At 42.3% G+C, this 144,179-nt stretch overlaps 1 protein-coding gene and 1 long non-coding RNA gene across 2 annotated transcripts; both read left to right on the top strand.

Moving 5' to 3' along the window:
- Nucleotides 1-1,446: 1,446 nt before the first annotated feature.
- Nucleotides 1,447-6,288, top strand: LOC138716833 (uncharacterized). The gene is made up of 4 exons (XR_011336751.1): nucleotides 1,447-1,518; nucleotides 2,738-2,838; nucleotides 2,927-3,009; nucleotides 6,000-6,288. It is a non-coding gene; the product is annotated as an uncharacterized lncRNA (long non-coding RNA).
- A 575-nt stretch (nucleotides 6,289-6,863) lies between these two features.
- Nucleotides 6,864-70,789, top strand: FOXO1 (forkhead box O1). The gene is made up of 3 exons (XM_069881633.1): nucleotides 6,864-7,552; nucleotides 64,881-66,237; nucleotides 66,629-70,789. The coding sequence occupies exons 1-2, from the start codon at nucleotides 6,959-6,961 to the stop codon at nucleotides 66,222-66,224; spliced, it is 1,938 nt and encodes a 645-aa protein (XP_069737734.1). The 5' UTR covers nucleotides 6,864-6,958; the 3' UTR covers nucleotides 66,225-66,237; nucleotides 66,629-70,789.
- The last annotated feature ends 73,390 nt before the right edge of the window (nucleotides 70,790-144,179 follow it).

Here is a 144,179-nt window from a genome sequence, read left to right on the forward strand (position 1 = left end):
TCTTTGCAGCTGCAGCAGCATTTCTGTAACAAGTGGGTGGACAGATCTGAAGAGCCCCATCATTTACCCCTTCATACACGATGCTTTTCTTTGCTTCAAGTTCCCCTCCTAAATCTCATCAGAGATCCCCATCTCCTTCTTGGATAAAAAGAGAAGCCACCAATCTGCCACATGCCACGTGCCTTCATATTACAGATCACAAGGCATGAGCTGGTCTGATCCTGGTTGAGGTTCACTGCTCAGGGCTTGGCAGATGCAAATGTAAAATTGAAACTGCTTGTTGCTCTTCTTATCTCATTTGAGGCGAGTACGTGATGTGCCTCTGCCTTTAGGCAGAACCTGCTGCTGGGACCTTGCTGGTTTCAGTTTCATCGGCATATTGTCCTAGCAGGCCAGGCGTAAGCAAGGTTTGCATTTGCAGCAGCAGATCTCAAAGCACTTAAACCGTGAACTAGTAGGATTGCAATAGGCAGACATTTTTTTTATACCCATTTTACAGAGATGTAAAAGAAAGCACAGAGTTAGTGTGTTTCACAAGAAGAAAGAGAGTGTAGCTGCCTGCGGTTGTTATTCTTCTGCTGTGGACATTTATGCTGTGGAGAATTTGTACACTACAAACCTCACCTATTGAGAATCCTGCCCAAACGCTGCCTTCTGTGTTACTCACCAGCAGCGTAGGCATATAAGCATATATGTCAAAATACTGTCTTACTATTATCGTCTAACCATGTTTGCATCTTTACAAATCTAGTATAAAAATGTATATAATGATACCATGCATATGCATTTGTGTAGCATGGATATAATGCACTCATTTGTATGCAAATGCAGTTGTATACATACATAAATACGCTTTTCAAGCACAAATTCGACAACGGAAAAAAAATATTTGTTTTTAAAAATAAGCCTTTATTATGCCACAGCCTCCATGATGATTCTAGCCATAAATTACTTTTTCTCGTTGATGACAGGTAACTATCAGTTTTCTAGTGAAACAAAGCAAAAGAAGATGAAATAGTTGTCAAGCATTGCATTGTACCATGCCATGAATTTTCCTTTCTACAGGCTGAAGAGAAACCACTGAATTATACCATAACTGTCAAGCATCCTGTTTTTAGTTTGTTGCTCAAACACAATAAAATTATTTAATATACAAAAGCTATCATGTGAAGCCAGTCAGTTTTTCCTCCAGCAGTATATCAAGGAAAACAAGAAATGAGACACGCACCTGAAAATGTTGAAACTTTGACCGTAGGATGTGGGAGAATATTGTAATAGATCATATTTATGACAAAACAGAAACTCAACACCCTGGAAAACATACACACCACTTGAACTGTGTTTACTTCCAGGCACATTGGCCTTTGCATTGGGGTGGGCCGGGTGATTCAGCTGAATCTGAAACCTGATAAACCCTTGCCTTCTGTTTTTACATCACAGCCAGTGATTGCACATGACACATTAAAACCAGATACCGCTACGTGGACATTGCCGTTGGTATTTATCGTATCGATCCTGGTAAGGATCATTTCTCAGGCATATTGTACTTAAGTCTTTCACTTAGGGATGTGTATGTGTGGGTGTGAGATGATGTATGTTTAAATGGGAGGTCTTGAGACTATATTGTGAGAGAGTCGAGAGATGAGTTCGTGTCAAGTATGTTCTTCAGTTCAGCTTCTTCTGTTTACAAAATATAGCAGCAGACTGTGGTACTCAGTAACGTGTGCCTCATTTGAGTTCATTCAGTGAGTATGCTTTTGCCCAAATGCTAAGTAAGAGCCACACGTAGAAGGAATTTGAGCGGCATTAATCACCGCAGCCTGTAAAGTTGTATTATTATTTCTTTTCTTTGACTGGAAAAACATACGAGTGCTTTTGACATGAGTTTTTGCACAAGAAAATTTAAAATTAAATTCTGATTTCTTCAAATGGTGCAACATAGAAATGGTTTCCATGAAACCTTGCCCTCTAATTTGAATTGTTTACATTTTTGCAGATGTTGAGAACAAATGAAGTATGAACAACATCAAATAAAATTGTCAAAAATAGCTAGTAAATGTTTATACTAGCTATATTGAATAAAAACATTTTTTAATACTAAATTATCTTTTAATTTATGTAACTAAATATTTATTGCAGCATTTCTTTTAAACTACGGGGGGCCAACTTCAGCAGCCACTAGGTCTGCAATGAGACTTTTGGGAGCCTAATGCTCATCAACTCCATCTCCCAGTATGGGTAACACAACCCCACTTTCAACCTTGATGGCTCCCTTTCACCCTTCCTCTTGGCTGCAGCTCCTTCTGAGCCCTCTGGCCACTTGTTGCTACTGAAGTTGCTAGAGACAAATGGAGGAAGGAGGAAGAAATTGGCTGTGGATTGTTGCTGTTGAGTTTGGAGAGTCTGCTGATTGCTGGTGGTGGAGAATCATAGAATAGTTAGGGTTGGAAGGGACCTTAAAGATGATCTAGTTCCAACCCCCCTGCCATGGGCAGGGACATCCCACTGGATCAGGCAACAACAATTTTGTTGTTTCCCCAATTGTTTCCCCAATTTAGTCTCCGACAGGTCTTTAAAATACCATGCAGGGCACTGATTTGTCCATAACAGCCTTCCAACTGCCTATTATCTTCATAGAATTAGTGTGTTGCCATTTTTTTTCAGTTACTGACCTCATCAGTTTCCCTCCTGCAAAGTAAGACCAATTATTTGCTTTTCTTTTGCTGTCTTTCCACAGTGCCCAGTTAGCCTGTTAGCCTCACGCTGTGTGACATGGCCTTTTTCTTACTGTTGAGCTCAGGAGGGCTGCAGCCCTTCTGGGTTGTACAGGTTGTACAGGTAGGTAACAAGAAGTTATGTCAAAGTTTGTGCCAGGAAAGGCTGAGTGACACTTTCTTCACCTGAGCATGTTGTTTCTTGGGTTCAGCATCGTCCTGCCCATCACTTCTGACTTGCACTGAGCCACTGGAATATCCGGAGCCTGGAAAATCCTGGGGACACGATGGCAAGGTAAGTGACGATCACACATTTTCCATGTGCTACAAATGCAATAAGTGGGATTTGCTGACCTGAAGGCTGAAAATGAGCACAAACTGCTCGGGGGAGAGAAAGCATGGCATCCCCATGGATGGTCTTCTCCACCAGCTGGGGTGGTGAATCACCTATGGATGGGATGTGTCTCCTTCCATCAACCACAGAGTGACCCTGCATGTGACACCCACCTCCTCCTGGGCCAGCTGGGCCCTGCCCTGACTGTGTGTGCTGCTGTGCAAGGCGCGAAGTGAAGGGCAGGATGGAAAGGGAGTGGGAGCATTAGCACCACCAAATCATGGTGAGGGATTAGCAGATCCTTAAGTTCCCTCTGTGGTTCATGTGGTCGACCAGGAGAGATGTGCGCTCCCAGGAGGTAACTCACAGCTATGAAGTTGAGCTCCTGCTCCAAAATGTGCTGCGGAGGGGCTGCCTTTCTCTAGCAGCTCTGTAAGAAGCCTCAGCTTGGTGGAACTCCCTTAGCTCGGCAGAGCACAAATGCCCTATTCACCTGTGACACAACCAAACCCTGCTGTGTCAGGGAAGACATTCAGTCATCCTGGGCTGAGAGAGGATGTGATTGAACTGCCCTGTCACCCCTCCGATACCCAACCTCCTTGGAAATGTGTACTACAAACCTAGGCTGGTCACATCCGAGAGACGTGGGAGGAAACTGAAGGTATTGAACTCCCCCATCCTTTTGCAGAAAAGAAGCATTCTCCTAGCTCTTATGGTACCAGGCACACACTGGTATTTCATAGTTGCTTTTTGTTCTGTTAAAATGTTTGTACCCACTCACCGTGCACATACATGTTGGAAAAAGAGCTGTACATAGAGTATGAGTGCTTTCAAGTTCATGTGATCTCCTGCTGAATTTGATCAAAACCTCAGAGAGTGAATTATACAGACAGCAATAAAAAAACCAGTATAGATCCTTTATTTTGGCTGCCTTGAAACCAGAATATGAACAGAAGGCTGTGCTTTATTCTGGTGGTGACAAAAGGCAATCTTTAGGTCTTTAATTTGAAAAAAAATATAACTTGATGTCAAGGATGATAGGAGATATTGTATTGCAGAGGAGTGGAAAATGGGAGCAGGAGTAGGAGTAGAGAAATGAAAAGGTGGAGTGTAGGAGGAGGACTGTGGGAGTAGAGAATGAATTGTGGTGCATCCATCAGCATTTCGGCATTGTGGGAGATGAGATAAACTTAACGCTGTCATTTGTAGATGCAGTAAAATTTTTTGTACTAACACATTGCTGTGCTGAGCTGTTTGAGGAGGGGGAAGCCCCCCTTCAGCAGCTGAATAAATGTTCTTATTCACAGCAGCGTGTTCAAAGGAGGGTCAGCAGCGCATTGGGTGTGTGGTGCAGGCGAGGTGGCAGCACACAGCTTGCGTGGCCCTCATATTGTGCGTGGCACGCATGTCACTTTGTTGCTTTGACTCTAAAATTGGCTGACATGAAGGATTCAACACCCAGGTACTTGATGGAGAAACAAAATCCTTTATGAGGAAAGCATAAGATCACAGATGCATGGACTGAGGCTTTAAAGAAGGACTCACTCACCCAGGCGGTTACGCTGAAGTCTGAGCAGACTGCCTGGATTACTCATCCCAGGAAAGTGCTCAGCATCATCTCATCGGCCTTCATCCTTCCTCCAACCCTCGGCAGACGGCCTGGCTGATAGCATGCAATAGTCAAAATCTCCGCAATGGAGCTAAGATCTGCCTGTTGCGTTGTGAGTCACAGGGCCCTATTTGCCGAGCAGATGCAGCATTTTAAAGGCTCTGGTTTTACTGCTCTCTCCCTCCACGTCCCTCAGCCCTCACTGCAAACTGCTGTCTGTATTCACTGCTAAGTTTTGAGCTGTAACATCAGTGACATGGGGCACAAATGTGGCAGAGCCCCGCCAGGTAGGTAAGAGGAGTGGGGAGAATGCCGTGAGAGGCAAAGAAAGGGCAATGCAACGTTCGTCCTACAGAACGAGTTGGGCTGGACTATGAACACACCAGTGCTTTCTAAAATGCAGTCACTTTCTTTTCAGTTTTCACAGTTAGGATCTAACAAAGGAAAGATTTTTTTTTTCCTAGCATCCATGTATACCAATAGAGGTCAGGGAACAACAACTCTACTTTCGACAAAATAAAAAAGCAAGGAGTCCATAGAAGAAAGCCTGGTTAACAAATCCATTTCCTTTAGCAGGATAGGTGCCAGTCTGGCTCCTAGACATTTTTTTTTTTCAGACGCCAAGGAAAGAGAAAGAAAATGTTTCAGTGTTCTCGGACCCTTCTTTTGTTTTGGCTCCCATTTCAACATGTCCATTCGCCGCACGTCCCTGGCTGCTTCTCACCATTATATAATCTCTGCTTCTTCAAGGCAGGGTGCTCTCCCTTACTGCAGGGCAACTACTGTAGCTGAGTTGCGTAATGCTGCTGGATAAAACTGTTCCAAGCTGAAACGTGGCATGCAAGTTATTAGGTTGAACTGGGACTACTTTATTTAAAAAAAAAAAAAAAGAAAAAGAAAAAAAAAGGGTTCCATGGGCTAAATAATATAGATTTGTGGGATGAATCCTTTACAGGGCTTGAAAAACATAAAAAATGACTTAAAGGCAAGTCAACTCTGAAATGTGACAAGCAGCCAACCTGTAAGAGGCATAAACACCTTCGGCATTTGGGAGAATAAGCATGACAAAAACAGTGCTTTAAAATTTGATCAGTTACTATGCAGTCGTGCATATGTTGTACTAACTGTACAGTTAGGTGTCATCGAGTGTCTCAAAAAGTGTTTTCATAATAGCCAGTGTGTGTATGTAGAGGTATGCTCTGTCACTAAATTATATGCTGTGGGCCTAAATGCAGTCCTGATGCTTTCTCTCCTTCATTATCATTACTCATATTCAGAAAATATTTTTATAGAAACAACAAACCACATTTAAATAACATTAACGCTCTCTGCCTTAACTCAGAAAGGAGGGAAGAGAAACAGGTTGGCTGGCTCGACGGGGACAGTTAGCCTGCTCCGGTGACTCTTCGACAGGCAACAGCAAGCGCCACGGCCACTCGCAGATGTCGTGACTTACTAAGCCGTGTCCCAAATACGCCGTTCAAAGCACTCTTACTACTGAAAACACCACAGATTTTCTAAAAAGCGAGGTTTACCAGTCTGAGCAAGGTGTGGAGCCGTGCCTCACCCCTGGGATCGATCCTCTAGCTTAAGCAAACATCTTCCTTTTAATTTGAGCTGGAACCACCGTTCTGGTTGCCTCGAATACGTGTCTCTGTACATTTATGGGCTCGGGAGGCAGGGGTGGCGAGTCCTGTAAGTGCTGCCCCTTCGCAAGCGGGGGGGAACACAAGCTTTAATAACTCGCGCTGCTTCGGGGACAATATAAAACACGTTTAACAGTTGACTTAAAATGAGATTATCCTGCCCACGGGATGAAAGAGCGGCTCCCGGTAGGAGCACCCGCTCGGACGGAGGGAGGTTTCTGGTTCGGGGCTCCTGGGGCGGCGGCAGCGCCCGGGGCAGCACCGCCCCGCGGGGCCGAAGGGCGCCTCGGCACCTCCCGGGGGGCTCCGCCGCCGGGAAACACCCCCCGCCCCTGCCCGGCCCGGGGGGCACCGGCGCCCCTCCCGCCGAAGCGGCCCCGCGGCGGGCGGCGCTGCCATTGGCGCGGCGCGGCGCGGCCCTCCCCGCCGGGAGGAGGAGGAGGAGGAGGAAGGCTGGAGGCGGGACCGCGCGGGGCGGTCGCTTCAGTCGGTGCGCGCCGGGCGGCCGGGTCGCTGCTGCCGCCGCCGCCGCGGAGCCGCGAGGGAGGGGAGAGGAGGGGAGCGGGCGGCCGCGCCGTCGGGGCCGCGCCCGGAGCGCCGCATGGGGCGGCGGCGCTGAGCCCCCGAGCCGCCGCGCTCCCGCACCGGCCCCGCCATGGCCGAGGCGCCGCAGCTGGTGGACATCGACCCCGACTTCGAGCCGCTGCCGCGGCCCCGCTCGTGCACCTGGCCCCTGCCGCGGCCCGAGTTCAACCCCCCCAGCTCGGCCACCTCCAGCCCGGCGCCGTCGTGCGGAGGGCAGCCCGACGGGGCGGCCGGGGCCGGCGCCGCCGCTTCGGGAGGGCTCGGCGCCGACTTCATCAGCAACCTCAGCCTCCTAGAGGAGAGCGAGGACTTCGCGCCGCTGCCCCCCGCCGCCGCCGCCGCCCCGGAGCCGCCCGCCTGCCGCTGCGGGGACTTCTCGGCGCCCGAGCCCGGCTGCCGCCTCCACCCGCCGGGGCCGCCGGGGCCGCCGGTGCCGCAGCCCGTGGCCGGCCTGTCGCCGGGCCCCGTGGCCGGGCAGCCCCGCAAGAGCAGCTCGTCCCGCCGCAACGCTTGGGGCAACCTGTCCTACGCGGACCTCATCACCAAAGCCATCGAGAGCTCCCCCGAGAAGCGACTCACCCTCTCGCAGATCTACGAGTGGATGGTCAAGAGCGTCCCCTACTTCAAGGATAAGGGCGACAGCAACAGCTCGGCGGGATGGAAGGTGAGGGGCGGCGGCGGATCCCCCCGTCGGGGCAGCGCACGCGAAGCTGCACTTCGCAGCGCTCCCAGCTCCGCATTTTTACTTTTCTCGTCCTAACTAAAGCGAGGAAAGAGGAAAAAAAAAAAAAGCGGTTTTGCCCCCCCCCCCCACCCCGGAGAGCCGCGGGAGGGGCCCCGCTGGCCTCTCTCCGCCTCCCCCGCCGAAAGCAAAAGTTGAGGCCGTGTCACGGCGCCGTCCCCGGGCAAACCCGGCGGGGTCGCCGCCCGCCGCTCCCCGGGGCCCGGGGGGGCGGTTTGCCGGGGGGACAGAAGCGAACTGGGATGGGGGAAGAGCGGGGGCGAGGACGAGGGCTGCGGGAATAACCGCGCGTTTAATGAGTAAGCGCTGCCGTGGCCTCGGTGGCTTCCTTAAACGCGGGAGCGTCCGGCTCCCGTCCGCGGGGCGCGGGACGGTTTCCTCCTCCCGCGGCGCGGGCGCTGCTCGCAGCGGGAGCCCGGCGGGAGGGATTCGCTGCCGCCTCCCCCCCAGCCCGCCGGGACCCGCGGTGGCAGCTCCCGGGAGGGTGTCCCCGAACTCATCCCCGCGGGGGCGGACGCTTCATCCTCCTCTTCCTCCTCCTCCTGCTGGCGAGGTGTCACCCACCTGCGCTCCGGCTTGTGTCCCCGCGGGGCTCTGTCGCCGGTCGGGATGAAGCTTCGCCGGTCCGCGCAGAGGCAGCGCCTCCCCCGCCCCGCGAGGGGTTAAATGATGGCGATAAAAGCGTGAGGAGCGCACACCAGCGCGTCCCGGGCTGCTGGCCGCTTTGGTCCCGTTGGGGCCAGCCACACTCTTCGTTTCACTTTCTAGTATCTCTATTAGTTTGCCCTTTTTTCTTTTTTCTTTTTTTTTAAAGTGTCAACTCTAACCCTGTATTTATGTATTTTTAATTGCATGGCTAGGAGTGCTCATTACATTTTTGTAACGTTTGGTAGAGTTTTGTATATTTACTTTTTTTTTTAGAGACAAGCAACATCCTGAGAAGGAGATGCAGGTTACTCTTAAACTCATTTTTATCTAAAAGCTTTTAAAAGTGTTAGTTTCTACTGACGTGTTTGGCTAAAAAATTTAAAGGATAATTGTCTGAAGACATTTTTCATGAAAACCCTTAACAGGAATGAAATGACTGATAGCTGACAACCATTAAATACAATCTCTTGTCGCTTGAAAATGATTTTTTTTCCAGTGGCGTTTCAGTCTCTGGGGAAAAGCAAGATACATCAAGTACTTTTTCAGAATGAGCAGATGAGAACTAAAAACCGAATCATCCAAAGTAAAATCAAAGCAAAGAACTCCCAAATTCAAGCAAGCAAATAAGAAGCTCTGCTAGGTCTGCAACTTATTAGATGTTTCTTTATTTTATTGCTGCTCTTCTTGTGGTCTGTCAGCAAATAAGCCTTACACTCCTCTTTCAGACAGATTAAGCTCCTCCTATGCCTGTATACCTCTGCTCTGCCAGGGAGAGCTGTTACCAGTGTGTTTTTACGGCTATGGTACCTCTGGTAGAGTGCACTAGGTACTCCACCACTGCTGGCGTCTAAATACATCTGTACTTTCCTACCACAGTTAGTTACTGTGTTCTGCACTGAACGTGTGTTGTCCTGATCTCTCCCTTTGGCGGTGTCACTGCCAGGCTGCTCAGAAAGTTATGTGCTCGCAGGTTTTACCAATTCAGCCAGATAAGTGCAACGTTTCTTGAACGCATTTTGAAGTCACTGGCAGCCACTGGGTGTCAATGCTATAACTGATCTGATTGAGGCGTGCAGCCCGATTGCCTAGTTTATCTCCGTTTATCCACGGAGCACCCTCCATGGAGGATTTTTTTTTGTCCAGTCTGGGAGCTCTTGGTTTGCTCCTGCTCTGGGGGCCAGGGTCTTGCTGTAGGTGCAGGTGCAGGGCTCGGAGCAAAGCCGGAGTCAGAAGAGGGCCAGGCAGAGGAGGAGCATCGCTCCAGCAGTGAGCACAGAGCAGTGGCGGACTTCTCTGGTGACAGAGGGAGCGCGGGTTTGCGTTAGAGCCTGGCACCGACTTAGGGCTGGGAGTACATTGTACGTGGGTGTTGCGTAGTCTGAGAAAGAGGGTGTGTTTTTTTTTTCTTTTCCCCTTAAATAAAGCTTCAAAATGTTTATGTTTGCATATTTGTGTGTGCAAACAAGGCACCTTTCAAGTTATACTTAAAAATCTACAGATACACCAGAAATTGAAAAGAATGCGCACTTTCTGTGTAGTGGCAAGGTGGTGTTTCTCACCCAGAAGACAAAGCCTCACTGCTCTAATGCTTGTGAATGTGTACTGCCCTGATTTAATGTCTGATGCTGAGCTGTTTTTTCATTTTTCACTGAATAAAAGTTTCAGTGGTGTCAACATTATCTGTTAGGAGCTCAAAATAGCACCCAAGTTCTTCTGAATAAAAACATTCAAATAAAAAATGGCTTTTAAAATAAGAGTAGAAGCTAAAGTTTAATAATTAATAAAAATATTAATAGCAGCTTATTGCAGTAGGTAAAGTTGTTCTCAGTTGTACATACAAAGTAGTTTATTCCAGATTTTCTTAGCACAAACTCTGCTTTATAAACAAAACAGCCCCTTGAACTCTGGGGGAGAAAGTCCGCACGACCCCACCATGCAGCGACTACCTTGGATGAAGCGCTGGAGGTGGGCTCTGCCAGAGCTGCTGCGTTGCTGCATGTGAACGAGTGCCAGTAGCAACCAACATTGCTCAGAGAAAGCTGAAGCAAGAGCAAGATCTGTTTCAGAGATAAGAAAGAAATTGTTGTGAAAGTTGCATGGAAGAATGAAACTTTTCTCCTGGTAGTAGTCAAGTGAAAGCAACGTTTGCTTTTACCTGTGCTAGTGGGAGACATAGGGCTTAGGACGGTTTGTAGTGCTGCAAGAGCTGTGAACTCTCTCTTTATACAAATATTTTTTTTTTGGCTAATCAGCATATATAAAATATGAAACATCTCTGTGATGTGTTTGTTGTTTCCTGATGTCTTTGCTTTATGGCGAGATTGTTGAGATTTATCGTAAAGGAGCTTTCACAGTTAAGCTTCCTTGAACGGTCCCCTCCTTTTAGCCTGCTTTTGAAAATGGATTCAAATAAAAAACTATAATTTTTCTTAAACAGCAACCACAGTTTTGGTGGCACTAATCTTGAGGTGGCAGGATTATGTATTTTTCACAATGGCATGGGTATTTACACCTCCTCTGCTTACAGTCCTAAGGAAACTTGATTTATTTGTCGCTGCTGCTGCTGAAGGAATGAGAATAGATGATATCTAGCTGTAGAAGGCTGAATGGATGTAAGCCTGAAAGCCTGAGGACAAAACAGGCATGGGATGGGTGTTTTGAGTGGCCTTACTGTAGGAATACTCTTTGGCCATCACTCTATTCTATAGCACGTCAGTCTCCATACAGCATAAATTCTGGGTTGTGGTGTGTTTGATTCAAAAGCCACATGTAGTATGAAGCATTTGAAAGACCATCAGAAATCAAGAATAATCTATGCTTTGGAGAATTAGTGTGTATTCCCTCAGTGTTGGTTACATACCTGTAGGCATTTACCTGTGTCGTTTTAGATGCTTCCCTAGGGGATTTGTGGACCCCTGAGCGTCGTGCACTGTTTTATAAGTACATACATACAGTACACGTGCATGTGCATATGTAAGTATTTGTGTTTGTTTTTCTGTTTCTGGATTCTGCCAAGTTAAATGCGATTGCAGTCATACCTTTTCACGTGTGGCACTAGGAATAACCTCAACAGCTGGAAGCTGTCATTGCGTTAGCTCTGCCGTGACATCTGATCTCAGCACAGGTGCAATTGTTGACCCCACCGGTTCCAGCCTCTGCCCACTCCATTGTGAGTTTTGCTATTTACTGGCTTGCATACCTGGTCTCTGCCCCTAAAAAGTCCTTCGTAGCAGCCTTTCTTGTCTTGTCTGTGAGTCACCAGCTTGCGTTTTGCTTAGTAAGTGAGAAGCCTGCAGGTATGAAAGTTCAGCTTCATCTTTGCAAGTGCCTAAATAACTCATGGCAAAACTGTATCACAGTGCTGGCCCTTAACTGTTCCTTCCTTTTAAACTTAATTTTGTTTCTCCTTTTGTGTTTGCCCTTTTGACCTCAGCCCTTGCTTGAAGGAAAAAGCCCATTTTGACCTCAAACCTCTGAGCTGCTGCCCTATTTTTGGGGCAGTGTGTGGGCTTCCCTGGCCCCATCCCGCAGGCAGGTTGTGGCTGGGAGGGATTGAGTTGCCTCTCAGCCCCAAGGATGCTGTAGATGTGCCCGCTGTCAGCAGCTTGTGCTCTCTGATGCGAGATGTCCGAGCACTCCTCAGTGGTTTTAAGCTTTCCATTAGGGCCTTGAATTATGTGCTGGAAAAACCTTTTGTTTTCTTTGCCCATTTTCTGTTTGCTGTGATGTCTGTTCAGTTACTTTCATGATTTATAGGTAAGATTAAACTCCAAACCAGGCCTCCTGAGTGGCTTTGTATGCTCACATCATGAAGTGAATTTTCCTGAAGTATCTGACTTTAAAGAACTTTGATGTAAAAGTGAGATAACTGCTCTCTCTGCCACCATATTCCTTATGGCATGCTCAGCTGCTTCCTTAGTATTATAATTTTTTTATCACTCATACTGTTTCACAAGTTGTCAGTGAAATTTGTGGTTTAGGAAACTGGGGCTTTTGCTGCCTGGGATGGAAAGGGGAAGCAGTGTGGTGCAAGGGTATAAAGGTATTTAAGTAAGGTATGTAAAGGTACCTTTTTTTAAAAAAAATAAAAATCAGTAAGATAGGCAGTATTTTTGGTGTTCTAGTTCTTTTGTAAGAGTCCAGAAATTATGTACTTTTGAGATAGCTGTTCAGACTTTTCAGTTTCCAAAGCATAATACTACCTAAATATATACTTATCTGTTTACACAACTGGTGAATATTTTGTAAAATGAATGCATGGCTTTTGGAACAAAAACACTGATATATTTTGCTGCCACGGATTTGTGAAATATGTCGGGCTGTGGCTGCAGATATTCAACCTTCAGCCCTTTCTGCTTTGGGAGAAAGTTTTATGTGAAACAAGAATTTCTAATGGAAATGATTTTATAACCTTGAGTAACGAATACTGAAGCTAGACATAGTGAAGATACCTAGTAAATAGTTTATTGTTTTCCTCTTTCAGAAATATGTAAAAGATGGAGACATTTATTTTCAACTGCTGTGAAGAAGGAACTTCAGATTCACTGGTGCTGGCTGCAGCTAGTCGCAGTTAAGCATCTGGTAGTGCATACTAATACTTTAATGAATTTTTTAGACTTTTCTTTTTAGATCTAGTTGCCAAAGTGGTTTTTAAATATTGGGGAGACATGGCTCTTCATGGTGACAGGCTGCACTTGAAGTGCACTGGGAAGAGTCACATCTCTGCTGCTCCATAGAGAGTTTCAGCATGAATTACATTGATCTCTGAGGACAAGTGTTATTCACATTTAAGAATTATTTCTAAATATACTTACTGTTATTCACATCTGTTCATCAACCAAAGCTGTGTACATTCCTGTACTGCAGTTTGTGATATGCAGATGTCTTAATTTAGCTGTGCACCAGCGGTATCATGAAGTTTCTTAGTAGGTGTCCATTCCTAACAGAGGAGGCAGAAGAATAAAAAGAGTGAAGTTAGCTGCCTTTACACATCGTTAGGCCTCACTCTTGTGCTATCTTTCAATAACGGGTACTGATCTTTACCAGATCACTTAAAATAATACCTAAATAGGCAAATGCATTTAGTTTCGTAGTACTTCTGCAGTTAATATTAAAGCTTTAGCAATGCTTTGCTTTGTGGTACATGGGACCAGAAGTGTCTGAGTTTAAAAAAAAAAAACAGTAGTCACTGAAAACCTCCTGGGGCTCTGACAGCTGCTGCTTCAGCCAGAGATTAGAAATTTGCTGGAGGAACAGAGGGTAGCACTCAATTTGCTCGGACAACTTACTGTTGTTAAAGTAATTTTGCGTCACTGCACAGTATCAATGATGTTATAGTTCTGTTCGAAAATACGTCTTATTCTAGAGTTAATTAAACTTAAAGGTACAAGTCTTCTCTTGTTCTAGCCTTAGAAACCTAATTTTTGGGAATGCTAGGAATCCATGCAGCTGGAAGTGCTTTCAGTCCCGCTGCTGCTTCAAGCCAGCGTGCCAGGGATGGCTGTGGCAGCATTTCTAAGCAGCCCGTGTTTCCCTGAGTGCTTTGCTGGTGTGTTAACTGCAGCCCAGGCTCACATTGGTGTGAGTGTGTGGGACTCCTTTTTATTTTCTCAAGGCTGTTTTTGTTGCCTAGGTCTGAAGAGTGTAAATTCTGGAGGCTGGCATGTGCATGCTTGAGAGAACCTACTGTGTATGTGTGACATAGTCTCTGAAATAGTACATATTCAGATTTAGATTTGGATTGATTGCCAAAAAAGTGTTTTCAAGCAGAGGTACACTTAACCCATAGTATTTTCCAGCTAAATTAAATCTCCTAGCTATGTTTTGTAATATGTAAGAGCTCTTATTTAATTAGCTTCTTCTTCTTTTTTGAATATCTGTTGTTCAGAAGCCACTACCTGCCAGGTTTTCATGCTTCTCCTGATTCAAGATGTGAAAGGGTCGAGTGGGCTGCTCTCTGATTCTTGGGTGTTGGTGTCTCCCTCTAAAAATGTTAAAGACACCCCATCCATTTTAATTTAGGTAGTACCAGAATGAAATTTCTATTGTGAGCAGAAATCAGGAAATTAAAATCTTTTTAAAATGAAGTGAGCAGTGTGTGTGCATGGCATGTGAGCAGCCTTTGTGCTCTCCATGGAAACTGTAGTTTTGGGGAAAGTTGAAGGTTCATAAAGGCAGGAGGTGCAGAGGGCAGCCTGTTGCTCGGGAGGCTGATCCACAGCTCGGTAGCTGAGCAGCCAGGGCACTGCCCTCTTGCTCTGCTGTTGGTGTTGCAGAGGAGGAGGGTAGCAAGTGGGTAAAAGTGCTCTGTCTGGGAGGACTCTACGGTGCTGCTGTTCACCTGGAGCTGGTCTTCAGTCTCTGTGCTGGAGCTGCCTGTGCATAGATGGGCAGCAGCCACTATGTGCAGGCTGTGCTCCTGGCTGCCCTGCTGCCCTTTTTGCTGGCAGATCCAGCTTCTGGGGAATCCCTGTTCTTGCTGATGGTCTCTGCTTTAATGCTGCAGTGATGTGTGCCTCCTGGCATAGGCAGAACTAGTGACTGTTTTGTTTATATGTTGACCTATTTAAATTGATACAATTTAATTTATTTTTTTTTCTTTTTGCCAGTTACTGCAACCAGGCAGCAGGGGGTCTTTGATTTTGTTTTCTTTTTTTTTTTAGGAAGAGGAGCTCTGGAGCATTGGGATATAATATGCATGTTGATTTTGTGGGAGCAAATCAAAGTGCAAAGTGCATGTTTTTTTTTCCCTTCCTGAATAAGGGCTATACATGTAGTTAAGAATATGGACTCTAAGTGTCCAAATACTGCTGGCAGTTTTACTTGCAAGGAGAAGGTAGCAACTTTTTCAATTTTCTTATGCTTAACTCCAGAAACTGTGACGTGGGTGGAGTTTCACTTACCCGTCACTGACTTAAAACTATGAAGCTAGATAAGACTGAAGCAACTTGCTATAAATGTGGTGACTAGTTAGACCGCATTTATTGTGCAAATGAGCTTACGTCCTGCAAGATCAGCAGAAACGCTTAATGTTTGCCTGGATGGAAATTAATTAAATTTTGGCGACTGAAATTAAAGTAATGGATTTGTTGCCCGTTGTGTTATATGAAGCTGCCTTTCAGTTCCCACAGTGGGAATTAGCGCAATTGCAAATGTTTTTCTGGCATGTGTGAGTTTCAGGTCCAAGTTGGTGCTAAATTCTGGCATCCGTAGCCTTCTCAGATTTGACAAAACTTGTTTCATGTTGTCTGCTGCCCTTTAATATATGTGAAATGTATTTGAAGCTGCTAACAAGAGTAAGGATATACTATTGTGGTGTTGGTGAAGGGTGATTTACTTGTAGCTCTCATTTGCTTAAAACTGATTAGAGTTAATCTGCTAATTTGAATGTAACTCTTAGAATAAAAAAAAAGTACCCGTGCCATGCATGCTTCAGATATATATCCAGATTTAAATTTTGATTGCCAAAAGCATGCTTATAAACTGAGAGATCTTTAGTGTTTACTAACTAAGTTATATCTTACAGCGATCCTTTACAATATATAGAAACTCTTAATTAGGTACTAAAAAAATGAAGATGCTACTATTCAGACATTCTTCATAGCAGGCCTCTGCAGTTCTCTGCTGTCAGAATGTGAATGGATTATGTGCTCTCTGCCACTGTTCACTGTTAACATGTCGATTTCTCTTCCCAAAAATTTTCCTTCCAAATGCGAATCTTCAAATTAAATGTAATTGTTTGCAAACCCCACTATTCCTTCTCCCAGAAAATCTGACTCTGAAGACATCCTGGTTGCGTGCTGATGGAAGAGGGATTATTCCTGCTGTTGTCTCCCCTCTGGAAATGCGTAATTAGCAAGCGTAGTTAGCAACAGGTTGGTTAGTTCCTCTCTTCTGTCCTTTACCTCTTTGCCTCCTTCCTCTGCAGCATCGCACTGTGAGGCTCCAGCATCGGAGCGCTGCTGGGCCAGGTCCAAGGTCTGCTTCTGGCTGCCCTCAGCAGCAGTCCTCTTGGATGCAAGCATTGGGAGGTGTGAAGAGATGAGGAGGTGTGAACAGAAGGCTTTTTTGAAAGCCTGGAGCTTGGCTGCTGCCCTGGTGCTGGCAGGGTGCTGCTGTGCAGGTTTCTCTGGGTGCTGGAGCCATGACCTGGTGGCTGTTCCATGCTGGAGCTTGAGCCTGCGGGTCGGGTCCTGCTGTAACACTGCTGGCTGTAAAATTGCTGTCTGTTGGCTGTCGGTGGGTACTGCTTTCTTTGCTGCTCAGGTGTGAGGGGGAGATCAGGGAAAGGAATCGCGTTTCCTCTTAGCAGTTACAGGCAAAAGTTTGCAGTGATTCTTCACATAGGTTCCTCACTACTTAAAGCAGTGAAGGTACATCCCTTGGTCTCTTTGGAGATACTGGGCCACTGATTTTATTCTCCCTTACGGTCTTTCCTTATCTCTGGAAGTTCAGGTGTGGAAAGCAATGCTTTTGCTAAAATGAAAGATTCTTGATGGAAGTGTTGTTCCAAGATAAATGTTTAATGATTAAATTCATTGGTGTTACTGCTAAGTTTTTAAAATTAGCTTTGTAATGATCTTAAGGCAAGTTAAGATCTAGTTTAGATATTTACCATCACTGTTTGACTGTCACTGCTGCTGTGCTTGTCCTACTTCAGCCCTGCCTTTGAGCTGAGCTCTGCTCAGCTGACGGATCTGCAGCTCAAACCAGAAGCTATTTGAAATTCAGGGTGAGGATGCAGCCTCACATGTGATCTGATCAAATCGTGTTATATAATTCAAACATAAATAAATATGCACTACATATTTTTATCTAGCTAAGTATATTTAGATCTTGATTAATATCTCGAAATCTTTAGTGAAGGAAGCCACACCAAAAAAAGTGTAGACTTTTTTTCAGATGTGAAAACCCGGAGTGTGACTGCATGTTTAACTCGGAGCAGCTTCACTTTTTCATAGCTGTTACAGTATCTTGGCCCTGGCATCCTTACGATGGCATTAAGGCAGTGCTGGAAGGCACTTCTGCCTTCTAAACATAGGTGGCATGATGCTTGGAAACCTTGGAGAATGATGGAGAGGGCTGAACCAGAAGCTCTCTCTTTCAGCTCAAGTTGGGTAGCCTGATCTAGAGGGAGGTGTCCCTGCCCATGGCAGAAGGGTTGGAACTAGAGGGTCTTTAAAGCCCTTTCCAACCCAAACTATTCTGTGATTCTGTGATTAATTCTTTTATGTCTCATTTCTCCTTCTTCATTGATGAATACACACAGCCTCCTAGTAAAAGTCTAGTGTCAGACTTTTTTGGCTGAGGGTTTGCCTTTGCAGCAAGAGCTGAGCATCTCTCCCAACATTATGTGAGAGGATGTTGTAGCCAGTGAAGTATTAATGCTGATCTAAGGTCTGGTCCCTGGTGCTGTTGGTATGTTGTGTCCTTATCCACAAATGTAGTAAATCCAGTGAGTGCCATACTGAAATAGAAAAGAGGATATGATTTTAAAGTAATATTTGAAAATGCAGCCAGTTGCAACTGATTTTGGGAAAATAAGGAGATACTATCTTAATGAAGATGTTTCCATGCTTGTTAGGAAACTTGAGTTGCTCTTGAATAATCCAGTTTGTTCAGTCTATGGAAACCTGATACTGCACGCTTGCCTATTTCTTCTTTACAGTTCTGTGGCAATGACATAGTAATAAGACTTAAAAGGAGAAACCATAATCTTCTGTGCTTGCAATCCAAGCCAACGCTAGTCGTTCTCTGATGCTATGAAGTCATCCTTTGCTTTGAGGTTTCTAACTAAGACTTTGCTCCAAACGTTTGCTCAGGGTGAGCAGTAGTGACATTAATGGAGACTTGGCACCCTCCCACTGCCTCTGACACCTCTTCAGACCATCCTCCTGTGGCCGAGGGACCAGTTCTGCAAAGTTCACCCCGTCCTTTGACGGTGATCCCTCCTTCCCTGTTCTGGAACACTGGAAAAAAAAATGAAGATGTAAATGAATTTGCAATGATTGCACAACCCGGTTATGCAACAAGGCTGACGTGGTAGTGTATACAGATGTAGAAAACGCCTTTTTGAAGAGATGACATTAAGCACAATTTCACCACCTTCTCCCCAAAGATGAGGGCAACTGCATTAGTGACTTCACCCTCTTGTTGGTTAACCTGAATATTAAAGCACACTGAATATTCAGCTTCTGTTGACTGAGGATTATTGTTGATGGAGGAAAAAAAACCCAAAATTGGTTCTTGTGGACTGTTTATTTGGGAGGGAGTTTTTTAGCTTGGGGCTTAGAGTCCGGGCAATTAATGTTACAGTAGTCAGCCCTGAGGAAATGTCCTGCACTGTGGCGAATTTTTGTACTGTCAAAATAATCTAAAATGTGGGTTATTCCTTCTTTTTTTTTTCCTCCAAATGAGTGATAGAGTTTCAGTTGGAGGCATCACGTGGTAGTCCAACAGGTCTATGAGGGAGTGTTCGGTGTTTAGCTGGGAAGCTAATTTGTTTCTTCCTATGGGTTTTTTATTTCTTGCATGGCACTGCTGACTACTGCCTTTTTTGTGAAGGAGGGGGACTGATGGCACCGTGCTCAAACTGCATTTTTGGGGCAGGCTGATTGGTACGGCTGCCTTGACAATGAATATGATGGTGGCATTTTCTGTCACCACCCTGGTAGCCCGGCATGGGACCGCAGCTGAGCAGAGGTGTGGTGCCCCCCCTCACTGCGTTCACTCACCCCCATGGGGTGTCTGGTGGCTACCTGTGTCTTCCACGGACCTGTGAGTGGGCTTGGGAGGCCGGGGGTAGCTCTCTTGGTGAATGTTTTTAGAAGGCAGCTTCTTGCAGATGTGCTGGACACAACTGCTGATGCCTCGGGGCAAGGGATAGACTTCTTGAGGCCCCTTACATGACTTCAACTGAATAGATTTACAATCAGCTGCTGGGCCCTTGGAAAATTGTCCCAGCTAAGATGTGCATTCTCTAGAAACTGAATCTATTCTGTCTAGCCAGAAATGGCTGGTGCTGTCATTAACTTGATCTGCTGTGACTCTTGGCCTGATGTTGTCTGGTACTTTTTTACTGATGTGTGGGAAAATAAGCCCTTTTGTTCCTGAGTTGCTTCCCTTCTTACCTCTATATTAATTCCTGGTAGGTAGGATAAATAAATGATGGTATCTTCATACATAATGCTTATTGCTGATTGAAAGAAAAATTCTGCAAACTAAGCAAGTAGACTGACCTGAAGACTCCTGGTGACAACTGCCTAGTTTAAGTTAGCAGTCAGAATATTTTTATCCTAGTTTACTCCTTGGAGGCTAATAGAGAGAGTGCTGCTAGAGTAATTTTCAGATGAATCATGCCATCTGCCATGCCTGCTTTGCTGTTTCAGCAGTAGGGGAGGTGAGGGAATATATACATACAGTGGTCTGAAACAGTATGCTTGCATTCACTGTAAAATTTAAGTTTCAGAGCCTTTTTTTGTTTGTTTGTTTTCTATTTCTTGTTTTGGTTATCAGTTTAACACACAGCTTCAGCACTGATGCTGCTCTGTTGGGTGGTCAGTGGCAAACTTTGCAGAGACTCATAAGTCATAGAACGTGCTTGATCTGGCCTGTTAGTGAGTCAAAGTGAAACACTGGAAAGTCATTTTTTGAAAACACAGCTCAAATGTTGACCCTTGGGACTGCCAAACTAAGCCAGCCGTAATTTGCACCCCCCTAAAAATAAAAATTAATAATAAAGAAGTTAAAGACAAATGAAATGGGAGTAGGGAGCCTGATTGCGTAGAGGGAAAGGCCACTTATGGAGTGAGTTCTGTAGGGCTGATGTTTAAGACTTGTTCTTCCAGGAGCTCTCCTGGGCTGGGGGAGAAGCATCCCTAGCATGCAGCCTTTTTACCTGTGGGAAAGAGCAAGCTGGCATTAGAAACCAAAAACTCATAACCACGGTGGAGCGATGGATGTGTTGTGTCCAATCTCCTATTTTGTTCGGAAGCTATTTTGTTCAGATTTGGGAGAGTAGCCAATCTATTAGTAAGGTTCACGGGTTTGGATTTGGGTTTTCAGAGGGCTGAAATCATAATCTTGAGGAGTTCATAATTCAACCCTATGCCAGCCTTGAGAACAGGCTATGATATTAGATAATGCTTTAATTATTACCAGGCAGTAAATTCTTCTGTTCCAATATATTAAAAATCCTCCCTTGCTGCCTCCCAAAGATCTAATTTTCTCATAAACTGATTCCTCATAAACTGTTGCACCAAAAAGTAGCAATAGATTTTGTGCTTTGTTCATGTCTTTAAACTTTTTACAAGGATTTTATCTCATGTGCTTGGTTTTAGTGCCCAAACAAACCATAGTTGAAGAAACTGAGAGCAGTGTATTGAAGTGTAGAGCACTTAAATTGTTTTCCTCCCTTTTCACGCATTTCACCCCTTTCCCTCTAGGGAATGATATATCTGGTAAACTCCAGAATTAATTATGTGAGGTCAGTTGAAGGCCTGAACAATAGCATGCTCTCTTTTTCAGGCAAGAAAGACAGTTTTTAAGTGCCAGGAATTAAAAGCAAAGATTGCTTGCCTGTGGAGAGGAGTTGTTACACCAGATATTGAGCTGACATGCAGGCAGATCTCTGCTGCCCTTAGATGAGGATTAGTTTATGCCCTGAAGCAAATGGGTTATTAACTCTTGTAATTTTATTCTAACATGTTTAACAACAGATACTGTTGTTTATGAAACCCATTTAATCCCTTTTTAATCACTGAAAGTTATTTTCCAATAGTTATCCTGCAGCCATGGGTTCCAATGGTTAGTTTTTTTAACCAAGCAAAACCTAGCATTTACCTGTGTATTTTTAAGTAATTTTTTAATGCCTTGAATTAGAGTTAATAATAATAATAATAATAAAATAATAATAATGATAGTAAAGTTGGGCCTCTACTTCTGTTGCTTTATCCCTCTTCATTCCCTGACTCTTCAAATATCTGTAGCAGCCCCTTCCTTTTGCCCTTTACTCTTTGGACTCTCAGCTGCATCCTCGTTTCCCTTTACTTTTCCCTGGCCACTGCAGTTGCTGATGTGAAACACCAACAGATAATCCTTACAGATTTTATGAGCTTGGGCTTTGCACCTCAAGGCATTTATTGATAAATAGGGGCCTTGTATTATGGGATGTATAAACAGGAGCATGTGACTGCCCTCTGCATTGGATTTGGGAATGTAGAAAATTGTGGCAGCAGCGGTGTTGTTACGATGCTCTTAAAGGAGGCAGTACCTTTTCTTAGAGCCAAGGGTACCAAGTGGGGTAAAGGACTGTCAGGAGGTTCTTTGTGTGTCAGATGAAAGCTGTTGACTTCAGCTGAGAAGAAACATTTTTATTTTCGAAGATGATCAGAGCAGGAGCATCGTTGGTAGGTATAGAAATAGGGCAGCAGGGGAGGTGGAGGGCTGAGCAGCCCTCCCAAGGGAGAGCGAGATGGAAGCTTTTGGAGCTTGAAGAGGTTGGTGGGAGGGGAGGAAGAGAATAACCCAGTGCAGTTATCAGCATCATTGCTTGATATTTTCCTTATGTTTCCCATCTGCTCCTGGGGCAAGAGCTGGTATTTGCTATGTTTTTTTCACTGCCAGCCAGCTGCCGCACCATGTAGTGAAAATACCCAGCAGTTGAACTGATGCGGCTGCCTGTCCTTTGGAAACCAGGCTAAAGTGAAAGTGCACCAAACGTGTTAGTTTTTTGGTTATAATCCAGGTTAAGACAGAGATAAGAAACATTTACAACCAAAAATCACTTACCAGGTTGGATGTCTTTAGCTAGGCAGCTTGTGTAAAAGTAGCAGCAAATGATGTTTAAAATATGACTTCTGCCAGGATCCTTGGGCCTTTTATGTTATCCCATCTGTGACCCAGGGCAGTGCCATGGCTGCAGAGATTTCTTGCGAGGTAGAAATTTCCAAACTGATCCAGTTGTTCTCCTGAACAACATGGTTCAGTAACACACCAGTATCTTTGGATGCACATGGATGGCCCATCTGCTTAAAAAGAAGGGTGTATAGAGAGCCTCAAGCCTTTTCAGGTTTGCTCATCACTGTGTCAGGATCTTTCAGCATCTTTCAAAATCTGTGTCCCAGTGGTTGGCAGGGAGAGGACAACGTAGCAATGCTGCCTTGCACGTGGGGCTAATTTTGTGCTCTGTCAAATGTGTATCTGCAAACAAAGCTCGTATATATGCACCCTATAAGCTACTTTCAAATGCAATATGAAAGATGATGAGCGAGAGTTAGAGTGTGATAACATTTATGTCTTTCTGGTTGTAGGAGCCTTGCCTCTTAGCTCTGGTTAAGCCAGTGTTTAGTCTGTTAATATATTTTTTTCATTAACATTGGGACATTTGCTGTTACAAGAGATTTTGCCATCGGGGCTGGCTGGCATAAAGTGGATACCTGACTGACTTGAAATAATTTGATTAGTCTGTCTTTCGCTGGGAGAATCCCTTGCTCAGGCCTATACCAGGGATAAATGAATCATGCAGAGGAGAAATTGAAATCGCCGAGCAGGGCTTTCAGTTTGTTGCTGTTAAGTGACTGTTATATGAACTTTGCTGTAGGAAATGTGCCTTTTCCTAGAAATGTCTTTAACATGGTCTGAATTATACTGAAACATGAAACTTCCTTCCAAATTTAAGGAAAAAAAACCCAACAAAGGGCAAAATATGCTTTTATTGTCAGAAACTTCTGACCGGTTTCATTGCTTGTGCTGCTGGTTTGCTTCAGTATCTCTTGTGCTGAATCTTATTACACAAGGAATAGAAAAAAATAGAGTAGCAAAACATATCTGTAGTGACCTGAATAATCTCTCCCCCCAATAATATTTTTTTCCCTGCCATGTAAATCTTGCATTAATGTTCACATAGGTAGCACCACTAAGAAAAGTAGATCTCATTTACGATTTAAGATTTGACTTTTCATCTTGTACTAGCAGCCTAAAGATTGTGTGTAACTGCTGATGGGAACTGGTTGTGTGAGAGTCCAGTGAGGTTCTGAGGTTCATCTGCAGCGTTGAAGCTTCAAAATAGGACTGGTTAGCTGGTGTGTAGACGGCAGTTATCTTCTGAACTCCATGTGAGGTTGCCTGAAGTTAGAAAGCCTAATAGTTGCCTTTAGTTAAGCCTAGTAGTTTGTTTCCTGTGTTGACTTTTGTGATTCAAAGTAGCTCTTGGTGTTGCAAGGAGAGCCCTTGGGTAACTGGAGAAGGGAAAGAAGAAAGCTAGATATGAAGGGGGTTATATAGTCTTCTTTTAGCTTAGGAGGCTGGTCTATTTGGGATTGGTAGCTGGCAAATGAGAATAGGTTCCTGTTCTAACTGCTCTCAAAGAGAAATTTCATCAGGCATGGTGAATAACTCCCTAGAAACAAGGCAGCCCTTGTGAACATCTCCAGAGAACCTTTTAGGCTCTAATTATGAGACACCATCAGTATAGGGAAAAGGCCAAAGGACAGTTTCAGGTGTTGACAAAATAACTTCCATCAAATTCAAGCCAGTAGTCCTGAGTGCATGGGAGTAGAGATGGTGTCTTTGACCATGTTTTTTCCAGTTCATGTGAGGACTTTGTATTTTGGGTCCTTGAGGAACTAACCCAGTTCACCCTGTTGTGCAGAGATTTCGAGTTTAGGAACCTCTGGGTTTCTTTCTGTACAAGCTATATTTTGGCAAACTGATTTGGAAACCAAGCTCTGGACATCTTCTTGTCCATACCACAGTGGCCACTAAAGGACTGGGAAGAAGGTTATTTAGGAAGGATGAAAAAGGCAAGAATCTCCTAGTCTGTAGAGAAGTCATGGGTGTCACATGCAGTAGCAACAGTCTGCCCCTCCAAGGAGGTGACAGTCTTACGCGGGGTTTAACCAGCACCTGACTCCCTGCTTACCAGCACTGGGAGTCTGGTAAGTTGTGAAGTCTTAAATCTGGTCTCTTAAAGACAAAGCACAACCACACAATTCACACATAGCCTAGGTGTGTTTTTTCAGATCATTAGCATAACTTCCATGCATGTGCAGTCTCTTTTGAAAGCAAGACCAGGGATACCGAGCAGTATGCTGTGCCTCCGGGTTGCATATAATGAAATACGCTTTTTGAGCCAAAGATGGCCATGACCACTCTCAGTCTCAGGCTTGCCTGCTCCCAGGATAGACATATAGAAATATCTGAACTGCAGGTTGTTTTGTAAAATGCTTCCTAGAAGGTCTGCAGAGGCTGGATGGCTTCAATATGAGGACAAAGGCTATAATGTGCTGGTAACCTTGGTGTGTTACAGAGAAATTTCCTCATATTTGGGAGTAGTAAAGTTTTGAAAATCAAAGCAAACAAATGTGTTTTGGTTGTGGTGTTTATAAAACAGGCAAGAGAAGAAATGAGAAGGCTTTGAAATGTGACTTAAATTGTGAGTGCCTTAAGTGGTTGTGCTTTTCTCATTTTTTGCTTTATAAAATCTTGCTTTCTGTTGCTGAGGTTTAGTAAGGAAAGTTTTACTTTCTAAAGAGAAGGCCCTGTGTGTCACAAAGAAAAGGAATATCTTAAAGGTATGTAATCTGCTACATAACGGAAGGATTTGTTATGGAGAAAACCTGCAGCAGTAAGACCTTATAGGATTTCCTGTTAGTTCAAGAAAACAATCTTTACCTGGAAGCATGAACTCGCCAATAACACCGTAAGTGCAGATGGAAATAGAAGAAAAAGATACAGAACTGAATTAATGTTATAAACAAGCTGCATTTCACAAGAAAGGTAACTTCCTATGCAGGTGTTTAAGAAAATGGCTATTCCCATGAAGAAAAGTTAGATAATAAAAAGAATCAAAGGAAGAGTTTGTGTAATTCAAAGCTTCTCTGTTTTTTCCAACCTTGTTGTCCAGTACAAGGTATGATGTCTGTCTGCAAGTCTTGTCTTTAGACATATGTATTCTTTCCCATGATCTTTGGGTCAGAAGGAGAAGAATTTTTTTGCTCTTACTGGTGTAGGATACAAAAAAATCAGACTTTGGCTTTTAGAAGCAGTGCTATGTAATGTCATTGAAGGAATCTGTTCACATCAAAATCCAAGATGGGAATAAATAAAAAAAAAAATCCAGAAAGCTTAAAATGAACCATTCTTTCTTTATTTTTAAAGGCTAAAACACAAAGTGTGAAAGAGATTTAAAAAATTATAAATCTATCTGTGTATTATATATAAAACCTAACTTCTTGCCACTCCAAAATGTTGAGTGCTTGTCCTTCTCTGTGATGTTGTCATTGAAATTGCTTTGATTTGTAAAGCTTTCTGAAGTGTAGCTCTGATGTAAAATGTGGCCCCAAAATTATGGAAACTTTACTCAGTTTAGAAAAAACCTTTAATGAGTCACAAGGAAGTAATGAATCCAGCTTTTGTGCCCATCCGTGTAATATTCGTTATTCTGGCTAACTGTCATAAACCAAAACAAAATAAAAAGAAGGTTCTGTTCCAATAGTGAAACAACCTTGCTTGGGATGTCCTGTTTCACTCCTGGTGGGCAGCAACTTGCTGGTCAGTCCAAGCTTTGTTGTGGGCCTGGCAGACCCCCCAGGGGACATTGTTTAGGATGGGCCAAAGGGTGCTGTGGAGATTAGGGGCCATGTGCTGTGGGCTTACAGTATTTGTGGGCTGCAAAAGATAAAGGAGTGAAAGGAGCTAAGTTGGAAAGGGAGTGCACATCATGGGACTGAGGTTATGCCCATAGGAAGCTGTGTGGGACACGGTGGGGGGAAGGGGAACAGATCTACGGGAAAGCATGGCATGGCTCATGCTTGCATAGCTTTAGTGTGTCAACCTTTCACACATGGATATTTTCACTTATTTTGACATGTATTTGTATTAAGGGCAGCTAAGAGGAACAGTTGCAAGCAAAGGCAACCCTGAATGGATCAGAAAAGTCCTGAAAATAGACTGAAGCTTAGGGAGACCTAAGAGGAAGAGGGATTTTGGTGTCGTTGCTGGCAGTGGTGGAGCAGCTGAGGAGGAGCACGGGGCAAAGGAGAGTGCTGGAGCTATGTGGGGGCTGGTGGTGGAACCTGGAGCTGAATCTGGGACTGTGAGTCAAAGTCCCATGACTCCATTGCAAGACCATTAGTCCTTTTAAGTAGCTGCCTTGAGGGCTGCCAAGAATTAGGGCTGCTGGGTTCATCAGCCTGTTCTGCTCTGAGAACAGAACTCAAATTATTTGGGGTTTTCAGCTAGAAAGCAGCATAAGGTGGAAACCAACACTGTAGTATGTCTCACAGGGAAACTCTGGCACAGTAAAACTTGCATGGGAAGACAAAGCCTGACCTGCTGCAGCTGTAGCTCTGAGTCCTGACCACGGTTACCCAAAGGATCTTGAGGTTTAAAAGGTCATGATAAATTTGAGTTACCAAAGCTGCAGAAAGGATATGGAAGAAATGGAAGTTGTTCATTTGTGCATCTAAACTGTATGTTTAAAAAATTTGCAGTCAAGAGGCACCACTTTAAGAGAAACTTTGTACTTTCATCTGCATTTTTTGGTGCAGTATTAGAGTTTTGGTCATAAATAACTTAGTAGTTATTGATTAACAGTTTATTAGCAGTAGTACTTTAGGAATTAACATTTGTTTTTCATACTCCAGTCTAATGCATTAGTTTACAATTTGTTATTCAACACATAACATGGAAGAATATCCATTTTTTTTCCCTAAAATGTAATATTGAAATAATTTTACAGTCTCAGTACATGTTGTTTTAATTCAAATAATTTTGCATTCTTTGTTTGTCTACTAACAGTGACTGTGTATTTCAAATATATAGAGTCATAGAGCTTGCAGTTCTTTGAGATAGACATTTCCCCTGGGAACTATCACAGCTGTCTTTGTGCTACTCATTCCATTTTTTTTCCTTCTACCATTTGTGAAAATGCTGGTCTCTCTGAATTTTTTACTATTTTAGGTACTTGTTTTCTAAAATTGGATGTTACTTAAGACTTTTTATATAATTTGCTTATAGATTTTTCTATATTGTTCTACTCTATTATTTTCTATATTATTTTGTGGGTTTGTGTGTTCTATGAATATAGGTCACTCTGTGTGTGTTTGTATAAATATACATGGGCTTCAAATTTGAGCTTGTTATATCCATGCTAATATCATAGAATCACCAGGTTGGAAGAGACCCACCAGATCATTGAGTCCAACCATTCCTATCAAACACTAAACCATGCCCCTCAGCACCTCGTCCACCCGTGCCTTAAACACCTCCAGGGAAGGTGAATCAACCACCTCCCTGGGCAGCCTGTTCCAGTGCCCAATGACCCTTTATGTGAAGAATTTTTTCCTAATGTCCAGCCTAAATCTCCCCTGGCGGAGCTTGAGGCCATTGCCTCTTGTCCTGTCCCCCGTGTCTTGGGAGAAGAGGCCAGCACCCTCCTCTCTACAACCTCCTTTCAGGTAGTTACAGAGAGCAATGAGGTCTCCCCTCAGCCTCCTCTTCTCCAGGCTAAACAACCCCAGCTCTCTCAGCCGCTCCTCATAAGACCTGCTCTCCAGCCCCTTCACCAGCTTTGTTGCTCTTCTCTGGACTCGTTCCAGAGCCTCAACATCCTTCTTGTGGTGAGGGGCCCAGAACTGAACACAGGAGTCAAGGAGCGGTCTCACCAGTGCCAAGTACGGAGGGAGAATAACCTCCCTGGACCTGCTGGTCACACCATTTCTGATACAAGCCAAGATGCCATTGGCCTTCTTGGCCACCTGGGCACACTGCTGGCTCATGTTCAGTCGCTGTCAACCAACACCCCCAGGTCCCTCTCCTCCAGGCAGCTTTCTAGCCAGACTTCTCCTAGTCTGTAGCGCTGCATAGGGTTGTTGTGCCCCAATCACTGTGCTTAAGTCCATAAAATAATGATGCTTATTTTCTTCTACTTGTTACAGTTCTTTTCGTTTGCAAATTGTGTTAAGGACTGATTGTACCTTGCTTGCAATACTCCTGCTGTTATGTTTTTCTGTACTAGTTAAAGAATAAGTATTTTTGGGATGCTGATGTATCATCTGTCTGTTAATACTTTTCAACGGGACACTTTGTCTGGTTTGTACATAGTGCTTGGGGAGGCCTGTCAGAAGTAGGCCACTATATGCTTGCTAGCAATGCATGAAGCAAAAGAAGGCACCTTTCTTCTGAGGCTTGCAACTAGAGGTCCTGAGTGTGCAAACACACAACCGAGCAGTTGTGAGCATGTTGTGAACATTGGAATCTGATTAAAGACAGCTTCTTGGGAGCAAAAGTGCAGGCGAATTTAGAGCCTAGACCTGTACCTGAGCTCGGGCAATCTGTTGTTTACAGGAGCAAAATGGTGGAATCACTTTGGCAAAGAGGCTATTTGTCCTAAATTTCACATTCTTTGGCTGTTTGTGTAGTAATTTTTCTTCTGTATTTTTCCTAAGGTATTGTTTTTGTGAACCATATTGAAAACATTCTTCTTTTTCTTTCCTAATTTGATTGTAATAAGGGCTTTGTTAATCAAAAATAAGTGCAATAAGGCAGAATGACTTGGTTATTTTTACATTTTCCTGTTTAAAAAAAAAAGAAAGCCTCAGTAAGTGAGCCACAATGAGCCATGATGTATTTCCTCCATCAGAATGGAAAATAAGCCATTTATTATTTCAGTTCTGACTCACAGTGAACCTGCTGACACTGAGACATTTTATAATCATAAGGAACAGGTTAGGGCAGTAACTTGGACGCCAGGCTGGGGATTACCTACTTATTACAGTGTTTTACAACCTGGATGCTTTAGGTTTTCTGGCAGAATGTCCTAAACCTCACACTAAACACCATGTTGTTATTGTACAATTACTGCTTGCAGGTCTTGCTGTAGGTGGTGCCAGCTAGACAGATGCCTTCATTATAATTAGCCTTTTTACTATATATAAAGATTTCATCCCTTTAATCCATGTAAATTTTACTGCTCTTGAAAGTGACACTAATAGTTACACTTCTTGCCCTTCCTCCTTGTCCTGTGTTGTTCCCAAACTGACTGGGGCTGGGCTTGCTCAATCCAGAAATGGGTGATTTCCAAGGAGAACCCAGGTTCTGCAGGAAGCGGCGCTGATGACTCAATAGACAGCACTAGTGGTCATTGCATAGTCCCCTGACACAGTCTGCAAGAACAGCAGCGCTAACTCCAGTGGCCTGGCTGAACTCCAGCTGAATAATTACTTTCTGCCTGCCTGGAACTGCTCTGCAGCTTCAGCTGGAGAAGTTAAGCTTCATTTCCCTTTTTATAAACAATCCCGTAGTGTTCAAGTGGAGTGGCTGCTTCATGGCACCTCGGAGGTAACTGTATGTTGATGTTGTGTCGGTGGCTTTATCCTTGTACTTCTGTATAGCCTGAGAAGTGTTCTGGTGCATTTTTGGATGTTAAGTCCTGGGTTTCATTCTTTGCATTCATGAAAGCATCTGTTCCATCACATTTGGCACTTGTACAAGTAGCTTGAAAATATATGGTCTGGGAATAAAAATAACCCAGGCTTGAGTGTTTGACTGCCCAAGCCAACTCCTAAAATGTTCCTTTTACTATCAAATGTATGACAGATCATCTTGTACTTCAGTTTTTCAGTAACAGCCTTTGAATACCACAGCATTTAGTGATAAATGAGGGCATCTATGAAATTCATGGCCTTTAGATAGCTGAATGTTGAAAGATGACTGGGAAAGGGATATTGAGATCCTTGTTAGAAGATAGCTTGCTAAGACAACTCTTCCCTCATAGCTATTTAAGCATAGTAGGTGGTCTCTTGCTCTTTGATAAGCATCACATTGGGCAAGCTGGGACTGGTTGTCTCCAGTCTTCTCAGACCCACAGCTCCATATATATCATGAATCAGAGAAGCAGGAAGGTAGCTGAGAAAGTCATGTTTACTTTGGGAGTGTCTTCCAAAATAAGAGTGTAGCCAGTGCTCTGCTCTGGGCCTCAGGTTCAGCCGACCTCATTCAACCGTGCTGGTAGGAAGGTCTGCTTGCTCAGGTCAGTGCTGCACCCGCTTCTATATAAGGCCTTTGCCAATATTTCATTGCTCTTCCCTTTAACAGTATTGACTTGAGGTCAGGTGCTCGCTGGGGAGGAGGTGGCTGGCGATGCAATAGATTGTGTTTTGCCAGTTGGTTTGTTTAATCTGGTACCTAGTTAGTCTGTTTCCTGGGCTGTGTAACTGAAGGATTCTTATGTTGACTTGATTTTTGTCAGTAGGTGACAAAAAGACTGTGATTCAGAAGTGCCCATACCCATACAATACAAGCAAAAGTTAGCCTGCAGGAAACAAACTGTAGGTAGAGCTAGTTGACAGGGTTGAAGACCTTGGCTCCTTGAGTTTGTGTTGGAGCTTATGTGCACGGAAGCTTGAATTGCTTTCTTAGGAGGAAGAAGGTGAAGTTAACCTCAGAGTTAATCTTGTGCTGACATTTGCTGTTGAGCTCACCTGACAAACATGTACTCAATACCTGGCAAGCAAAAGAGTATACAGTTTGAGTACAAATACAAAATCAAGAGTCAGTGAGACTTCCCATGCATATAAGAGCTATCTTTTTGCCAATAAATCTCCTGAAGTAGTTAGACTTTGCATGATCCACTCTTAAACTGCCCTTTAATTCCTTCATGCCATCTGTTCTTTATGAGGAGTTTACTCATGTCCTCTTGAGGCCTGCTACTTAACAACATGCTGTAGTTAACCATCAGATCCTCTATTCAACACACATTTTACAATTTTATCTCTTTCCTCCCTGGGTGCTCACAAATTACCCCAGTGTTGCAGCTTTTGTGTCTCGTAATATTGGATATGTGCTATATCAGATGTTTGATGGGAGTGAAAATAATTGGTTGGTTAACCAGTGCAGGTTGTTCACTCTGTTGTGCAGGGCAATTTGAGCAAGGCATCAGAAAGACTGTTAGGTAGGTTTCCAAAACAAATTCTGCTTGGCAGTTTGTTTTGAAATCATCTTTAGGGAGTATGTGGTTCTTACTGCGTTGTCAAAATTGGAGCAGAAGAAAGCACATATATTAAAACTTAGCAGAGAGTCTGATACCTTCAGGCTCCTTAGAAATGGAAAAAATAGAAGGTACAAGCAGTTCGTAGTGGCCCAGGACCTTTCACTAGCTGTTGAAGCCCTGCTGCAGGTAAGAATGTATAACAGCTAAAGGGATAGATTTCCAGAGAAAAAAATCTGATGGTGAACATGCAGTTTTCTTAACAAGTGAATGTTAATGCCAGAGTTCATAGCTTACTGTATGAGAGAGGAGGCAAATAGAGTTATTAAACTCTCTGCTTTCTTTCTTTTCCTTTTTTATGGAGGCAGGGCTGCTGTAGGTGTGAAGTCTGCTTTTAAGCTACTTCTTCATTAATGCGTACTAAAGTATGCAACCAGCGTAGTTGTCCTTAAGTTGTCCAAGGATCCAAAATTTTACCTGGTTTCTGTTGGCTCATCCATTCCCAGTGCCATGGGTCTGCATGGGTCTTTCAAGGTGAAGAGGAAATACTAGATTCTTGGCTAAAATACTGGCACATCTAATCTGAAAAATCACTGTATAGGAAGAGGCTATACAAAATAGGCAGGTTGAAAGGTGATGTGGGCTTGAAGGGAGACTTTATATTATAATCCCTTCACTTGTCACATAAAGCATGTTGGTAACCTGCAAGTTACATTATTATTATTATTATTATTATTATTATTATTATTATTATTATTATTATTACTACTACTACTACTACTACTATTACTATTACTTATTATTATTATTATTATTATTATTATTATTATTATTGCCTGGGCTTGTGTTTAAGGGAAAACTGGAAGGCATGGGTTTTCAATGGAGGTTTGCAGAACCAGAGACCTTATCCCAGAGTGAGATTAACATGCAAACATCACTGGAGTTCCTGTCTAAGAGACAGGTAGCAGGTTTGGAGATGGAGTTGTAGTTGGTAAGTGCTTTCTTTGGGGCTATGTGGATGTGTAAGTAGGAAAAGCCGTCTGATTTAATGAGATATCTAGAGTCAGAAATAACTCTTGAACGTGTATCAACAAATAATGTATAAGTCTGTGTTCTTTGGAAGTTAGAAGGTGGTTTGTTTTAGGAAGATTGTTGTGTTGTCAAAATACTTTGTATTTTCTCTCCTGTTGTTATTTAATCTGGCTGTAGCACCACAGTGCGTGTTCGTTAAGAATCCTTTTCCAGGCAAGTCAAATGTCCAGCTAGGATGGAGAGGGAAAGATATATGAAGTATTCTCCTAGAAATGTGAATTAAAGACTGCAATAAATAAAGGTCTTCAACTTTGTCGGGGTAAAAATGTCTGTAGCTTTCTGCTTGATAGTTCCCTTTAAACTTTGAAAGACAAATGCAAATAATTATGAAATTGAAAGCATGTTATGGCACATATTTTGGGAAAACTTAGAATTGCAGGACTAAATTCTAGGTAGTTAAATGCAAGCTGCTAAAGAAAAACAGGGGTTATGTCTTCCATTAGATGTACAGTGTTGGATAATCAGCAACTTTATAATCATAAATCAGCAGTGTACTGATGATTAACTCTACTCTACACCTGCCAAGCATCCTTCTACTACAGTTATTTGATATGATTAGCTTCACAATTACTATGAAAGATTGATTTAAGGCTAAGAATGAATTAAATCCTACCAGCCCCATCTTCACATCAATTTACAAAGATAGATTTCTATTAAGCTCAAGTATGTGGGTCTCTCTCAAGCCATTTCCTTTACTATAAGAGTTTTTGTTGAAAAACTGTAGCTGAATATATATGTAGATTTTACCATGTATTTCTGGGGAAAGCTTAGGAGCATTCATTAATGAAAATTTTATTTTTTTCTTTAAGAACACCAATCTCTAACACCTCTCCTGGATTTGTCCCACATAGAGACTGAAAAAAACCCCTGTGAGCAGTGTTTTGCTAGAGCCTCTTTGTGGTAGTGAACCTAGATATTTAAAAGGAAGGGTCTTTCTAGGGAGAATATTATTTTGTTAAAAAGACTGCAGAGAGAGCACTGAGCTCACAGTGCAGAAAAATCCCAAACAATAACATGTCAGAAACCACGGTGTGATCCTTATTGCCCCTGATCTCCACGCATCTCATTGCTTTCTCCGTGAATTCACCCTGGTGCTTCCTTTTCTGCTATAGCAGCCTGAGAGTTGCCTGACTGTGATTAGGGATTGCAGCAGGGCAAGGTGGAAAGTTGATAGCTTTTTAGTAGGAATGAGGTGTTGACAGATGTGGTTAGTTGAGTCTGGGTTTGAGAAGACAGAAGGTAGGCATGCTGTAGTGGGAATGTGTATGAGATAGATGGAGGTATCATGCTACAGTGAATGGAAAACACGTTTTTTTGGGCTGTTCTCAGCTTCCCACTTCCCAACGTTGTAATGCCACTAGATTAAATTTTGCCTAAGCTGTTGAGAAACCTTGAGCTGGTCGTAGGCAAGCATCAGTCACACGTATTTTGTCTGGGTGAGGGTTTGATGCCAGAATTGCTAATCGGCTCAGGAAGTCTGGGTATGGTTTTTTCTGCAGCAATGTGTGGGCAAAATGCTGTGCCTCCTGCTCCTGCAGGTGACTGAACTTGCTGGGTTTTATAGCTTTGAGACTTTGGCCTCTGTCACATGTATCAGCATGAAAGTGGTGCCAGGCTAGAGCTTCTCAAAGAGGCATTTATGTGGGGAGTCCAAGTTCAAAACCACCCTTAGAGCCACTGGCTGCAGTAACATGCTAGAGGGGCTGTAAAATATAAGTGAAGCTGTTACCAGAAGTGTGAGAATATGCACAGCCAAAGCCCAGCATTTCTGCCTGTGAGTGATCTCAGCAAACAGGAGTTTTGACTGAAATGGAATAGAAAAACACAAGTGAAAGCTGTATTTTTATTCCAGTATGTATATGTAAACAGATCAGAAATTCTGCTGTTGTCAGAATGGGCAGCTTTTAGGGGATTTAAAATTTATGTTTACATGGGAATTTCAAAACCTATAAATAAATGGCATGAAGTTAGAAATATGGAAAACAGGATAGACACATGACCCAGTGTTTATGAACATCTATCCTGTCCCAGACCTGCAGCGCAGCATGTGATGTTGTTTCTCCTCCAGCAGAAGGTGAGGAGAGAGAGCGCGGTCACCAGAAAGGAGTGAGTGTAACTTGGTTTAACTTAATCTGAAATTATTTTTTGGGATTTTTTTTTTTTTAATTTAGAGCGCACAGTACTCTGAATCATCTAAAATGGATATATGTATTTTTCAAAGTTCATTCCTTATAGCATGATTTCTGTTGTAGCCAACGTTTAATGATGATGCAGGAACTCTCAGATGACCTCTAGTCCCTTGGAAGCTGCAAGTCTGTGTTTTGTTTTGGCAGATGCTTTTCTTTAAAGGACTAACTTGTTGTCACTGTTGGAAGTTGTCTGGGGAAACAGAGAAGTCCTTCCTCCTCCTCCACCTCTTGGGAGGTGGTGCTCTACTTTTTCCTGACGAGTGAGGGAGATGCCTGAATTCCTCACATGGTACTAAGACACCATGGAGCAGAGCCCCCTGTGACCTTTGCAGGAGTGCAGAGCCAAGCAAAATGGACTTTTCTAAGTGTGGATCCTTGGGATCTTTTGTAAATGCAGATGTCCTGTACCCTATGCTGTATGCCTTTGCTCTTGATGCTGCTGTGTACTTTGATACCTTTAAAACGGTAAAGAGTAAAATACATTTTCTCCTCCTCTCCTTCCCCCTGAAGCTTGTAGCCCTGAAAGGCTGGTTGCCGGCCAGGGCAGGGACCTGGTCTCAGCATCGTTTCCTGCATGAACCTCTGCCCTCCCATCTCAGGGCACTATAACTCTGTGGCCAGGCTGTCACAAGTTCTCTTCCTGCCATTGTTATCCCGACATCTCCCCTCCAGTTTGTTTTAAAGCACAATGAAAGCAAACGCAGGGAGGAAGGAGCAGGGAGGAGCTCCAGAAGGATTTCTCCTCCCCCGTATTGCCGTGGAGTGATGTACTGGGAGGAGAGAAGCAGGCAGAATCCCATGATCTGGGGAGACATGAGATGGAGCTGGTGAGAAAAGAGACGGAGCTGGTGGGAGCAGAAGATGTTTGACCCATCTGACCTAATGTCAGGATTAGAAACAGTTAATCTGAGTGCATATAGCACTGTCTGTCTCAGGCTCTGTTTGATACTTGACTGCAGCCAAATGATGTTTAAAAAGTGAGTTTCTGAATACAAAAATGGCCTTCAGTGAACTAGGTCTAAGATCCTTCTCCTCCAGTCTTTGGATTTTCAAGTTACACACGTTTCTTCATAGAATCATAGAATCAAAGAATCATAGAATAGTTTGGGTTGGAAGGGACCTTCGAGGTCATCCAGTTCCAACCCCCCTGCCATGGGCAGAGACACCTCCCACTAGACCAGGCTGCCCATCCAAGGCCCATCCAACCTGGCCTTGAACACCTCCAGGGATGGTGCAACCACAGCTTCCCTGGGCAACCTGTGCCAGTGCCTCATCATCCTCATAAATATTATATTTTCATTTTAATTTGTCATGTTAGATTGAATGAATAGCAAATAATGCTAATGGTGTCACATTGGACTCCTAAAATATGACGCAGTATTACTGTCATTGGTGTGCATAAAATGGTTGTTAAATTTTACAAGCTGAGAATCTTCATCAAGAAGATGCTGCTGCTGGAGCTTTCAGTCGTATTTCTTGTTAAGAGGAATAAATGACAAAAATATTATATAATAAAAGGAATCCCATGGGCTGTATTAAGAAAGTGCAGTGAGGGTCTTTGGTCTTTTAGAATAACTAAAACAATTATAACTGACTTAGAGTTGATGTCTTGTTTATACTACCTCAAATCCTAGAAGCAGGAAGACAGAATAAAGCTGACATGTGCAGACATGTCTGCAAATAGCAATAACGGTGGAGTTCACTTGTCAGCTGTGAACAGGACTTGTGAAGGCAAATTAAAATATGATGGGTTGCTTAATATAAACCTTCGGTTAAAGATGAGGTTGGAGCAAATGTGATACTTGAAAAGCATTTGAAAACACATGCCAGGCAAAAATACTCTAGAATTTGTGTGTTGGTATGAACCTTAGATGAAAGTAAGTTATCTGAACCGGCCCCTGCATCTTCCTTTGGAAGTGGAAAAGAGGAAAAGGAGGTGTTACCAGCTGTTGTGCAGTGTAAGGTAGAATGGCCAATATATAAGTAATGGTGCTACTGCAAAGGTAGATGCCTTAATTTCATGCAGCATCTATGAGACGTAACATCTATGTGCTAAAATCCTATTTCTGCAGCAGTTATTCAGGGAGTTGTTTTCTGTTCTTGCGGAGTTGCTGCTGGATTTAATGTGCAGCCTAGAAGAACTGTTTTCAGCACTATCTACATAAATAACTTGTCTTTAGCAGTGCGAATGGAACAAAGCTATCCCAAGACCCAATTTTGTGCTTAATCCTTTTCCTCTATTTGCTTTTCACTTGATCATTAAGGATAGAAGATATTCTGGAAACAAAAATTCATATTGATCAAATTGTAGGAAGGAAGAGTACGCTATAAATTTTGCAGGTAGAATGATCTGCAGTGCCAGAGCAATGTTCACGTGCAGTGTTACAGAGGAAACTTTAAGGGAAACAAAGCTTCATTGTGTAGTGCTGCTATGAAGCCACTAGCTGATATGTCCAAAAGATAATGTTTACTTTGATTTTTGCCTTTGAAGTGTAATTTTCTGATGCGTGAAGAGGAAAATGTCTAGAAGATGAACCAGTCCTCTCCCCCATTAATGTCATTGTAGTTTCTCAACATGGTGGGTGTTGATGCAGAGCGGATCCTTCCAATTTCTGTCTCCAGATCTTTGCCATTTGTAGAAGAAGCCTTAATGAGTAAGTGTAGGTGTATTTGGGATGAAGACTTGTTTCCAGAGTAGTACATGTAGTACATACCCTTCTCAGTTTCTTTTCATAGCCTGGTTATCCTGAGCTGTCAGCTTTTTGGGTCACTGACTCTGTAAGCCTCTCTGCCTGGCACAATGAAGCCCCTTTCTGCTCAAAGTCTCTGGGTGCTACTGCAGTACAAATATTTAATGATAAAACATGCTTACCTCCCGCCAAAAATCTGGCAACATCCTTATCAAGATATTATTAAATTGTCAGTTCAACCATATGCCGAGCATTTTAGGCGAACAAATGTTCATGCTGGCTCTCGTGCAATACGTGAAGACTCAAGAGAGGGACAGGTGGCTGTGTTTACACCATCGAGGACTGCCTGGTTCCTTACAAACAAAAAGTCACATTAAGTGACTCTTGCATTATAGCAGCTTAAAAATTTATGGACTTGATGTGCTTGAGACAATGTTAATTTGATTACACTTAAAACATTATGTGTAGGTTGGTGGAACTTATATGGTTTGTCTTTTAAAGATGTCTCTGCATTGCCCATGAGAAAAGAAATGGTAGAAGTAAATTTTTTAGACCCACCAAAAAATCCCACCCTTGGCAATGCAAGATTTAGAGTTTAATAGTATTTTTTCTTTCAGTGTAGCTAATAGAAAAATGCTTTCATCCATAAATTTCATTACTTCTGATATTTGTCATTGATAAAGGCTCAGAAGAATCCTGGTGTTTTTTTAGATACTCTGTTCTGCCTTTTCATTTGCTTTCTCCAGATAACATCACTTATCACACCTTGGTTCTTGGAATACATGAGCTTTAAGATCCACCAAGTAATTGTCAGTTCTTTCATTTTATCTTCAGTTTGTCTCTATTTTAGGAGTGAGAAGTGGGGATGTTGTTCTGTCACTGTATGAGCATTTTTTCCCACACTTTTATTCTTGGAAGGTAGCCTATCTGGCAAAAAATCAAGATAGTCTCATTTTTGTGAACATGCTTGGAATTTTATTCAGAAATCTCTTGTAATACCGCACAGTCTTAGCTGTGGTTAATCAAAATGATATTGTGATTCATTTCAGTGTTGAAGATTATTTTTCTTTCCTGTAGTCTTGCTTTAAAAATAAATTAATAAATTAGTCCATTGTGAAAGCTATCTACTATGACAGCTATTTGCATTTCTTTCATTAAGAACTGTATTCTGTTCTGTTTTTTTTTAAAGGCAGACTTCATACTAAACTTCCCCAATAATAAATGAGAGAAGAGGGAGATGTTATTTCTTCTTTCTTGTTGTTATTTGTTTGTGGCGTTCGAATGCGTTGGGAGTTAATGAACTGAAAATGAATTAGAATTTATACTGAACATTTCCTTCAGAAAAAGAAATAATTTCAGAATGCTTAATGCAAATGAATTTTAAGGCAGTTGTTGATCTGTCTTTATTGATGGTTATTACTTTGTAATAATTCTGTGTTTTCTGCCTGTGTAATTTCTTCAGGAGAGAGAAGTTTGCATGCCAAAAAAATATTCTTAAGTATGAACATGGAGAACATTAATACTTGCACTCTTTGATGCTGTTTTGGTTGAACTTTGCTTAGTCAAAGCACTGGTTGCTTTGTTGATGTCTTCATTAGCTTTTTTGACATACGTATTTCTTTCTCTGCAGTCTTCCTTGTACTGTAATGAGAGCCTATGATTATAAAGCTGTCCTGCGTCTTAAAAGTACCAGGAACAATGCCATCCTCCCTCTCCCCTCCAAATGCCTCCTAACACCTTCCCTGCAGGTTGAAGGTAGAAGAGCTCAACACCTCCATTGACAATGCATCCCAGATCCTCTCAGAGGAGCCTTGTGGCTGATGGTTGTCCCAGGGGGTGTAGGGAGAGTGAGAAGAGCCTTACTGCTTTTCTGAGTAGAGCTCTTCAGATGCATGCTTGTAGCTGTCTGGGCCTGTTAAGGGTGATGTAAACTTTATCCATGCAGTAATTGAAATACAGCTTGCAGTGACTGCATCTGAATGCATTTTTTCCTAAGTAGGGAGATGATAACATTTCCTCAACTCATCTGCTCTTCAACCCATCCTGTGCTCATGGAGAAGTCATTGTTTAGTGACTACATTCTGTAGGAAAGTTCATTGTCTCACCAAAACCTGCTCTAGAGCAGCCTAAACCGAAGCTATGCTGGGCCAACTCTGTTTCGAGGAGTGGATAAAAGTATATTGGAGCCATAGTGACCTGATTTTGGAAGGCTTGGACAATGATGAGTCAGTGTCCTAGGTAGTTTGGCATTGTGAGGCCCCTTATAATTTTCCATTTAAGTGTTTAAAAGTCTATTATGCTTTTTATAAAATATAGAGAGTGCACTTGCTTTGGAATTGCCATGGGCCAACTTATCAGAAGAACACAGAATTAGTGTGGATCAAAGTGATTTTTAGGACAGGGTATGTGGCCATCCCTTCCAGTGCAGTGCTAGAGTCTCCAGGGTATATAAGATGATCATCAGTGGAGATAGGCTAAGGGGGAGATCGCAGAATCACAGGGTAGTTGAAGCAGGAAGGTACCCCTGGGAGGTGATCTAGTCCAGACCCTTGTTCACAGCTAGATCTGCTAGGGTTGTGCTCAAGGTGAGGTCCAGCTGAGTTTTGAATATATCCGAAGGTAGTGACTCCGCAGCCTTTCTGGGCAACTTTTGACCACTTGTCACAGTAAAGGTATTTTCTTAAAACAAGGGAGTGGTTATCCCCTATGGAAAAGGGCAGATATTGTTGGGGACCTGATGAGGTGGTGTTATGGAACCAAATGACCACTTTTAATTTTGCTAAAGGATCTGAAGCACTTTTCAAACAAATTGGAGATCACTGCTGAGAAGCCAGAAGCTGCTGTCTGTTTGCACTGGGTCTCTAACCATGGTAAAAGCACCTTTTCCATGCTTGTGTCCATTCACAGTGTGATTTCAAAGACAGAATGCTGTATCCCTTACTGGGCCATGCCACATCCTGCCTAACCACCTCCTCCTCTGTCTGTTGGATCAGATCTGAGTGTCTCATCTTCAGTTTCAGGGTCTCATTTAACCTACTGTTTTTCTTTCTACTCACTGCTGTTATGTTCACACCAGCCTCTATTTTGCCTGCAGTATCCGTCTCTATTGCCTACTTGATACATCTGTACAAAACCCGTTTTGGTGGTCTCGTGTTGGAGAGAAACCTTCCACAAAATTGCTTTATTATCCTCATTTTAAAGCCAATTTCAAGTTATTTGTTCTGTTTTAAAGACCTCGGTAACAAGTTGGGTTGCTGGTGTGGTCCTACTATTCCCTTGCAGATACGTCCCTTATTGATTCGATGTCATACTGTTCCCATATCACTGGTTGTCTGTTGCTATGTTCTCCTATCTCAGATTGGAACTCTCTGCCTGAGAGGCCACTGTTTTCTCCCTCTGCAGAAGGCCTACTAGAATGTGCTACAATCCTTATGTTGAAGGGATAATCCATAACACAAGAAAATGATGGTAGATCTATGATGTAGAAACCTGATTAGTTATCTTGGTGAACTTGAACGAACAGCTCCCTTGTGTAGAGAGCCCTATGGTCTAAAGGCTACAGCGAAGTTTAAAGATTAAAATGAAAACATATAAAAGGGGACAATGGAAAAATCTTAAGTGGTCCTGTAAGGTAACCTCTGTTAGATGAAGAGGTCTGCACTCTTAGAAATACTGCAGCTTGGCTTTGTTTTGGGTGAGAGGGGAACAGTTGTGGGGTGATTTGACCTCTGAAAAGCTGCTCTGCGTCAGTTTGGGCAAGATTATTGAGGAAGATCAGCCAGATGAGGGCCTCAGAAAATAAAACAAAGCAGAGTTGTTCCCTGGAAGTTTTGGTGTAACTCCATGTATCTGTGATCCAGTGTACTCCATCCCTGGCTTTTGGGCTATACACTGCCCAAATCATCCTTTTGCTTAGAATCATAGAATCATAGAACAACCAGGTTGGAAGAGACCCATTGGATCATCGAGTCCAACCATTCCTATCAAACACTAAACCATGCCCCTTAGCACCTCGTCCACCTGTGCCTTAAACACCTCCAGGGAAGGTGAATCAACCACCTCCCTGGGCAGCCTGTTCAAGTGCCCAATGACCCTTTGTGTGAAAAATTTTTTCCTAATGTCCAGCCTAAATCTCCCCTGGCGGAGCTTGAGGCCATTCCCTCTTGTCCTGTCCCCTGTCACTTGGGAGAAGAGGCCAGCTCCCTCCTCTCTACAACCTCCTTTCAGGTAGTTGTAGAGAGCAATGAGGTCTCCCCTCAGCCTCCTCTTCTCCAGGCTAAACAACCCCAGCTCTCTCAGCCGTTCCTTAAGGTGGCAAGAAGCTGCTTGTATTTGGGGTGGAGGCAGGAAAGGGTGATGAAATTGTGGGGTTCTTTTGGCTTTGGCCTCATTACCAGCTGAATATGGGGACCATTGGTATTACCCTGACTTGTCTGTGGTTTGTGTGTAATGCAAAGCACTCGCCAGCTGGCAAGATTGTGTGGCTGTGAGTTCAGTCGCTGCTGTAATAAAGTTTCTAGGAGATGTTTTCCCCTCTTTTGAGAGGTATAATATAGTTAATATCACTACATAGAGAAAGTGAATGGTCTTGTGGCATTAATATAAAAATGAATTTTTCTTTGTTTCTTCTTGTAGTGTGTCATCTATTGGTGGCCTAAAGCAGAAGGGTGTTCTTGCTGTGATTGAGGTGCTACGCAAGTAAATGACACTGAAATTAAATGATTCAATTTAAAAGTAAAGTCACCTTTATCATTGGATGCAGAAAGATGTCCTATCACAGCTGTATGATAGTTTTACTAGCAGTAAATCCAGCTTTGGGATATCTTGGTAGTCATACAGACGCGGTGACAGTTTAATATTGGCTTTGGATATTTTAAGCTCTTTTTTAAGGGTTTCCATTATGAAATAACTCCTGACTGAACTGAGGGTGAGTAGCACTTAATCATTTATTACTGTTAGATCGGTGGCTCTACAATGCTAATTTTAATGTACTTAGTATTTTTAAAAGGTTGGAATTTCTAAGAAATATATTTATTCTTGTTATTTTTTGTTCTTATTGCAATGTCCAGATGCAATTAAGAAAGGTAATAGAAGGTGATTCTTGGTGTTAGAAATTAAGCGTGAAGGAGCTTGCTTGGTTGTCTTCAGCTGCTCTATGGACAGGGAGGTTTCAGGATGACTGTGAAGCTGCTGGTGTCCTCCTACAGTGATATTTGCATGCATGTGCATGCTTCAGAGGTCTGTCTTCTGCCTTGCTCCATACCAAAGGAAGTAATCAGCAGTTTTTAAACTCATCCAGTTTTGCTGAACCTTGGCCACAGGTGAGGCTGGAAGGGAGCAAAATGCAATGAAGTCTTACTTGGTCATGTTGCTTCTTCTTGTTTTTAGCAGGGAACCTTCTTTCCACTTCCCATGAAATACAGAGCTTCTGAAACAGAATTTGCTTTTACATGGGGTCCAGTAGGAGTGCAGACTTGTCATTTGACTTTGGTTTGTCACTCAATGGCCCTTCCCATGCTTCTCTCCTAAAGAAAATAATGTCAGGTGGAGTTAGAGCTGTTTGTTTATCACAACTGCAGGTTATTTTGTGCTCATTTAGGTAATTGCCTTATTCTTTATTTGGACTGTGTAAAGCTGCATGTTTTGTTTTTCTCATTTGCCTAATTTTTTCAAGAGAGAAAAGAGACGATCTTAGAAGAAAAAAAAAATTTTTAATGTGAGTTTTGACTAGTTTCATTTGACAAAACTTTGAATTAGCGTGTAAAATTTCTTGTCCCAAGTAAGCAGCTTGCTTAACAGATCCAATGAATGCTTATTTTAGATATAGTAAGTATTTTGGACAGAGAGCCTTTCTTGTGAATTCAGGCATATCTCTCAGCAGCAGGAGTCTGTATTGTCATCTGCAGATTCTGTCCAGTGATTTGATCTGCTTAGAATAAATTTATAATGGATGACCATTAATTCAAGCCTTCTTATACGTGTATGTGTCTTTTTTTAAGATAAATTTGCAGTGCAGGTTAAATAAGCCTCAAATGTGTTGAAGCAACCAAAATTGCACATGACTATACAACATGAATAAGTGTATTTGGTCGAAATAAGATTAATACGATGGAGAGCCAGTAAAATGCTCAGAAGTGGCTGAGTTTCTAAATTCATCAGGTTGATGCATTATTATTGACTTTTTGGGAGGCATAAGCTATGTTTTGGTGTAATTGTCATTTGAACTAACTATACATTGAGAACAGCATTTACGCTAGACTTCTCCCATAGTAACACCAACAGCTTTGTTTTTTCTTAAAAACTCAGGATCGTAAGTTGGAACCTTGCACTGTGTCGGAGAATGATTGAACTTCAGTGTGTGGCTTTGTAATTATTATAACCAAAAATATAGGTGTGTACTGTATTTGCTGATGTTATGAGGTGCTGAGTTTGTTGTCAGTTCCTCTTATCACATTCTTTTGGGCTCTGCTGAGTGTGACCAAAGTTTTAGTTTAAACCCTGATTATTATGTCAACTTTCATGCATAAAAAAAGTGAAAGTTTCATTAACTTAATGCACAGAGGGAGATGTTGGAGGAGAAGAAAGGAAAGGAAAGGCACTGTTTGCTTATGTGCACCAGACTGTAATGCTCTCCGTTATCATGAAATGTCATTATTCCGTTCTTGTTTCACTTCTTCTTCCCCAATATCCATATTTCATTTTTAAGTCTTTTATGCAAAATACGTCAAGCCAGTTATTTAATCATCTTAACGGAAAAGTTTGGTCTCGGTTGAGTGCCAAATTTCAAAAAATTTGTGTTAGCTTTTTCATCTCAGGCTAGAACTGTTAATGTGTGCTTATCTCCTACCAAATATCACTAGCTTTGCATTGCCTTTATGAACAGTATCAATATAAATAATGTTGGCCATTGCCAAGGAAGACAAGCTACTGGTGAAAAGTTTGTTGAAGGCTTTACATTCTAGGGACTGGGAATATATTGACTGTATGTCTTTTAAAACAAGGATCCATTTTCTTACTCTTGTTTCAAAGTATCCTGGAATTCCCTATCAAGTCAGTAGCTGTAGACAATAAAACAAATGAAAAAATACAGTAAATATGGTTTTCTGGCTGAGTAATGTTCTCAACAACCTAAGAGAGTCTTGCAAGCAGTGTATCCCAAACCCCAGGAATCATTTAAAAAAAGTCAGTACAATCCAATGAACTTTGCTTCTGATTCCCCGTAAAATAGGAGGAGGAATAACCTGCAGTTTTAAAATTTCTCCGTCTGTGTTTGTAAGTGTAGTCTCAGACATCTGTTTCTGCCACGGTGCAGTCATGCTCTGGTGTTCCCTGCACTGAAGCATGACATGTCTCTCTGCCTCAGTTCACACGGTGCCTGCTCCGGTGCTTTGGGGAGGGTGAGCATTTTGGAGGTGGTCCCAGCTGTGTCTTGATATGTTGGGAGACCCGAGCAGTATCCCTTTATCCCTGACTGTAAGCAGGGATGTTTCTGGCCCTACTTGAAAGGATGGTCCCTCTCCTGCTACAGTTCAGAGCCCCTGTAGATGGTGGCCGTGCAATTGTGGGGCTGCCCCGATTCTCAGATTCAAGACCACTGGCAGTAAAATGGCTGGCCACACTGTGGCGTGCCATTTTCTGGGTTACGTGGCCAGGAAGTTGGGCTTGCTTGCATTTGACCAGTCTTGTGTGTTTAGGTGAAGCTCAGGCTTCAGAGGCTTGTGGTTAGCAAGTGTCACGTGTGTGTGGTGAGGGTGGGACCCTGGGGAGTGACTGCAGTGCCCCACTAAGTGAACATCCAGTTTTTGTTTGAATTTAACTCTTATTTTTGGAACCATGGGTGACTTATTCTTGGAACCCCATTTTTCAGAAACCCATCTGCATGCAGCGTTGCCAGGATTTCTGGTACAAATATTTTGTCATTTGCTCTTGAGACAATCTGTTGTTTCAGTCCTGGATGAAGTTTTGTAATATGTTGCTGGAGTTATCATGGAAAACTATGTAAGTGGTGGTGTAATATTCTAGGTGAAAACACCAGGTTATAATTTTTTTAGTAGAAAATTGATTATTTGGTTTTATCAATTAGCAAAATCTTTAAAATATGTAACCCATTTCCCCGGAGACTCTAGTGTATCTAATCTTTCTGTATCTAATTACAGCGGTTGAGTTAGAAGTGATCCACCTTTTCTTTTCTGAGGAATATTTGGAGTTCTCATATTTGGTGCTCATTTTGCTCCATCCTTTCTCACCAATTTCACATGCTCGGTGCGTTGTGCCTGGAAGCCTGCTTGCCTGTATTTGTTTTTTTTTTTTCCCTCTAGACAGAGAACTTGTTCCACTAGTACCTCCCTTAGTGTACATACAAAATCCTGTCTTTACTGCCAAAGACATAGCAGAAGAGTTGGTGAGAACTTTTAGAAGTTGTGAGGTCTCAAACCAAGGCCAAATCTTGATTTTTGAATGACTACTCTTATTCTTTATTGGACTTCAGTGTTGCTGGACAAATCTATTTCCCCTTGCATGTTTGTGCAGATAGTACTTCAGGTGCTGTTTTAATAACAAATCGCAATATGCTACAAATAAATTTCTAGTCTGAGTATTCTAAGCCTCACAACCAACAGCATTGGGTTGTCAGTGTTGACACTTCTGGTCTTGCCAACAACGTGATCTCCTCTTGGGTGATCATGTAGGGGACGAAGGAGGATATCGTGGGCTGGTTGCTCTCAATAACATCATGAATAGTCACATCGGGGGTGACTTGTGAAATTCTGTTTACTGGGCTCGTTTTTATTTTTTTTTTTACTTTTCAGTCTTCAGATATTTGTGTTATCCTTCTCTTTTTCTTCCAGCTCCAAAGAATGAAATGGAGAAGTCCTCTAATAAGAAGGGTATCAGAAGAACTGGTTTTTTTGTCACTAAGTGGGAAAGGGGAATAATTGCATTTGCCATGGTTCATACTGGAGTGTATAGGTTTATCTTATTTAATTGGCAGTCTCTGGGAAGTTAAATCGTCCACGTAGCAAATGGTTTAAGATTTCAAATGAATGGGGGAAAAAAAAAATCTCAGTCTTCCAAAGTAGCCTTTTGGTGGTGAATCTCACAGAACCTGCAGATGTACAGGTCCAAACCTTTGGGAAGCAGCTCCAAGATACTATGAGAGAAAACTCTAATTACGAGTTAGGTCAGCTTTGTGTTTGTGGGAAAGCTGGTGCAATTGTTAACTGTAAAGAGAGAATGATCTCCTTCCACTCTAAAACTGAAGCAAGAGTTGAGTGGCTACCAGATTTATTTTGGCAGAAGAAGCATTGGAGGTGGTAGCTGATACCAAAGGTGTGCTGAGAAAGCTCCTTTCCACAAAGAGCAGCTTTAAATTTGAGAAAGCCTTGCATACTCACAAAATTCATGGAGAGTCCTTACAAGTACTGTTCCTCTCAGCACTCACCCCTCTTCTTGTGCCTGTAGCTGGGCCTAGGAGCAGGCAGGCGGTGCTCCTTGCTTGACCATTGCCAAGCAATTATTTCTTCTGGTGCCCTGCTTGCTCTTGTTTTGCACTCAGGATACCACGCACCTGGCAAGCTTTCAAGTGCTGGTAGCTACTCCGTGCTGGAGAGGTGGGCAGGTCTGACAGCACGTAGCTTTACTGGTGTACTTAACTTTCACTTGTCTTCTCCTTGCAAAATAAATAAATATTTGACACATGAAGGGGAAAAGCGTGGGAGGAAAAATGTCAGGAAATTCAAAGGTGAAGCTATTTCCTCCCTCAGTAATATTTTTCTTCTGTGTGTTGTTTCTTTTCCTCAAACAATGGGGTGAGTTTGAATCCACTCTTAAGTATCAGCCTTGCCATTGTTTATTCATAAATCCTTTCATGTGTGTGACGGACGTCAGGAAAAGCCCCCGCTTCCATTTTGAGTCCTCTGGGCAGGCTCTCTGAAGGGCAGTGCCAGTACAGCAGGGCTCCGGTCCCCTTTTGGTGTTGCCATGTGCCAATAAGACCATATTAATGAGGAAGTATACAATATTGTGTTATTTAAAGGTGTAGGGGTGTGAAATTTGATGACTCTGTCAAAAGTGTTTTTTAAAAAGCAAATAAATATCTCAAATACTCTGAGCAAGGATTTCTGATGTTAAATACTTAAGAGTAACTATGTTTGCTAATGTTTTGTGTGTGTTTGTGTGTATGCACACACTTGAATTTGGGGGAAGGGGTGTTTTGCTCAAACAGGTGAAAGTTACTTCTTGTAGTATAAAACAGGAAGCAGATGGATACTAAGTAAAGCCCTGTTGATGATAAAAGGGTGACTGAACTTTCAAAGCAGCTGCTTTCCTAATTTTACACATAGCTGGTATGTACTTTATATAAGAGCCAACGTCCCCACACTTCATTGTTTCCTTGAAGCCAGAGGAAATGCGTGTGCATGTGCGTGCGTGCGTGCTGCCATGGCTGAGAGATGGAGCTTGCAGTGCTTTCTGTTTGCTTCCTTCTCTGTGCTGGAGCAAATGGTATTTTCTGAATGTCTGACAAAGGTGCCAGGCACCTTTTGTTTCTCCCTCCACATCTTCATATACAATTAGGCACTGGCAGGAGTGCCCATTAGCAGTGGTGCTATAGATAAGAGAGGGCAGTTTACTGCATGTTGCAAGTTTTTGTGTGTCGACTCATTTGGGAGAACTGCATCTGGGAGAAAGTTATTTTTTACAGCTGTTTGTTGTTGCTGTGTTAGACTTTTGCAAAGGGGTTAAGAGAGTCAAAATACCAGTGAGGGTGTCCAGCCCCCTCTGTGTGACTCGTGATTATCATTGCAGTCTTTAATCTCCCCAAGTACTCTTCATACTGCCTTTACTGCCTTTTCTCTTATCTTGGGGCTCATAGGATTGGTTAGAAACTAATCTTCCAAATAAAAGGGAAACAAAAAGATTCAAGCACATTGTATCAAAATCTAGGCAGAGGAAAAATAGCACCAAAGCAGAGCAGATCTTCATTCAGTAGTGCTAGCAATGTTAATTGTAATGTTTTAATTCACTTACAGAAAATGAGTGTCAGACATAGAGAAATAAGTAGTGAAGTTCCTGTTGACTTGAGTAGCATAAGTTTTGTCCATAATGATTATATTGAATTGTTGAGACCTGTTTACTGACAGCTTTGCCACTGGGAATTGATGTGGAGGAATTGGTTTCTTTGTTGAGGAAGGCACCAGTGTTCAGTCTTGGTGTTGAGATGTCATCATTCTGGTAGAAATAAAGTAAACATGGTGTGGGTGGGAGGAGAAAGAGGAGGAGGAAAGTCTTGGTTAGTGATGGGCTTGAGTCTGGTAACATGCAAATTCAGGGAATGGCAACTGAGGTCTTCAGGAGCGGAGGAGTGGAGGAGTGTCTTCTGCACAGTGAAACTCATGTTACATTGGCCACATTGCTTAGTGAGCAGAGCTTGGGAATCAAGATTGTGTTCAGCTGAAGCTCTCATAGAGATGCTCTCTGGGTGTCTATTTGAATAAGCAACATTTCTATTTTGAAGCTGCTGCTTAGACTGCAGGTTCTTGATTTAATTTGAAGCAGAAACAGCTTAAGAACAACTTGAATGGTAGCCTCTGATCCTACCACCTATAAGTCCACAACTATCTCAGAGGAGCTGGGTGACCCAAAGTGTTCAGAAAACCATTGCCTGGTTCAGCATCCACCACATCTTCCCTTGGTGTTGTGGAGTGACCTGTATCTGATGTGCTCATTGAGCAGCTACGATGAAGAGTCACAGCCTTTAAATCCTTTTCTGTTAATGCTGTTACTGGGGTTATTCTTCCTGTGTCTTTTTACTGTTATGGTAAGATGACCACAAACTGGCAGGGCTTTGTAACCTGGGACCTGTTCTCATTTGTTCCCTGCACATGAGGGGTCAACAGGTTTCTCTGTAGAAATGATCCCAAAGTCTCTTGCCTCTTGTGGCAGGAATGAGAGGAGTCAGCTGGCTAGTGTATCTCTTTCCCTATCCCCTCTGAATATTGCCGATGGGTTTGTGGCTGTTCCCCTCTAAACTACTTTTCTCTGCTGCTGCATTTCTCCCTGATTCCTGGCAGCTGAAAGGAGAACCACCAGGTCCCAAAGTGCATGGAAGAATGGCAGTGTCACCTTCTCCATTAGACAACAAACCCAGAAGATTTCCTTACTCTGAAGTCAGCTGGGTTGGCTGCATTTCTGGTTATGGGCTCAGTGAGTTGTGCTGCACCACTACAATAAAAAATATTTGCTGGAGTTTACCAGGTGCCAGAACCTGGTCTGGGAGAACTTCCCTTCATGCACAGGCTGTGGGGTTATGAGTTCTCCTTGGTTTCTTAAATATTCTGGGTTTTACGACCCCTCGGTGTTTGTCAAGAAGCTGTTGCTGTTTGAGTGTACTTTGACATCGTACTTGGGGGCTAGGTTTGCTTTTAGGTGATTCTGTCTCTTTTCCTAGAGTCAGCAACTTAAAATTGTCTACTTTCCTCCTGTGGTGCAGCTGTAAGCCAGGATTATAGGAAAGCCAGTGCAGTGAGAGGGAAGACATTTGACTGCCGCTACCTCCATTAGTTGCCTTCTGAAGGATTTTAAAAGTGGGAGTCGATGGGCTTCAAGCTGAGAACAGCTACGGTAGAAAGGGTGTGGGTCTGCTAACAGACTTGATTAAGAAAAATAAAAATCTATATTTTAAGGTCATTTGAGAAGTGGGGCAGCCTCTTGTGTAAATGCAGAGGAGTCATGCAAGCTGATGCAAAGGTTGCAGTGTTCACTTAGCTATGCCAAGAAGCAAGCGCCTTATATCGCTGCTGCTCTCTGGCAAGTTCTTTCTTAGGGTAAAAGGCCTTTAAGCCTGCTTTTTTGTGTATGTGTGTGGTTTTGTGGCCTTTATTAGCCAGCCGTACTGTGTAGAAATCACTGCAGGTGGAGGATTTGTACAAGCCAGACTTATCTATGATTCTTCTTAGGGGTGAATGTATTTCTTAGTGCTTTGACTGATCGTGCTCAGTCTTGGATGTTTTCATGTTTGAATATGTAACACAAAAAGAAATGGAAATAGGTGACAGTTGCTAAAAAAAAAACAAACCCTTTTTTTTTAAATATCACTTAATTTTTTTAAATAGCTGTAGAACATGGAAATTTGTATTTGTGTTGTCAAAATTACTCAGCTAGTACTCTCCTTGGAAAATCAGTCAAATGTGTTGAATATATATGTGTGTGTGTGGGATGGCTGCTGTTGAGCAAACTTTGAGTAAGATAACTCTGAGCTTCCTTATCAGATGCCCCAGACATGCCTGGTGCTGAAGGAAGTAGGCAGCATTGGAAGAGTGAATGAGGGGTCCTTGAGTAGTTGATGGAGAAGGAAAAAGAAAGATTGAGCCCACGTCCTTTCTTGTAGCCTTGTCAAGCTGATAAATTTAATTTAAAATAGAAGTAGAGAATGATGATGCCTCGTGACAAGCTTGATGTGTGTAGAACTAGTGGTGGGAGAGAAAAGGGATCGATGCACATGTTCTTATCTTTAGGAAAACTATCTTTGCCCCAGTTGTTATTTCCCAATTTGGCTCAGCCCAATCCCCGGTTTTTATGTTTCAAGGGCTGACGTAGCACCTTTAGAAGTTTAGAAAAGGTCCATAAACTCTTGTGATTTACAGATCTGCTGTTTCTTGCACATCTCTTTTTGCTTTTATTTAGTTATACACTTGAAATTTGGGCATGGGAGAAAGAGTTCTTCTGTTGTTGCTGGTTTGCTGGAAATGTTTTGCAGGTAGGTTGGTAAATGTGTTACTGCTCCAAAAGAATGGTATTTTTGGATGGCTGTAGTGCACGGAGATTTGCTTAGGTAGATTGTAGATGTTTGTGGGGAGAGGGAGTTATCATTCCAAGCACCTTTATTTTTAACAGTCAGAAGTCTATTTTCCTAGAAAATGAGGTATTTCGAAGTTCATGTTGGGGGGATATAAAATAACATGGTTTTAGGTAAGGTCATTTGCTCTGCCTGTTGAGAGCAGAAAGAGTTGCTTTTTGAGCCTGTGTCTTTAGAAGACATGAGGCATGAGTATGTTATTGTATCAAACCCCAAGCTCTCAAATTTTGAAGATGCATTTCTCCCAAAGATGGATGAAGGAAAACATATAGTGAAATGGTCACATTTCTTCTGTCTTACTCATTGGAGATCCTAAGACTCATCTAATGGGAGAAAGGTAGAAGCCCTGCTGCATGAGTATTGAATGCTTGACAAATATTGTCCAACTTAACCCCATAGAAAAAATCCTTAAGAAATTCTGGATGTGTAGTTTTGCAATTTTATTTCGGTGCAGAGATTGTTTTGTATGAATTGTGTGTCTTCTGGAATGATGTCTCTCTTTTTGCTAATCCAGAGAGCGTATGCTTATGAGTTAGTAGTTATGTTCACAGCAGGCTGCAGTCCTGAAGAGCAGCAAGGATGGCACGTGGTTCAAAGTCTCTCTTCTCACTCCTTGCCTTAGCGTCAGGATGAATGTGAGCAAACAGTGCCTTGCTGGGGCTCTGCCTCTTCCACCTGTATTACCTGCAATGCCTGAGTGTGGGCGAGCCAACTCCAAAAGAGCTTCATTGGTTTTCCTATGGTTTCAAAACCAACCTTCAGCAAATGCAGTTACTTTATATTCTGCTCCTTTTTTTATGTCCTCTTCCTTGCTCATTTTTGTATTTTGTTCTGACCATGCCTGTGAGCCAAATCATAGCTGTGTTTACAAGCTGCAAAGCTGTGTAAAATTATGAGTTATCTTCTTGCTGTTGTAAGTCAGCAGTGGACAGGAAGAAAGTTGAAAATACTGAATAGGCAGCATATTGCTGCATAAGCACTTCAAGTTGTTACAGTGTGATACAAGTTAAAATATTGCTTATTTCCTCCTTGCTGCTCTAAGCAACGTGAAGCATACTAAGACCAGGATCTAAACAATAACTGAAAACATCAAAACGTTTTAACAAAATGTTTTAACAGAGAAGAGCATGGCTTGCCAAATATTGTGCATAATTTATGACTACATAAATATTCAACAAACAAAATACTTGAGAACACCTGACTTTCTAGGGGAATACTTTAATTTCTTTTTAAAATGAAATGAAAACGTGGAACCATTCCCTGTAAAAACTGAAAACAATCCAAAAATTAAACTAGAGCTGCAAGGGTTGCAGTGTCTGCTGGAGTTTGCTAGCGGTTTAACAAATATGTGGACATAAACCCATAGATGTATCCATGACAAATTATTGCAAAACTCCATAAAAAAAACCTTAGCTACATAAATAATATTTGAAAACAAGCTGCAGTAAATATACTTGCTTTTTTCTGTTTCATCGTTGTTTTCAGAGAGACCCTTATGTGATCCAGAGAATAAATAACTTCCTGTGTCTTGATAGCTATTGCAAATGACAGATCTTACTGCTGACATTCCTGCTATTTTTAATCTGATGTAAGTTTGTGTCCTGTAGTATTTTTTTATTATGATTATTTTTGAAATGAGTGCCCTATTGTGACCTAGGAAGCCAATTCTCTCAAGAAAAGAGCATGCACATCTTTGGAGCTATGCAGCAGGCTGTGTTGTCTGAACATCTGCGAGAGGGAAAAACTAAACTATGGTACCTAAGCAGAAGTGGGCAGAAGGAGGCAAATACTGAACAAGTTCCTGTAGAGTGTCTTGACACTTCATTGTTGTGGCCCTTTGAATTGATTAGGGCATTTTATCTCTCTTTCTTGGCTTTGGTTTTGCCATATTGCTTTGATGTACATCTGGGCAAAGCTAAAGGAGAGCTCTTCTGCCTTCCCCGTCTTTGGGTGAAGTCATGGGAGGGATGGGAGACCCATGGCAGCCTTTGTGATTGAGAAGTTGGATGTTGCAGTCCTTTAATCTGAATAATTATCCAGACAGGCTTAGTCTGACAGGTTACATGAGGGCTTTTAATTGGAGGAGATAGGGAGCAATGATGAAGTTTGCACCAAGTGAAGACTATGACCTCCAGGAGGAGAAAACCTAATCAGAAAGTTGGTGAGAGCTTTTCAAGTTTGTGGGATTAGTGAAGGCGGGTGGAAGGCTTTAAAAAAACAGTAGTTTCTTCTCAGAACTGATGAGGGTGTTGGCAGCGTAATTCCTGGGTCACCTCCTGTTGCATCTGGCAGTCCCCAGTGTGCCCAAAGGCTCCTGGTGTCAGGCTCTGTCCAGGGAAATGAGAGAATGAATGAGGTCTGCTCCACGTACCTGTGGTGAGGCCAGTCTCCTTGCGTATATCAAATGGAGAGAAATAGTAATGAGGGGAGATTAATTAGACCTCGTTTGACCCCAAAAGCCTAACCAAGTGCGTTTTTGCATAACGGTGTCCCACAGCGAGGTGATTGTGTCCAGTGTGGTCCTGTATCTGTCTAGCAGCAGGTGTGTATGTAAAAGGTCTCAAGCCACAATGGTGTGGCTTATCTTCATTTCCTTGTCCCCGTTGTGATATTTTACTGTTTCACAAAAAGGGGATGTTTGGATATTATGATTAATGCTGGTGAACCAGAGCTCTTGGGCTTTATCTGTTAATTCCATTCTTGTCAATAAACTCATGGTTTTGTTCTTTTCCTTTCTACTTTTCTTGTCTGGGATGGAGAAAAGCAAGTAGAGAGCTGATGGTTTAAGCCACTGTTGCCAGATGACATTCTATGGGAATGTGGACTTGCCAGTATGTAGATTGTAAATAGTCCTTTGATTTAATAAGAGTCTGTTAAGTACAGAGCACAGCCTACAGTAGTGAGAGAATAGGAATGCTTCCAAAACTGGTGTGAGGGAAAAAATAGCCCTTTAGATTTCCCTCCTCTGTGTGCCCAGCTTGTCCTGAGAAGTAGTACTCTGCCTCCCATAGCCTACTGAACGCTACAAATGTGTCTGGGAGTAACTTAGTTCAGAGTTGGTTCTACACGTTTTGCAAGATCGTGCAACTGTGGCTTTATAATACTGAGCAGATGTCATAAAACCCAGTGATCAGTGCCAGCATTTCTTGAAACTTCAGCCGGGAGAACGTAATGGAAGGCACCATTCGAGAGGGACACGCTGGCATGAACAGTGCAACTGCCCATCAGGAGTCCTCTGGCTCATGAGACCCTCTTGTGAGAAAATAAACTAAAAGCCTTTTGAGCACAAACCACACGTTATGTGAAAGAGAGGTGGCTGCAACTGGCTAGACAGTGGAGAGGAGCAGTGCACACTGGAATATAGCTCAAGGCTATAATGAAATTTGGATGAAGGTTTTTTGTGGGTATTGTAGTAGTAAATCATGTTATATAAAATCTACTAAGCTATGGGAGTAAGCGTGAATTGGAAAGAACTCTCCCAAAGAGAGTGTGCTGGTGGTCTGGCATGCTTCTGTGGTAGCGGGGAAAAAGTACCAAGGCAAACTATGTTAAAAACAGCTGAGTAGAAACACAATACCTAGTGTGTGTGCGTGCACAAAAAGGGGTAACTTGAAATCAGAGCTTGCTTCTTGTAGTTTTGGGAAGAAAGAACAAGTATGGAAAACAGAACAAAGAGAGAATGAAGCAATAATGACTGTATAAGACAATATCCTTTATGTATGTATTTGAGATGATGTAGTAGTTCAAAGAACTTAAAACTGATCCGTTTAAACTATTTTAAGAAAAACTTAATAAATCTATGTTTTCTGCTAACATTTTTTAGGAAGAAAATGGTGTGGGTTTTTTTGTTTTTATATGTGAGACAGATACAGGGAGAATTTGCTATAGGAAAGCAAAGAGTAAAAACAGTGGCTTCATACACTGAACGGCACTCATGCACAAAAAACTTTAGGAAAGAGAAATGTCCCTGTCTTCTTTCCATAGTTTCTCTTGGGTACTACAGCAACATTGGATGTTTATAACATCAGGTGAAATCCAGAGGGTGGTTGTGGTGCTGACACTGTCCTCTTACAAATGTGAAACCTTCAGCATCTTTACCACTAGATACAGTAAAGAATCTCTAAAGTTGCACTAAAACAAACATCCCCACCCCCCCAAACTCTATTTTATATTCCTTTTCATAGTTTTCAGGTCTGCACTAAAATTTTGCTAGCCTATCCTTGCGCTTGCTGTAGTCAAAGAAAGATCGAGTGCATAGTGCAGTGTTGCATAAGATACCATTCAGCCTGTAAATGGAAGGCTTTGCCCTTCTTTTTATGAGACTTGCTGTTTCCTTCAGCCAGGGATTTCCTGTGGGGCACAGCTAACCCTGCTGTAAAGGAAGCTTGCTTCTTTCATTGACTCTTTGTTTCTGAAAAAGCTAGTATTCAGTGGCACCCATGTCCGGAGAATTTGGCTCTTTTGCTTTGCTGAAGGTAAAGACTCCCTCTGCTATGCTGGTGCAAGTGTAATAAGTATATGTATTTATTTTTAAAAAAAATCTGCACAAAGACTCCATTAACTCAATTTTTTACATTATTGTATCTGTTACATCTGCTTGGTATGTCGCTTTTCAAGGGGAGAAATACAGACAAGCTTGGTGGCTCTCCTGCAAACATCTATGCTGCCCTTGTCAGATGAGTTTGTGTGTTGTAGGAGTTGTTGGCACATTTTTACAGGTGTGCTTGGCTCCATCCATGGATCCATGGCTGTAAGCTGACAGCTGCTCCTTCTCTGTGTCCTTAAGGAGAGGTCTTTTGTCAGGCAGTGGGTATTGCTGCAGGTGAAATAAGTTCTCGAGCCTCTTCAGCCACGGCTAGCCTGTGGGCAGCACAGCCACTGAGGCAAGTGTCATGGACTTAACCCATGTCTCTGTGCATCCTTCTGTGTTTTACCAGCCTCAGTTTTAACTTATTTTCCACTGTTGTGGGTAGTCCATTGCTTGTAGGTCCATCAGGTCATTACAGTCTTTCCAAGCCTTTAGATCATCAGTGACTTTGTGAAAAAAAGTAGTTGTCATCCATGAAGATGAAGTCTTGTGTGGTGTCCTGGTAAAATATCCAACTGAACCCAAACATTTAGTGTTAGATCTGTTTCTGCTTTTACATAGACAAGAGAGGAGGGTGCTGGCCTCTTCTCCCAAGTGACAGGGGACAGGACAAGAGGGAACGGCCTCAAGCTCTGCCAGGGGAGATTTAGGCTGGACATTAGGAAAAAATGTTTCACGGAAAGGGTCATTGGGCACTGGAACAGGCTGCCCAGGGAGGTGGTTGATTCACCTTCCCTGGAGGTGTTTAAGGCACGGGTGGACGAGGTGCTGAGGGGCATGGTTTAGTGTTTGATAGGAATGGTTGGACTCGATGATCCAGTGGGTCTCTTCCAATCTGGTTATTCTATGATTCTAAGTGGCAAATGATTGCTTTTAACGTTTAAGTAATCATACCTATTTTCCCCCTTTTTTTTTTTCCCAAATCCCTGGATCTCTGGAAGTTCTCTGCATGTCTACAAAGGAAAACGTGCAGAAAATTTGCCCTGGTTTGGGACTAGATGTTTCTCACCTTTGTGGTTTACACTGAGACTTTGGCCTATTTCTCATCTTATTGCTTCTTATTGGTGAGAATGTGTTTCTTTAAAGATTATCTGCTGGTCTAATTACTATTGACATACTTAGCATGTACACATCTGTACCTCTTCATTAGAGCTAACGAATGTCAATAAAAGACAGCTTAGTTTTAGAAAGAAAAAAAGGGGGAAGCCTTCTATAAACAGTGCAGTAGTCTTTGTGATGAATTGGGTGTAACTGTGGAGAGTGGCAGAGGTGAAACAGGCTGTCTGTTAAACAGGAAACGACTGATTAACATTTTTTGTTCTACTGATCATAATTATTCCCACTGGCTGAAAAGAAATAAACACCCTTTGGTGTCTCTACTGTAGCCACAGAAAAAAAATTTAAGCTGTTAGTCATTCTGGTATTGTATGGATGAACTGCTACTTTATTACTCCAAATATTTGTTTACTTAGTTAAATATATTTTGGTTATAGTGTGATTCGTGTTTTCCTAGCAATAACCTACTTGTGCTTTCGTTCAAGGACAGCTTTGCTTCAAACTATTGCCACCATTGTGGTGCCTACATCCCTTCTACAGTTGCATTCCTGGTTGCTGCCTTAAAGCCTGCAGTGGATGATTGTAGTAGGGCTACCTGCTTGTCACAAGGCACAGCAGCCTTCCTCACAGCTTACTACACTACAGATAATTCTAATTATTTTAATCCCTTTGATGAGCACACATCAGTGGTGGAGTGTGGTGCTTATCTTGGCTGCACTGTCATTTACTGTGGCATTGGCAGATCTGCAGGTTTTCTCTATCTTACCTTTCACAAACAAAAGGTACGTTTTCCTTGTATATGGGATGGCCTATATTCTGTGGGAGTGTTTTAAAGGACATAAATTATATCCCTGACCCTGATGGTTTATTAGTTGGATCCTTTATCAGCTTTTCTGTGATATTATTTGGGACTGATGTCAGAGCACGCAGGTTATGCGCGCATCCTCCTGCTTTGCTGGTTTTGCATTACTGACATAAAATTTCAGTACAGGCTGCTTGTGAAGGCCAGAGATCTGAAAGTGCTTGAAGAGGGAGAAGAAGAAGCCCCGTTTATAAGGGCATCCTGACTTTGAAGTGATGTTCTTCAGTGAGGCCTCAGTGTTGGCCTCCTGTGTCACTAGTGAACTTGGGAAGTGCTTCTTCATCGTAAGTTATATATGTACATATGCCTATATATCTATATCTGTGTGTTCCATATATATGGAAAACAGAAAGTTTATTTACAAATACAGAATCCTTATGTTTGTCAAAAACTTGTTTTGTCTGTTGGAATAGAAAGCTTACCTCCTGAGTTTTGTAAAGGCAGTACTAGGATTTCTGTGGATCACCAAATACATAGTTAAGTCTTCTAGCTTTGGGGGTTTTTTTGTTTGGTTTTTTTGAGGTTTTTTAATCTGATATTTATGTCTTTCCTATTTTCTACACTTCATAACTTTTGCTTTATCCTGATGGCTATTTGCCCCCTTTTTTTTTTAGTAACACTGTGCTGCCGTCGTACTGTTGACTTTCTTTCACCCTCGAAAACTGATAGCTTTTAGACAAGCCTATTGGCTGTCTCTGCTTCCCAGATGATTTTACCAGAGAGGGAGGAAGTTCCATTTGACAAATCCCTTTTTAAAATCTCACAGTTTTTGTAGGCGTCTTTATCTGTTGATTTTCCTAATCAGTGTCACTTAGTTTCCTTGGCTTTGAAATGCTAGCAAATGTTTATGTATTTGTATATGCTCTGTTGATATTATATCATGACTGTATTGTGGTTATAGGAAGAAATGTATTCATAAAACGGAGTATTGACACTGATGTAGGTGATAGTTAACCTGGCTGTGGCTCTGTCTCTCTTGTAGAGGCACAGAATACATAAGGGTAGTCATAAGACGTTTTCATTGGAGTCATCGCATGTGGAACACTATCCAGGTGTGTGCTTGCCCTGTGTGTATTTCTCATACTATGCTTCATCTTGTTTGTGGTTTTTATGCTTGTTCTTTTTAAACGCTGCCTGTGTAGAGAAAGTAGGCAGGTGTTGCCATCTCATTAGAAATGTCCAAACTGCCATTAAGGAAAACTGTTTCAAAGGAGTCTGCCTAGAATGAAGAGGAGAGTATCTGTGGATAGCAATTGGGAATTACTCAAACGCATGTTAGTAGAGTTGCCAGTTATGACGTGAGTATGCATAGCCAAATCCCTTAAACATCAATGCTGGGAGCTGTGCATGTGTTTTCTGTTAGTACATACCATGTTCAGAGGAGAAAGCTTCAGTGGCTGTGGAATCCTACCCAGTCCCTGGTGCCATGTGCGGCGGCAGGATACAACCTGGAGGATGGCCAAGCCCCTTTGGTGTCCAGAGTTTTGTAGTCTTCTGCAGCTATGAGAAGGACGTGTAGCAGAGTTTAAATATGTGGACTTAACTGCAAAATATGCAGGGTGTAGCTTAATGCCACTGACACGTGGACACAGGAGGCCACCCCTAACCCTGTGCAGAAGAAACATGTATAGCGATTATATGGTGATTATACACAGTATGTCCCATTCTCGTGTGCTCATGCATGGAGCAAGTGATGCATTGCTGAAATCTTATCAAATGAAAGTCTGTGAAAGTGTCCGTGTTTGGAGATGGTGTTTCATGGGTGATGGTCTGCGAAAGGCTCTCACTATGCCACCACCTGTAACGAAAAGCACAGAGAGATTGTGGGTTCCCTGTGGTAAGATTGAAGTTTTTCTGCCCTTTTCGCAGCTGACACTTCTTAACTGTGTAACAGCAGAAGACAAAAATTAAGTCAAACAAAAGCGCACACTGCTCCCCCGAAGAACAAAGGACCCAAAAAAGCATGACCTGTTTGGGAGGAAATCCTGCCCTTCCAACTTCATGCAGCTGCAGATGGCAAATTGCCAGCATCTTCTAAATATGACTCTGACCTGAGGCGAAATGACATGCTTTCTGTCCATTCTTTTATCTGGCAACAGAGAAGGCTTCTGATCTGTAATCAAAGAATCCTGCAGTTGGGTGGCAGAGATAGCTATTTCATCAGCATTCGAAGCTTCTGACACTGTAGCCAGATGTGCGATTGTCTTAGTGAACATTGTAGTATCAGGAACCCTTTTAAGAGAGAAATATTGTTAAGGCTGTTTATGAACAAGTGTGCTATCTGTTGACCAAACACTTCTGGGTGTCCCACACTAGCTCTGAGGTAACCCCAAGCTCCACGTGCAGCAGCTGCATCTGAACTCTCACAGCCATCAGATAAGACAAACCAGATTGCCTTACACCAGACTCTTGTACCAATTCTGGTTGTTCTGGTACATCTGAAGGTACCAATGTTCTCTTCCCTCCTTGCCTCCTCATCGTGCCCCTGCAAATGTGGTAGAACAGTTGGAAACAACAGCAAAGTGGATGTAGTTGATGTAACTATTCCAAGCAGACCTGCTTGTTTTGCCAGATACGGTCTATCTCAGCCTCGGACAGGTGTTATGTGGTGCCACTTGCCATGGTTAGCCTCTGCTGCTGCCTGGCTGTTAATGTTGAAGGAACCCTGAGCAGGTGTTCTTCTTCTGTCCTTTGTGTACTTTCCTAGGAGGTTTTTTTATGATTTCTTTTTAGAATGGTGCTTGCCACTGAGGCTCCAAAAGAAGGGTTTTGGGCATCTGGACCTGCTGTTGAGTCCCCATACACAGACCTTGAGAGTCAAGTCTGATGTGCTCTTTAATAGCATGTAGAAATCCTGGCTCTTCCCTTCTCTCCCTCCACAGAGGGACTATGCTGGTTCTGTATATTCCTGTAAGCTGTCAGTAACATGGCACGATAGTCTGACTGGCTCATGTGCCACCAGTGATCATGGCAGACACATCTCAACAGTGATGATATTAGCCAATGAGTCTCAACTTCTCTTTTACCAGTCCTTGACACTGACTTTCTTGCCTGGCGTGTTCCCATTGTGGTTGTCTTAGAGTGTCATAGCAAGAATAGTCTTGAGCATCATATTCTCTGAGAGTTTCGCTCCAGCTTCCCAATCCGTATCAGACTGTTTTTTGAGACATCTGAGAACAACAGTCTAGTACCATTCCCCAGTCTGTATTTGCAACCATTTCAGCTGATGGTAGTGCAAGCTGACAAGCAACATATGTAGACTGCCCTCTTGGGTGAGATGTAGGAAGCAATGGACTGCCGAGAAGTCCTCTGAAAGAAAAAACAGTAGGCATTCATTAGAATATTAGCTGTAATGAAATGTTGACCTATGTATTGTGGAAGCAGTCTTGCTTTTATGGCCTCCCACTTCGATATGGCTGTATTGTCCTTCCTTAGTACAGAACCCACTTGATTTTGTAAAATGTGTCGACTGTTGCATCCCCACATTGCTCTCCCTTTCGGTTGCTATCACGGCACTGTAGTGGAATGGGTGTGTGACCGTGAGTGGTGAGGTTGAACGGGGTAGGAGAGGCCATGGGCACTCACAGGTGCTTTTACAAGGTTTGGGTCTTGCAGCTCCCCAGATTCTGACAGATCCACAGTTAGATCCTAATTGGAGAGGTTTGCAGTGGGATTAAACAGGAGGTCCTCAGCAGCTTCCCTCTCTTGGATGCTCGAAGGGCTGAGGTGGAGGAAAGATGGCCAGCGTAAGTATACAGTCTCTCTTCAGTAAGTACAGGCCCACAGTGTTGTCAGGATTAACAACGCAATGACATTTTGTGGTGTTTCTCTGTGTTAGTAAAACACCAAAGCAGTTTACTAAAAAAATAATTAATTACCTCAGCTTTAGTTGTAGTGGGGGTGTGATGTTTTCAACAGTTAGTCAGGTTAAAATTTAATTGCGTATTTTAATATGAATATCTCTTAGGTTTAAAGGCAGTTAGATGTCAGAAGAGCTACTTGCACCCAGGGATTAAATGATTGAGACTTTTTTTTAATTGTTTAAAAATGTAAAGCACTTTGAAGGTTTTTTTTGTTTTTAGAAGAGCAGCAAGCAGGACGTTCTTGCAGAAGTGCAGTTCAGGAAATGTTGGAAATGCAGCTGAATGATATAAATGAAGATACTTGAATTGTTTTATTGGATTCAAAAGTTTTATTAGGTGGTATGTGCTCTTCAAGTTTCATTTAGCAGAGACTGATTGTGCATGTTTTTGCTCTTAAATCAGTTGAACAGTGATAAGCATATCCATAGTTCCCGGTCTGTATGCCTAAGTATGGCATGAAGTTGGTTTACAGACCAAACAGGGCAGAGGCTCTTTGTGCTTTATCTTGAAGGCAGAAACTCAATCCCAGGAAACACCCCACAGGTGGCAGCAGCCCTGCTGCCACCCTGACAATGGTTTGATAAAATTCCAGTGTGGATGCTCTTGAAGTGATCTGGCATGCATCACTCCTGCACGGAAACCCAGCTCAAAATGCAGCTGCTTGCTTTTCATGTCATTCAGGCCAGGTTTTGGAGGCTTGGCTTCAAAGTCCTGCTGAAAGCTGCGGCTGGAGGTGTCTCATAACATGCTGGGGCTGGAGGTGCCGCCGAGTGCCCTGGCCGCTGACAGCCACGCCGCTTCTCTGGCTGCCAAGATCCACTGCTGAAACTATACTTTTTTATCAGGTCATGTTTGTGTCTGGCAAAAATTTGTAGACACAACATCATTAACAGCAGTGCATATTTTCACAAGATTTACCTCTTCAACACTTTTTCCAAGTTAGTAAATCATAGCTTCTTTAATGTCCTGCTGGCTGCGTGAAAAACAGGAATTTATGTAACAAGCTCTGAGCCGCAAACCTTTTCCTGTTAGGAAAATTTTTTTTTTCATTGCTGGCAGAGTTAGGAGACAGCTCTGTTACTCAAAGAGCGACCTCAGATGTCCTCAGTACAATAATACCAGATTATAACATTTTTGATGACTAAGGAATAGCAGTGATTTCTTAAATATTTAACTCTTCTGTTGCAGAGAAGGGGGAACTGAACCTTAGCACGATATTTTCTCTGCCTGATGTTTGGTGTGTTTAATATGCCTATTTTGATAGTAAACAGTAAGCCTGAGCCAACTGGGTATGTTTACAAAATACAATAAAAAAATGAACCAGTGCAGGAGGTTTTTTAATCAACAGACATGCAGAACAACTTTCTTGTGACATTTCTAGACCTAGACTTGATGTCAGCCGGGGATTTGGCTGTGGCCCTTGAGTGAAATCAATGGGATGTGCTGAATCAGCCTCATGAGGCTTCTCAGTTTGCCCTTGAGGCCACGGGCAAGTGAAAAGATGGGTTTTCGAGCCTAGCCTCCTGATATATGACCTATACCTGATGAAAATAAAATTTCAAGGCCTTCCCTAGCACCCTGTATCTTGAGAGAGTTTGAACTTTTGATTGCAGCATTACCTGCATTGAAGAGGCACTGTCCTGCATTAATTAGTTGATATGAGAATGCTTTCCTTTCAGAATTGAATAAGGAAATGCTCAGATTGTTGCTGGTGTTTATTTAACTGGGGAAGTTTGTTAAACATGGTTCTTTGGAAGGGAAGGAAGGGTTGGAAAGTCTTCTAAGGTTAGGCACGTCGTTTGACTCCTTACTATACTTGATTGAAAAGCTAGTTGCCATGCTTAGAGTAGAGTAGAGTAGAATAGGTGAAGAAAGATATTTGTGGAGATGTTGCTGTGTCACTGGCAGCACTTTGGATTTGAAAATACAGCAAAAGCAATGAGATGCCAGAGCAGTGGCTGTGTCCTGTGTCCTCTGGTTTGCCTCTCAAGGCATGCAAAGCTCCATGAGCTGTATTGATCCTCTTGATGTGGTGCTGTAGTGGGTCTTGAGGGTCAGGTTAAAAACTTAGAGAAGGTAGATGGGAGGAGAAGGGCAGGAAAACAGGAAAGACAGAAAAGGATTTTTGCAAGTCTGATAGCCATTTATTATTTTGGGATAACTGGCCTACTGGCCTGCCCATCAAGATCAGCCTTACTATTGCTTTCTAAAGACAGTCTTTCCATTTTTTCTCCTCCAAATTTTTTCTTCAGAAAACCTGCTAAAAATGACTGCGAGTGGAAGGCAGCTACTGCATCACTGGTTTCTCTGCCATTGAGGTTTAACTTCTGGTTTACCCATTGCACGTGTTGTTTTGTGGTTCCCTCCTATTTTTTCTGCATGAATTGCAGTCCTTGTGCAGACCAAGGGAACCCGTGCAGACCATGCCACAGTCCTACCTTTTATCAACACCTATGGCTGTGTATTTCAGCACTCTCTGAACTTGTGGCATTTTGTTAGAAATAATGTTAAAATATAGGACAGCTTTTCTGTTGATATAATGTTCTTTACATGTGCTCAGCAGAAAATTACGTGAGGAGAACAGTGTTTATCTACAACTTGGTGATGCAAAGGGGTAGTCTTTTGTTAACAGGTCAGTCTGTGGGCTTGGATTTTTGATTTTTGGATTTTTAAAAAATTCTTTTTATTTAACAAAATATGAGAAGAGTCAATTTTGCATATTAAAATGTTGATTTTGAATGAGAACGATGATTTTAAGACTGGAGTTTTAAATGCAATTTTGCTCTATGCTGTTTACATTCCTTTCTCCCTTATGATTTCTTATGCAGTTTGTAATGTTTATTTATAAAAATTACAACTTAATCCTCAACTGATTTTCTGTATTTGTTTTCTCACATAACAGAAGTAACTTAAACCTCACTACTGTTCAGTGGCAATACTTCTATACTGACATGTTTGCAGGGCTTAGGGATGTACGTGTGTGCATGGTGAGATGCCATTATAAGGACAGTAGAACAGATTCTAGCATTCCTGAACTTTGCATAAAATAATAACAAAAGTAAATCTTGAAATGCAATCAGGTTCAACTGGTTAGAAGTTGATAGTGTGATCTTCAGTTGTCGTCGTCTTGGTCTTTGGATATTTTTTGTCTCCTTTATGAGAAATTTGTATTTCAGAACAGCTCCTTCAGTTTTTTATTTAACTTTCTATAATGTCAGATGTGATAAGGCCACATACCAGATAAACTGACATGGCAGCTCTCTGCAAGCTTGTTTCAGCCAGTTCTGAGTGGTGAGCTGATAAAAGTTTTGTGATTACCCTATGTTTTCTTACAAAATGAGAGTATATTTGCAAAGACAGATATTAATACACCATAAAAGAGGCATTTTTTCTTCACTTATTACACTTTCTTTTGTTTTTCAGAATTCAATCCGTCACAACCTGTCTCTGCACAGCAAGTTCATCAGAGTGCAGAATGAGGGAACAGGGAAGAGTTCCTGGTGGATGCTCAATCCTGAAGGAGGAAAGAGTGGCAAATCTCCTAGGAGGCGAGCAGCTTCCATGGATAACAACAGCAAGTTTGCCAAAAGCAGAGGCAGAGCTGCCAAGAAAAAAGCATCCCTTCAGTCTGGTCAAGAGGGAAATGGTGACAGCCCTGGGTCACAGTTCTCGAAGTGGCCTGCAAGCCCGAGCTCTCACAGTAATGATGACTTTGATAACTGGAGTACTTTTCGACCTAGAACTAGCTCTAATGCTAGTACAATAAGTGGAAGACTTTCTCCTATTTTGACAGAGCAAGATGACCTTGGAGATGGGGATGTGCACTCTATGGTATACCCATCATCAGCCACCAAAATGACTTCTACTTTGCCCAGCCTTTCAGAGATGAGCAATTCTGAGAACATGGAAAATCTTTTGGATAACCTTAATCTCTTGTCACCTAATGCGTCAATGACTGTGTCAACCCAGTCTTCATCAGCTACCCTGATGCAGCAAACACCAGGTTACTCGTTTGCATCCTCGACCACAAGTATAGGTTCACCAAATCCAGACTACAGAAAATTTACATATGCTCAAGCTAGCATGAACTCTTTGCCCCAGATTCCTATGCAGACTCTTCAAGACAGTAAATCAAGCTATGGATCGATGAGCCAATATAACTGTCCTGCAGGACTTCTGAAGGAGTTACTGACTTCTGATTCTCCACCGCACAATGATATCTTGGCTTCAGTAGACACTGGTGTTTCCCAGGCTGGTGGCAGGGCGCTGGGCCAAAGTGTGCTGATGGTCACTAACTCAGTGATGACAGCTTATGGCAGTCAACCACCCCACAACAAAATGATGAACCCTAACGCTCGCCCTCACCAAGGGCATAACCAGCCAACACCTGCAGTTAATGGTCGTGCCTTGTCACACACAGTGAATGCCATGTCACATACTTCAGGTCTAAATCGTTTGTCAACAGTGAAGACTTCATTACAAGTGCCTATAAGTCACCCGATGCAGATGAATGCTATGAATCCGTATGCCCCTGTTAACAGTTGCAATGGCTATGGAAGGGTGGGAATTGTTTCCCTGCACCAGGAGAAGCTTCCCAGTGACTTAGATGACATGTTAATTGAACGGTTGGACTGTGACATGGAGTCGATTATCCGTAATGACCTTATGGATGGAGAAACGTTAGATTTTAACTTTGACAGTGTATTACCTAACCAAAGTTTTCAGCACAGCGTAAAGACAACCACACATAGTTGGGTGTCAGGCTAGGATGTAGTAGGAGGTAAGCTGTGCTTTTTATAATAAATCTGAAAAATTACTAAAGGGAAAAGAAATCTCGAAATGCTTACAATCTGGGTGGTCTTCTATGTTGGCGTGTGAACTTCCTTTGTTACACTCAGTCACTTTCCAGTCCCTTATTAGTTTATAAATCAGGTTTGCACTGGTGCATTAGGATTGCTGTGTACCAGCTTCTGTTACTTCATGTGGAACGCTAATGTTTTGCCATTGATATTTTAAAAAAACCCAACAACTTAATGGTGACTAGCATTTAATTACTACATTTTCCCCACATTTAAGTTATCTTAGAGCTAATTTGAGCATATTTTAATAGATTTAATCTTCTGGTGTGAATGTTAATTTGTTCTTTTTGTTGTGTTTTTTTTTCTTTCTAGGCTACAATTAAATTCTCCAGACTTGTCTGCCAGCAGGAGCTCAGAAAAGCAGTAGAAAGATGTCCTTCACCTTCTTTTTAATTTTCTTGACACAGCTGTGCGCATGCATCAGCTTTTTTTTTGGTCTTTTCTTTTTTCCTTTTTTTCTTCCTCTCGCCAGAGTTGGCAGCAGACAGAATATTTTCCTGTACAGGATGTTTGCCCAAGGTTTGCAGGTTATGTGCTGCTGTAGATAAGAACTGTGCCATTGGAAATTTCATTACTCTGAAGTGCCAAATTCACTACACCATATAATCACAGCAAAGACTCTTACTTACATCATGTTGTGCTTTTGGTTTTGTACAGTATGATCTGTAGAAGAAGAGTTGTTTTTTAAGACTATCGGTTTTGGTCCAAGAAAAGTTTATAAACTTTTGTAAGAATACTGTGATGATCTCATGCCCTAAGTAAGTTTAACCTTCGTAGATGTTACCTGTGATCTGATGAACTGAGATAACTGTGGACTTGCCTTGCAGCAGTATGAACTGCGTTATTTTACTCAAAATTTCAATACATTTCATATGGGAACAGCCTGTTAAATATGATCCTAATAAACTCACTGACTATTCAAAGCAAACAGTAGGTTAAATGCCATTTGATAAGTTACCTGTATTCATTTAAATTTATGCAAGAATATATCTGGATTTCATTGTCAGACTAATGACTTTATTGTTCGACTTAAGATAATTTTTGGAATACTTTCCATGATATTTTCTTATAATTAAAGTCTACTTTTGTTACATAGGCAACTTAAAAAAAAAAATCTGAGATCTGGCAGCATTCATAACCTCTTCGTTTTGTACAGTATTTTAACTGGATTAAGTACATGTTTTTATAAATTTCCCTAGCACTTGGGTGTGCTAATAAAGGAAAAGCTTAATAAGTATCTTGAATACAAAACATTTCTGTCCTTTTTTTTTGTTGTGTGATGTATAAATATAGACAACTTTATGTTTAGGAAATATTTAATCAGTTTTATATATGCATTTTTAGAAATGTCATCTGCTTCTATTATCATTTTAACTCTGACTACTGCAAAGTGTTAAGTATTCAATCTTAGGCGCTTGTACAATGCTTCACATTTATATTTATTTCATGGAGGTCTCATAATGTTTGTGCACTCAAGAGCAGGACTGCTTGGAGAAAATCTGTAACTTTAGAAAAATCAATGGCAAAATTGTAATTTGTCTTAATTAGGACTAGTTTTAGGGTCTGTCAATGTTTCTGTTGTAATGCAGTATGTTTGAAGTGGCAGAATTGCTTCTTTTCAGTGGAAGGCTAAAACTTTTGTGACCCCATATTACAGGACAAGACATTACTTTTGGGTTTTATTAGAAACATAAAGTAAGTGGCAAAGTTGCACAAATCCACGAGGTTTAGGGTAAAGGAGAGCTTTAGTGACAGAGGCCTTGTTCCTGGGGAAAAACATGCTCTTGGTTCTGTGGGCACACTGTCAGCAACCTGAGCATTTTCAGGATTCGTTCTTAGATAATTTTTGATTTTTTTTTTTTGTAATCATGTGATGCAGTTTCATGGGTGTGTGTATAATGGGTCTCACCTGTCTTTTTACTTGTTGCTAGACATCATTTGTTAGAAATCCTTGGAGCTTTTTTACGCACTGGCAGATGAACAGTTTTTATGCTAGGGCTGACTGTTGTGAAGAAGGGGATAAATAAATATTTTTCTACTGATCTATGTATCCCACAACTGGAAAATGTTCTAATTGAAACATATCTTCCCCATAGTGATGGCATGTGGTAGAGAAAGAAATGGGATGTGCCAAGAAAAGGAAGTTTAGTAACAAGCCATATATTTAATGATCCTGTCACGAATTTCCTAAGGCTCTGCAATGTATTTATTGATGTGCTAGCATTTAGCTCCCTGTTGGGCTTAAATCACTACTAATTACAGCTGGTCCTAGTTTTTTAGATATCCTGTTACTCTTGTCAGCAGTTTTAGAGGCTGATGTTAAGCTGTCCTGTGATGCAGTATCTGCCCCAGTGTGAAATCAGTCTTTGAGCTTCCGTTGAGCAAAATGAGACATTCTTAGTGCTGTACCCTCAATGAAGCTGCCTGCATTTACAGGCAAATATCTCTAGTAGCATATTTCACCATCACATTTGGTCTCTGAAACGTGATAGTAAATCCTGGCAGTGGAGCAAGTAGAAGACTCTATTTCTGCTGTGTGTGCAAAAATGTTTGCTCTCAAAGGGGCACAGATATCCATAGGCCATAGTAGTTGTAAAATTCACCTCTGTGTGCAAAGAAAGCCGTACTTAATGATATACTCCATGGGGCTGCAGGTGAACATGCTACATTTAACAATATACCTCTGTTTATTATTTACTGCTATTGTATAACTTCCTCTACACAGATATTTTCTTCTTTTCCTTTTATCATTACGAATAACATAAATGTAGCCATTCGTTAATTACAACAGTCTGTAGGAAGCCCCTATCAATTATTGTGAGAAAGCAGTTGTAGATAATCAGAAGTTTGGGCTGTGTGGTCAAATTTATTTTCCTTTTGTTTTTTTCTTGTGTAATGCCATTCTGATATTTTGCATTTGTAATTCTGGAATACTGTGAAGTCTGGTGAAGGGGCATGTTGTCTGCCTTGAAAACAAACATTATGTGATCTCTAGTGATAAATCCTTTTAGTAAAAGTAACAAGTTTCTGGAGTAACTTAGTTTGTCAGAATTGTTGTAAATGATTGGTTTGTGAATTGTGCAGATGATCTTACCTATGCAGCCTTGGTTTTGACTTTTCTCTGGTTTGTACTGTTATTAAAAAATTATTGTATTATAGAGCTGTTCAGATATTTTAAATATAAAGATGTATTGTTTTCATAATATAGCTATATGATATATGTTTAGGTAGTTGATGCATTAATTGGAAAGCTCTGCTTTGATAAACTGAAAATTTGCCTACACTTACAAGCGAACGTCACATTGCTTAATATTGGCTTAAGTCAACAGAGCATCCCTGAGAAGTTAAAATTGGACCAATTATAAAACAGTATAAAAATTGCACTTGTTAAACCACTGGATGTATGTTAGTACTTTTTTTATTTTTTTACTGATTTGAAATTCCTATTTTCATTATGAAATTGCTAGGATCCTTAAGTTATGACTGATTTTAAATATGGTGTTATTATTATTATTATTTTGGTAATCATCATGTAAAACACAGCATGGTTTATGCAAGCAAAAAGCAAATTAGTCGGCATTAAAACTGGCCTCCTTTTTGAGGGTGTTCCACAAACCAGCAATATTGTGAGAGATTGGCATGTACATACTGCTAGTTCTACTTGTGAGTGGTGTGACAGCTCTTCAACGCTTCACTGCTCTGACTTACTCACATTGCAGAATTAAAATTCATACGTGGATATTTTCAGAAAAAGTGCCTGATGTACTTCTACAGACACACAAGAACAATCCCTGACAGTTTGTTGTATAAAGCCATAAATGTATATAAATTGTGTTTTAAAGGTTTTGTGTCCTTTCTTGTATACAGAGAATGAGATTTGTACCAGGATTCTACTTGTGATTAGTAATCCTTCTGCTCAGATGTTGTCATAATCACTTTCCTTACTGCATAATCTTTTTAATGATGATGATGATCCCATTTGGACAATCTTGATGGCATTATAAATTTTATATGGAAAAATACCTCATGGTATCAAGTCTTGCCTGGCAAAATGATACCATATTAATGAGCAAACACTAAGTGCAGAATAGTTAACAAATTTTTCATCATTTGGTATAAAGGAATTTCTCTCTCTTGGCATTGCTTCTGGAATTGGAACTGTAGCAGGTACAGGAACCTAATAGGGCTGTGTTACCAGTGTTTTATTATGACATAGTGTGCTAAAAGTAACTTGTTTACAGGTCTTTGAGACTAAACGCAAGGAGAATCCATGCCTGACTCTTAGTGCTCCCAAGAGAGCTTTGTGTAGAGATGCTTTGTTACTGGAATCTGCATTAGGCAGCATCAGACCATGTTGCCAGGGCTTCAGCTAGCCTAGTTCAGAGAAAATTATAGAAAAGTCCTGAAATCTTTTCAGAATGGGTATTTGTAAGTATAAGCTCTTAATAAAATTGCTGTGACATGAGATGGTAATCAGTGTATCAGAATGTTATGTAATACGTTGTTAAAGAAGGAAAAAAAAGGGCCACTAACATCCATCAAACCGCACGAAAGAATTAGTCTTTTAGTCCAAATTACACGTTAGATCCCAATGCTATTAACTGTGGGAGGGAACCAACTCTGGAGAGAAATTTTTTTGTTCCCTCTGTTCCCCCTGTTAAAACAAGATGATTCACAAAGTTCCTCTTGGCCTTCTTTTCTCTCGTTTTCCCCTCTTGCCTTCCTCTGCCCCTCCTGCCTTCCTGAAGTGTGTAGCTCTTCGCAATGTAAGAGTTTTTTCTTTGCCTAGCATCTAGGCTATAGAGACCAACTTGTATGGTGCAGCTCCTTTTGCAGCCGTGCTTTATGCTGCAGCGGCAAGAGTGGTGATGTGAGTAGAAAGAGCAGGAATGTCTAATTTTTTTTTTTTTTTAAATTTAGATTGTGTTTCAAAACAGAACTGGAAGAAAGGAGGAGAGGCTGCCAAAACAGACAGCCAATAACACCCACGCCACAGTAGTCTTGTGAGGCCCAGCTCCCTGTTTGCCTGCAGGTGGGCAGGGAGAGGGGTGGCGGAGAGCAGGCTCTTAATGAATTGCTGGCAAAAATGCCAGTTTGATCTTAAAGTGAGCAAAGGTAGACCTAAAGAGTGTGAAAGAATGCAAGAGTATTGTTGAGCATAAAAAGACATTTAAAATATAATTTTCCCATGTACTTGGTAGTTCCATCTTTATTTAGTTTTGCCCTTTTTTCATTTGTGTACATTTTGAAGGTTTTTTGCACATTAGGGGAAGCTAAGGATGTCTTCGCTGATGTTTTGAAAAGCCTGACTTCTGGAATAAGAGGGCTGTCTCCTTGGATAAAGATACTCTCTTTGGGTGTTTGTGAAGCTGTTGCTGGAAAGGATGCTTCTAGTTGTTACATGACTAGTTACTGCTCTTGGGAGAGATAGTCAAAGCTCGTCTCTTGGGAAGGGACCGGCTAGCAATTTATGCCAGTCTGGCAACAAAGTGTTTGAATTTCTGATCAGACACATAAAGCATCCTTCTGCTCTGAGTCAGTTCTGCATCAATATAACAGACATGCTTTTTGTGCAGAAACATCAGCTGTTATGTCAATTGATAATCCAGTTAAAAATACAAATAATATTAGATGTTGTGACCATTTATTGTGTAGCTGGTGTGCAGAGATGAGTTTTGTGAACACTCTCAGAAGGAAGAACTTGGACTGATCAGTGCCTGTGGTCATGCCCACTGCCTGAGTTGCATGCAAATCCACGTTCATTACCTGGTGATGTTTTGCCTGGGGTAATGTTCCCGCATGTGCCAAAACAGTAGGTAAAATGAGGAGGCAGGAACAGCGCCCCATCTTATTTTATGTTTTTCTACTTGCTGTTGGACCCTGGGGCATTCAGAAATTTTGCATGTATTTTTCGTGAATAAACTTCTTGTGTGGGTGTTTATCACTGAGAAGATGAGAAAAGGGAATGAGGACTTCGTGCAGTACAACTGCAGGAGCACTGCGGGAGGCTTCTGATGGGGAGAACAGGGTTGTGGAGTGAATAATCTGTCAAGGAGCTTTTTCATAACTTGGAACCTCAGTATTTTATATCCTTGCTGTGTGCTTATCGATAGTTGCTCATGTCATCCCCAAGGAGGCATTTCCAAGAGGCTGCGTTTCCTTCTCAGTGCCCTGGAGTAACACTATTGGAGCAGGCAACTGCCCAGACCTTGCACAAGAGCTTTGCTGTTTTTTCCAGAGAACTGTGGAGTTTGGCAGGAATGTCTAAATTGTTTCTGAAATATTCCATCACCTTCAGTTTTGCTGAAGTCAGAGGAGTTCATAGAAAAGCCATTATAGAAGTGCATGCTTATGCATTGGAAGGGGAAGGGGGAATGAGGAATTCTGCAGGTATAATGAACTGTTTCTGGGATGATGAAGCAGGGCAAATGATTGCTTCCAAGGGCAAAGAAATCTGGATTTCGCTAGGGTAAGGGCTCAATGTAGCAAGACAAAAGCTTCCTCTCTGTTGGTCTTTGAAGTTGCGTCCAGGTGCCCCAGGCAGCACAACATCTTCAGCTAATGTGTTGCTTGGAAGTTTTTGACCAGGTCAAAAAACAAGTGATGAGATGTGAAACCATGTGAGAGCAGAAGTCTCATTTCAGGAGTCATCAAATAAGTTGCTACTTCCTGCTCCTCCCTTTCTTCCCTCTTCACCCCATCAATTTACAGAATTGTAGAGAAGTCTTGCTGTTCGATTTTTGGTTTTTTTAAATCTCTATCCATTCTGCTCAGAGGACTTGTGCTAGTCAAGGTCCTGCATCCTTCTTTCAGCCCCAACAGTGAAGTCTGAACTGTGATAAGGAAGTTCTTTGCTGCCTCCTCCTCCTCAGCCCATACAACAGAGCTCTCAAATAAACATCCAGATGAGCCCCTAAGCCAAAGTTGATTCACTCCATGGATAAACTCCAGGAGCCCTTTGAGGTGGGAAGTCTCATCTGCCTTTGGCTCTCCTGCTGGGGACTTTGTAATTGCAAATAGCCTGAGGTGGCAGGGCAAGTCCTGCAGAAGGAGCTTGTTTTGGGGCCACCCAGCCGCTTCACCACTGTCCCTATCCCATCCTGCCTTGGTGTCCTTTGACCGTTGTGCTGAGCCTTGCTGGTCTGCAAACCAAGGCTTTAACAGGTGGGGCTATTGTGCAGGTTTTCCACAGCCCAGGTGGCTCATTCTGCTGTAGGCAAACTGCTTGTGTAAGTCCATGTGTCTGGAAGTTTATTTTCAGCATAAAATAAGGAGTGTAGCCCTCCTGCTTACAGGCTCCTTAAACAGCTGTTTGTCTTCATTTCAGTGGTCCTGGTATAGTAGGTACAGACAGCCAAATGCCTCCTGGTGACTGAGTAGTATGCCAGGCAGATGGGGCTGATATTGACTCCAAAAAATAGCATTGAATAACAATGTTCAATATAATTATATTGAATACGCTGGACTCCAGCATAATTGCTAGGGGACCTGTTGTGTAAAAAGGACTTCTTGCCAGATAAATCAAGTTGAAAAAGTGGTAATGGTGGTCTTTGCAAGAGGTCTTAGCATGATCAGAGAACTGGATTTGATTTCCACATGGGGTAACTTCACAGAAAGTGTAACACAGACACAGTGACAGCATGGAGTGATGGGGAAAACAGTGGCTGTGTCTCTGGTCAGAGAAGCTGTACTTCACAAATGTGGCTAAGTCAGCAAACATGGGGTCACAGTGTGGGGTCACAGTGTTTGGATTTTCAGTGGCTTCAGAAATTTTCCTCGTTGAAGTTCTGGAGACAACTGGGATGTAATGGAGGTCCTCTCAGCACCTATACCGCTTTAAAGGACTGGCCATCTGAGAGTGAGTAGTACTTGATTTTTCCAAACTAAGGAAGATGTCATTGCCTTCCCTCAAAGACCTGTGATGTTCAATGAGTTTGAATAATGATTGGCACAAGCGGTTGATGGCCTAAATTGCTGTGTGCACTATTATACAGGATAGTGAAATGTCAGGCTGTGCCAAGACCTGTGTAAGGGTTTCAGGATATTTTGTGACCAGCTAAGAAATCAGCAGGTGTGCTTCAGTGCTGATAAATGTGGAATAATGCACAGGGGAGAAGGGAAAAGTGAGTCTAGTGCATATGGATGCATAATGAACTCTGAATGAGGTGCTGGCACCATGAAAAATACCTTGCAGTCATCAGAAAAATTTCTTCCAACTCTCGGCTCACAATCAACTGTTTGGTGTTCAGAAAGGGTATTGCAGGTCTGCAAAGAGACAGGAGCAGAAACTAAATAGAAGAAAGGATGAGTGCGGGTGGGTATAGGTGAGTGAGGTGGTAGAGGTTTGTAAAATAGTGGATGCTGTGGAGGAGGTGAGTAGGATATGATTAATCAGTATTTCTTGTGACACAATTGCGGGCACTCAATTAAATGATTGGGCAGCAGGTTTAAAACAAACAAAAGGAAGTACTTTTTCACACAGTACATAATTACATTTTGGAACTCATTACCACAGGATGTTGTGGAGGCCAAAAGTATAAATGGATTTAAAAAAAAATTATACAAATTAATAGAAGATAGGTCCATCAGTGGCTATTAAATACAATGGTCCGGATGTGGCCTCTAGCTCAGGAAGACTCTAAATGGCCACTTGCTGTAAGCTTGGAGCATGTACCAGGGGAGGGATTGCTGAGTCTGTGGCCTGTTCATTATGCTCTTTTGTCCTGCACATCCACTACTGGCCATTATCAGGGACTGGACATTGGCATAACTGGACCTTTCATGTGACCTCACAAGGTTGTCTTCAAATACTGTGTTGTGCTGTGAATAGGTACAGCCAGAAACAGCTATGCAACACCCTTCTGTGAGGAAGTTTCAAACATCCACTTGTCCCTTTTCAGGTCTCTGGCAGTGGTCATGGTCTGGCTGTCTCTGTGTTAGGAGTCTTACTTGGTACCTTTCACTGAGAGGTGTCATCTGAGATTATGTTCTTACCATAATAAAATGCGATGTAACACATGCAAAATATCTGATTATTTTTGTAAGCTTTTAGGGCAGAAAAAAAGTGCAGAAAGCAGGGAGAAACAAAATCTCTGTTCTTGCCTAGCTGCTCTTCCCTAGCACCTCTACAGAGGCTGTGCTCAGGGCCGGGGTAAGATAGCCTCTGTCCCACACCCATGACTAAAGCAGTACTCCTTTTGCTTTTGTTGGCAGGTAAGGAATTAAAGTCATTCACATGGCCATGTGAAAGCCTTTCAAAGATAGTCAACAGTGATACTAGACACTGAGTTTAGTAGAACCAGTCTAGGAGTAATGGTGTGTCAGTGGTAGCTGTTTCTCCAGTGCTGACAGCTGAGGTCAGCCAGAAGAGAAAAGTGTCTGAAATACATGGGTTTATCTCTTTCTAAACATCTTAATGATGTAGAATGGTGTTCTAGTGGAGGACAGAAAAGCATTTTCTTGATGGATCCATAGTTTGAACTCTTACCTTTGTATATTAATAGAATGACATCAGGCTTGTTAACTCTCTATAACTGATTAAGAAATGCTGACCTATGCAAGGAAAGGTAAGGCTTTTTATACTGCCTGTAGCTGAGACAGCCCATAATGAGACTTCATGTGAAGAGACACTGAGAAGTCATTGCAATGGAGTCTTGAATACCAGCTGCTATGTATACTGAGTGAGAGTGAATTTATGCTGTAGCTTACCAGTCAACATGTAGGAAATCACAGACTTCTCTCAGGTGCTGAAAATATAATGCTAATGGACTGCCATATGCACTGCACCTTTCCTTAGATCTGTGTCCAAATCCTCTTCCTCTGTGAAGCTTTGAAAATCTAATCAATGCTGACTTTTCTCAAAACATTCAAAAAGAATTTTTAAGAAAGCTGTCATCTCTGTATGTTCCCCTTCAAGAGTGAATGGTTATTTTCTTTAAATTTCCACCACTGAAGGAAAATGGAGATATCTAACCCTGCAGAAATACAACCTGTATTTAAATTAACTTTATGTTTTGTACCTCTGCTGACTGAAACCTTGACTTCTTAATGTATTTCAAATTGAATAGCAGAGAACCATGTATTTTATAAAGCCCTCATTAGGCTTTTTTATCAAGCAGATTCATTTCTTCTTCTCTGTATTTTCTCACCCACCTTCTCCTTTATGATAGGTTTGGCAATGGCTTAGTGACACCCAAATCATGGATGCAGTGTCAAAGACTGTGTATCCAGAGGTCCTTCCTGTTTATTTTGGCATCTGCTATTATTTACAGCTCCTCTTTTACTTGCTTTTATTATTAGCGTTTGCAAGGTGTGAAGCACTTTCCAAACTTGATGAAAATACTCCTGTTCTGAGAAAGCTTGCAACCGACAATTTGTAGTAAGCAATGCTTTTTGTATAACTGGTTTTGAAGGCTGCTGTGTCTCTCCTCTAAGTTTCCTGGTTTGTCCTGAATCCTTTTTTTGGTGCCGTTAGCCATTAGCAATGTTAAGATGTGTTGAGGTTACTATGAGAGCCTCAGGAAGTTCTGTCCCACCCCCTCCAGAAGCTGAGCAGATACTCCGAGGCTATTGCAAATGCCAAGTGAAACATGTGAGCCACCTCCCTCTGAATGAACTTAATTTGGAGGTGGTTTGCATCAAATGTTTGTCTTTTTCTGTTTTTTTTTTTTTTTTCCCCTCTTGTGCAATTGTCCGGTGGTATTTGCACAGCCAGTTACTGTGGTTCTATGGAGAAGTGGTAACTTCTATCAAGCAGAAGTTATGACTTCTTGCACCTTTGGCCATGTGAAGGGAACCCACAACCCAGCTGACCATGACAGCTCCAATATTCACCATTTTTCTGTGCATCCTCATAGTTTCACTGGAGAAGGTCTCATAATTCCCTAATTTAGGAAGCAATTACATTACACTTGCCTTTTGCCCATTAGTTGACTGAGTGATGATATGATGCTGTTTCTGGCAGCCAAGGGGATGAAATCCAGCTGGCAGATCTGCGGGCACGGGGTCTCAGTCACGCAGCCCTGCTTACTCTGCATTTATGGTGCTGTCATGCTGATTGCTGGAATGTTACTCCTACCCGCAATGGGAGAGGAGAGCATGAACCCTGGCAAATGAATGCTTGCCTATCCCACTGCCAAACCCTTGGCCACCCTCAGCTCTGAAGGCTGCTCTGCTTAGGTACGTTGCTCCTCCAACACAAGCTTTTGGGAGTTGCCCACCAAGAGCCCTGAGCCTTTCCTGCCAGTGGCTGCCTGAAGGGAGCAGTCCTTGCAGGACACACGATGGCATTGATTTTCTCTTTCGTTTTTAAGGATTTAGTTTACCCAGTTGGTAAACACTCATCAAAGGCAGTAGGTAGGGTGGTTTCTGATTCTGTGTGTTGGGGTTCTTGGGGACTCTGGTGGTGCAGATATAATATATCAAGCTCAGCATCTACGAGAGCAGCCTCTAACTTGAGTGGCACTTGCAACCATGGGAAGACAGCAGCCCTGTTTACTTAGGGTGCTCTCTATTTGTTGAAGTAATGACCCACTTCTCCAGAGAACTCTAATTTTTTAGGGGAGTGCTGTTTTAAAACTTTAAAAGTAGGATTGTGGAGCACAGATATAAAGAGTCCCTGACAGATGATGAAAATCAAGGGGTGCTAGGCTTCTGAGTATCTGTTTTTTATCATGTCCTTACGGTCCTCCCCTCTTTGAAGAGATTTGTATTGCTACTTATCAGCACTGTATATGGCAGAATGGGCCCCCACAAGCAACAGAGAACACTGGCCAAACAAGGAAGCTTTCGCTTTTGTGAAAGCCCTGAAGGACTGTACTTTAAATATTACTTTGCCAATGCCCACTACATTTTTTTCCTCTGCAAAGCCAGATCCATTTTATTAAGAGAGCTCCAAACAGTGCTCCTGATCTAGAAGCTTTGGAGTAATTTCTTCTTTTTGTCCTTTGACCAACCTATTTCTTTTGAGAGTGAACTGACTGAAAGCTGACGTTGAAACCTTAAAACTTGAACAAAGTTGTGGATTTAACGGCTTAAATTTTCCAAGGAAAAGCCCTGCCTCGCTTGGGGTCTAAACTTACTCCTGGCATGGAAATTCCCTAGTGCTTGTTCTTCCAGTGCTGATTTGAGAAATCTAACCCCATTTATGGTGCCACAGACATTCCCACTAGTTTGAGAGAGTGCGTGACAATTGACATACCCTCTCCACCCACTCTTCCACCCTCTGGTGGCTCTGGTCTACAGTTTAAACCTCTGGAGAAATGAGTAGAAACCAACATACACATCTTTGCAGCATAGAAGAGGCCATTGACTTTTAGACATGGATGGATCTGTGCAAATTAAGATTATCTGTACATAGTCCAGTGCTCAAATTTACTTCCGAAGACTCGTAATTCCTTTAGAGAAAAAAGCCTGTTTGAGGGAGAAGACTGAAGCTCTGTCCTCCTATTCCTCCTCTGTCCTGTCTTTAGACTGTGCAGTGTTGCAGTGTTCTTTTGGTGCCTTTGGTTGGTGTGCAGTGGATTTCACTTTCAGAGAATTCAGCTTCTCCTTGCAATGGTCAAGTACTTCATTACCAGAGTAGCGAGTTGCTGTTACCCATCTAAGGGCCTCTTCAAACGTGACTTTGTGATAAGGCATGAGTATGCCCATAACACATGGTACTTGGAATAGGTCACCATTGAGATATTTTTCTGTGCTTTTATTAAACTGGCTGATGTCCTCAATTTGAACTGTCTGGTTCCAGCAATAAAATTCAGCAGCTGCAAAGTCTATCAGGTGCTGAGGGACCTTTAAGCATAGGTTAAGCCAAATGTCTTTGTCTGAGATGTTCAGCTTCAGAGATTTCATGCTATAAAACTGCATTTGTTGGAAAATTTAAGCTGCTAAATCCACAAATGTGTTCCGATTTTAATGTCCCAGCTTCAGCATTTGTTTAGTTTCCAACCATCTCACTCTCAACTGAAATGGGCTAGTAAAAGTTTTTTTAAAAAGAGCGAATTACTCCAAAGTCTCTACACCATGTTCCCAAAGCCATGGAGCTACCTACCTATTTCACAGGAGATTTTAGGATCTTAGTTAATGATAGTTTCTAAATATTTTGAGTTCTTCACATGAAAAAGCATATATATGCCTATAAATTGTTCCTACAAAGGCTGCTAGCTTAGGCTAGAGCTTCCTTCTCCCCTGAAAAAATCCTTAACTTGCAATAAATTATTTTTTTTGTCACCTGGTGCTACAGAAAGCTACCAGATCTCCTGTATTCTGAGCAACTTTCCTTAGTAACACTATCCTCTCTCCCTGCGGTGGCTTGACCATTTGTCAGTGGATTGAATTCTTGTTAGGCAGCTGTTCTTGTTTGGTGTAACAGTGACCCAACAAATCTGAGCCATGTACTGTATTGAAGAACAGATTTCACTTCATAGTTTGAAAATAGCCATGCCACTTTCTTTTTCTTTTCCCATTGCCTTATTGTCTTTTTTTCCTAGGGACTGCTCTGAGAGTCTCAGACCCAAGCTAGTATGGACGGTTTAAGCTGATTGTTTGCCTCTTGGTCACACATGGAACTGTAATAACCCTTGGCTGGCTTTCACAAAACAAAGGTGTGCAATTCTGTGGCAGCTCCACCACAGTTAGAGATGACGGAATTTTTATCCCTAATTTAAAATAGCAAGAACAATGATTCTCTCCCAGAAAGTTACAACACAAGACGTAAACTGGCCTAGCTAACTTCTGCTTTTCATTTGGCCTCTGCTTCAGGCCAAGGCAGAACCTGAAGAGTAGAAAACCAGGTGTGGATGTTGTTATTAGAGATTCTAAGGTGGCCTTTCTGATTATCTTTTAAAATCTTAGTTTTTACCAGGAGCATGGAAAAAACAAGAAGAAATGCTGGCAAGATCTTCTGTCTAGTTACTAAACCTAAATTGACAGTGCTTGCAAAACTATTTAAGTGGTCTTTTTTAGTATGTTTCTGCTGTTGCCTCTGCCTTTCTGGGTTGAGGGAAATGTTCACTGCTTCAGAGGGGAGTCAATAAACCACATCAACAAATCTTGCTTTCTTTTCTTATACTTTATGTTGGCAAACTGGTGTCTCTTCACCACTGCAAGTGTCCAGGTAGAAACTGTTCTAAAGCAAGGGGCTGTTAGGTGAAGAAAAGCATCAACAGCCTAGAGACAAGTATACTGGAGCAAGCAGGTATCTCTAGCCTGCTTATTGCTGATCTAGATCTAGGCATAAATGTAAAAACTCTGTGTGTGTACACAAGCCCACATACAATGTTTATTTAAGCCTACATAGCATAGCCATTGTTGCATGACAATAGGCAGTGAACGAAGACTGATGGCATAAATAAATGGAATTGCTCATGTGAAGAATTCAAGCTGCCTTGCAAGCAATTTAGCCAAGCATAGATTGACGGAAGGCCAGAATGAAGCGTCATAACAGTGCTGTCTGGCCACCTGTGTCATGCAGGCCATGGGACTTAGAACAGCAGCAATGCACCTTCTGACCCTGATTTAGATGCCATTGCTGAAGGAAAATCCTCTCTGCCTTTCTGTACTTTATCCTGGTACTGTCAAAAGTGAATCTACCTCCCAGTTAGTCGGGGTGGGTTCTCTTCCCTCCCTGATCTCTACAAAAGAAGTATCGAGATTCAGGCTTGTTTCCCCCCAGCCTAAGATCTCCTTCTGGTCAGTGAAGAGAAACAGGCATTTTTGAGGTATGATGTAACTCATCCAAAGTTGGACATTTAAAATGAGCACAGATGAACTGCTTCCTGTTAAGACCCTATTTTTGTCTGTTGACTATAAAGGGAGTCTGAAGTGACCAACCCTACTGCTGTACCAGTTGCTTAACCTCTGCCTTCAGACTTTGATTCTTGTCCTCGTATTTTCTGATAGAGTGGATGAATTTCTGTTCCCTGGTAAACTGCTGTGGTTTTCTCTCTTAATCTTCTTTAAGGAATAAATTGGAGTGGTTGTCTGGAATCTTCATAAGGTACATCTTTAAAACCCTTTAGTCATTATTTGAATTCCTCTCTGATTTCCAGTGTCCCTTTGACATCAGAGCTGGCTGCACTGAACCAGCAGTATTTCCCATCATGGACTTAGTACAGGTCTGCTCACACATCCAAAGATTTCATTTGTGTTCTGGTCAAAGTGCAGCACTTCAAGTTTGCTATCAAATCGTAATTCATTATTTGTCAGAGTCATGGATGCCTGAGAGGATTCTCTGCCTATGGAGCACTCCCTTAAGACAGTTTGTTGATAATTATTGTCATTGAAAATTTGAAAATATCTGTTTTGAATGATCTTATCATGCTTATTTTTGATTTCTTCATCTTACGTTTTACTGGTCCAGTTGTTAGTGCCCATCAAAATACTTCATATATAGTTGATGACTTCTACAACCCCTATTCCTGCTGTGAAAAACTGTGTCATGTTTGGACATCAATTTAATTTGATGGGATTTGTTTTCCATAAATCCATGTTGATTATCATTAACTGTATATAATTCTACATTGTCTCAATCCTTTTGTCAATCGCTTACTTGGTTTACTAGTGTCAGTATTGGACTGATGGAATGGAGTTGACCTATTTATTTGCCCTTTAACCTGGGGTACAAAAATGACATTACAGTTTGCCCATATTCTCTTCTTTTTCCAGTTCTCTTCTACTCTTGAGTGCTGAGGGGTTTTGAAGTCCTGATGCACCTCTCTCTTCAGCTGGCCTAGTACCTTACAGCACTAATATTCTGAGTGAAGTCACACAGAAGTTATGACATGGAAGAGTCAGAAATGTTTTTGAACAGTCTTGATGGTCTTACTCCACAAACATAGTTGCTGTTTAAGAGCTGTAGTGCTAGGGTTTTTCTTCTTTTGGTAACATGAAAATATTTGATGGGAAGCTTGGGAACTAGGCTCTAGAATGGGAGCAATGATTTCAAGAAAAGTTGCTTGTCTGCAAATTCGTAAAGGCGAATAGTTTCAACAAAATTTTAAGCCATGAAGGGACTGTCTGTATTATTAAAGTTTAAATAAGTTAGTGGTTCCTAAAATGTATTTTGTGAATCCTAATGATCTCTGAGACCTTGGTAAATACCCTTCGTATTTCACTGGTACATCAGATTTGCCAACTGAAATATGGTGTTGTCTTATATGGGGAAGATGCTGATGTGCATGCTGGGAGTAGCCCATCTTCATCAGCTCCTTTGAATGCAGACCCTTCACACCATGGCAAAAGTTTCCATCATGCAAAGGATCAGAGCACATTACTTTCTTCAGTGACATACCATTCAGGCCACCAGATATGATGGGCTCTGCTGTGACACTCCCATGGCTCTAAAATAGTTCAGGGGAAAAAATGCCCAGGGAACTAGGTGTGTGAAAGAGCTTCTTGGTGGCTGTCCTAGGATCTGAGGGTGAGGACTTGAGAAGAATGAGTTGAGTGTCCTTAGCTGTTTGCAGCCCAGACAATTCTACAAAACAGGCCTAGTTATCACAGAACAGTCACTTAGAGGCACAGCTGTTTGCTGGAAAAAAAGGGTATGTACCAAGATACACAGATTTTTTTGAGACATGATTGAGTTGCCATTAAGAGTGTAAATATTCCCAATAAAGTTGGCAGAGTTACTGCCAGAAGCTAGATACTGAAAGCCAACCTAGCTTATGCTAACCCACTAACTAACATTAGTTTATTGTCTTGAAGTTAAATCCTTTGCAAAGGATTTAATGATGTTTTGGATATTGGCTTTTTCAGTTGTGCCTTTGGGTTTTAAGGGTGTATCAAACTAAAAAGATTTTGTAGACAAAAGAATAAGGATATAGACCTGTCTGACTGGTTGATATTGGAGGCAGCACAACTATCTAGATGAAAAACACCCTTCTAATGATATTTTATGATTGAAATCGAATTGTTTAGTGAGAGGAAATGGTTATCATCCAGTAGAAGTGATTGGCAAGGTCCTTCCATTATTCAGAGAATCAACATATTCCTAGCTCTAGGGAGAGGTACCACAACAAGCAGGGTTATGATCCAGGAGTCATTTCTTCAGGAACAACAGGAAATTCAGAAATGTTGAGAAACCTGTAGAGGGAACAGAATATTTGCTCTTCAGGGTAGTTGTGAACAGCTCCATGAGAAGCTCCAGGCATGTCTCTGCTGGCAGGATCCAAAGCTCATGTTATCTTGCACATGCATGCAGCAGGGTGTTCTTGCCAGCTAGGGAAGCCAGTGAAGTTGAACCTATGTTGTGTGTTTGAATCAGGTGGACGATTCCCTCAGGTCAGCAGAAAGACTGAGGGCTGGCAGAGAGAGGCTACTTATCCGGAGAGAGAGTCTACTTACCTGGGTTAAGGACTTGAACCACCTTGAGTCACTTCTAGCTCACAATATACCATCCTGATTGATTGCCACATTGACATCTCAAGGCAGCAGATTTTAGCTCTGATGGCACAGAAAAAAAGCACAACAGACAATGGAAAGGGTCATTTGGAGTCTCCAAGAATCTACTTTGAAAAGTGTGTTGGTGTCTGATACCTAATACTTTGAAAGCCTTTCTTCACTCAGAGAGGGGCTTGAGTTCACCTTGGTGCTGATTTTCAAGCACAGAAGCAGCAAACAGCGCATGTAGGGAGAGGCAAAATGGAAAAAACCAATGAAAAACACAAATGCTTTAGAGACTGAAGGCTTGCTGGTCCTCATGTGTCTCTGCTGTGAATTTTATGTCTGTCTGTAGATCAGAACAGGAAGCAATGCTTTCAGAGCTTGTCAGAAAACCTCAAAGCTTTTGATGGTATTATAAATGTCAAGTGTATTTTAAAAAGGAGGAAAGTACCAGACTCTGTTCTGTACAAGACAATAGGGACTTTATAATATGACAGGAAGTTGCATTTGAGAATTACAGAGATGTTAAGAAGTTAAGAAGTTAGTACAACGCATTATCAATGTGCTGTAATAAGTGAGCTCTCAACGCATTCAATTTATCCCTCTTTCAGTATGTTCCCAGGCACATGCAGTATCACACTTAGATGAACTGCGTAGACTTGTCATGTAAAAAGCAAATAAAGAGAATTTCCCCTCAAGTTTCAGTCCTCCTAAGTGAAAAGTTAATATAAAATGATCAAATCCAGCTCTTGTGCTTGATTGTACATCAGGTAAGTTGGTCAGCAGAAAGCATTGTCTTTAGCTGCAGGACTTGAAGAAAATGAGAGTAAAAGTGATGTTAGGAGGACAGAGAGCAGGAAGGTAGACTATTTCTGGACCCTACACAAGAGGTGAGCTGGCAATTACTCATATCTCAAAGACATTTGAAATAAGCAGGGAAGCAAAAACTTCTACCTCAGACCTGGATATCTGCTGAATATAAAAAGATAACATTACCATATGCTTGGACACACTATAGGAAGCTCAGAATAAGAAGTGACCCTGAAAATGCTTCAGCAATCTGCCACTCCTTTACTGCTGACCTTGTACCAACCATCTATGATTCTGTCTTGGCTGAACTGAAGCAGAACCTGTTATAATCCACCTCAGACTAAATTGTCTGTAGATAATTGGACAGTGGAGAAACTGAATTATAAAGTACAAATGTATCCATGGAAGAATATAAAAAACACATTAAGGAGTCCTGAATAAATGTTCTATCTACCTTATTCAGCAGCCATATAAGAGTGGATTTTTTGTTCTTCATTTCTTACCACAGATTGCTGTGGGGAACATTTCTGAGTTGATAATATATGTGGCCCGAAAGCTGTGCGATAAACCTTTCAGGTTTTTTTCCCCCCTATTTTATAACCCCAGGTCAATGTTGACTGTGTATATGTGCAATTAAAAAAAAAAATCAAGCTGTCTTTGTAAGATGAGAGAGAGAATAACGAGTGGTATGGACTACCAAAGCCCACTGGGGCTATTTCTAGACTTTATTTTGTTGCTGTGATATGTTTATCTAGTCTAATGAATTGTAGGGGAAGAAGGTATGCTGTAAACTTAAGGAACATCTTGCCATTCTAAACCCAGTAATTTATGAGCTCAAGAAGGAAACTTCCTTTGTCACCTATTTCAAGTATTATCCTTTCCCACTTGCCTTGTAGCACACGCCAGATCTCCCAGGCCGTTTAATAAGAAAGCAGTAGATGTGGTGAGGATAAACTTTCCTAAATTACTGGAGAGCATGAGGCTGAGCTGTTGCTTACAGCTTCCTTGTGTTCTCACTGCAGGAATACATGCCAGTCTGCAGGCTGTAGCATGGCTGAGCACTCCCAGCGCTCCTTTACTTTGTATAAAGATTGTTTCTGACCATTGATTTTTTTCTGATCACAACATTTTTTGGAAAAGAGTCATGGGGGATATCTACTTGGTGGACTTGGTTACCAACTCTGCCCTACTCCTTGGGCACTTCTCTGTCCCTCTTGCTGTTCCCCTAATGACCAAAGCAATGCCTAGAAGGGGACTTGCCAGCCTTTTCTGACAACGCTTTCAAAGCTTGCTTCTTTCTGCTTCTGTTTGTGGTAATTCATAGTAACAATCTTCCCAGTTCTAACCCAAGTCTTGCTGTGGCCAGTAGGAAGCCTGTGAGCCACGGGTCTATTCCTGCGGCTAAAGTGAAGCACATGCATGATGGGTTGGGGCCCAGAGACCCAACAACTCTTCAAGGAGTTAGTCAGTAGAACTCCCTGGGATACGGTCCTTGGGGACAAGGAAGCAGAACAGAGCTGGCAAATATTTAAGGATCCTTCCCATAAAGTGCAAAAGAGCTCAGTCCCCAGATGTAGGAAATTGGGCAGGGAAGAGACCAGTATGGCTAAGTTGAAACCTGCTGGTCAAACTGAAAAACAAAAGGGAACTGTACAGGCAGCGCAAGCAGGGACAGGGAACCTGGGAAGTGTGTAGGGCCACTGCCCGGTTGTGTAGAGATGGGGTCAGAAAGGCTAAGGCACAGCTGGAGACTAACAAGAAGGGCTTCTACAGATATATCAATCAGAAAAGGAAGGTTAAAGAAAATATACCCCAACTGATGAATGAAAATGGTGACCTTGTATCAACAGACGAGGAGAAGTCTGAGGTACTCAACAACTTTTTTTTGCCTCAGTCTTCACCAACAACTGCTCTCCTTGCCCCTCCTGAGTCAATGGACAACAAGAAGTGGGCCAGGGGAGTATAGCCCTTCCTGCTGTAAAGCAGAATCAGGTTCATGACAACCTGAGGAACATGAACAAATACAAATCTGTGGGACCTGATGAGATGCATCCCAGAGTCCTGAGGGAATTGGCTGATGTGGTGGCCAAGACACTCTCTATGATATTTGAAAAGTCATGACAGTCAGGAGAAGTCTCTAGTGACTGGAAGAAGTGTAACACTGTCCCCATTTTTAAAAAGAGTAAAAAGGATAACCCTGGGAACTACCAGCCTGTCAGCCTCACCTCTGTGTCTGGGAAGATGGTGGAACAGATCCTCCTAGAAGTTATGCTAGAGCACCTGGAGGACAGAGAGGTGATTAGAGGCAGCCAGCATGGCTTCACCAAGGACAGCTCCTGCCTGACCAAGCTAGTAGCTTTCTGTGGTGGGGTAACCACATCAGTGGACAAGGGAAAAGCAATAGATGTGGTCTACGTGGATTTATGTAAAGCCTTTGACATGGTCTCCTCAACATCTTTCTTTCTAGACTGGAGAGATACAGATTTGATGGGTGGACTATTTGGTGGACAAAGAATTGGTTGGATGGTCGCATTTAGAGAGTAGTGATCAACAGCTCAATGTCCAGATGGAGATCCATGACAAGTGGTGTCCCTCAGAGGTCCATACTGGGACCAGTGCTGTTTAGTATCTTCATCAATGATATAGACAGTGAGATGGAGCGCACTCTCAGCAAGTTTGCAGGTGATACCAACATGAGCAGTGCAGTTGTCACACCAGGAGAGTAGGATGTAATCCAGAGAGACCCAGACAAACTGGAGAAGTGGGCCTGTGAGAACCTCACGAGGTTTAACAAGGCCAAGTACAAGGTCCTACACCTGGGTCAGGGCAATCTGTGGTTTCAGTACAGGCTGGGTGTTGGCAAGATTGAGAACAGCCCTGGGGAGAAGGACTTGGGGGTGCTCATTGATGAGAAGCTTGACATGAGCTGGGAATGCATGCTGGCAGCCCAGAAAGCCAACCATATCCCAGGCTGCATCAAAAGAAGCGTGGCCAGCAGGTTGAGGGAGGTGATTCTGCTCCTCTACTCTGCTCTTGTGAGACCTCACGTGGAGTATTGTGTCCAGTTCTGGAATCCTCAGCATAAGAAGGATGTGGAACTATTGGAAGATGTGCAAGAGAATGTGCAAGAGAAACAATCAAAGGGGCAGTTTAGATTGGTGGAAATTCAAATTCACATCCCATCTGTGGAGCCAGTGGGACTTGACGGTGTGCCCATTGTACATGCACACGTAGGTGCTTCTCAGAACTGTCTCCTATAGGTAGGGGAGGAAAAGGAGACAGTAGAGAAAACAGTGTAATTTTCAGGAACTATTTTGAAGCATTATAAAGCTAGTCTCCTTGTAAGTCCAAGAAGTTAAAACTCTAAGAGATATTTTGATGATTTACACTTGTGGATTGAGATTTATCATGTCAGTGACTTGCACTTGCTTGGTATTACTTTCCTAACTGTGCTGAATCTCTATCTAGGTTTTACTAGTCAGAACAAATTCCTGGTGCCTGGAGTAGGATTTGTGTACACAAAGAATGAGGAAGATTGAAGTCTGGGTAATCATTATTATTTCAGCTCTGCTTTCATGCCTTTAGAGGTCATAAAAATCATCCCTTGCTGCAGATATTATTTTTCACACACTAAAAGAAGAGATTAAAGTAGGTTTTCCTTTTTTGTCCTGGACCGAGTAAAAGACTTTCAGGAAGTATATTTCCGTTTCTCAAAACAAAAACATGGGGTGACTGAAATGCAGGGAATCATTTTCATATTGTTCATTTCCCACTGCAGCTTGAACAGATTGCACTTTGGACTTCTCCACATCATAGAGCATTTGATAATGTTAAAGATATGCTCAAGATCCAGTCATCCTTGAATTAAAAGCATGCAAACTTTGTCTAGCAAACATGGCATTTCCATAGGATATTTGAATTGGTTTGCTTTTGTAGTGCTGTTGCAAAACAGGCACACAGAACCACCTCACAAGCAAAACAGAGGCATCAAAAAGACAATATACCTTCCTTCCTGAAGCAGATATTTCAGGATTTGGGGAAACACAGCTTCCTGTGTTCTCACATGGATTTAGATAATGAAACTCTTGACTAATTCAGAAAGAATAGAGTATTACGCAGTTGCTTGAAAACGTTACTGTGTTATTGTATGATGTGCCACAGCATTGAACTGACAGCTGTAGTGAAATTTTCTGTGTATATGTCCTAGAAAATAATCATAAGGCCTAGGCTGTTACAGGTCTTTCCACAAGGTACCCACGTTGGGATGGGTGGAGCTGGAGAAGAGTGGCAGAATGGGGAAAAAATAAGGTGTAGCAATAATGAACATAAAGAGGTTAAAAATGGCTGGTTCATTTATATTCTTTCAAAGATGTGATTTTGGTGGGGTTGGTAGCTTTGATTATCATTAAAGTTATGTGATACCTGGCAGCTCAGTATTCTGTTTTTAATTATTACTCACATTCTCAAGGCTCAACTACGTAGGCTGAAATTTACAATGTGATGTGCTGCCATAAGGTAGGTATAACAGGCAAAAGAGATCAGAACAGATTTTTAAAGTTTTCTTCAAAAAGAGACTTCAAGATAAAGTAAAACTTAAAAAAAATGTAGTAACATTTTTGTAATCTTTCTTTTCTTCCTCTTGTTTGCATGCTTCCCTCTGCTTTGTAACAGAAATTCAAAATACGGGAAGAAACGATTGCTTTTCTGTCACAGATGGCTATTTTCCATCCCTGTGAAAATCTCTCCAGGCTTGATTGAGCTATAAGCCATGTGAAATCTGAATTTTTGCACAAATTTGAGATAGGATTTTTTAGGTCTTTCTAGAGTGCAAATCTCCTGAAGTTGTCTTCCTCACTAGCTATCTTCCAGCCCTGGCAATGTTCACATGTTCATGCTCTACCCACGCAGAGCATCTTAGTCTATGGTGGGCTGGAAACCTGTGGCTGTGTTTTGAACCACCGTGGGCTGAGCTGGGAGCAACTGCTGGAAGTGAGAACAGAATGGAGAACCACTCTCCCATTCGTTACCTTTTTGTGGTGCACTGGTAGTAAGGAGGAGAAAGCTGTCTTGTCAAAATATAGGGGGGTAAAATAAGGACCTCAGCAGATAAAGGTGATGAGAGGAAAGAGAAATATTTTTGGGGGGTTGAATGGGTGGAAATTCATCCTAGGTGGATGAAGGAACTAGCAAAGGCAGAGATGGGTGGCAAGGCAGCTAGGGTCAGATATGTGACTGAAAAAAAGGGGAGGCTGGGACTGATAGAACAAGAAAAACTGGAAACAGTGAAGGGAGGGAGATGGTCTGGAATAAAGACTACAAACAGTGGGATGCAGAGGCATGGGCTGACAACTTAAGGCCACTTCTTCTCATCCTATTGTCTATCACTTGGGAGAAGAGACCAACACGCACCTCACTACATCCTCCTTTCAAGTGGTTGCAGATGTTGATAAGGTCTCCCCTCAGCTCCCTTTTCTCCAGGCTAAACAACCCCAGTTACCTCAGCTGTTCCTCATGAGAATTGTTCTCCAGATCCTTCACCAACTTTGTTGCTCTCCTCTGGACATGACTGCACACAGTATTCAAGGTGCCGCCTCACCAAAGCCAAATACAGGGGGCCAATCACTTCCCTGGGCCTGCTGGCCAGGCTGTTTCTGATACAGTCCAAGATGCCATTGGCCTTTTTGGCCACCTGGGCACAATGCAGACTCATGTTCCCTTGGCCGTCAACCAACACTCTCCAGTCCTTCTTTGCTAGGTAGCTTTCTACCCACTCTTTCCCAAGCCTGTAGCACTGAATGGCGTTGTTGTGTCCCAAGTGCAGGACTTAGCACTTGGACTTGTTGAACCTCATACTATCGGTCTCAGCCCATTGATCCAGCCTGTTCAGGTCCCTCTGTAGAGCCTACCTACCCTCAAGCAGATTGGCACTTCCTCCCAGCTTAGTCACCTGCAAACTTTCTAAGGGCACATTCAATCCCCTCATCTAGATCATTGATAAAGATATTGAAAGGAACTGGACCCAATACTGAGCCTTGGAGAACACCACCTGTGACCAGTCTCCAACAGGATATAACTCCATTGATCACCACTCTTTGGACCCAGCCATCCAGCCAGCTTTTACCCAGCAGCCTGTCCAGGCCAGTGGCAGCCAGTTTCTCAAGCAGAACACTGTGAGAAATGGTGTCAAAGTCCTTACTAAAGTCCAGATACATTATATTCATGGTCTTTCCTTCATCGATTAAGCAGGCAACCTCATCACAGAAGTGGATCAGGTTAGTTTGGCAGGTCCTGCCTTTCATAAACCCATGTTGACTGGGCCAGATCATCTGGTTGTCTTGCACGTGCTGTATGATAGCACTAAAGACAATCTGCTCCATACCCTTCCCCGGCACCGAGGTCAGACTGACAGGCCTGTAGTGCCCTGGATCCTCCCTCTAACTCTTCCTGTAAGTGGACATAACATTTGCCAACCTCCAGCCAAGTGGAGCTTCCCCAGTTAGCCAGGACTGCTGGTAGATGGACAAATAGGTCTCTAACCATTTCCTTTCGGACCGTTGGAGCTTTGTTCTACTTTCCCTCCCTGTCTTCTGGCTCATAAGGCTGAGTACCCAGAGAACATCTTGCCTTACTATTAAAGTCTGAGGCAAAGAAGGCATTAAGTATCTCATCCTCATCCTTTGTCACTATTGTTCCACCTGCATCCAGTAAAAAATGGAGATTCTCCTTGGCTCTCCTTTTGTTGTTAATATATTTGTAGAAACATTTTTTATCTTTCACAGCACTGGTCAATTTAAGTTCTAGTTGGCTTCTGATTTTCTCTCTGCAAGGGGTTTGGAGGAAATGTTGGTCAATATAGAATCATAGACTCATAGAATCATAGAATAACCAGGTTGGAAGAGACCCACCAGATCATTGAGTCCAACCATTCCTATCAAACACTAAACCGTGCCCCTTAGCACCTCGTCCACCTGTGCCTTAAACACCTCCAGGGAAGGTGAATCAACCACCTCCCTGGGCAGCCTGTTCCAGTGCCCAATCACCCTTTCTGTGAAAAATTTTTTCCTAATGTCCAGCCTAAATCTCCCCTGGCAGAGCTTGAGGCCATTCCCTCTTGTCCTGTCCCCTGTCACTTGGGAGAAGAGGCCAGCACCCTCCTCTCTACAACCTCCTTTCAGGTAGTTGTAGAGAGCAATGAGGTCACCCCTCAGCCTCCTCTTCTCCAGGCTAAACAACCCCAGCTCTCTCAGCCGCTCCTTGTAAGACTTGTTCTCCAGCCCCCTCACCAGCTTCGTTGCTCTTCTCTGGACTCGTTCCAGAGCCTCAACATCCTTCTTGTGGTGAGGGGCCCAGAACCGAACACAGTATTCGAGGAGCGGTCTCACCAGTGCCGAGTACAGAGGGAGAATAACCTCCCTGGACCTGCTGGTCACGCCGTTTCTGATACAAGCCAAGATGCCATTGGCCTTCCGGCCACCTGGGCACACTGCTGGCTCATATTCAGTCACTGTCAACCAACATTCCCAGGTCCCTCTCCTCCAGGCAGCTTTCTAGCCAGACTTCTCCTAGTCTGTAGCTGCATAGGGTTGTTGTGCCCCAAGTGCAGGACCCGGCATTTGGCCTTGTTAAACTTCATGCCATTGGACTCAGCCCAGCGGTCCAGCCTGTTCAGATTCCTTTGCAGATCCTCCCTATCCTCCACCTCAAAACCAGTACTCCTGAATTTTATCAGTTCTCTTGCTACTGGCAGATCGTTTCTACAGTAGCCAGTCTACATCATTTTCACATTGTCACAGTTTTTTGAAGCTAGGCTTATACTGTTCATAAGGAAAAAAAGTTCTACAAAATTTCAGACTTCTCTGTCTTGAATTCAAGATGATGTTATCTGAAAGCTTATGGTGAGTAATTCTCTGCCCAGTGCATACTGTACCGTACTGATAGATGGGTCTGTCTCCAAATTTCTTTCAGTCCAAAAGGAAGATGAAGTGGAAGGCTGATGCAATATAAAGGATTAGGACATGGCAGCAGTTGCTACACACATGGTGATGGCAGAGGCTGCACAGATCAAATCCATTTTATACACATGAAGAGATAAGCAAGTGTCTTTTTATTTTAATCTCTCATGAGTTTCTGCAAACCTGTTTATCCCCATGATGCAAAGACAGACGCAGCAAAGAGTATTTACAGAATGGCTACGAGTCTTTGAGTTAAAGGAGAATTTAAAACTTGATGCTTAATGTCCGTTTGGCCCTGGTGCAATAGAAATGTTCAGTGTTAACAGTTGGAAGTGTTCTTCCCCACATGAATGAGAAGGGAAAAAGCCTTTTCTCTTCAGATAGGAGCTAGACCCAGGAAATTTCAGCTTCTTCTCAAGATCCTGATGAAAGATCCACTAAGTAGGCCTGCTGTGCTGCTTCTACTTCAAAATATCCACTTTTTTTCCCTAAACACGTGAGAATATGGCAAACTGTAACTACTAATGCTGATGTGGATTTGGCAATATGGTCTTTGAACACCTAGGGTTTCTCGGTGCAGGATGGCAATATTGTAGTACTTTGGGAAAACAGCTTAAAAGACAGGCTCTAACTGGCAAGGAATTCCTAGACCTCTTGAAATATTTTCACTTCTGCTGATACATTTGTGCAAGAGAAATGTGAATTTTTGTCTTTCCCTTGATTCATGTCAAAGCCTTGCTGGAAAGCAGAACACAACACAGCTGTTGTCAAGAGTCTTGAATAAATATTCACTCGAAACAGTCAGTGTACCTGGCATGATGAGCAAGCATTACATCAGTGGCATCATGTTTCGAACCTGCTCATTGCCTCTCAGCATCAGGGCTGGGACATCTTTTAGATAAACAGTTTGCCCTGTCTTTGAGGCCATGTTGGGTTTCTGCCTAAACAAAATCTTGCTGAAAAACAGCTACGGAGTTTGGGTTAATGACAAAACCATGAAACTTTAAAGCAATTACAATCAAAAGATTACCTCTGAACAAGCCATCCAAGGTAAGGTAAGGCTGCATTAGTGATTAGGTGGTGGGAAAACAAGTCTATGGAGGATTGGGTTCCTCCAGTTTTAATGGGAGTTTCTTCTAGTTCATTTTGCTGTAGAAGGAGGGTCCCTGTTTAAAAAATTCTTCTCCCATTTCCTTTTTCTGAGTTCAACAGAATTAGAACTTATGTGTAAAGTGCTTATATTACTAGGAACAACAGTAGGAAACCCTTTGTTAACCTTCACTTCCCATCTAATATTTCTCTGCAGCGTCAGCCAGTCTCCAAGGAGATAGAGTTGTTGACAATAACTCCAAATTGCTATGTAACTGTCAGATTGTGCAGCTTCTGAAGAGCAATTTGTTAATTTTGCCCCTGCTCATTTGTTGGTGGTTGATTTTTCTTTTTACCAGAGATCGTGCAACATCCACAAACCTCTCACATCTCGAAAATGTTAAGTAAATGACAGACTTGATCTTCCTGCCTAAGAAAATGTATTTCTATCAAGGGATAAATCCAGCAGGTTACTGAGATCCTGCTGTAAACCACTGAGAATCTTGCACTTTTTAGGAAGCCAAAAGAAGATCAGAGCACTCAGTACCATAGGAGTTACATGTTTTGTTGGGGGATATAGAATTTGTCTTTTAAGAAGAAATCCTAAGATAAGCAGAAAACTTACCTGAACAAAAACCTGAGGGTGTGTAGCTTGATGCATGGTACCATTTCCAGATGATGTGGAGGTGGGTTTGGGAGTCCACATTGCTCTATGGAACATATTGAGAAGCATAGGTATTCTGTGACTGTGAAACCCTCTTGGTAATTACAACACCCCAAAGGTTTTGTTCAGTTTTTCTGTTTTACACAGTCCCATTGATGAAAAAGCCTTGATAGTTCATGAAGAAAATTTTCAACTCAGCGAAAGGTTAACTTCTTTAACATGTATCTGGTTCAACAAATATAATCTTACAACACAGCCTGTGTTTTTTTCCTCACCATCTTTCTCTCATACCTCTAGTCCCTACTCTCCAGGGCTTCTGGTGTGACTTTCATTTGCCTGGCAGGAGGGACTGTCAGTTCAGGAATGGTAAGCAGGTGGTCTGCTCAAAATGTTTTACCCATTCCTGAGATACGGAAGCAAAACAGAGAATAAGAACAGGTTTTGTTTCTGTGGCAAAAGAGCTTTTTCACCCCCTGGAAAGGTGGCATGTGAAAGAGGAGTAAAGCATGGATCTGTGTTTTCATGCAAACTCCACCTAACTCCCTGAAAAGAATGTAACATCCCAGGAGCCACATTTTATGTGAGTAGTAACACAGTAAGATTTAGCATTTTGGTATCTTAGCTACTTTTAGCCATTAAATAGATCTGTGAAGTCTGGAAAATTCAAATGCATATTTTTGGAGCATAAACATACTGTTGACAAGGAGAAATAATATATATGACCATTAAAAGAAAAAGATGCAAGGTAAAGAATAAAGCAAAGTTGAAATATTCCTTTGCTACATTCCTGAAAGGAAAAAAAAAAAAGTGGGTCAATTCATAGAAACAGTGACTCAGAGCAATAGTGATTAGAGAAAGAAATAATTAGTTTATGATTAGCCTTTTTTTCCTGTGTGTTCATGTTTGGGTAAAGCATATTGTTCTTACAAACGTTGAGAGGACATTTATCACATCCTCTGTCATAATTATTAGTGACAAGTCAAGTCTGAAATAAAACAAATGGAAGAAGTAAGTGTTTATCTCACTGTAAATTCTTTCTGATAATGTCTCTTGAAATTCTTTCCATCTTGTATTTTGCGGAAACTGAATGTGCATTTTATAGCCCTGGAAATTACTGGGTGTATTAACATCGTTAATTGGAAAGATCATCCCCTTTAACTCCTCTAACAGTAGAAGAAGGCCAATTTAATTCCTGGAAGCTTTGCGGTTCTATTGTTTTTATATATTTTTAAAATTGGAATTGAACTTAGTTGAATTGTACAAGGTACTCATTTAATCCCTTTGACCTGCTCATAGAACAGCCAAATATTTCCAAGTTTTATACCGAGAGAGTTAAGCCTGGATGAATTCCCTGCCAGTATGAACTGGTTTTCCAGTGGAGGAAAAATAAGAGAGGTTTTAGGATTCCCTCTAATGAATATTCAACCTGGAATGTGTGAGAACACATTTTGAGGAGCACCCCAATGCTCTAAAAGGCAAGAAGAGATGAAAACTTTGGCACTACTGCTCATTTACAACCTTCCCTACTAGTGGTGCGTTGGTGTTGGGAGTTGTACTGGGTGTCAGAGAGACCTTAAAGGGGGGACACCTTCACAAGAGCCTTGCAATGGTCATTCTTCTTGATCCCTGTGACGAAATGCCTGTGGATTTCAGAGAGTGCTTTCTCTTAAGATCCTGAACTGATCTTTCATTTCTGAAGCCAGCTGGCCCTGGGGCAACATAAATCTCACAGAAAAGTGCTCCAAAATTGCCTCAAAGATAACTGCTTGTATTTAATTTTATTTATTTATTTTGTGTTTTTTGATTTTGTAAGAAGTTTTACATTATTTACAGGTTGAATCAAAGTTTCCCATGGGTTTAAGAAATGCAGTACATGAGCACAAGATAGCATGTCTGATAACAAGGCGTGGACTTGGTTGCTGTTGCATGAGAACCACTGGATATCACTGTGTGGAGCCCTGGGATGCTGTAGGTGTTTGACTGTGGGGAGATTAGGTCAATTCAAGCTGGTCATGAGAGTCCTTTTGAGCTTTCATTACCTCTTTGCTGTGGGACTGCCTTCCAGAACATCCCTGTTGGACAGGGGGAATACAGATACAGGAGGAGAAGAAGTGATTTCAGAGGAACAGTTCATGAATTTACAATGAACCCCAGCAACTGGTTATTAAAGTCAGTTTGCTTTGAAGAGGGAAGGAACAATTTCACAGGCAGGCCCAAGAAAGGTGCTTTTCACCCACAAAAAGTGCCAAAATGGAGAATTGTATTTATCTGCTTCGAAACCTTCCAGTCAAAGTGACACAACCCCCCAAATCAACAGATTTCTAAGCTGAATGCTTTAAAGCCAAGTGTCTTAAATTCTCTGCAGTTCTAAAAGTCTCAGGAACTTGGTATTGGCTCCTAAAAGTTGAATGCACCAGTGGTAAAGAAAAGTCTTCTCTTCTTAGCATGTTAAGAAATGTCCTTGTTGTCCTTTTAGACTCCAGCAAAGCTGACTTCTAGATGCATTGTTGTGGGATGGAGTTGTTGAGATATGGGGATGCTTGAGTTGAGCACTTGAGGGTAAAGTTTGTAAATTTGGGGAAATCAAGTCTATGCTGTAATCCTGTGATTTAAGTGGAAATTTGAGCAGATTAGGTAGAGACTGTATACCCAGAACATGAACATAAAATCTAAGTCCTGTCTAGCACAGTGGGCAGTTGTGTTGCAGCAGGATCTGAGGGGTCAGACAGTCTGCAGATGGTTGTGGTTGGACCCTGTAACATGGCTGTGATGACAAGAACCTCCTCTGGGACTCAGTTGCTTGTTTTCCTGCCTTGAGACTTCTGTGTATGTAACTCCACCTATAACATTGTCCTCCCGTTTGGAGGGGGCACTGATTTGCAGAAATTTGGTGCCAGTAGTATGTAAAGATATAAGGAAGATTAGTTGAGCTGGTTCCAATCTCTTTCCTTGAAAGTTTTGGTTTAGTTTTTTTTTTTTTTCTGGCGCTTCTTGTGACCTTGCTTGAGACCAGCTCAGAGATTCCAGCCCCGCATCCACTTGTTTCTGTATTTAGAGTCTTGAAGCCATATCTATATAACTGGTCATGCAGCTTTGCCAAGCAAATGCCAGGACCAGTCTCTGGCCCATAAAGAATCTCAGGAGGAAGATTATGGATGCATCCCTGGATGGTGGCAAGGAAAGGGGCCTTCAAACCTGACAACCAGCTGTTAGAGATTTGGCAACCAAATCCACAAGCAGTCATGTGTATTTGGGGATGAACAGAGCTTGAGCATGAACCCTTTGTCTTTAAAAGCCAGCTGCTATTTAGTTTGCTTGCTTTTAGAAAGGTTTCCTCAGCAGATGAATTAAATTGGGAAAAGAAGGTAAAGTTTTCTGGCTTTAGGCCACAGTTACTCTAGGAAAAATAGGTGAGAGAGAACTACTTGATGGTGAACAACTTGAGTCGGAAATCTAAGGAAATTGGGAAGCAACAAATTTGGCCATACCAGCTGGTGATCCTTGGTGAGTCTGTGGCATTGCACCAGTTTAAAATAGACAAACCTGTATTTCAGATAATACATTGCATAACGGTCCTTAATCAGACAACTTGCCTGAGGTGAATGATCTGATATTACTTTCAGGTCACACTGCTTTCCTTTTAATTTTCCAGTCCTTGCTGAACTGAAAATACAGTAAAAAAAAATTTCTTTCACACAGTATTGCTCCCTCCTGGTCAGAGCAGAGGAAGCAGAGGAGAATGGGAAAATAAATAAAATCAAGTAGGTTTTTCTGGAGGATCAAAAGAGTTTAATTTAAGTTTCAGGCAGACATTTGAATTGCTTTTTTATTTTCTATGGGTTTATTTTTCTTCCACCTTGGCTCTGAACACTGTGTGCTTTCAAGATAACATTGTTCAAAATCCTATGAAATTTACACATAACTGTCTTAAATGAAAAGGAATATTTAAGTCTGGTAATAGTTGTAGAGTGTGATGATCTAATTACAATAGCATTTTTGAAAGATAACCAGCGTCAAAAGAAATAAACTGGATGTTATGGAAAATAAAAGTAGGGCCAAGAATGTAATACCAGCCAGAGAAATTAAACATTGAGGCTTTTCCTCTGGAAGGTTTTAAATCAATTTAGTGTTGGTGAAAATTGTCAGATTCATAGCAGAGGAAAATGATGCCTTTTATTTATTTACAGGCGAGGCTGGCATACGCCAGTGGCAGCCTGTCTTCTTCAGACCATCACTGTACTTTGACACTCAGCTGAACTGACCACCAGGAAAAGCAGATGAAAAGTCCTTCTGTCTCTCTTCCCTCCTGTCCTCTGAGCTTGCCAGCAGTGTGACTACACTTTACTTCTGAAAGTGGCTTTGATCACGTGGCTTTATCCATCAAGGGCTACACTGAAACAAGTGGCTCCTCGCATTTGAGTCCAGGAGCAGCTGTCAGATGGTTAAAAAATATCACAACTTTAAAGAAAAATTTTATTTTCATGCAAATTTGAGTGCCTGTTGATCAAGAGATGGACTGAGGACACCGTTCCTTCTTTTGGAGCACACAGTTCATGCCTAGGATCAATTGTGATGTATTTCCACCATGCTTTGGGCAGGAAAAGAGACTATCCACAAATATTAGCCACTCTCTAGTGAGGAAACATGGCTAGAGAAATAAAGTGGTAGTTTTCAAACTTCTTGTGATGAGTACAGATTTTGATGGCAATAAATGCATCTTTTCTTAGTTCATCAGAGCATGTTTCTTTCAGGTCTGAGCTTTCAATACTGGCTGATGCAGTAGTGTCTGCCAGATTTGTGTGGTCCCTGTGGTACTCTGTGTGTGAGTCCTCAGACATTAAGTTGGAAGATCAGGAACTCTTCCATAAAATACAATTTTTTTCATGGGAGTTTACCTCCTACTGAATGTAGAACTGGGGCTAAGCGAGTTGGAGGTTCAATGAGTAGACCCCAGTCTTGATTGTATGGTGAGGAATGCCTGGCTACCTGAAAGCCTCTTAAAAGCCTCTCTAAAACACATGGTTCAAAGTATCCTATGGTTCATGCAGAAGGTTTCAAGCACATCTCATTTTGAGGGAGATTCTCAAGCCTTTTGGGCTCAGACTCCTCGTTGCTTGCTGCTAAGAAATCACATCAGCGATGGTTAATATCTTCATGCCATTCAGAGAGTTGCACGCAACAGAGCGGGAAAAAGCACTGTCCGTCTGCAGCTGTAGATGACACAACTTTGAATCACCAGGGCTAAAGGGATCCACTGAATAACTGGATGTTCCCAGGAGGCAGCCACTTGCCAAGTTGGTGGGGCAAAGGAAGCTGTCTGTTAGAAACTTGTCTCTCTCTCTCTCTCTGGCATGTGGTACCACGGATGCTATGAAATCTGGCCTGAGATAAGGCATGACAGTTGCACAGAGCCTATCTCATGTCTGGGAGTCCAGGGCCTGGGTATTAAAACAAAGGCTGAAAAGGAAATGGTGATCCGGTTTGAAAATGAAACATGATAAGGCATTGTAAGGAAAGAACAGAGGGGAAACTAGTGTGCAGAGGGCTGTTCTCAAACGTCTGAAATACAATTCCTAGGAAAGGAACAAAAATAAAGAGCAGGGAGACAGAGCTCCAGGAGCTGTTGAGGCCCTGATGAGGATGAGGGAAGGGACTTTGGAGTCAAGTTTTGTGCTGCCTGCTACAACCAGTGGTGGTGGGAGCCCCATTCCCCACATGAGCAGCCTTTTTGGTCAGCAGCCCCTTCCTGGAGAATTTATGCACTGCAGCAGCCCTTGCAAACTCCTTGTGAAATGCAACTTCAGGGAACTACTTTTCTCTTTTGGTCAGAGACAAAGATTTGCTGCAAGCAGCTCCCAATTCCTGTGGGCACCTTTGCTGGCTTGGGATGCTGTCCTAGGGCGGCTGGCCAGTAAGGGCTTGTGCTGGGAGCGGGAAGGGATGGCCAGCAGCCTCCCACAGGGGAAGAGTTTTCACACAGAAATGTCACTTTAGGATCTTTCAGGAGAGAGAGATGGCTCCCTGCAGAATTCAAGAGGAAAATGTGAAAGTATTCCCCCTGCCTTCAATAATAACCTTGCAATGGCTAAAGGAAGAAGTACTTAGCATTCACAAAAATGTTTGGCTTATTGAAAAACCCCAGAGACAACAGCACTTCAGTGGTTTGTATAAAGGCTCTGCACTGGTAAAGGATTTGCCAGCTTTTATGCGCTGCCCCACCAATATAAATTAATTTGAGATATTTAGGACTGACTCCAAAGGTGATAAAGTCAGTCAGCTTTCATTTCCTCTCATTCTCTGATCTCTCTCCTGAGGCTGCCTTTAATGGAACATAATGAATTGATTTTATTGTTATTTTTGATTATGAGATGACAGAACCCCAGTGGGAATAGAACAGAAATTGTGGGGGGCGTTTGCTCTTTTTTTCCTTTTTTTTTTCCAAACAGGCTTTCAAGAATTTTAATTTACTGAGGCTGTGTTTTAGGGAGGCTGCATTGTTCTCTGGTGATCTCTCTTTATTCACATAGAAGCCAGGGCTTCTTTGTCAAGTGGTGTGAAGCTGGACCTCTGAAACTCTACAGCTGCTGTTCTTACACATCCCTCCTCTACTCTTGAAAGAAAAGTACAGAAAGTGATTATCAAACCCACATTTGCCTGTTTCTGTGGTGGGCAAAATATTTATTTGTTGAGAAAAAAATGGTTTTGCATACTGCCCATACACAGCAAGTAATCAAATAACTAAACAATCTTTACATACATGTATTTTAGATATCTTATCGGAAACGCATTGCTTTTTCTTTTTTCCTCTTTATATGTTTTGAAATTATGTAGCAAGCTGTAGTCTGCTCTAAATCTTTGCCCCTCTGGACACTGGATTTTGGCTGGATGACTGTCAGTAAAGCACAGCATTATTATCAGTGTCACTAGGCTAAATCTTCTGAGATTGTTAGTGACACTAAAGAGACTGGCAGCTGTTTCATAGCTGAGGTGAAGAGAGATTCACAGAACTGGTCTCCCTCTTTTGTATCAGAGTTGCCCTCTCTACTGGCAATTTAGTAAGGAAGAGCTTTACTGTTCCTGCCTTTAAGACGGGATCATTTTGAGTGTGCGGAAATGTCTCCTCCCAGTTTTCTGGCCTCCAAGAGAAAAGAATTGCCTTAAAGTTGTCTTATACTTCTCTGAAATGTGCCTGTGTTATGCCACTGTATACAATAATACCTTTGACTAGTTAATTGTCCAGCTCCTACCATAAAGCCCCTTATTCCAAACCAAAATGGATTGTTTGTTCATCCAGTGCCTAGTTCCATGCTTTTGTTATCTGATCTATTATAAGGCTGAATATCTGCAGTAATGAATACTCCAAGTTTCTCTATACAAGGAGCAATAAATGAAGAGATTAGTCAATCCATAAATAATTGCTTAAACAATTTAAGTATTTAATAAGCATTGAATTATTTAAATGGTTGGGCATTATGTAACCTGCTCCTCCCACCACTTTGCTCTGAGGTAGAAGGATTAATGTAAGTTCCCTGCTCTCATGTACCTGCCCAAGCTAATTTCTTCTGGTAATGGCTCATAATCTTAACCAGCAACAAGCTTTACAGCCTGCCTTGATTCCTCTGCCTTTGCTTCTTTGCGGATATTTTTAATAGGTCTCTGGTTGTCTGTGTGCAAAGAAACTACTACATCCTAGAAGGAAAGCAAGCAGCATCACTCTTGGGAAGGCCTAAATGGAGATACAGAAGGAGCTGCTGTGAAGAATCTCACACGTTATTAAATGTGTACCTAGGTGGGGCCTTCCTGTGTGATGACTCTCCTTGTACTGCAGGCAACCATCCTTTCACAAACTGACTGTGCCCTGTCTTGGAACTGATTTAATTTTTTACCCCCTATCTGTTAGGAGTCTGTTCCAGAGTCTCCCAGTCTCTGATTTTCTTCTGATCACCAGTCTGAACGCATCCAAGCCTGATTTACATCCAGACCCAGTCTACATCCTCATCCTAACACTGGCTTTCACCCTCAGTAACTCTGCGCCTTGCCTGGTACTGCCAGTAATATGTAATAAGACAAATCATAACTTTTCTTTTAAATTCAACTCATATGATGGAATCTTCAAGTCTTTCATTACCTTAGTCTGAGTTGGTACTTAGTATCTCTTCGAGGGGAAGCTAATGATTCTTGGGCATAGATGGCTGAATTAGACACACAATCATCAGTTTTGTACTCATCAGAAAGCAAAAAAAATATCCTCCTCCACACCAAATGTAGGAATTATCAGGGACAGAATAGAAAACACAATGTCTTTCTGTCACTGTTTAAACCCGTGACTTGACCATGCCCTGAATTCTTATTGCAGTCCTTCTCTCCTTAGCTTCTAAAGGTTGTATTGAAACAGAATGAAGTTCAGAGCAGAGCAGTAGTCATGATGAGGGATGTGGAATGACTGAATACATGCAGCCTGGAAGAGAGGCTACTTGGGAAGATACGATAAAGTTCTACAAAAATTGGGAAGAAGCTGATGTGGATTGACTGTACCATTTCATCTTGCACAAGAATTAAGGGCCACCCATTGAAATGATTGGAAACTAGGTTCAGAACAAAAAAAAAGGAGGTGATTCTTCATGTAATAAACAGCAAAAGTGAGGAAGTCCATAGAATTACAGGATCACAGAATAATTTATGTTGGAAAAGACCTCTAAGGTCATTGAGTACAATCATAAACCTAACACTGGGAAGTCCACCACTAAACCATGTCCCTAAGCCCCACGTACGCACATCTTTTATATACTTCCTGGGACAGTAACTCAACCACTTCCCTAGGAAGCCTGTTTCAGTGCTTGACAACCCTTTGGGTGAAGATTTATTTTCTAATATTTAACGTAATCCTCTGGTACAACTGGAGACCATTTCTTCTTGTCCTACCACTTGTTACTTGGGAGAAGGGACCAACATCTGCCTCGCTACAACCTCCTTTCAGGTAGCTGTCTAGAGCAACAAGGTCTCCTCAGCCTCCTTTTCTGCAGACTAAACAATCCCAGTCCGCTCAGTGGCTCCTCAAAGGACTTGTTCTCTTGCTGAAGGACACAGTGGATTCAAGGAATTTACACTGGCTGAAGGGTATATTGAGAATCATTTGGAAAAAAAATCCATTTTGGGTTGCTTAATAGTCAAACCACAGCTAGCAAAGGAAATCCCCTGAGCTGAAAATGTTTTGAGGCTGTGAGAGTATCAGAAGGAAGTATTACATATGCTTGTCCTATTCTTATTTTTCCTGTTCTTACTCTGGCCACTGTTAAAGAAAGAGCAATGGGCTATGAGGACCCTTGGCCTGAATCATTTGCATGTTATTACCATTCCACGTTGCACCACAGCTTTATGCCATGACAACAATTACCTGTCTCCGCTGGAAATACCTTGATTGACATATCCTAGGATCACATTTGCTTTTTCTCATGGTTGCATCACCTGGTAGCTTAAGACATCCTATAATTAACTAATGATCCCTACTTCTTCTCCTGAGTCATCTCCAGTTATTGAGCTCTCAGCTTATGGTGGTAGTAGTTCTCGCTATTACTTCATTAATATATGGTCTTGTGTTGAGTAGCTTTGAATTTTATCCGATTTTTGTGCCTTCAGTCACCTTACTTCTCCAGTTCTTGGTTTTGCAAGCCTTCCATAGAAAAATGGGACCTGTCTCCTTTATGCTATGAGAAAATACCAGCAGCACACCCACTTTGTATATCAAGGTCACTTGCAAAAACATTAATCAAGATGGAGCCAAGGCTGTGATCTGAGTAATTCTGTCAGTAGCTTCTCTATGGACTGATACTTCCCCATTTGTCAAAACTCAGTGCTGTCTGTTCTTCACCTACTTCCTTCCCACTTCAAAGTTCTGCTATTTGGGCCCTGATTTTGCACAACCTGTGCACGTGGAGGACCTTCTTCAAAGGCAGGTAGCACTGTGTTAACCTCTTCTACTGAAATCAGCTGCAGTCTCCCCATACCTTTGACTTCAGTGGTGGTGGTGGTGGGCCAGTATTAATATTGCAAATAAAATGCCATTAAGGTCTTTTTTGAAAGAGCAGATATCTACTTTCAAAGCCAAATATTTAATTTCTTTCATGAAAAACATGAAAAATTACATTGGGTTAAAATTACAATGTTTGATTCTCTCTCATTTAGAAAAAAGACACAGTGGCACTTTTAACCTTTGGTTAAAACTTCACTTGCTTCTGAACTACATTTGCCTATGCAACATTAATTGACGGGTTGTGGTTAAAGCCAGAAGGCTTTGCTATCTGATTGCTACTGTTGCATGTAATGTGTGGTAAATTACAGGGATGCTGCTATATCCCCGCAAGTTAGAGACATTTTTAAGGAGAACACATGACTCTTTAAAAAAAGGGTGAGTAGAACCTGATTATTTTGCAGGTGAAGATGAGGACACCACTTGTGAAGATGTTGTCCCCAGGGACTGAAGTTCAGTTTGGATAGAAGTTGTAGAAGTATCTAGCACCTGAAGGTGCACTTGGATGTTGGAGATTATGATTTCAGGGACCTGAATTCACTAAGAACGCAACCCTCCTATGCTTGGATATCCAGTTCCTTCCTTCCAGCCTTTTGGGTACTTCTCTGTGTTGTAAGAGATGTTTGAAATTGTCTAATAGGTCTGCGTGTAAATCCTGTGCAGTTATTTCTGGGCACAGAGTAGTGCTACTGGGGCACTGGCAATTTAGGTGTTTGTGTCAGAGGAACGTGGCAGTGTAGGTACTTCTGGCTGCTAATCCAGTTTTTTTCTGCGTACTCGTTTCCATGTACCTCTCCTGTGGGGTTGCTCCTAGCTAAAGTGCAACCCATCTTTAAGACTTAGTTTCCTAATCTGCAAAACAGGACCAACAAGTAATTTCAATATAAAGAAGTCAGTCAATGCTGCTCTTCCTCTCAGCAGAATGTCCCCTGTGTCTTGAAAAGTAGCATTTTAAAAGAAGAAAGTTTGGCAGACCTGGGACTGCTGCCTGATGCTCACTCCCCAAATCATTATTTACAGGACCTAGCCAAAGAAAAAATGGCTTTTTAGAGAGGTGCCAAGAGAAGTAACATGGGGCAGGAGAAGTCCTGTAGTCAGAGAGCAAATAGAATTCTTTTAAATTTCATCATGTGTCAGCTGCTTTTTTGGCACGACCGTGTAACATAATTGTAGCATTAAAAAGTGAGCTCGGTGGAAGTGTGGTTAAGGAGGCGAATGTTCCAGAAACTCTGTTTGCATGCCAGAGCAGAGCTGCAGGTTGGCTGCCCTCCCAGCCAGCCCCTCGCTGTCTTGCCAGTGCTGCTCACTGTATGGACTCAACAGTGTGGCCCCAGGGAAAAGTAAATTACTTGGAACTTATCAAGAGGTTGCTCGGTTACTTAATCATTATAATGGCTCACTTGTGATTTCTTCCAGCCTCTAGTATTTGAGTTTGTGTTTTACAGAGACTCAAACAATAATGCTTACATTGATTATAATTGGATAGACTTTTCATTGGCATAAATAGACTGAACATCACAGTCTTAGGATGTGCACCTTTAAGTAGCAGTGCAGGATCTATAGTTTAAACCAACTGCCTACTGAGAAAGGGAAATTTTCTACTGTGCAAGCTCAATAATTAATTGCCCAGTAGCTGTTCATTGATTGAATAAAACCCTATCCCTTTGAGAACACTTGCATTTCATTTGCAGGAGTTTGACATAAGCTATTTAGTTACATTATCTGTCATTGCTGATGTGAATGCCAAGGCCTGTAACTTCACTGTTCCCAGTTTAAAAACACCTGTTTTGAGCATTTAGTGCTAGTGACACTGATTCCTAAACAACTCTAGAAACAGCATTTCCTTCTCTCATGTTGTCTGGTCAAGGGTGATTTACAATTATGCTTTCACTGAGTGAATGAGAATGAATTATGTTTTCCTCCTCTAGTCGTGGCAATGTCTTTTTCTCATTGCTAAAGGAAGTTCCAGCATGTTGGTGATAATTCTTTGAAGTGTTACAATCCCTCAACAAATACTTAGCACTTATCTCATGCCTTTATGTTTGTGGATTTTCAAAGGGGGTAAGTATTTTCACTTCTGTAAATGAGGATGATGGAGACCTAGTCAAGTGAAGTGATTTGTGCTGGAAAGAAAACACATTTATGCACTTGCTGTCACCCCCAGCTTATTGTGAATCACAGCTCAACTGCTTTTAAGTGAGTGAAAGCGCATGGAGTTCATGGCCTTCCTTATGAGGTCCTTAATTCTTAGCTATGATGAAGCAACCTCTAATGGAAACAAGTTTTGCAAGCAGGTGCAAAACTAGATTTTAAATGTGAGGGTAACACATAAGGTTTACACATCAAGACAAATAGGAAACAAATGGGGAACTTTAGGAACAGATGCAACATACTTGAGTTTTAATCCAAGAAACAATGGCCACACATGTTCCACCCAGCCAAATGTCTTTCCAAGGGATGGCCCAATGCCTTGCCTTGCCTCTCCCTCCTAAAGTAGATCACTCTAAGAGAGACCTTATGAATCACCGTGGCAGTCCTTCTGGTGATGTCTGCTGATCTATCAGAGGGCCTGGGAGGATCTGGGTTGATGCTATTTGTGAAGGGTATTTCCTGCTATTTATTGCCTGATGCGGCTGAGGGGCTCGGATGGCTTATTAGTGGTCTGCTATGTGGATTTCGTACTGTCATTAATGTTCCTCAACATTTCCTTTTATCTACCACAGCCCCCTCTTCCCTCTCTACCTCACTGTGACACATGGGTAATCACTCTGGAGTGCCACAGTGGCTGTAAAGGCCATCCCAAAACTACATTCGTATGTATGTCTCTTCCAGAAGATGAAGAGAGTATAGGGCTACCTTGACGTGGTCTGAGCAGCTCACTATGGGCCTGACGTGACAGAGCTTGTGTGCACTGGCACAGGTTGCCCAGGGAAGTTGTGGGTACCCCCTCCCTGGAAGTGTTCAAGACCTGGTCAGATGGAGCCTTGGGCAGCCTGATCTAGTGGAAGGTGTCCTTGCCCATGGCAGGGGGTTTGGAACTGGATGATCTTTAAAGTCCCTTCCAACCCAAACCATTCTATGATTCTGTGATTCTATGATTCTGTGGTTCTATGATTCTGTGGTTCTATGATCAACGTGTCCCACTATAGAACAACTTCCTCATTCTCTCAGCTAGTTAGAAGAGCATGCTGGGTTTGCTTTTCTTTTGAAAAGACAGGATAAGAGGAAGAAAACATCTCATACCCATGTCCAATGCTGCCAGCTGGTCCTACTAGCTTAGATTTCACTTATGAAAATAGATATTACTGGGGTCTGCAGCACTGGCCTTGGAGATGGGGACCTGACCCACTATACCTTGATCCCATTAAGATATCATCTTCATAAATACTTGTAGTAATAACACAAATGAGGCACATCATCTTTTCTGCAAAGCATAATACTAACTGGTAAAAAAAGATTAGTGATGGAAAGCAAAGATTGACCTCTGCTTAAACAGTGGACACTGTTGAAGGATATTGTAAGAATTATCGTTCAAGATTAGATCTATGGCAATTAATTGTCAAAACTATCATCATTACATACCTATTGGACCTATGCAGCAAGAGCCCTGTGTATGCAGAACAGAGCATACCCTTCAAATGTCCTAGATATGCAAAGGGAATATTTAATAGAAAGCTTTGTTTAATCAAGATTTAATATGATTGAGTATTTCAGATCACTTAGCAGACCCCATTTGGTAGAAAATTTGCACTTTCAGGTACTGAAAAATGTATGTCTATACACATTCTTCAGGGTATAGTTCCTGACTGACACTATTAAAATTGATTCTGCTGGTATATTCCCTTGAGGAGAAAGTCTGGATCACAGAAGCAGATAGTGCAAGCTCTTGGCCAATTTGGATGGGAGCTAGGTCAGGTGGATCACAGCTCTTTCCTGTTTCTTTGTTTCTTAGTCTGTAAAATGGGACAAATCTATTTCTGTGCAGAAGAGAGTTAGTGCTGTTGTTCATATCAGCAGGAAACGACTTCTTTCTTGACAGTTAAATCCACCCAGATGAGGCTGTTCTTGGGTGACTCTCCCTCAACTGTGGTGAACAGCTGGCTGAGGTGGAATGCCTCCCTCAACCCTGGGATGTCAGTTTTCCACATGTCTGAAGCATGCAAAAGTCAGTCATGCAAAGGCACAACAGACACATCTTCAAGGGGTTCTTTCCAGCAGTGCTGGAAACAGGCTCTTCCATTCCTCTATCACTACAAGGAGTAGGATTTTTTTTTCGTCTGTATGGCTTCACTTGCACTTTGCCTGCCCAAAATAACATGATACTTCTTTTTCCTACTATCACATATGTTTTCTAGACATATATATTTACAAATAAATATGACATGGCTTCTCTCAATAATACAAGCCTTGAAAGTCAAAGTGGTAAATAGGAATAAGTCACTGGGAGCTGCACTTTATTTTTCAACCCAGATGACACCTGCAGGTCGTGCCCTTCCTGGGTAAGAGGCAGGAAGTCTTCATAACCCAGCACACCAGCTACATGCTTATCCGTTCTGCACACTATTAGCGTGACTTTCCTAAAAACACATTGTACAGTTGTTTTGTACAGAGATGGTAGGCAGGGTTTGATTGTAGGCTGAAAACAGGAGCCGTGAAATGGGTTTGTCCACAGAGTTGAGGTTTGTGCCAGTGAGGTTAACAGTCTTGCAACCTCACCTCTAAATTACAAAAAGTTCTGTACAGTAGCTTGTCATATGAGTTTGCATTGGAGATGATATTCTCACAGATAATGTACCACGTGTAGAAACAGGTCCTTCACCAGGCATACTTCTTTTGTAACAGACCCATCTCTACTGCTTTTGGGATTGGACTCTCAAAGCAGTTTTGTTTCAGCATCAAGCCTTTCTCTGACTTGACCTTTTAATTTGGTAGCATCAGCTGAATCCTTAATGGGCCCATTTTCTAATTTTCTCTGACTGCTACATCTCTTTTTGTTTCTGACATCAGCAAAGGTGCTTCTTTCATGTGTTTCCCTGATAGAAGTGTCTTATTTGTGTTCCCAACAGATACAGACCCTCAATAACTCATGGAAATACACGAGCACCCGTTTTGATGATTCTCACAATGCCCAATGCAGGAATTTCTGTTTCTACCAGATGACCAGGGTAGCAAAATTTGCAACTGCAGGCTCTGGTCATGCTCCTATTGCCTAAACCCCTGAGGTGGCTGCTGGCAATTTGGTGGGCTTTGGAGCACAGAACTGGGAACTTGGATCTAGTCATCCTCTCTTTTGTTATTTCACAGGGGTATAAAATATCAATGATTTCTCAGAGGGGCGAGCCCAGTGCAGGCAAAGCTGCAAGAGCACAGACTGCTCTACTTGAAACTTTTTGGCCAGAACAACCTTCTCAGGAGGCTCTTGCATCAGGCGCAGATGCTGGACCACTCTGTTATGAAGAGGTTGCTCCCACAGCCCCTCCCAGCCCTGTGGTTTGTGGTTTTTCAGGTCTGCTGGCAGCGAGGGGAGGAAATGCTCTTGCTGCTCAGCCTGCCTCCCCAGAGCTTGCAGACCTGGTCCTCAGATGTGGAAAAAGTGTGCATGCTCCAGATAGCACTTCAGGGTATGAGTCCTCCAAAACTGGCCACAGGACATCCCCAGGTCCTCACAGGCTGCTCCTGCTCAAGCAGTGGCTGTATTTCAGCTCCTTTAAGCTCTCTGTGAGCAGTATAGCTGTTTTTCAGAGACATGTCAATGGGAGTTCATGGTGGCAAGAGGAGAGCTTGCCTTTGCAAGTAGCTGCCCTTTGTGGGACAAAGCTCGTTTTGTTGTACAGGGTGGACTGACAAGTGTGGCACAGACTATCCTGGCAACTGACAGTATTTGCTCCTAAGCTCCCAGGATGCACTGCCCAAGTGCTGGGGGATCTGTTTTTACAATACATTTATCCTCTCCTTCCAGCTTCCTGAAGTCACCTGGAAAGCTTAGTGTGCTTGGGATCGTTTTACTTTACCTGTGGGGTCTTGGTGAGTTGGGGAGCAGCAGTAGGTGAGAGGTCCTGGACATCACAGGGGTACGGTGCTGTGCCTTGAGCACTGTTGGGACATGGGGCTTCTTGGAGGTTAGGGCTTTGCTTTATGTGACCATGTCCTCTTATAGGTCCATGAACACGACATTTGGGCTCAGGCTCCAAGTTTTACAAGTGAATAGGATATCTCTTCCTTTTAACTGTCACTAGCAGAAGGAACCCTTCCACAAGGAAAAATCTATAATGTATATAGCGAATTTCAGTATACAGGGTAGGGTGCAGATATAGTTTCACTGACAATCATTTGGTGCCAAAAGGATTTGTTCATATATTATTTAATTTTTATCATAGAATCATAGAATCATAGAATAACCAGGTTGGAAGAGACCCACCGGATCATCGAGTCCAACCATTCCTATCAAACACTAAACCATGCCCCTCAGCACCTCGTCCACCCGTGCCTTAAACACCTCCAGGGAAGGTGACCCAACCACCTCCCTGGGCAGCCTGTTCCAGTGCCCAATCACCCTTTCTGTGAAAATTTTTTTCCTAATGTCTAGCCTAAACCTCCCCTGACAGGGCTTGAGGCCATTCCTTCTTGTCCTGTCCCCTGTCACTTGGGAGAAGAGGCCAGCTCCCTCCTCTCTACACCCTCCTTTCAGGTAGTTGTAGAGAGCAATGAGGTCACCCCTCAGCCTCCTCTTCTCCAGGCTAAACAACCCCAGCTGGACACATCAGTGTCCAGAATCAGACTATGAAGATCAAGGAAGGGAAAGAAGAGTAGTGGACAGGACTGGTGGTGTATTACGTTGCCTGTCCCAATCACATCGAGGAAATCTGGCCCTTTTCTAACAAGTGGTACCTTTAATGTGCTCTGGCAGAAGAATCTGGTCATTAATTTTTTCTAACAGTGTGAGAATTTTGGGGTCTGGGACAAAATGGGTCTTCAATCAGGCCTGCCTTATGGCAGCAAAGAGAGAACATCACAAATCAGAGGCAATGAAGGATGTTTTCCTAAAAACTGCTGATGTAAGGGGTGGGCTGAGATCTTTCCTCTGAGCTGTGAACAAACACCTGCAGCTGATTGTATGGGAGAGAGGGAGGAGGTAGTTCATTTGACTAACACAGTATTTTGTACTGAGCACATGGCCTCCATGGGGGTACTATTTGCCATGATCACTAGGCTTTATCATACTCTTGCTGTAGGAATGAATGGGTATGTTTATGCAAAGATGCTTAGCATATTCTAGCAGCTCTTTATAAAGATCATTATCTATAATTAGGTAAGTGTGTGTAACTGTTATTGCTCTTATGCTAAAAATTTCTGCAAATGGAGCTGAGGAGGGAGAGGATTATAATTTAGACATCAGATAATTGAACTTAATTTTCTTAAGAGAACTAGTAGTTGTGGCCACTTGAAACAGTAGGTCTTGAGCTCAGAAATAAAATGCTTTTCTAAAAGCATTTAGTGTTGCTGTTCATATCTGTGTCAATATTTCCACTAGAGATAAGTGGTTTTGTGACTGAAACTTAACATATGAAAATGTCAGTCAGTGCACAGCTGAATATAATAGCCCTGATTTTACCTTTTCTCACAGACATCTGAAATTAGAAACAGGCTGCTGTTTCCTGAACTGTAGTCGGCTCTGCTGAGGTATGGTGAAGCTCATTGGTTCCTTCCATACTGATCAAATTTCCAGCCAGGCTTCAGAGGTGTATTTGCTGCTTATCTGGTCATAAATGTGGTAGTAGTGGATTCAGATGCGGCTAATATAGGTACTTATGAAGATACTGCCTGTTCCCTAAAGGCTGACTTCCATCTCTCTGCATGAGCTTGGCCCTAGGCCCTAGGCTCTGCTGCCTTTACTTGCTCGTGGAAAGGAATTGCTAAGTGAATGTAAGTATCCACAGAATTGCCTGCTGCATTGCACTGGTACCCAGCTGCACTTACATTTCCTGAACTTCCTCTGGGACCAGCAGTGCTCCTGCTTGGGATGCTACTGCAGCGAAGAGTGCTACTATTAGAGCATGTGTGACGGACAGTACTTAGGACTACATGGACCGTGGGCTTCAGTGCAGCCCAAACTTGCGCTAGACATCTGCATGAGGATGAATTTTGCCCTTGTTTTCTATATCCCAGGTCTGTAGCCTCTTCAAATACCTTTTTGAGGATCCTGATATGCTTCTCACTTCAATAAAGAATGGACTCAGCTCCCAGGCTTTCAAAGCAAATAATTAAATACCAAATACCTGTACTGCACTCTCAGTTTTGTCACTGAAAATTTAGTTGATTCTTTACTGCTTTCTGTTTTATTCTGGCAGATCTGGAGTTGTAAATTGACTGCTTGTCTTAGTTGATATCTGAAATAAATGAAAAATAAGCTATGCTGCTTATACAGATTTGACAACGCGTAATATTTGGGGCTCAGTGTTATCCTCTGGGTATGAGTCAATGCTGACTAAATAGTTAATTTTCTTGAGTTCCTGTGCTGGAGTCTAACTTCTGGAGCATGTGGGCAACACGGGCTGATGGGTTCCATGGACAGGCCAGCAGTACATACCAGTGATCCCTAGGGATGCTGACCTGCTGCAGGCTGAATCCTCTGCAAGCCTTGTGGCAAAGGCAGTCTCCTAATGCCCCAATGAGAGAGAAATCCTGTGAACATGAATCCAGAATTTTCATGTGAGATTATTGCAAAGAAGGGGCCTGTATGTATGAAACTCTGTCACCGGATTAGCAGTCAAGGCATGGCATGGAAGCCATAGAGACAGGAAAACGGTACTTGCCATGGTGCCTTTCCCACCATTACCACAATTGTGCACGAGGCCTTCAATCTAAAGGTATTTCAACCAAAGTCTTGTTTCTCTTGGTGTCTTGAAAATCATGGCTACTGCACCCAGAAAATCAAATCCTAAGCACACAGAATAGGTGCTGAGCTGGCTCCAGTCACGAGGTGGATGCTCTCTGGTCAAACCTTAAGAGTACTCAGAGTGTGTCTTGGTGAAGGCTACTCATCCAAAAGGCAGAAGCATAGAACTCTGGCAGACAAAAGCATCCTCCCTCATGTTCAAATCCTTCTCTTCAATTTAACAAGGTGAACTGTCGTCTGTGGAGAGTTATGGAGTGAATCTTTCTTAATCTTGCCTGTTGAATATTGTACAAATGGATTATGAGGATGATCTGATCCTCAGCCTCTTGTATCTCAGATGAAAGCCCCATTGAGCAGATTATAGCACTAATCACAAGTTGACATGGAATAAGGGAAGAAGTGAAATAGCTCTAGCTAGAAACCCACCACAGAATGACTGAAAGCTTAAGAGGAGATGTGTTCCGTCTGCTCCAGCTTAGGTAGAAGAAGATCCTACAGATCAGCAAGCAAGTAACCAAGGAGATTCATGTGCAGGTTGTTTTAAAATACTGCTTTCTAAGATAATTAAAAGTCTTCTGAGACTATACCCTGTGTGTATGTCTTTGTTAGCTCTCCAGCCCACAATAAGTTTTAAATCCATTATCAAATTTCTGTCAAATTCAGCAAATGGAAAGAAGCCTCAAAGATACCAGATTTCTTCAAAAGCCCTTTATGCTGTATAACTTGGAGAACATGTATAGCTCCCAGAGTCATTTGCTCCTTAGAACCGTCTCATAGGCTTAGCTTAAAGACACAAGAAAGCAACTGGACTGTTAGTGTGTGAATGTTAATGCACTGATGATCCACTTACCTCTTAGGCTATGTTGGTCCTGCTGTTACTGTGTTTTATCCTGCTGACTTCTATGGAAAAGATCCTGTGTGTGAAGTAATACATATGCAGTACAGGTGGCAAAGGGACCAAGTTGCAGGAGTAAACATGGGAGCTACACTATTGGTTAATGGAAACAACCCTTATACACCTTAAGCACCATCTTTTCCTTTGTGTCTTTGCTAGCCTAAGTGAATTCCAACTTCACTGGTTTCCAGGACATCTTTCCTTAGACAATCCATGCTCCTTGGGCATCACATAGCTTGGAGACGAGGATTTCATTAGAGAGCGGGGCAATGTGGGTTCAGACATATACAAATGTAAGCACTGAGTACCTTTGAGGACATAGTCTAAAGTGAATGGTGGAATGAAGGATAGGAAGACAAACAGTTAATCTAGATAAGATGCTGCATGTTCTTTTTATTAGCAATAAGTTTGTAATGAGTCTTAATGCCCTGATTAGATGTGCCTGTGGAGGGGAGTGCTTCATCACTCTGAGCTAGTGCAGCCTAGCAGAGAAATGACCAAAGACATAGATAACTGTCTACTTCAGAAACACTGTGTGTTACGATCACCTGGGGAGAAAGGAGATACTACTGAGTATCCTTCTGCAGTTGTCATTGTTGGCTTATTGGCTTGATTATTCTCCTAGATATATATTCACTCAACAGATCACAGCAACCTCAAAGAGATTAGTTACATGTATTTTTAAATTCCCTAAGTGCACATTTGCATAACTAGCATTTTTAAATATTCATAAATACATATTTGCTTGATAGATTGTAGCAGCATAATTTGCAGCTTCAAAAGGGACCTTCACTTAATCAAACCAGAAATGTTAATCATTTCTTGAGGCTTAGACATCTGATCAGCATATTGTAGCACAATAAATATATTGAGCATCAGCTGGGGCACAGTAATTCAGTGCATACTCCTTCCCTATGGCACATGAAAGTAAATCTGACCCAGCTTAACCCCTACCTCTGTGGTTTAGCCAAGACCTCTTTGCATTTACTACAGACAGAAAATAGACTTGTGCATAACTGCCATGGATCAGGTTATTTGAGTTAAAGGGATTTTACAACCTTGCTAGCTCCACCTTCCCAGTGACAGAAGCCTTGCAGACATGACATTGTGGGCATTCTCTAAAAGGGTGTGTGTCCGCATGGCGCTCCACACCCTCCTAGGATACATCCACAATGTTAAATAGAAAAGGCCATGAAAGAATCCTGAGCACCGAAGCTATGATTGACTCTATGGGTTAACTCATTCCTTGGCCTTCTTTTGAACTCTTTCAATGATCTGTCTCCAAAACTGGGACCTGGCAGAGTCCTGGACATAGCTCATGCTGTTCACCAGGAGGGCACCATGTGTGTGTGTCTTCACCCTACACAGTCATCTAGTGCCGTTTCAGGGGGCTATGTATCCTCAAACATGCCCACATACTTTCATAGAATCATAGAATCAGTAGGTTGGAAAGGACCCACTGGATCATTGAGTCCAACCGTTCCCATCAAACACTAAACCATGTCCCTCAGCACCTCATCCACCTCTTTTAAACATCTCCAGGGAAGGTGAATCAACCACTTCCCTGGGCAGCCTGTTCCAGTGCCCAGTGACCCTTTCTGTGAAATAATTTTTCCTGATGTCAAGCCTGAACTTCCCCTGGTGGAGCTTGAGGCCGTTCCCTCTTGTCCTGTCCCCTGTCACTTGGGAGAAGAGGCCAGCTCCCGCCTCTCCACAACCTCCTTTCAGGTAGTTGTAGAGAGCAATGAGGTCTCCCCTCAGCCTCCTCTTCTCCAGGCTAAACAACCCCAGCTCTCTCAGCCATTCCTTATAAGGCCTGTTCTCCTGCCCTTTCACCATCTTCGTTGCTCTTCTCTGGACTCGTTCCAGAGTCTCAACATCCTTCTTGTGGTGAGGGGCCCAGAACTGAACACAGTATTCGAGGTGCAGTCTCACCAGTGCCGAGTACAGAGGAGTATGCAACATGGACTGTCTGTGCCATAACATGGTGCTCCTGAGGTGGAGCCAGGTCATCACCGCTTCAGACATTTTCAGTTAAGAAAAGCATAAAGAGTAATAATACTTACTCACCTGTACAGGGTACCCATGGGAACGGTCATGGCACCAAGCCTGTCAGAGTTTAAGGAGTGTCTGAAGGATGCTTTTAGTCATATGGTTTAGTTTTAGGTAGCCTGTGAGGAGCAGGGAGCTGGATTTGACAATCCTTATGGGTCCCTTCCAACTTGAGATATTCTATGATTCTATGAGTCTGTGATACTGTTTTAGGGGATGACAGTGGCAGAGATCCAGGGTCGTGTGCAGTGTACCAATATAGCCTGCATCGAGGAGCTAGTCTCAAAACATCATGAGTGTGGGTTGGTTTGTGCACCCCTCCAGTGCAGCAGGATAGACAGAGTTGCTGAAGCCAATAGCAGCTTGGAGGGCTTGAATCTCAGACACCGACTGATGTGCAGTTCCCCATTCCTCTCTCAGCCCGGCTATATGCTTATTTAATTCTGGTTATGGGGAAGTAGTTCTGATTGTCTTCAACTCAAGAGAAGGGGGAGTATAATTTTTATTCACACAAGCAGGTTATGACCACATATTGCAAGCAGAAGGGCTTCTCCCCACCTTTTCCTTTGTTTAGCTATATGAAAAGTCTTTGCAGTATCAAAGCAGGAAACCTCAAAGCAGGGTGACAAGGAAGTTAACTCTTTCTGGGCCTGCCCTGTGACTTGGTGAGGCAAACATGAAGGGTGGTCCCTTGGCAAGAAATCAAAAAGAGAAAAGGAAGATGATGGCTGTCCCCTTCAGCTGAGTTTTGAGCTCAAGTTCAGGAAGAGAGGAGCATGAATTCATTACACACAAGAAATGCCAAAATTTGCACTTACACAGAACAGCACATGGCTGGGAAGCAGGCACTGCTAGAAAGGCTTAAAAAGTGCCACTTATGACCTGGGTCTCATGGGAGTGGATGGAGGGGGGAAGGGAGAGGAACAGTGGTTTTAGAGGGATGGAAAGAAACAGAGAGGGGGAAGGAGGATGATTCACATGCATCAGTCTCCCTGAGCTCACAAAGAGAGTCTCCGATGTCTGGGCTGTTGATATCACACCTATGGGTGCTTTTTGGGAGCACTAGCAGCTGGATGCCCACACATCTGTTGTGCTTCTCTGGCTGTAGGCTATGTGCCACCCCAAGGAGCTGCAAGCTTATGGGGCGTTTGGCTGGGAGGAGGAAGGCCACAAAGGGGGAACCAGTGTCCTGGGCTTGTGCATGATGCCTCCTCATAAGACCACATCCCTGTAATCCTGTTCCGCTGAGTCAGTGTGGGATACATGCGTTTTAGTTTTCTGCTGGGTCATATTGCATAAACTCTGACATCCACACCAAATCAGATCCTCTTTGCCTTGGTGAATGGGAAGTGAAAGCCTGCTTGGCAGATTTCTCCAAAGACAACCTTATGTCCCAGTGCCTGTATTTTTAAATACTTCATAGCATCACATCTTAGCAGAAGTCTCTTGACTTTAACCCTTCAGGGAGAATTCATTTTGGAGTCCAAGTTTGTTTGGGGCTCAGTAGTTAACAGTTGAATTTTTTTTGTTGTGAAATTATTGCTGTTTAGTCCATTGCAAAGAAAAGTAAAAATGCAATTACAAGCACAATTTTATTTAAAAATGCATAGTCCTTTATGGCTGGATACTAGCCCTTCATTCGTTAGAGCATCCCCTGTAGCTAGTCATTTATTTTGGAAGCCAGCAAATTCCAGCCACAACAACAGTTTGATCCCAGAGAAATAAAAAACCCACTTCACAGTAACTGAAAGCCAATCTTGAATATGTTTTTGTCAGGAACCTGCTGGCCTTTTGAACCTCAGAGCAGAGAATGATGGAAGATCCCAAGGCATCAAAATTTCTGTCATTCATATTTCATTGCAAACAGTTCCTTTTTAGGATAAAGCCACCTCTATTTTTAATTGGAGCTGTAAAGAAAACCTACCCCTGCAGTTTTGGATGAGTCAAGATTGTGGTGGCAATGAATGATTAATATTAATTCCCACATCATCAGTACTGAAATAAACACCTTACATCAAACAGAGAAAGCAGCTCACATGGTACAACTTATCTGACCTGCCTTCTGCAAGGAGCAAAGGGAGAAGGAAATAGTGAAGTGGAGTTTTGCTCTGTATAAGTTTGGTGTCTGCAGGAGAGGATTCTGGAGGCTGAGAGTTACCAGACCCATTAATTAATCTCTGAGTTCCCATTTGACTGGCTTCCATTTGGATGTACTTTTTATAATTTCAATGTGGCTGAACTCACAAAGGACTATAGAACTCTGACCCACCTGTAAGTGGCAGACCTGAACCTAGGTAGGTTTTTACCGAGGATTTAGGAAAATAACTTAATGTCAGTTGTTCAGCATACTCCTTTGGAAAACTGTGACTTTTTTGCCACTCTAAGCCCTCCTACATTCCTGCCAGAACAAATTTGTTTTTATCATTAGCAAGTAATCAGGGTGCAAGATGAAAGCGTGCATACTTATTCTTTCTAAAATGAATTATTGACCAGGCCTTATTAGAATAAGGAACTTACTTTGATGACTTCATGGTGGGAAGGAGAAATAGAGACAACTTTAGTAATTTTTTCTTCTTTTCTGAGTTATTAGCACCAATGAAATTTTTGCTGTTCAATACATGGAAGACAGACTAATTAACAGATCTAGGCTTACAGTCTTGAGCTATATTTTAAACCAATAAAATGTAATATCCTTGTCTAACCATGATTTCTAGGTTTGTTTATCATTGAGAAATAGGATCTCATGACAAAGTATGGATTGATAATGCAAAACTCTTCTTAATTACTAGTCATGTCCAAATTAAGATTGAATATTCTTTTTTTTTTTCTAATTTTTTCCTTCTTACAGACTCAATGGCTTGGGCAAAATAACGTCTGTGGAGATGTGAATACCCTCTGCTTTCTCGACAGTCACATCTAGTTGCTATTCCTTCCTTTTTGTGCTTAAAAGCAGTGGATGGAGTGGGATGAAGGATGGAGGTGATGGGTAAGGTGCTCTAGACCTATGGGGCCAGGGCCAACCCAGTGCCTGAGGGGGAAAGCCCTTCGGTTCAGCTGGATGCTTACTCCCCAGGCTGGCAGGGGCTTCTTTAAGGCCAGGCTGCTGTGGCTTTCCTGCATCCAGGGCTGTGCTTCCTCCCAGGCTACACTTCCCAGGGGAATGCTGACAGCTGCTCTCTTGGCAGCTGTCTATGAGGTAAACACCAGAGCCACTGCAGCCTGAAATACCAACCTCGGGGTGGGGACGGTGAAAAAGAGGTAGCGTAACACACAACTGAAAAACCACAGGCTGAACCATACCCATCCTGTGACTGCTTGTCCTCGGCAGCCTGGAAAGGCTGAGCGTAAAGGATTAGGGTATGCTGTCACAGCCTCCCCAGGACACCACCTCAGCACTGCAAAATGAAGGGGGTCTAACAGGGAGTCTTGGCTACAGCCGACTGTAAGCCTTTTTTAATGATCATGTCTGCAATGTGTGAACACTACCAAAATGCTGAGTAAGAGCCTGCTTCCAGAAAATGAGAGGTTCTATATAAAACCTGGGATGCATTATGTGGGGACAGTCTTAACATCAGTTTTTTAGGTCCTTGTTGAAGAATCTACAGAAATCTGTAGATGCAGACATGTATGTGTGTGCAAACACAGACAGACAGAAAGTAGACCCTTAGCTAGATATTAGCTCAGTTTTACTCTAAGATCTACCCTACTGGCACGATTTAATCATATACACAAAATCTAACTGATCTCTGAGCCTGCCAAGACAATGGCTATATGGCCAAAACCAGACAGAGCTCCCCTGAATGCCCTATGCTTTTGTGGTTACAGCTGTCTTGTAGGAGTAGTGGTCAGAAATGCCCTCTGGCAGGAGGAGGGCTTGCCCAGGAGTTCTTGCGTCCACAGGGAGTACTCTGGTAAGGGGGCTCTTGCATTGCCTTTCTCCAGCTGAGCCTTGAGGAGGCAGGAGGGCCATGTTTTCCAAGTCCTGAAGAATTTTAGAGTGGTAAAAAAGCCTTTCCTATACTCCAGAGTAGAGCTCTAAACTTTCTTAGAGGTGATTTCTTAGAACTGCTTGTAGGCTTCCCCTCTTTTTCCTAGGTTCCTGTGTCCCCCAATTGTCATTGTACTTTGCACAAGGCATTAAGTTGCCTATATCAGATGCCTTGTTTTCATCTCACTGTGTAGTAAGCCCTAATCATGTTCAACTTGAGTTTGAACACTTAAAGAAAACATCTAATTTGGGAACCTGGATGCTCCAAACTTCCCCCGTCAGCCACAGTGGAAGAGTGAGATCTCTGAGAGCAGTCCAGGTCCTGGGCGGGCTGGAAATATCTGTCTCCGTTTACTAACTAATGCAGTCACCAAAGATGTGGAGTCCCTTCAGTTGTGTGCCTGAATTCTTGGGGGTGAATTCAGGCACAAGTTCCCTGGAAGCCCAGTGTGAGACCACTGAAAACCACTGTAGTGTTCCTCTGCTCTCACATCTGGCTTGCTTTACATGCCACCCAGTTCTTCCTTGAGGTTGTAGGATATTCCTGTGTCTTGTAGCCTCCCTGCATATGTTTGGCCCTTCACACAAGCACAGAGCTTGCTGATTTTCTTGACAGATAATGGAAGCAGAAAATGTAGGTGGCTCAGCAGGACCTGTCCTCTCAGCCGTCATTTGGATGAGGACCTCTCAGCTGTCATTTGGATAAGGACCTAGTGAGTGCTAGGATTTCAACAAAATAAAATTTTACTGGATGGCTTGTGATTGAGAATTAGAGTTTCTGTTTGATATTATTTTTTTTTGTTCTTTTTCTTTTTTAACCCTCATTATCTGGTTTCCAGGGAAAGCTTTTTTAGTAGAGGAGAACAGCTTCAATATTTTCCTTAGAAACATTAATGAAAAAATAAGATGCATCTCTGTCTCTTTCTTTGCAAAGTCAGGAATCCTAGGGACTGAAAATTAAATCAGCCAAAATGGATTGAGTGATAAGGTTCTCCTGGCCTTCATTTTTTTTCTTCATGAAATGTGCACACACAAGATCTGCAGGTCAGACCATTGGAAATGCCAGTTCTTTTGTGTCATGATAAAACTTTACTTTACATGATAAAACTCTACTTTTTTCACGTTAGAACGGCCATGCATGAAAGAAGTGCATTTATGAGGCTCCCTGTCACTAAAGGGATTTGATTATGCTGCAGGGAGTGCCAGTTTTAAACTACAAACTCAGTAGGCCTTCTTGGAAGCTTCTTCCTTTTGCTCTTTGGCAAAAGAACTTGGAATATATATTTGGCTTAATCCAGTCTAATCTGATCTGTTTCACAATGTTGTCTGGATCTCATCAGAGGCTGGATGCTTTCAATATTTGATCCAGACGCTTCTTTTCTTTTCTTTTCTTTTCTTTTCTTTTCTTTTCTTTTCTTTTCTTTTCTTTTCTTTTCTTTTCTTTTCTTTCTTTTCTTTTCTTTTCTTTTCTTTTTCTTTTCTTTTCTTTTCTTTCTTTCTTTCCTTTCCTTTCCTTCCTTTCCTTTCCTTTCCTTTCCTTTCCTTTCCTTCCTTTCCTTTCCTTTCCTTTCCTTTCCTTTCCTTTCCTTTCCTTTCCTTTCCTTTCCTTTCCTTTCCTTTCCTTTCCTTTCCTTTCCTTTCCTTTCCTTTCCTTTCCTTTCCTTTCCTTCCTTTCCTTTCCTTTCCTTTCCTTCCTTTCCTTTCCTTTCCTTTCCTTTCCTTTCCTTTCCTTTCCTTTCCTTTCCTTTCCTTTCCTTTCCTTTCCTTTCCTTTCCTTTCCTTTCCTTTCCTTTCCTTTCCTTTCCTTTCCTTTCCTTTCCTTTCCTTTCCTTTCCTTTCCTTTCCTTTCCTTTCCTTTCCTTTCCTTTCCTTTCCTTTCCTTTCCTTTCCTTTCCTTTCCTTTCCTTTCCTTTCTTTTCTCCTTAATGACTATTCTTTAAGAATTAAGTATTTTGGAGAAGTGTTGGTCCCAGTTAAGTCCTGTTCAGTGTGTGGACGATATCCAGGAGCAGTCACTGAGATGTTTATTGCCTCTGAGGAGCCAATAGCTAATTGAATCTGAATCAGTTGCTATTGGTTGTTGCCTTGGGAGTGGCTCAAAAATATTTCTGTGTTTTTCAGGGATGGCATATTCCTGACAAAATGTCAGGCCTAAGAAGGAACCTGGTGGATCTGGATGACAGTGCAGCATTATCTTAAAGTATATCTCAGTCACTGATATGTCTTCCAGTAGATTATCCTACCTACTGTATAGTAAAACTTTCTATTGATAAGGATAGTTATGCTCTGGCACAGGTTGCCTAGGGAGATGATGAAATCTCCATCACTGGAGGTTTTTAAAGAACAGGTTACACAAGTAGCTGCCAAGAATGGCTGCTGTATAGTCAATTTTGCCTTCAGGCATCACTAGATGACCTCCTGAAAGCCCTTTGAATATTTTGATCACTGAGCTTAAAGCTGAATAATGAACCAATCAACAAGAAATCACAACTAGAGAATCGGAATAGGTGTTTGTTTGCCTGAGAGTTAAAAGCATAAATAGAATAAAAAGCACACTTTATATCTGACACTTCATTTAAAAAAATATCTGGATCAGCAAAGAAAGAGGCATCTAGAAAGATACATACCTAAGTGGAATCCTCATTCCATAAAACCAAATTAGGGAAATCATAATTGCTGTCTAGAGATTTCATTGATAAGGCATAAGGGGGAGATATGAAGTCAGAGAATATGTTTAGAGATAGCCTGTTCAAATGTATTTAAGTTACACAGCAATACCTGCGCTTCAGCTCTTACCTCGACCTTTCAGATATGGAAGGCTACACGCTCTAGAGTTTTAGATCCATCATTTAAGACATAGCATGATGGAGACAGAAATTTATTTCACAGCCTCCTATATTGGAGCCTCTCATTCAAAATATATGAAAGAAATAGAACATTATATCGCATCCCAAAAGGCTCTGATAACCTAAGGGCACCAAAGTATGATATTGAAATACAGAACTGAGACTGTTTATGTGGCAGTTCAGAAAATAATCACCTTGCATAGAAAACTAGGGCTTTTCTTGTGCTAGAATATGTTGATCACTCTCACCTTTACCCCATGGCAGCAAAGCTTTGAGTGCGGTCTTACTGTACGTTTAGAGTGGCAGTGGGCTTGAAGTCTTGTTCAGGAATATGTCAAACATATTTCCAGAGTGTTGTATTTATAAAGTGTTTTTAGTGATAACCATGGGCCACTGAACTAATCCTACAGCCAAAATTGATGTTAATTGCTTAATTGGTGAAAAACTTAATAACTACTGCATTTATACTACAAAAAAAAAATGCCTTACTTTGAAAACTACAAATCCACTTAAATTAAAATGAAGACAGTACATTTCAAACCATACATCATGACAATCATATATAATGAAAAATCTTTAGGATAAACTAGATTCCTTCTCTTATCTGAAGAGTAGACCTCCAAATGAACTTAAGCACCATTCCTCAGTTTCCTCAACAGGCTCTGCTCTACTCCTTTTCCTCTGCTGACCTGATCTGGCTCCAGCTGTGGGGCCTTCCCTGCACCGCTGCAGTGTATTTGGGAATAACAGTCAGTCCTGACTTGCTGTTTTCTTTTCCTTTATTTTCTTCTGGTTTTATTTAGTTTTCTCTTTTCTCTTTGTTGCTCTTTTCCTTTTTCCATTTTCTTTTATGTCCCTCTCCCTTTTCCTTTCTCTTCCCCTTGTCGCTTCCCCTTTTCATCCTTTCCCCTTTCCTTTTCTTTCTCTCTTTCCTTTAAGCTAGCTTTTTCCCCTTTTTATCTTTGTTTCTCCTCACCCAAGTCTATTTTAACTGGCAATAATTTAAATTAATTTCCCCCAAGGCAACTCTTTATTGCCCATTATATTAACTGGTGAGTTATCTCCCTGTCTTTATTTTGACCCATGAGATTTTTAATCCTATTTTCTTCCTTTGATCCTGTTGAGGAAGAGGAATGATAGAGTGACTGGAGGCATCTAGCAGCCAGCCGTGATCAACCCACCACACTCCTGTGGGACACCCAAGTAGAGGGCTGTGGAGCACTTGGTGCATTTGGTCCCATGCATAGCTACCTGCTTATGAGATTCCTCCTTTTAACCAGTGCTGGATGGAAATTGCAGCACCTGAATGGAAGGGGGCCCTAAGCAATCCAAGAAGTGACCCAGCACAGAGGAGAGCCATAGGGACTTCTGCCAGTGGGGCAGGGCTGTTGTGGGTGCTCAGGAGTGAGTGTATGGTAGTACTGAGGTGGGGAAGGCAGAAGGACATGGCCATTCCTTTACTTCTCCTCCTGCAGAAAACAGGTTGCACCTCCATAATGAACTGAGGCAGTTTGGAGGTGCAGATCTCTTCCATCATGGGCAAGCAAGAAGCATTCCTTGGCTTAGGGATTTTTCTCTTTTGCTACATTCCATTAACTGTATTTTTTGTTGTTATTGTTGTTGTTATCTCTAAACAAAGCTTTTCCAAGCTTAAATATCCTGTTAAAAATGGTTACATTGCTTGCCTGACTAAAATTGTTAGCTGCGACCAGAAAGCTTTTGTCCTGATTCTTCTCACCCATCTTTTGTTGCTCCTGATACACCCTCAAGAGGAACTCGTGCCATGCGAAGCACAAATCCACGTGTTACCAGGATGCAAGAACTAGGTCACACTCTCAGAACAACTTTCCCATTCCTGAGTCAGGGCTAGTTAGTGTCATTAGAGGTCAGAAGGGTCAGGACATACAGCTGTAAATGACTCAAAGGGAAGACAAGGTGAAGGACAGTCATATTCTAACTACTACAATGTAAGAATTGTGTGTGTAATATATGTGTCTTCATAACTGAGGAGATTTTGTTCATTTTTTATTTCAGGCAGCTGCTGTTGCTTGTTTGGTGTGAAGGCCACACTGCTTTCTTTTTTTGGTACAAATTCCAGAAATTTTTAAATCTAAAAGGCCATTATTGAGGGGCCAGATTCATGACCGAATAAAATGTATAAACATTTGTTTATAATTTAAAAGTGAAATAAGAACTCAGAAGCAAAATAAAAGAAGTTATGATTTTTATAAATGGTTGGATCTGGGGTGTGTGAGCAGAACGTCTATTTCACTAAGCAGGTGCATCTCTTTCTCTTGCACAAGGTGATGGTCCTGTCCCTTTGTTTTCACTTAACTGGTGTACTGGCACATCTGTAAAGAAGAATAACATTTCTCAGTCAGGTTTTACTTTTTCCTCTCCTCAGCACAATTTTCAATAATTTTTAAAAATAATTGTTGAATTTATTTCAATTCAGTAATAGTTCACTTGGATAATAAATTCAATTTCAACAGTTTGTCCTCCTTATTCCTACTCTGCCATCTAGTCCCCATCTTCCAAGATATATAACCTATACTCTACCTTGCTAAACTCCCCTCCAAACTTTCCCCCTTTCCCTGAGTGTAGCAGTCTGTGGTATCTACTTGCACTGCCTTGTCTCCCTGCAGTGATCCATGAATCCCTGTTCTGCGAAATCCCTATGTGGGTCTGACCCTACATCTGACCAGAAGGTGTGAGATGTGACTGGTCCATGGCCTGGCTGCAGCATCCACATCATTGCACGCCTCTGGCTCTCCTTGGCTTCCCTAATCCTTAGGCTCCTCCACGGTTTGTCAGTGAGAGAGAAAAGGGGAGAGTAGGTGAAATCTGGACAGTCTGATATTCTTTCCCCTCTTTCTCCATTATAAGGACTTCTGAACCAGAGAATGCTTCACTGCGGTTGTTATTTTGCTTTGACATCTAAGATCCTTGGCTTTCTGTACAGAATGCATGATCTCTTTTTATTTGTTATTTCTACTTAAGTTGGAAGCATTTAAAATATTTCTCTCAGCATGCTGGTGACCCTCCTTTTATTTTATTGGAAAAGCATTTCCATAGACTGACAATGTATTGCACTGATTTATCAGGTTCTTTCCTCAGCTCTGACCCATCCTTTATTCAGGCCTCCCATTGACTCACTGAAATTAATGTGAGGTAACATTCTGTTTTTTCTTTCTTATCTTTTTATGTACTTTTATACCTTTGAGGGTTGATGGTACAATGAAACCACTCTGATTAGTCCAGGCCTAACTGACAATACCAATCTCAAAACCATGTAGCAGCAGATCTGATTGGAATTCAGCTCATTAGTGACTAAAAAGATGTCAGGTTTTAACATGAAGTGGATAACCTATCTTAATAAATGGAAGTGAAGTGTAATGTGGAAGAAGCATTGTAACACTGACAAAATATTTTATGTGCTTCCCTTATATTTGAAGAGTGTCAGAGGTAAGACAAGGGGCAAATGTGTACTCAGTGGATCATGGGCAGGGTGCTCTGATTGTGGCTTCATAGTAGACCACTGACCCCTAACTACAGGCTGCACTTTGTCTCATGAATATTTATAATCAGTTCATTTGTGTGCCAGCAGTTTCATGTCATACATTTGGTACAAGTACAATTCTTAATAGCGTAATATTTAGGCCAGAAGCATCTTGGGTATTAAAGAGGAAATTGATCTTTTTATCTGACGGAAATTTTAAGTTCAGTGTTATCAAAGATATGGATGTGCTTTCTCTTAGTTTTATGTCCTGCACAGCTCATTATAACCAGTGTGATAATAGGGGCAAAAGGGGATAGATTTATGTTAACAATTTGTAAACAAATGATCCAATAATGCGATTTGCAAAGGCCATTAAAATAAAATCATATACTTTTATAGGTTATGCATAATTATTGCTTTTAATTAGAAGGCAGAGCTGGGACATATTTAAGACTTAGATCAATTGGATTCTCCCGCTTATCTTCCATATTAAATCCTATGACCTATAAATAAGTTGTATCTTAAAGCCATTCCTATGGTTTGAAATAAATCTACCAGTATTTATTAGTTTTCTTACTGCTTATTATACCTTTTACATGTAAGGCTTTCCAAGGGTGTGCAAATTTATGACACAAAGGAACACCACGAAACTCTGGTAAGGGGATGTTTTGAGGTACCAGTAAAGACCTATGGGAGTGAGAACTGTAGCAAAAGATCAAGAAGGAAATAAGAACGGAGAGAAAATGAAATTGAAGATTTAGATAAAACGTTGATGATAAAACCTTTGCTAACTCACTAGGATATTTTGTGATTCACTTGCACTATTTAGAAATAGGGTGTAGAAGAAAGGGCACCAGTGTGGCAGGAAGAAGGGAAGAAAAAGCCACTGAACAGAGAGAAAAAAGAGAGAATGAAGCTTCTGAAACACTGAGTTAAACCAGGCTAGGGAAAATCTGGCTGGTTTGACACCCTTATTATGGATTTTTGTTCCAAAGATATTCCACATGCTCCATGTGGCTGCCTGCAGTGACAGCTGCTTTGGGGGAGACGGAGGGTGGGAAAGTCAGGACACTCAGCAGTTCAGTTTTTGCTTTACAATACACTGAAGTCTTGTTGAAAACAGGGATACTTCAGAGAGTTTCAAGGCTGTGACTCTTCCTCAAGGATCTTATGGATTTAACTGTTTGCAGCAGTAAATCCTTGTTTCTTTTCACCCACAGCAACCAATGCAAGTTACAGTTGTTGTTCCACTCTTTCAACTCCACTGGCTTCCCTTACAGCTGACACTGAAGATTAGCTTCAAGCTTTAAGCTTGTAAAGTCTTTGAGGAAAAGCCTTAATGAGGATCTGATCCTTTTAAACTCTGATCTAATTACTGTTAGAGCAATGTTTCTATTTTGGATGCTGCAAACAGATCAAGTTTGCATGTTTGAAGGCGGCACTATTCAGTGGACAAGAAGCAAACCCCACCCTGTAGGTTACATGAATTTTCATATACAAATAAAAACATGAGTAGCACCTATGTAAAGCAGCTGGCACTATTTCAGAGCAAGTTTGGGAGCTGAGCCTGGGGAACTACAGGAATACAGAAAGATTTTTTTCCCCCTTGCTGTATGTTTACTTGTCAAATTGTAGCAGGTGGGATTTGAGGCCACAGTGATGTAATCAGCTGAGTGTGTCAGTAGGAAAGAAAGGCAAAGAGGACTGAAAACTACAGACCCAGACAAGGCTCTGGAGCACACAGAAGCATTATCCAGAGCATGACTGAAACCTCATAGGCTCTAACTCAGTGACAGCAGAAAGGTTAGGAGGAGCCCTACAAGCCAACACTTTCACTTGATCTGTTGCCAGAGCTTCAGTGTTTTTTGTGCTTTTATAACATATTTTTGCCACTGTTGGGTTCTGAATTTATGTGCTGATCTTCAGACAGTATATGAAGACTGGCTTCCCACTGTTCCTACCACATGCACTGGGCAGCTTTGTCCATCGTGGAGCATATGTGTGCATGAACCTGTACAACGAGTGTTGACAGAGAAGACCTATCCAAGCTGCAGATATGGACGTGGTCGATTCACACTGTGCCTGAATCCTTCCATGCTTTCTTCAAGAGATGGAAGAATGTTGCCTGCTTTCCTGACTGTAAAGCTGCCAGTCATTCCATGGGTATCTGTGCTGCTGTTTGGCTTGGCTGACAGCCTTCAGTGTGTGAAATGCTCCCACTGGCAAGCCAGGTGTGAAGTGAATTTGCCACATTCTGCTTAATAGGGCGTTACTGTAACTTCAAACCCTTGTGGTGACCACTTCTACGTTAACACCCTTCAGTAACTAACCAAAACACAAATATTAAGCAGGAGAAATGTTAAAATGCTATTATGAGCCATAGTTTTGTCCAATTAGCAGACTCTGCTTTGGGCTTGACTCAAGTGGCTTGTCTATATAAGGATATATTAGTCACTTTCTTTTAAAAAATTTTTTTTTGACCATAAAAACAACAGATGTGATGCTCTGTGGTCAGCATAGTCAAGAATGATTCATCGTTAGGCATATTTAAACCACCATTAGAAAACTATCCATATGAGACCCTCTCCACCTCTTCCCCCTCATAGCAGACAACCAGAGCCAAAAGCACCTGTCACATGATACATCTCAAAATTCATCAGTGATTCTCTCCATATGTCTTAGCTTTGAGATGGCCAGGAGATATCAGCTGCGCCTGCCTACTCTCTTGGGACTGCATGGACTTCAGCAACACTAAGGTTGAGATAGAGAAGAAATTCTTATGTAGCAATAATGCGGGTGAGCAAAGGAGCTGCCGTGGCTGAGCAAGGATCAACTCACACATTGTAACAAGGTCTTGTGTAAGGTGGTAGGTTAGGCTCTGATATTTGCTTTGTAGCCATCTCTGGGGCCCTGTAGTGAGGAAGGCAGCTAATGCTGCCGTCAATACTTTCAGCTATGATGTGGGAGAGGGATGGGGTCAGAAAGCATGAAGTATGTAGACATGAAGTATGAAAGAAGCTGGGAATCAGTGCTCCTTTTGTCAAGTAATTGTAAGAGGAACTGGAAAGCAGTAATTAAGGGACTGGGCTATGTGCAGAGCAGTAGAGGTTTGGAAAATAGGAGAGTCAGAAGAACTGTTATGCATGGGCTGGGGATCCCGGCTTGGGGAGTGAGCGTTCTAAGTGGGGTAAGAAATGGTCTGCCACAGGAATAGGCAGGAGATGGGGAAGGGCTGTTATGACATGAACATTTTGATGGCAACTGTGAGGTGCCTTGTCTACTCCTAATCTATAGCTAGATCTGTGTGGAATTGCTTGGACCCCCAAGGAAAGTGCTCTACCCTGGCTGGGATATGTCTTCACACCACTGGATGCTGTACAAGGAATTCAGTCTTGCTTGTGAAGCAGGACTGGAAAGCTGGGGCTGTATTGCCCTCTTCTTACTACTGCTGTCAGGTCTGTTCTCCTGCCACTTCGGTAGTACCTGGCTATCTGGTGGACTCCAAGACCTGCACCCTCAAGGAGTGGCCTACAAACTACTCTGCTGAATGATGGCTTGTGGCTGAAAGTGACATTTCCACAGCAAACAAAATTGATGATGTGAGCCTCACTGAGGAAAGTAAAACAGTAAGTAAGAGATGGATCAGTGTTTAAAATATATGAAAAACACATAATGAAATTCATGTAGGTAAATATAAACCAGCCCTCTAGAGGTGATGCAAGGTCTCCCTCCCACAGAAAGAAAAAACTGGTGGAGCAGTAAGCTTGAAAAACTAGGATAGGGGACAGGTAATGAAGATGAAACAGTTCTGATGAGCCTTGTCTGACAACTGATCAGACGTGAGATTAGGTGCTGTAATGTGGAGCACAAACAAGACAGGCCAATTAAATTTTCCAGCTGAAGAATCAGAAGTAGTAGATAATAAAGAAGAAAAGTCCTGGTTTCACACTATTTGCTTCTCTATAGAGTAGACTAAACCCATCCTATGCTACAAAGTACAAATGTATATATGTACAAAACAGGTTACAAGAACTCCAAAGCTGCAAAATTCAGCTCTTCCAAATTACAACAAGAGTGAAGGCTTTTTTTCTGGATTTTCAACTTAATCTTCACTTTCTATGTCTGTGTCCTGGCATAGTCTTTAACTTCCTGCTCAGAAGCACTGCTTACATCTGTTTACAGGATCAACACACCTTTCTGCCTTGTCCCGTGCCAAATCTGGCTACTTATTCCAACCCTTTTCTCCATGTCCAGACAGCTTCATTCTTGCATCTTCTCCTCTCCTATCTCTAGTTCCAGTTTCCTCATTCAGCAAGACCTCCAATGACTTGTGTGAATCTCATGAGGTTCAACAAGGCCAAGTACAAGGTCCTGCACCTGGGTCAGGGTGATCTGTGGTTTCAGTAGAGGATGGGGGATGAAGTGATTGAGACCAGCTCTGCAGAGAAGGACTTGGGGGTGTTAACTGATGAGAAGCTCGACATGAGCTGGCAATGTGCCTTTGCAGTCCAGAAGGCCAACCGTATCCTGGGCTGCATCAAAAGAAATGTGGCCAGCAGGTTGAGGGAGGTGATTCTGCCCCTCTATTCTGCTCTTGTGAGAACTTACGTGGAGCGCTGTGTCCAGTTCTGAAATCCTCAATGTAAGAAGGATATGGAACTGTTGGAAGGGGTCCAGAGGAGGGCTACAAAGATGATCAGAGGGCTGGAGCACCTCTGCCATGAGGACAGGCAGAGAGAGTTGGGGTTGTTGAGCCTGGAGAAAAGAAGGCTCTGAAGGGACCTTATAGCGACCTCCAATACCTGAAGGGGGCCTGCAAGAAAGCTGGGGAGGGACTTTTTGCAAGGGCATGGAGTGATAGGATGATGGGGAATGGCTTTAAATTGGAAGGGGGAAGATTTAGACTAGGAAGGAAATTCTTCATGATGAGGGTGGTGAGGCACTGGAAGAGGTTGCCCAGGGATGTTGTGGATTCCCCATTTCTGGAGTTATTTAAGGCCAAGCTGGACTGGGGCCTTGGGCAGCCTGATCTAGTGGGAGGTGGCCCTGCCCATGGCAGGGTGGTTGGAATTGGATGATCTTTAAGGTCCCTTCCAACTCAAACTATTCTATGATTCTATGACTTCCCACAGCAAATTCACCCCTAGTTGTTTTTGACCAGAACAAGTCATTCCTACTTGCCACTAACTTTTGTTTTGCCACCAGCACTTTTGTTTTACCACCAATTTCTCTTTCCTCATGAGTTCTTCCCTTTCATTATTCCTTGTTTTCACCTGTGCTCCTTGGTCATCTCTCCAGATTATCTCCACAGGCTGATTTTCCTGTGGGGCTGCTTATCTAAAGTCAGTGTTCTGCCCAGTGTGAATCTTCCCAGATAGTCGCTGTTCTCAGAGGCAACACAGTTCCTTGTCAGGTTGTCCATTGCCTTTCCTTCAGCCATTGATTTCAGAATCATGGGAAGCAAGGGGCTCTCTCCATTTCTTTCTCCAGTCTTTCTCCAGACTTTTTTTTCATTCTCTGGCATCTAGTTGTCCTTCCTAATGTTCTACACACTTTAAATTTCTGTCTCTTAGTCTTACTGATTCCAGTTATCAAGACATGGGAACATGATGAATCCTTGCAAAGGAATGGGCAGGACTTAAAGTGGAAAAAAAGAATAGGTGAAGGAAAAAAAATCCATCTCCCCCTTTCTTGAGGGCATCGAGTTTCTCACCAACCAGGAGTTCCAATGCTGCTTGGATTCCCTGGATTCTTTGTGATCTGTACCCATCGGGGTGTGCTATAAGCAATGACCTAGGATCCTGATGTGTGAAGTTTATGCAGAATGGCTGCCTGACATGACCTCAGACACAGGGAGGCACATGTGAATATTTTCTGCTTGCAGAAGCCATCTGTGTTGAAGGCAGCGGCTATGCGGTGAGAGAAGCATCACATAGCATTAGAGTTGCTACTTCTGAAATCAAAAAGCCCATCCGGAACTTTTCCTCCTGCCCTGCTACCCAGTGCCTCTGTGCAGGGGAGGCAGGGGCCACTTTTCTTCACTTGGTCCCACAACCCTGTCTACTCTATTCCTGCCTACCCTGTGGCTCTGTTGCTTTTGGACTGGAACAACTTGTTGTCAGATTAACACCTGAAAATGTCAGCTTTCTTCTCTCTCTCTTTGCATGTTTAGGTTGCGATCATGTTACACCTTGTGGTAATCCTGATGGAGGAACTGAGAAAATGAATGATCCCTGGACAAAGCCTGTGGCATTGCATTTATTGTCGAGTCTGAGACTCAGTCCTGAGTGAGACCCAGCACTCTATTTTTGCATATGTTTTTTCCAGTTGTAACTAAAGTAGTTTGGGCATAAAACAATTTCAAAGACTGATATTTCAGTTGCTGTTCTTGTTTTTAATATTTTCAAAAGAAAGTTCATTAAATCTTGGTGAAATGATGAATAACCACAATTTTGTATGTGTTAGTTGCAAAAGATGAAAACTGGGACCTGAGGCATGTTTCATTTATTTTTAAATGTAGAAGACATAGTTTAATTGATCAGAAATGGTCGTGATCATGTGAGAACAGTTTACCTTCTGAATCTATGCCAATAATATAGCAAGATGGCACTCAGTGCCTTGAGTAAGCTCCCTAAATTGCTCTGAGAAGTTTTTGTAAGTGCTTGCCAGTCTTTATTGATTCTAGATACAAGCTTAGTTAAAACTCCACTTTATCTGAATGTGGCCCTTCAAGCAGTATCATGTCTGCCTTTTAGAGAGCCTCATGTGAGCTCAGCTTACCTGCCAGTTGCAATCTGTAAGTTCAGGGTACCTGAGAGTTGAACAAACTGCCGGCTCCAGGGCTGCAGAGCTGGCTTTTTATTGAGGCAACAGAGATGTAGGGGCTGTGTTTTATAACCAGTACTTATAAAATACTTGATTTGTACACTGTGACTATTTATCTCTGAAGGTTCTGTGGGTACCCAACCCAAACTGCTTTTGCTACCCTGAGCTTTGGCTCCAAAGCTAGAGTGTTAGGTGCTATTTTAGATAGTCTGGATAAAACTCTAAGCAAGTGTTCATTATATTAGCACGTAGCTGGAATTAATGATGGTACTAACTATGAATTGCAGTTTTTATAACCTTTCAAATGTCCCCTATTAGCCTTGCACTACTGGAGTTTGAAAACATACTTAAAACCAAGCAAATATAGCCACACTTTTCAATTGGGCCTTTTGAAAGAGTGGGCAAAGAACGAAGACAAGGAGGGGGTGCTTGAGTTAGTGTAGCCTGAGAGATAAACAACAGGACAGATGTATCAGATATTACCTGCTTGACAACCAGAATGTTTGCCAGGTATCAAGAATGATGAATATGCAGCTACCAGTTAGGCTAATAATTTTTATTTATCAGCAAGAAAGCTTCCTGTGCTGTTCCATGTCAATAGGCTACTGATGTGACATAAAGTGAGGGTTTTTTTTCATACATGGGTGATGATATCTCCTGTGTTTCTCCAAAGAAGTGTCAACAACAGCAACAGGAGACAGCTGGAAGCAGAAGTGAGCATTTGGGCTGCAAGTGACGGGAAGGTCTGAGCAGGTCTTCACATCATGGATTTTGTTTCTGCAGTAGGAGGCAGGCGAGGGGTGGACAGGTGCCTGCCGTGCGAGGCCACCTCAAGAAGCAGCACTATTCTTTCTGATTTGTGGACTTCTGTAACATAGACAACTCTTTAGCCAGTCCTGGAGGCTGGGGGTTGTGAGCTGAAAACACATAAGGAACCATCCTTATAGTGTAGGTGATTGAGTTTCTGTGCCTGGGAAAGTTCTGTGTTATATAGTTGCAACCTGCACGTCACTGTTGGCAGGGCTGCAAAAGTCCTCAGGATGACGGAAGCTCAGAGAGCACCTCTCTGTTACATGGAACATTTATATGAACCAGACTTAAAACCTTCCTAAAAACTCAAGTCTGAGGTTTTGCATTGGGCCTCTCTCAGTGCTGACTTCTTCTTGGAGGTGTTTAAGGCACGGGTGGACGAGGCACTGAGGGGCATGGTTTAATGATTGATAGGAATGGTTGGACTCGATGATCCAGTGGGTCTCTCCCAACCTGGTGATTCTATGATTCTATGAATTTAGACTGCCTAGGTCAATACTAAGCTTTAAAATCCTTGAAAGCCCCTATTTTTAGTTATATAAGGAGACAGTTATTGATTTATATTTAGAAAAAAAGGTGGTATGAGGATAGTTTTAAAGCTGTCTATCCAGATATCATCCTTCGGCACTATTACAAGTACCTTAATCCTGGGTGTGCTGAATTTGGTCAGCCTTTCTGATGACCCGTTAGCAAATGAGTAGCTCCTTCAAAGGCTACCATTGATCTGTACATCAAATAGAAATGATGGGACTGTTTCCTCTGTTTCAGCTCAAAATGAAAGATGTTTCTTGAATAGCCATTTAAAAACGTCAGTTTTGTTATTTATTACTTTACTCTTCTGACTATTTGTACTAGCAATCCATAGGAGTACTAACACAATAGTGGTAGAAATAGTAACACTGGTAGCTTTATTGAAATATATTAATATTTTAAGTATTCTGTTTTATTTTCAGAGCACCTGGAGGCCCCAGATAAGTTGAGACTCCACTGCTGACTTGTCTGAAGGACAGGATACCAAACAGCGTGACCTGGACAAACTTGATAAGTGCAAGGTCTTGCAGCTTGGTTGGGTCAACTCTGAGTATCATACAGCCTAGGGGATGAAGGGATTGAGAACAGTCCTGCAGAGAAGGACTTGGGGGTACTGGTATATGAAAAGCTAGACGTGAGCTGACAATGTGTGCTTGCAGCCCAGAAGGCCAATCACATCCTGGGCTGCACTGAAAGAAGTGTGACTAGCAGGTCAAGGGAGTTGATTCTGCCTCTCTACTCCATTCTTGTGAGACCTCACATGGAATACTGCGTCCCGCTCTGGGGGCCTCAGCACAGGAAAGACATGGACCTGTTAGAGTGGATCCAGAGAAAGGCTACAAAAGTGATCGGAGGGATGGAACTCCTTTCCTCTGAAGAAAGGCTGAGAGAGTTGGTGTTGTTCACCCTGAAGGAGAGAGGCCTCCAAGGAGACCTAAAGGGGGCTTATAAGAAAGATGGGGTCAAGCTTTTTAGTAAGGCCTGTAGTAGTAGGACAAGGGATATTGATTTTAAATTAAAAGAGGGCAGATTCAAACTAGATATGAGGAAGAAATTTTTTTACTATGAGAGTGGTGAAATACTTGATTGCCCAGAGTGCTGATCCTCCTCATCCCTGGAAATAGTCAAGATCAGGATGGATCTGAGCAACTTGATCTAGTTGAAGATGTCCCTGCTGATTGCAGAGGGGCTAGAACAGATAACCTTTAAAATCCCTTTCCAATTCAACGTGTTCTATGATTCTGTAGGGGGCATTATTTAAATAAACAGCAAATTCTAATTTCTCCTAATTTCTCCTACAAAAATCTTGTAAGAGGGAAAAAGAAAATCTTAGGCTTTGTTTGGTAAGTCTATAAGCTTGTGCCAAACTCTGGTTATGATGTTTTTTTCCAACTAGGCAACATATTTATCTTAAATAAAATCTTACTGCATAGGAGACAGGGTAAATGCCAAATGGAGGACGAAACTTCAAGCTATTCCTTTGCAAAATGCTTCTGGCAAGGGCAGGAAAGGGTTTCACATGATCATTGGGTGTGGGAGCATTGATGGAGCCTGGAAGATGTGTCTGTCAGCTCTGAGCGCTGCTGGCCCAGCATTGTGCAACTTTGCAGACAGAGCTGCCATAGAGCAGGGGGACCACGAGTTCTCATCTTTGTTGTTGCATGAAGCAGCAGCAAGCAGGGCATTGCTTCAATGCGTTCACCTCCCTGGGCTCCCGAGAAGCAGATGAGCCTAATTCTGCTCTCTAAAGTAATCTTTAGCTCCATTTTTTTCATAGAGCTGCAGGTTGGGATTGGACATTCCCTCTCCCTTCCCCTCCCTGTCTTGTTCATGGACAATAATTTAAGAATTGAAACACATGGTTTTGTGCTGACCCAAATAAATCTGGCTGAAATTAGTGGAACTAATGTGATGGAAAACTTCCCCTTGAGAGATATACAAAATGATAGGGGAGCGATATGCCACTCTTCATCTGGTAGCTGTGGTTATTACACTCGCTGCTTTCTTATGGGATCTGAATGTTCCTCCAGTCACCAGGTTGTTGAGCATTTTGGGATGTTTTCTTTCCCATTTCTCATGTTCAGGCTGTTCCATGTTGTGTGGAGTGATTGACTGCATCAGTGAAGGCTGTCTGGATCCCTCTGTCCTTGCTTAAGTGCTTTGCTGCTCCTGTCTGTAGGGTCCCCTTGGGCTCTGTTTCCTCCCATAGAGCACTGAGCTATTTTACAGTGAGAAGCATCTCTACTAGGGACTGAGGGAGACTTCCCCATGTCCCTCTAAGGTCCCTGGGGTTGCAGTGCACTTCCCATCCCCAAACCCCAAAAGAACACTTGGCTGCAGGTCACTCCAGCTGTGCAGTATTTTAATTAATTCCATTAACTCCCTGCTTCTCTGCCAGAGTAGCTTGGGTGTTTAAGGCAGTCCATGAGTCTCACAGCATAGACAAGTGGTCGGCAAGTACTCAGCCTTGTTTGCTGCCTGGTCTCTCAATTTGTTTTGCCATGTGCGGTGTAGTAGACATTACTTAAGAGGCAGTTGATCTAATAAAAACATTCTCTATCTCTGCTTAAGTGGAGATTAGATAGAGGTATACCTATCCCTTACTTAAGTAGAGTTCATCCTGTATTTACTGTAATAATACCACTATCCTCTTTGAACAAAGGAAATTTGAGGTGTATGTGAGTGTTTTGCTTGACAACCTGACATTCAGTATGTCCTGCAGTCCCATTACACCAACATCTACAGTATCCTAGTAGCCCAAGTCCCTCTGACTGATGTCCCCTCTGAACTGCCTGCACTGCTGCTTGGCACATTCAACAATAAAATTACTTGATTACTTTAAATTGAGTTTTATGTACTAGATTCATGCTTCTCTTCCTAAAAGTACATTTTCTTGATATAAACTGTGGAAAATGATAGCAGTGAAATATCAAATTTAGAAGAAAGTGGGTGGAAACCTGAATTTTGTCACTTCCACTTACTGCTTCAGTTGGCACTAAACAGGAGTTTTCAGCTCCCCGCTCACTCCTTCACCTCTTTCACGGCAGGAGAGTGTGACTGTGCCTAAATATGATGCTGTGATGGGGTCACGGTGAACTCCTCTTCCCGTGGTCCAGGTGGAACACAGTGTACGGAAAAGCTGTTGCACAAACATAAGCCCTTAACGCTTGCAAACGTTACACCCAGCTGTGATTACAGGGGAAGGGTTTCCATGATGCATTCCTGGTCTTCTGACATATTTGCAACAATTTATATGCATGCTGAGGTTGAGAAGGGGGAGTTTGGGTGAGCAGCAGGTGTTTTGGGAAAAGCTGATTCTGCTCATGAACCTCACTGACCTCCTGCTTGCAGGGGATGCTGTGGCATGGGGCTACCCTTTGCTGAGCAGTGGGAGTCTGGTCCTGCAACCTCAGTGCCTGCTCTGGTTCCCTGTTGCTTGAGGAAAGTGTTTTACTCTGAGGCAAAGGTTTTGTGTGTGGTTCAGAGAGAATGTGAAAGCCAGTTTGGAGTATTATATAAGCAGAAGCAGAGATATGCCAGGCCTTGTGGTCTGAGAGGACAATGTGAGGAAAGGCTCAACCTTAAGTGTAGCCATGCCAAATATACAGACACCCTGAAAGAAACACTTGGCAAGCTGCCCTTCTATGGTTTGTGGTCCAGATGCAGGAGCCCTACTGGTGCCATTGGGTGGGGATTACGAGTTCCCAGGGGAGGTCTGGCAGGTATCCACTCTGCAAGGCATTCATTCTACATGCCATGAACCAAAAACTAATGTCCTCAAACTATTTAATCACAAGTCTCAGTGTGGGTCCTCCTAGCCAGCTCCTTCTGACATCGGTCCAGGATGTACTCTACCTTCTTCATTCCTTCCTGAACAGCATGTCTTGTTTCTCTCACCACCTGGGCCAGCTAAGCGCCTCAGTCAATATTGTAACTTGATTTTTGCCATGTAGACCTGTAAGAGTTACAGTAACACCCAGATCTCATGGCAAGGCACATGCTATGAACTAGACACAATGGAACTCTGAGATATCGATGGATAAGTCTGGCCTGACGTGCTCTATCAATTACCCATCTTGCCCATCTTGCTAGTGGATCCTCAGCTATAGCGTGTACCTGATTTTGGAGGCAGGGCTTCAAGACAAAAGTAGAGCCATGGAAGGGAATTCAGAAGAGGACTATGCCAATAGTAAATGGTCTAGAAATCCTGTGCTGTGAAGAAAATCTGAATGATGGGTGATTTGATGGAAAGAAAAGAGTTTTGGAGGGTGGAGGGGTGATAAGAACCTTCAGTTATCTGTAAGACTGGTGCATAACGGAAGAAAGACACCTGTTTTCCATTATCATGATAGGGAAGATGTGTTTGCTTTAAAGAGCAGCAAGGAATGTCGAGGTTACATTAGCAGTGGGGATAGTGAAATACTGCAGGAGGTTCTGTGAGTAAACTCTGGGTCCCCAACTTTTGGTATAGGTTGGACACTCAGAAATATGCAGATAGGGATAAACTTGCTTTGGAGGAACTTAATGACTGGGCCTGTGATGCTGTGTGAGAAAAATGTCAGACGTGACACTGTGTGTAGGTTTTCATAGGTGTGGGAAGTGAACAGAAACTGGATCAGGATGGAGTGCCGGAACAAAGGGAGCAGGTTTACATGCTCACATGCAAAAAGTACTCCTTAAACGCAAATGAGGATATCCCTCTAGCTTTTCAAAATGTTTTCCTTCATGTCATCCTTGCATGCTTTCCAAGTTTTAGGAACATTAATGAGGCTTCTGTGAAAATGGCATGTTGAGTACTGAGCTGAACTTCCCCCATTTGTGGGTTGCGTGGACTCAGTATTTCAGCTTACTCACATCTACTGAATCAGGGCCAAGAATTAATTAGATGAAGACTCACTGTGGGCAAGTTTTTGACCTTATTTATGTAAGATTTGGCATGGCCGACTGTCACAGTGTCCACTGTGAGAGCAGAATTTGTCTATTGGGAAGCAGGGGCAGAATGTTTTTGAAGCAGTCATCTGAGCTTTGCAATTGAATGAAGTTTATGAGTAAACGATACTATGTTGTATTTTATTAAATGTGAACGGCAGTGTGAACAGCCCCACTATTACAGAAGCTGCTGGAGATAGTCCTCATAGCCATCCCAGAATTTCCTCACCTGCCTCAAATGGTTGGACTCGATGATCTAGTGGGTCTCTTCCAACCTGCTTATTCTATGATTCTATGATTCTAAATATTTTACATTGATGTAGATGGATGTGAAGAAGGAAAAAACGCAGCTGGACTAATCAGTTCCCAAGAGGAACACTGGGGAAACAAATATTGTTTTTTTCATCAATATTAAAAAGGTCTATTGTCCTTTGCTTTGAGAACTTCTGTCTTCCCCACACTATAATGTGGATTCAAAATTTGGCAGGATGGTGACCTTGCATTAGGGATGTACCTTTGTATCTGTGTGGAAATCTGTTGGTAATTGTGAATCTCCCATCCCTATACAAATAGCTGCCTCAGAGAGGCTTTGTGACTTGCATCCGTAAAGGCTTTGTTCCTTTCCACGTGGTTGTACTATGAGAAGTGACTGAGTGAACAGAGACTCCCCCTCAGCCTGACTGCTGCCTCCTCTGGCATTCCCACATCCGAACAGAGGGAAGTAGTGATTGCATTTCCCTTGTAGTCTCAACGCCCTTGCAGTTGGGGAGAAGGGAGAAGCTTGGGAGAACTGGGTGAAATGACTGGTTGGGAAATCTGGACTGCGTGGTCTGGATAGCCAGTGGGAAGGGCTTGAAGAGGAAAGAGGATATTTAGGAGGAATCATTGCATGCTTGAAAGGATGGTGAGGTTGTGAGGTAGCTGGGGTTGGAAAAAGAGCCATGGAAAGAGGCTTGAGAGCTAGAATCACAGAAGGGTTTGAGTTAGAAGGAACCTTTAAAAGTCATCTAGTTCAACCCCCCTGTAGTGAGCAGATCAACTTCAACTAGATCAGGTTGCTCAGAGCCCCATCCAATCTGACCTTGGATGTTTCCAGGGATGGGGCATCTACCAGTGCTCTGGGTAACCTGTTCCAGTGTTTCACCACACTCATTGCAAAAAAATTCCTTCCTTATATCTAGTCTAAATTGATCCTCTTATAGTTTAAAGCCATTCCTCTTTATTCTATCTCAACAGGCCTTGTTAAAATGTTTGTTGCCATCGTTCTTACAGGCACCCTTTAAGCACTGAAAAGCTGCAATAAATTCTTCCTGGAGCTTTCTCTTCTTCAGACTGAACAACCACAATTCTTTCAGCCTTTCTTCATAGGAGAGTTGTTCCATCCTTCTGAGCATTTTTGTGGCCCTCCTCTGAACCTGCTTCAACAAGTCTATGTCTTTACTGTTCTGAGGACTTCAACACTGGACACAGTGCTTCAGGTGGGGTCTCAGAAGGGAAGGCAAATATGAGCTGTGGGTCTCATTTCTTGAGAAGAGTGTGCTTTCTCTCTGTCTCTTCCTTTGATCCATGAAAATAAATTAAAAATAAATAAATACCTTCCCTGAATATGTGTGCAGGAAATTAAGGATCTAAAATAAATGCAGCTAAAACAAGCACACACTCCCCTCCCCCCGGTGAAGTGGCAGAGACTTGTACTATTTTCTTAAAGGACAATAATATTAATAATCAAAACTTGGTATTTATATAGCATTGTACTTGGAAAAGATGTGTTAGAGCTGGGTAGGTGTTATTATTGCTGGCTTAAAGATGAAACTGAAGTAGAGACTTGCCAAAAATCACCAGGGATGGAATTAATCTCATACAACCATATACATTTTCCTGAACTAGATACCTATGCTCCCTTGACAGGCATACTGAGTAACAGATACTTATTAAGGCTGACTTGCATGTTTCTCTGCAGTGCATACCAAAGGCAACACTCGGGTGACTATTTCAGCTGAAACGGCTTACAGTTAGGTGAAATGAATCCAATCCCTCAGTCAGGACTGGTGCCAAAGACAGAGCAAAATAGTGCCCTACTCCTAGGCACCATGCTGGGTGGGATGAAACACAGCATCCCTGACAGACCGGCTTTGCAGAAAGTGGCGAGTGCCTGTCTCTGTGACTGGATGGAAGATGCCATTCAGGAGCAGAGAGGAACAAGCTCCACATCAGGCTTTTCCCTGAGAGCACCTGAGTTCCAGGCGTGCAGGTCTCTTCTCCTGGCTTCCTTTGCCAGGACTGTCTCAAGCCACTGCTTGTCCTGCCCGAGACACACAAAACCCTCAAAAAATCTCACAGTTCTTCCCACAGCCACCTCTGGGTACAAACAGACTGCCGAGGTGGCTTGCTCTGTCATTTCAGACCCTAGCTGGTACAGCACAAAAACTGAGAGAGTGTAGGAGACCTTGTCATCAGCAACACCGGACAGAGTCTTTCTTCCAAGGAGGGCCCTGGTATTTTATTTTTTAGTAAGATCCCTGTCTCTCAGCTAGGGCATTGCCTATACTGCTAAGTACAATTCAATGTAAGGGTTCTGAGCAGGGTTCAAATACAATTGCATTGACCTCATGCTTAATTCAGTAGAATGACTACACCAAGTCAAGACCATTCAGAAGAGTAAAATCTAGCTATCTTGGTTCAAAAGACTTACAAATAATTTTCCAATCTACAAATTCTAGAAATGCCATGACTGAAGAACAGTGATTGCTTTCCCTCTCTTCCTCTGTATGTATAAAGAGGAAAGGGAAGTAGGGGCCAGTGTGCAGTCTTCCACTCCTTGTTACTCTTACATTTTTTTTTTCCACATTTTCCACTAATTCCTGTGTTTAGTGTTTCAGTGCCTTTGTTTTCCTTTCCTCTCTTTTGGGGAGGTTGCTGGGGAGGACTATGTTATTGTTAGGTTTGGCATTACTTGATTAATTTTTTCTTCTTTGCCTCTGTGTGACTGGGATTTGTTTTTTTTTCCTGCCTCTACGTTGTAATGTTGTATTTGTTTTTACAGTCAGCACCTTGCTGTGCAGTTGCTTGAAGGAGAAGGAGAGCAAGCACGTTCCTTGGCTCTTGTGTTCTGAGACTTTTTTAGTTCCTCCCCATGTCTTAGTAACCTAGCCTGCCTCTGTCTCCTGGCCTTTTCCTCTTCCTCTATCCCCTTTGGATGGATGTGAACTAATTCTCCCCTTTCTAGGACTGTGTTGGTGTTAGAGTTTTCAGGTCAGATTGGATTGACTAAGAATAATAGTTGCTGAGAGAAATGTTCTGAGAAATGCCAGCAACTGCCACCTCCCCCTGCCCCCAGCAGTTTGTAAGTACTACAAACAACTTTGATGCCGGGGAGGCAAACAACTGTGGCATTTTGTCATTATACACACCATCTGAGATGGTTTATGAGGAAGTGAAGCCAGGTAGATCTCTGTTTTAGGTGTCAAATAAATGAATATGCCCAGCTCAGTTCACAGTGTTGCAGCTTTGGTCTTGCGAAGCTTGAGGGAACCACTGCTGCCTGCATCTCCCACACCCACCAGGAAGCACAACCACCCAAGCTCCATTCAGAAACAACTTCTTCAGCTATGCATTCATTTTACACTACAGAACAACATGTTCCCTCCACCAGCTCAATTCTTGGGTCTTTGTTCAGCCAGACTTCCACTGATAGTGGTACCAGGCTCTTTGCATACAAAGCGGGTGATAGAGCCTCCCACTTGCAAACTTCTCTGTGGATCCACGCCAGCCTTCTTCATAAATCTGCTTTTCCTCTTCCCCGCCCCCAGAAAAGCAGAATCCCTTCAGATCACCTGAGTGCTGCTGGGTGCTAAGCCTGCCCTAAGCATCCAAACAAGTTTCATCAGTGCTGGTACAACCCGGGTTGTCATTAGTTGCAGAGGGACTGCCAAGGTTGGCTACCTCCAGGCACTTTGAGTGCTGTGCTAGACCAGCTCTGAGTCAGGATGGAAAGGGAAGACATTATTGCCACGGGAGCAAAACTTCCTGGCTTTGCAAATCTGTTGACCTAGTCAGATGACCTTACTCACCATAACATCTGTGTAATCAAATCCTATTTCTAGCTTATCTTTGTATCAACTCAGCTTAAACTCCTTGCCCTGCTTGATTTCTCTTCTTTGCCTATCAGTTATCACTTGGCTGTAAAAAGTATCCGGGAATCCAGTTTTTAGAAGCTGAAGTGTATATTGTCCCCTGAAGGGAGGGAGCTCTGGGAGGCAGGATAGCAGCCAGTTCTTTCCTGGCAGTCATGGGAGTGCCGACACGGAGCTGCCAGTCGGTGGGTGGGCGTAACACAGCTGCCTCCTTAGGCTGGGATGAGCCCGTTTGCAAATATGGGTGAGGGGAGGAAGCTGAGGGTGACCGATCCTTCCCCTGTGCCACAGTCAAGCCCCTCTATCTCCTTTCTGGTAACAAGCTGGCATCTGTGCTTTGGTGTAGCAGAGAGCCAAAGCAAACAAAGGTATTCAGAAAAAGTTCCTTCCATGGTGAACATGAGTGGCACAGATTTCTCTCCAATTTGTCCCATGCTGTATGTGTCAGATGTGGTTTCCATATGGCATCTATATCTCTCAGTACACCCACAGTGGATGTATGCATCGATACACGGTGGCTGTGCTGAGCCGCAAA

The sequence above is a fragment of the Phaenicophaeus curvirostris genome, chromosome 1, assembly GCF_032191515.1.
Source record: "Phaenicophaeus curvirostris isolate KB17595 chromosome 1, BPBGC_Pcur_1.0, whole genome shotgun sequence".
Lineage (NCBI taxonomy): Eukaryota > Metazoa > Chordata > Aves > Cuculiformes > Cuculidae > Phaenicophaeus > Phaenicophaeus curvirostris.

Excerpts from the sequence above, each read along its gene's own strand:
- FOXO1 (XM_069881633.1), top strand. The coding sequence starts at position 6,959 with ATGGCCGAGGCGCCGCAGCTGGTGGACATCGACCCCGACTTCGAGCCG. Across the intron at positions 7,553-64,880 it reads ACAGCTCGGCGGGATGGAAG|AATTCAATCCGTCACAACCT; the intron begins GTGAGGGGCGGC and ends TTTGTTTTTCAG.